Source organism: Pyrus communis, chromosome 10, assembly GCF_963583255.1.
Source record: "Pyrus communis chromosome 10, drPyrComm1.1, whole genome shotgun sequence".
Classification (NCBI taxonomy): Eukaryota; Viridiplantae; Streptophyta; class Magnoliopsida; order Rosales; family Rosaceae; genus Pyrus; species Pyrus communis.
Genome location: NC_084812.1, coordinates 21,179,840 through 21,308,384, shown reverse-complemented (window position 1 = coordinate 21,308,384; position 128,545 = coordinate 21,179,840). Strand labels below are relative to the sequence as shown.

General features: G+C 37.2%; 13 protein-coding genes across 17 annotated transcripts; 5 read left to right on the top strand and 8 right to left on the bottom strand.

Annotated features, from left to right (window-relative positions):
* Window positions 1-4,311: 4,311 nt before the first annotated feature.
* On the top strand, window positions 4,312-14,789 carry LOC137748522 (phosphatidylinositol-3-phosphatase myotubularin-1-like). 2 transcript variants are annotated; one of them, XM_068488686.1, is made up of 19 exons: window positions 4,312-4,551; window positions 4,688-4,768; window positions 5,006-5,080; window positions 5,702-5,773; window positions 6,660-6,729; window positions 7,331-7,380; window positions 8,157-8,446; window positions 8,567-8,640; window positions 8,719-8,782; window positions 9,015-9,080; window positions 9,335-9,434; window positions 9,535-9,648; window positions 10,237-10,406; window positions 10,531-10,615; window positions 11,291-11,494; window positions 12,703-12,762; window positions 12,925-12,989; window positions 13,147-13,426; window positions 14,174-14,789. In XM_068488686.1, exons 1-19 carry the CDS (start codon window positions 4,441-4,443, stop codon window positions 14,690-14,692), a joined length of 2,550 nt encoding a protein of 849 aa, XP_068344787.1. In that variant the 5' UTR covers window positions 4,312-4,440; the 3' UTR covers window positions 14,693-14,789. The 2 variants fall into 2 exon arrangements, with proteins under 2 accessions (XP_068344787.1, XP_068344788.1); XM_068488687.1 differs by lacking the exons at window positions 4,312-4,551; window positions 4,688-4,768; window positions 5,006-5,080 and having other exon boundaries at window positions 5,716-5,773; window positions 6,660-6,722.
* A 1,067-nt stretch (window positions 14,790-15,856) lies between these two features.
* LOC137748359 (uridylate kinase PUMPKIN, chloroplastic-like) lies at window positions 15,857-19,429 on the bottom strand. The gene is made up of 7 exons (XM_068488504.1): window positions 18,473-19,429; window positions 17,942-18,074; window positions 17,797-17,850; window positions 17,596-17,687; window positions 16,827-17,062; window positions 16,473-16,643; window positions 15,857-16,388 (listed from the first exon to the last, which is right to left on the bottom strand). Exons 1-7 carry the CDS (start codon window positions 19,168-19,170, stop codon window positions 16,291-16,293), a joined length of 1,482 nt encoding a protein of 493 aa, XP_068344605.1. The 5' UTR covers window positions 19,171-19,429; the 3' UTR covers window positions 15,857-16,290.
* A 6,397-nt stretch (window positions 19,430-25,826) lies between these two features.
* On the bottom strand, window positions 25,827-39,703 carry LOC137747406 (replication factor C subunit 1-like). Of its 2 annotated transcripts, none has more exons than XM_068487511.1 (22): window positions 39,470-39,703; window positions 39,230-39,334; window positions 38,457-38,930; window positions 38,300-38,367; window positions 38,039-38,114; window positions 37,898-37,959; window positions 37,666-37,814; window positions 36,415-36,581; window positions 36,120-36,308; window positions 35,857-35,972; window positions 34,858-35,065; window positions 34,167-34,220; window positions 33,498-33,667; window positions 32,663-32,753; window positions 31,115-31,296; window positions 30,980-31,019; window positions 29,235-29,359; window positions 28,464-28,536; window positions 28,259-28,351; window positions 27,932-28,178; window positions 26,378-26,434; window positions 25,827-26,263 (listed from the first exon to the last, which is right to left on the bottom strand). In XM_068487511.1, the coding sequence occupies exons 1-22, from the start codon at window positions 39,470-39,472 to the stop codon at window positions 26,118-26,120; spliced, it is 2,895 nt and encodes a 964-aa protein (XP_068343612.1). In that variant the 5' UTR covers window positions 39,473-39,703; the 3' UTR covers window positions 25,827-26,117. The 2 variants fall into 2 exon arrangements, with proteins under 2 accessions (XP_068343612.1, XP_068343613.1); XM_068487512.1 differs by having other exon boundaries at window positions 26,378-26,431.
* Window positions 39,704-44,423: 4,720 nt separating this feature from the next.
* LOC137748381 (uncharacterized) lies at window positions 44,424-46,891 on the bottom strand. The gene is made up of 2 exons (XM_068488528.1): window positions 46,469-46,891; window positions 44,424-44,741 (listed from the first exon to the last, which is right to left on the bottom strand). Exons 1-2 carry the CDS (start codon window positions 46,754-46,756, stop codon window positions 44,628-44,630), a joined length of 402 nt encoding a protein of 133 aa, XP_068344629.1. The 5' UTR covers window positions 46,757-46,891; the 3' UTR covers window positions 44,424-44,627.
* An 8,054-nt stretch (window positions 46,892-54,945) lies between these two features.
* LOC137748505 (pyruvate kinase 1, cytosolic-like) lies at window positions 54,946-63,779 on the top strand. The gene is made up of 16 exons (XM_068488666.1): window positions 54,946-55,105; window positions 55,624-55,720; window positions 55,964-56,061; window positions 56,304-56,459; window positions 57,358-57,435; window positions 58,074-58,205; window positions 58,630-58,710; window positions 58,999-59,070; window positions 59,317-59,406; window positions 59,863-60,007; window positions 60,246-60,334; window positions 61,644-61,739; window positions 61,905-61,972; window positions 62,259-62,358; window positions 63,006-63,065; window positions 63,453-63,779. Exons 1-16 carry the CDS (start codon window positions 55,037-55,039, stop codon window positions 63,603-63,605), a joined length of 1,584 nt encoding a protein of 527 aa, XP_068344767.1. The 5' UTR covers window positions 54,946-55,036; the 3' UTR covers window positions 63,606-63,779.
* Window positions 63,780-70,593: 6,814 nt separating this feature from the next.
* On the bottom strand, window positions 70,594-70,971 carry LOC137747986 (uncharacterized). Its single transcript, XM_068488106.1, has one exon. It carries the CDS (start codon window positions 70,969-70,971, stop codon window positions 70,594-70,596), a length of 378 nt encoding a protein of 125 aa, XP_068344207.1.
* Window positions 70,972-75,670: 4,699 nt separating this feature from the next.
* Window positions 75,671-82,138, top strand: LOC137747254 (NAC domain containing protein 50-like). The gene is made up of 4 exons (XM_068487327.1): window positions 75,671-76,148; window positions 76,406-76,689; window positions 77,051-78,031; window positions 81,245-82,138. The coding sequence occupies exons 1-4, from the start codon at window positions 75,902-75,904 to the stop codon at window positions 81,884-81,886; spliced, it is 2,154 nt and encodes a 717-aa protein (XP_068343428.1). The 5' UTR covers window positions 75,671-75,901; the 3' UTR covers window positions 81,887-82,138.
* Window positions 82,139-84,319: 2,181 nt separating this feature from the next.
* LOC137748263 (NAC domain-containing protein 78-like) lies at window positions 84,320-89,042 on the top strand. Of its 3 annotated transcripts, none has more exons than XM_068488391.1 (6): window positions 84,320-84,748; window positions 84,874-85,151; window positions 85,245-85,469; window positions 87,424-88,011; window positions 88,093-88,246; window positions 88,386-89,042. In XM_068488391.1, the coding sequence occupies exons 1-6, from the start codon at window positions 84,583-84,585 to the stop codon at window positions 88,796-88,798; spliced, it is 1,824 nt and encodes a 607-aa protein (XP_068344492.1). In that variant the 5' UTR covers window positions 84,320-84,582; the 3' UTR covers window positions 88,799-89,042. The 3 variants fall into 3 exon arrangements, with proteins under 3 accessions (XP_068344492.1, XP_068344490.1, XP_068344491.1); XM_068488389.1 differs by having other exon boundaries at window positions 84,321-84,748; window positions 85,242-85,469; XM_068488390.1 differs by having other exon boundaries at window positions 84,322-84,748; window positions 85,242-85,469; window positions 88,096-88,246.
* Window positions 89,043-89,267: 225 nt separating this feature from the next.
* LOC137748265 (malate dehydrogenase [NADP], chloroplastic-like) lies at window positions 89,268-94,024 on the bottom strand. The gene is made up of 14 exons (XM_068488392.1): window positions 93,638-94,024; window positions 93,442-93,538; window positions 92,840-92,926; window positions 92,204-92,288; window positions 91,386-91,567; window positions 91,211-91,281; window positions 91,018-91,108; window positions 90,839-90,913; window positions 90,654-90,755; window positions 90,445-90,567; window positions 89,993-90,061; window positions 89,841-89,909; window positions 89,666-89,719; window positions 89,268-89,576 (listed from the first exon to the last, which is right to left on the bottom strand). The coding sequence occupies exons 1-14, from the start codon at window positions 93,799-93,801 to the stop codon at window positions 89,523-89,525; spliced, it is 1,323 nt and encodes a 440-aa protein (XP_068344493.1). The 5' UTR covers window positions 93,802-94,024; the 3' UTR covers window positions 89,268-89,522.
* A 7,102-nt stretch (window positions 94,025-101,126) lies between these two features.
* On the top strand, window positions 101,127-103,599 carry LOC137748542 (probable CoA ligase CCL5). Its single transcript, XM_068488710.1, has 3 exons — window positions 101,127-102,795; window positions 102,898-103,003; window positions 103,094-103,599. Exons 1-3 carry the CDS (start codon window positions 101,300-101,302, stop codon window positions 103,220-103,222), a joined length of 1,731 nt encoding a protein of 576 aa, XP_068344811.1. The 5' UTR covers window positions 101,127-101,299; the 3' UTR covers window positions 103,223-103,599.
* Window positions 103,600-105,224: 1,625 nt separating this feature from the next.
* LOC137748541 (protein ROOT PRIMORDIUM DEFECTIVE 1-like) lies at window positions 105,225-107,129 on the bottom strand. The gene has a single exon (XM_068488709.1). The coding sequence runs from the start codon at window positions 106,752-106,754 to the stop codon at window positions 105,495-105,497; it is 1,260 nt and encodes a 419-aa protein (XP_068344810.1). The 5' UTR covers window positions 106,755-107,129; the 3' UTR covers window positions 105,225-105,494.
* A 1,938-nt stretch (window positions 107,130-109,067) lies between these two features.
* Window positions 109,068-111,310, bottom strand: LOC137748755 (UPF0548 protein At2g17695). The gene is made up of 5 exons (XM_068488934.1): window positions 111,172-111,310; window positions 110,006-110,066; window positions 109,732-109,908; window positions 109,447-109,645; window positions 109,068-109,308 (listed from the first exon to the last, which is right to left on the bottom strand). The coding sequence occupies exons 2-5, from the start codon at window positions 110,062-110,064 to the stop codon at window positions 109,120-109,122; spliced, it is 624 nt and encodes a 207-aa protein (XP_068345035.1). The 5' UTR covers window positions 110,065-110,066; window positions 111,172-111,310; the 3' UTR covers window positions 109,068-109,119.
* Window positions 111,311-116,284: 4,974 nt separating this feature from the next.
* On the bottom strand, window positions 116,285-116,689 carry LOC137747985 (uncharacterized). The gene has a single exon (XM_068488105.1). It carries the CDS (start codon window positions 116,687-116,689, stop codon window positions 116,285-116,287), a length of 405 nt encoding a protein of 134 aa, XP_068344206.1.
* Between the last annotated feature and the right edge of the window lie 11,856 nt (window positions 116,690-128,545).

The window sequence follows — 128,545 nt, the reverse complement described above, 5'->3', positions numbered from 1 at the left end:
TTTAGACCCAACCATTGAAAAATGATTGAGCTAGTTTAAAACCTAACTTTTGAGTTAAATTTGCCCAAATTTTATGTTTTAACATAAGAGTTGGAGATGGTCTTAGAAGAAATTTGTAGCTCCCCAAAACTTGCATTTTTTTTTCTTTCTTCTGTTTAATTAGGTCTCTACAAAGGGGAATGTTGAGGAATGTTGTGCATGAGAAAGTAATTTTGCTTGTTTATTTATAATTTTATATATTTTTGGTTAAGGGGGAATGGAAGAGCGAGCGTGTCACTGTTAACTGTATATTTTTTACGAGTGAAGATTACTTTCTTCAATAATGAATTTAAAAGAATTCAGAGGTTAAAAAGAAGGGGAGTTTAGCCAAAAATCAATCATCAAATTTTGTTTTGGTTAGTCACATGGATGATTGACCTCCTCTTAAATATGAAAATAAGAGAAATGTAATACCCCGTATTTAAAAATAAAAAAAGATTATAAATGTGTATGTGTATGTGCAAGAATCTATACTTTCAATATGTAAACTAGTCTCAACGTAAGTTCATTTTACTACAAAATTATTTCAAAAACTAGCTAGTATTATTTCATGTTTTTATGTAATTAGAGATGTTTTTAGTTTGAATTGGAGAAGTGTGATTATATGGGATTGGCTTGATATTTTTACCAAACAAGGGTGAGTTTGGCAAGTTTGTAATCATTAGGAGTTAATGATTGGTAACTATTCACCACTCTAAAATGAAGAGGTGGGAGGTCTATGACTACGTGCGTGCGTATATTAGCATGCATGAGGCAATTTTTGTGGTATAAGAAGTGCTTACTCATCAATCTAAAGGAATCTTAATCATTTGGGCAATATTCTCATTCCAATGCAACTCTATCAAGCATAACTTGAGAGAAACCTTTACGTGGCCTTTGATGCTTGCATCCATCTTGCATGTTATTCATTTGTTCATGATTAACTTAACACTTGTTGCTTTTCCATTGAAGCACATATCATTGTTAATGATTAGAACAACACATGTTGCTTTGTCACTTGAACACTTATCATTCTTAATGATTAGGACAACACTTGTTGCCTTGTTATTGGAACACATTTCATGGTAATGATTTGCACAATACTTGGTTTCTTTCTAATGGCACACTTGGGAGTTTTCTCCTAAAACTAGATGCGATGGAAGATGTCATTAAATCCCTATAAAGGAAGGAGTAAGAACCAACGGAATGCACATGGAGAGAAGAGAGAGGAAGAAGAAATAAAAGAAAAAACTCCAACCAAATGTCATTCTCCCTTTCATATTTTTGTTTTTTGTTTTTGAAAGCTGCGATATATATTGCAAAAGGAGAAAAACTCCTTGGGATCATTACAGAGACCAGGAAAACCAAAGCAAAATAACGTAGGCCAAACCAAAAACAGGAAAAACAGCAGCCCCTAATTACAACTCTCGAAGTACAGGACATCAGTGATGATGTCGGGAGGTTCCTCGAACCAAAAGCAATCACATGATGAAGACAGAGTGTCGCGAGCAAGACGGTGAACAACCTCGTTGTGTTGGCGTCAAGCATGGGCAACACTAGCTCCAATGACCTCAACGAGCAGAGCTTTTGATTCCTTAATGATGTGTCCATTGAAAGACATATTTGGTGAAGTCAAATTCAGAGCTTTGGAGATTTGGAGAGAATCAGTTTCAAGGAGAAAATTTTGGAAACCCTTATGCTTAGCTAATAAGAACCCTTCACGAACCGCAAAGGCTTCGATGTGAATGGGTGAAGAGACAAACTCGAAGGTCCTGGAAAGAGCCGCTATAAAGTCCCATGTATCATCCTGGATGATTACCCCGATTCCACCCTTACGATGGGCCTCCCTTTAAGCACCATCAATGTTGATTTTGAGGCAACCAAAGGGGGGATGTTTCCACATTGAGGTAGGGAGTGGTGCATGGATAATTGGGGTTGTGGTAGAAGCCTCCTCTAAAACCTGCCACCAACTCAATGCTCTGACGATAATCAAATCAGGTCAGTTGCATTTATAGTTCCAGAGCTTGTCGTTACGAGCCCCCTATAAAGCCCACCAAACCATAAGACATAGCTCAAAAGTTGCCCAGTCCAGTTGGGAGTCCAGAGACACCGCCCATCGAAAATCTCCCTTTACTTTCCCTAAGAATGTTGTACAATAAGTGAGAGACAAATCCCAAAAAATGCATGAGAGCTCACCCAACAAATCTCTCCAAAACTCACCATCATTTTCATCTATCAAAAGAAAGATATTTGAAAACTAGAAATTCGTCTCGCCTATTTAACAGACCAAAAAACCATCATCTGTATCTTATATCAAAGTATTTCCTTCATGAAAGTTGTTCGTCTGTCTCTTTATCATGACATATCCAAATTTCAGGAAATTCCAATGGTGAGATCGTCCCATATGTTTCAACTACCAACCTAGTCTCCAATTCTGCTGAAAACTGGACAGTCATGTTATGAGTACCAAAACCCTATTTTCGTAGCTCAGATCAAAATATTTCTTCATAAGAGTTGTTCCTATTCCTCTCTACCATAACATATCCAAATCCCAGAAAGATCCAATAGTCCATTCATTCCAGATCCTTGAAATGGTATCACAGGCTTGAAAATCCGCAGAAAACCCTGCAGTTATGTTTGGATCTTCAAAACTCCAACTTCCTTAGATCAAATAGAGACACTTCCTTCAAAACAGTTGTTCCTTACCATCTCTTCTATGACATATCCAAAGACCACAAGAATCCAATATATGTGCTGACTTGTACGCCAGTTCGAACAGCTGATGTTCAGTTGAGCTAGCCTTCTTGTCCAACCTCTTTGCAAGGCCAACATCTCCGAAGAGCAAGGGGAAGTGGCGAAGGAAGAAAGAGAACAAGAGGGAGGAAATGAAATTGGATACAATAAAAAAGGAGGAAATGGTAACGTATTGTTTATCATTTATGTTGTTGTTAAAGATATTACTTTGTTGTTGATTTATGATTTTAGTACTCAATTTAATTTATGTTGAAGCTTGCAGGCTTGTTAAAGAAAATGTAATTATTGATATTTATGTGAACATGACACACGCGCACGCGCACGCGCATGCACATATATATATGCATTGCAAAGCAAGAAAAATAGTTGAGTTATGTTGAGCTGCGTAAAGTGTTTGAGTTATGAAGATATTCAAGGACTTTGAGAATGCCTTGAACATATAATAATGAAATCTTGTATATGTCGAGCGTAGGGGGAAGGGTTTGAATATACAATTGGGCATCGGGGAAAGTGCCTATATAAATAAAGTGGAAATGGAGAAATAAATTTTGAAAATTGATCTTAAGGAATGAACGAGAGTTAACTCATATTCTAAGGTATTTGGAGCCAAATGGTATAAGCATGGTATGTGACGTGCAAGCTTGGATGCCTTAGGTATGCATTAGCTGGATTAGAAGGGAGTGAGTGCATTCATCCATCTCATTTGCATGTATTTCATGCATTTGAAAGAATTGTTACAATTTAATTATTATTTAATTGGTAGTTTTTGTTGTGAATTAATTTGTGCACTATTGTTATTCTGCTGCGTATTCGACAAATTAAATGTAAGATTTTGTTATATGATGTATGATATTTAATTTTATTTTTTCACCATATCTTGGCTGTAGAATTTATTTTTATAGTTAAGATATGACTCACACTCTAACTCGTGAATAGTTCTTATTTGCAGATCGAGGCGTGACAAAATGGTATTAGAGCTTAGGAATTAGATACCCTAGGAGAGTACCTGTGGTGTTTACCATATTTGTCGAATAGTCTTAATTTTACATTCTCTAATTATGATTTCAGGAGTCTTACGTTAGAGTAAGTTTTGTTGCAAACTTTTGTTGATTTGCAACTTTTATTGCAAACTTTATCTATAAAAAAGACTTGCATGATACGAAATACCGTCATTATCATAATTTAGCAGCTCGATGAAAGTTGCTCTCCTGCCAATACTTTTCTCACCTAAAAATAACCCTTGCTGTTGAATGATAAAGTTTTCAAGGCCTTCATTTGCTCCCCTCATATGCTTTGTTACTTTTTTTGGGCTCTACCGTTTTAGTAAAATTAAAATTCATTTACCAACCCAAAAGGCGAGAGTGTGTGAAGGGTGGTTCGTACACGCAAATAATAATAAAATAATAATTTGAATTAAATAGATCGCGTGCGAACCGTTACTTCTTTTTTTTTTTTTTTTCTTCTGGAAGCTGCGAACCGTTACTTCTTTGAAAGGCTGGTGGTAAAGCCCTCTCTCCTCCCTCCCTCCCTCCGCCGATTCATTCACCGCCAACAACAAACAACCAATAAAACGACGAGAAACCTCTCTCTCTCTCTCTCTCTCTCTCTCTCTCTCTCTCTCTCTTCCATTATCTTGTCGAAAGTCGGACAAACGGCGTCCTTCGCGGCATGGCAGCACCGAAGCACCGTTCAGGTCGATCAACGCCTCTCAGGGACTCTTCCGAGTCCGAGAAAATGGAGGCCACTGGCCTCTGGGACGCCCTCGACTGGACCATTGAGGTCCTCTTCTCTCTCCACTTCTAGGGTTCTTTCTCCATGAATTTTCAATTTTTATTCAAATTTTGTTCCTCCTTCACTTTGAATTTTGTTCGTAATCTTCAATTCCCACATTTTGTTTTCTAATTTTGTTTTACAGCCTGTTTCGCGGTCCATTTCTCGGTCCGTTTCGCATGTAAAATTGGAGTGCTTGCTTGAAGCCGAGCAAGTCCAAGTTGAGGTACATTGGATTATTGTATAATAAGCTGAAATAGTGAATTTTCTTATACTAATAGTTTAATTACAATATAATTCTTTTCTTCTTGTATTTCCAAATTCTCGATTAATTAAGTATAGCTGTGGAGGATTCCTTTGTCATTAATTACAAGTACGAACAAAGATGGATGTAATTTGGTGTTTTCTTTATTAATTAATGGGATGCCGGTGAAGTTTTCTGATATTCGAAATTTACTTTTAGGGGTATGGAGTTGTTCTTGTTAATACGGATGAGGCAGGGACCTTGATAGTGACCAATTTTCGTCTTCTATTCCTGGTAAGTGGTTCATGTGATATTGAAGATGTGCTATTTTCAAGTGCATTTCATTCTGAAGTTTCGTTCTGTTTGTTTAATGCATGCCCCGAGTGAAATTCATGTTTGAAGAGGAGTAATTTTGGTAACAATGAAGTTCATGTTAGTAATGCGGCAATCTAGAGTGAGTTCTGTTAGAAGAGTTAGTTTGAAACAGATGAGATTGGGGGAGCAGAAATTAGATATGTGCGTGCAGATGCTGTTATATTTAAGGTCTGGAATTTACCCCTTGGGCCAATCACCTGAGTGAGTATCTGTGCAATTGGTGCGTATGATGAGAAGGAAGAAGGTGATGGAAAAATTGAAAAACAAAAAAAAGGGAGACAGAAACCTTCAAGATTTATTAATAAAAGGATAAAGAAAAAAGTCTTGTAGTAGCCATTGCATTTGTTAGGTTTTGTACTTGTTTCTGTTACTGCTAGTGAAATTGTTAGCGCATAAGTTGTTTGCGGTTATGAGGAATGTAAAAGATATAGTACATAAATATATATATAATATTCTGCAATATAATGATGTTGTTGGTGTATGTGTTGTTCCCATGTATACCCAAAATAGCTAATTTGATATTCTTACTTTTGTTTTTAGAGTGAGGGAACAAGGAATGTTATTGCGCTTGGCACGATACCGTTGGCAACAATTGAGAAGTTCACCAAAATTGTAAGTTCTAATCTCCATTTATACATTTTTATTGTAGACAAACAAGTCTTGTGATAAACTTGTCTGTGGTGCTCCAATCTCCAATACATTTGTATCTGTAACGTTTCTAAGAGTCTTGCATCTTTGAAGGATTTAGAGATGAAATTAATTGAGGAAAGCTTATGAGATGCCTGGTCACATATTTTTAACTGTGAGTAGTTTTAATATTTTTTTATTAAAAAGAATCATGGGCATGTTTACTTACATGGAAAATCTTTCCGTGTCTTGACTTTCTTGCATTTACTAAAACATGGGTATTGGAATTATTTTAATTTCTGACTTCCCTGTGTTTACTAACTCATATGGAATAAAAAAAAAAGTGTGGGTTCCTCATTATCTGTTATCAAATATCAGAAAAATCAGGAATAATATTAACTATGGGGACTAGTCAATCCCATACACATTCCTTCTTTCCCTTCTTCAATTCATGACTTACCCCATTCCAAGTAAGTAAACATGCCATGTGTCAATACGAAATTGATTACATTTTTAATATCAAGGCTCTCCCCATCCAAGTTCTTTCCAACTCCATCAGGTGTTGTCCTTCATGCTTTCCCAATTCTTTGTTCCACTTCTCAGGTGATCTACCACCAATACGCCAGTGATCTGCCCATTTGACATTCTTTTGCACCATCTATCTCTGCACTCCTTGTCACATTTTTGTTTTGAGAGAATAAATTCACTTCTTGGCGTATTTTGTGAGATGACAGAGCTTTAAGACAGTTCATACATGTCTGTTGGTGATCAGACTCTGTCAATTATTTATTTTTCAATATCGTTTTCACCTGTAGTGTTTCTCTTTGGGATGTGGACATAGCCAGTTCATTGTATTTCTTTGACTTTGTAGGTCGTAAAGAATCAGTCAACCCCTCGTCAATCTGAAAAGAGTCCATCAAGACGACTTCTTCAGGTCATTGGTACGATTTAATATGAAGTACTTATGTAAATTTTTATGAATTCTTTTGTTGTTTAATTGGTTATCATGTGAGATTCAGTATCATTTGAAGATTGTGTTATGAAAAGAGGTGTGGTTTCTATGTTAGATATGTTTGTTAAACAATATAGAAATCCTCAAGACCACTATAGTATTGGTGTTCGTTGCAATGACATTGTTATTTGGCTCACTGCCTCTAAATGTTGTTGGTTTTATACAGGCCAAAGTTCTCCCCCTAGTCTGCTTTGATTTTCTCAAACAGTTCTTATTCACCTTCCCACATATGGCCATCTTGACAGAAGGGATTATGTTAGTTAATTATGACTCTTCATTAATTGATTTTTGGGAGATTAAGATGTTTTATTTAATAAGGTTAAGTTGTGCAGTTGTCTATACTTTGTGCAAGAAAAATTCTCTTTTTAATTTCATAGTCGCTACTGGAGTGGTGGGTCCAAGTATGGCTAGTTGCTCATGGCATCCTTTGCGTTGATACTCATATATTTCAGTAAATATAGCTTGTTAGTCCAGTGATAGGTCTTCTGCGCTTGAGAGAACTAATAGTTTTATGCATTTATACTTCGCAGGTAAAGACATGAGGACCATTGTCTTTGGGTTTCGTCCTAAAACAAGGCAGGTAAATTATTTTTGTGAATACTTCTCGATACTTTTGCATTGTGGTCCATTCTAGTCTATATCTGTTAAAGGTTTTGTATCTTTTATATCTATGGTTTTGCAAATGTTGTGACAAAACTGAACATCACTCTCAAAAACTAATATCATCAATTTAAGACAAACTTTTTCTTTTTTACGTCAAATCGCACTTCATAATATCCCTTGACTGCTCTTCATTAGATTGAATGTTTAATTGATAGTAGTCGTCATAAATAAAGAACACTCGCAGTTTATTATAGCTGAAACTACGTTTAACATATCAGTTGAAAGTGAATACTGATGGTCGGTACAGGGGGATGGACTGTCCTTTGCATGTCATGAAAAGTGAGGCTTTAGCTTAAAATTTTCAAAAAATGACAGAATTTGAGTTATATGTTGGGCAGTCTCACCCATGTTGTGATGGAAATAAATGCAGCTAAAGCTGCAACCAGTAACAGCTGAAGCCAAATTGGTTACTGCTATTGGCAGCGTCATTGCCAGGGCAGCACTTCTGGATGTCTGGACCACATGTGTAGAAAAAAAAAGTATTATCTATAGAGTACATAAACAATTAAACTTGAGAGATTAAGCGATTTATGTACTTGCCTTTCTTGTGTCTATACTTTATGCCCATAACCTTGAAAGAATCTTACTGGTGTGTAAAGGTTTTCAATATCATGGTAAATTATTAGTTGCTTATTGCATTTGAAGTTGTGAACAGTTGTCTAACATGGGTATTTAAAAACAAAAAACTTGCAGAGACGTGCAATATTTGATGCATTAGTAAGGTGTACAAAGCCAGCAAATCTGTGGGATCTTTATGCTTTTGTGTCTGGACCATCCAAATTTTTTAACACCAGCCCAAAGGTGCGGTTACTAAATGAGTATCTTCGGCTTCTTGGAAAAGGGTTCCAACGACCATCGATGGATATGATTGAAGATGGTTCATTCACATTTTCTAATGATTTGTGGAGAATAAGTAGTATAAATTCCAGCTATATAATGTGCCAGAGTTATCCATTTGCCTTGATAGTTCCAAAATCCATAACGTAAGAGTTTAAGATCCATCATTTCATACTTCTGCCCTAAGTTTTTCCAGGTTTAATGAGGCTTACTTCATTCCTTGGAACTACACAACTAATAATTTTTTTCATGGTTGCCGATGCTAGTGATGAAGAAGTACTCCAAGCTTCCAACTTCCGAGCAAGAGGTCGCTTGCCTGTAGTTACATGGTGTGATCCAAGTATGCAAAAAGTCCTTTTGTTGCTCTGTTTGTTGTATTATTCATCCCTTTTGTCCTTACGTTCTTGGCAACTTACAGAAACTGGAGCAGTTCTTGCACGCTCATCCCAACCCTTAGTTGGTCTCATGATGAATATGAGGAGGTAATATTATCTATCTTTTGAAAATGAAATCTCCTATCACCTTTTGCACACACAGAGAGTAGATATGGTTGACATCTGTCAATAGGACAACCCGGTAAAGGAATGATATCATACATATATAGTTTACTTTTAATTCTTGGAATTTAAAGCACCTATATACTATCCTATATTGTGCATGATTTTTATGAAATTGGTGTTGATCGCATATTCGCATGCATTAACTTGTCTGCAGCAACACAGATGAAAAGATTGTTGCTGCACTTTGCACTAAGCTTGCTGGTACAAGAGGTAAACGGAGGTAAGTGATAATTTTTCTTCAACTTGTTGCTTCGAACTTTTTTCAGTGTTACTTTTTCACGTTCAGTTATTCTTGTTGCATCTACTTATTAATGACTTTTATTGCTAATGGGTCAATGTTGCAAAGCAACAAACATTAATGTGTTTCAATAATAATAACAAAAAAGAGCACATTCTCTTTTATGTTGTTTCATTTCAGAATGTTTATATTTTGTGATTTAAGTAAAAATGTTTGGTTTTTTCTACATCTTCCAGGAAATTATATATAGCTGATGCAAGACCTCGAAAGAATGCTTTAGCTAATGGTGCTATGGGAGGTGGCTCTGAGTCATCTTCAAATTATCTTCAATCTGAGGTATCTCTAAGTTATGGATTTTTTATTTATGCATCTGTGGGTGTGTAATATCAAAATTATATAACTTTAACATACTATTTATTTTTGGGGGGTGTATCAGATAGTTTTTTTTGGGATAGACAACATACATGCGATGAGAGAGAGCTTTGCCCGACTCAGAGACTACTTAGACACTCATGGTGCAGCTTCTTCGGATGGAATGTCATCTTTCTTGGTTAGTTTTTATATCTTATGAATATCTGGGCTTTTTATTTGTGTTAAATTGTGCTTCTCTAAGTTTTTATATTCTGATAGCATAGCTATAAAGTATGTTGTATTTGTTGATCAAAGCTACTCTTTTTTTGGTCAAAGATCAAAGTTTCTTGTATTGATGGGTAGAGTAAGGATTTGAGAGCTGACCTCATATCAGGTCTACATGTAAAACTTTATTTAATTATGGTTTTTAAACTCCGCAATAAGTATGGTTGATACCAAATGGGAGTTATTTATAATATAAAAGAAGGCGTCAATTCTAAAAGTAGATGGATTATATCTGAAAGTGAAATGGAAGTACTTTTGAAGAACTCAGAGGTTGTGGACCTGTGGCCCCATGTGTCTCAAAGTGTCTTTTCCAACGGGTCCTAAGGCTTGCTAAGAAACAGGGAATGTGAATATTTTTCTTTTGAGAGGAAAAAAATTTATTAGATAAAATTTATAGTGGTGAAAGATCAAGTTTGTTATGGCCTTTTTCTTGATCAATAAATAAAAAAATGTTATTTGATGTGGGAGATAATTTATGTTTTTTACTTGTTAATATTGACAGAGAAATGGTGGATGGACGTGGGGTGGAGGCAACCTTAGCAGTATGTCTGCTTCAGTGTCAACTTTGGGGGACAGTGGTTGGTTAATACATGTTCAAAGTGTCTTGGCTGGTTCTGCTTGGATTGCTGCTCGTGTTGCTTTGGAGTCGGCATCAGTGCTTGTACATTGTAGGTAAGGTCTATTATATTTGTACTTTATCAAACTGGCTGTTTCAGTTTTTCCATTTTTCTTTTTTCTTTTTTTATCAGTCCATTTTTGGTGTTTTAACCTCTAAATTTGCAATTCTTTTGTTTAGTGATGGATGGGACAGGACCACTCAGCTGATTTCACTTGCCAATTTGTTGCTTGATCCATACTATCGTACTTTAACTGGGTTTCAGGTATCTGCTGGATATACTTGGAAAGATACCCTGTTTTGTGATGCTAGTTTTTCTTCGATTTCATGGGTATATGCATTATTTTGGAAAAATATGGAAAAACCTGTAAGAGGAACACATTTATGTTAAAAGGAGTGCATTTCTTTTTCTGTTCTGGGCCTTCTGGAGGTAGTCCTTCTGCACTTTTGACACTGGAGTGTCAATTGCACTGCAGGCATGAACAGCTGCTAATTTTTATTTTATCAACAAATGGTTTTGTATTTAGTGAGGTTTAGGGGGATTTAGAGTGGTACATTAAAGTGTGAATTCTAAGTCGAATCATTAACTGTTTTTTAGAGCTAATTACAAAATACATCCCTGAGGTTTGGGGTCACTTCAAAAATGGACACAACCTTTCCATTTCTTTAACACTACTACCTAAAGTATTAAAACACTTGTGTCTAATTGTCTAGGCCTCTGTTAATTCCTTACGTAATAGGTGGGGGTCCCATTTGTAGAAGGCAATCAGACCACACCCAGAGATTTTTTTATCACCTGATTTCAGTCAGACACAAGTATGACTTGAAGTGTTTTAGTTTAAACATGTGGTTGTTGACGGTTGTCTGTCTTTTGACTCACAATTTTCCTTTTTGATTTTGAAGTGACTATAAAATATTTTAATTATTTGCTTTGATGCAGGCACTCATTGAGAAAGATTGGCTAGCATTTGGTCACCCATTTGCAGATCGAGTTGGCATGCCAGCAGGAAGTGGCAACATGCCTTCTGAATTAACAAGGCAGTACTCTGCTCCGAATCTCCAATCATCACCCAGTCGCCAGTCAGCATCTCAAGCGCCTTCTCATTCACAGAATTCAAATAACTATTCTCCCATATTTCTGCAGGTGTGCCTTTTTATATTGGTACATAATTAGTGCATTAAAATTCAACTCACTATTCTTATACTTCTAAGCCAAAAAAGAACTCATTCATCATATTAACAAATATCAATTGATTCACACAAATGGAACACAATAAAATCAAGGATTCATCTTCAAGTTTTATACAGGCTTTCTTCTTCTTCATCGTCCTTGTGGTGTACTAAAATTTTCTCATGTGATTTACTTCTACTATCAATTTAGTTAAATGTTCAATTTTCATCATTTTGTGTAACTTGGCAACCACGTGTGTCATGTATATGGGCATTTTAGTATTTTTATGTCCAATCCCACAATCACCTGGAATCACGATAATTTCACTCAAGTAAACCCAAAAAATCTTTGTTTCAATTCTCTAATGCACCCACAAAAGTTGTTTCATATACCAACTTATAAGTGAGATTGGATAGAGGAAGATAATGCTCTTGAACGTGAAGCCCACGTGGATGCCAAGTTATACGAATTGAAGAAAATTGAACACTTGACCAAAGTTGGTTTCTTAAATAAATCATAACGGAAAAATTGACAAAACTTGAACCATGGCACTTAAAGTAACAATTACCATAAACCACAAGGATCATTTGTGACGTTTGGCCTTTTCAAAAATAGCCAATCTGACCCCTCTTTAAAAGGAAGTTGCAAAACACCCCAATCATATCCTTGGCCGTATCCACCTCGTGTCCTCAACATCCGTATTCAACAGATAGTCGATTTTACGTAATCAAGGGGTATCCGAGTCTGATACTCCCAATAACCCCAAAAAAACAGAGTACCCATGCAACATTGGTTACAATAAAGTACAACCTGTGCAATTCTATATGTTTTTGAGGTTCCTAGTTAGAAATGCATCGTTTGTTTGTTATTTCATGTTGTCTTGTGGGTAAATAGGAGAAGCCACGCTTATTAATTGAGAGATGTAAGAGTTACTGTCAATAAGCAATCAAGTATTACCAAAATTGTCAAAGAAATGTTACTACTTCTCTGTTGAATTTCTGCAGCGGTTCACTCTCAGTCAACTTACATTTTTTCTGTCAAGTTTGTCCTTTCCACTTGAAACAACGCCAAGTGCTTAATTTTGAGGAATGGTCTGAGATTTCGAACATGTTGCACCAGAACTTTTTTTTTCTTTCTTTTCTCTGCTGTATAGTCACTAATCTTATGCTTTTCTGATGCAGTGGGTTGATTGTGTTTCACAATTGCTGCGGATGTATCCTTTTGCTTTTGAGTTCTCTTCGGTATGCATCCTTCTTTCATAAGTGCACTCATTTTTCTTTTGTTGATGAAACTGCTCACGAATGCAGTTGAATGTGTCATGGAACAACTTTATCTGTTTTTATAATCTTCCTTTGTGGTCAGGGAACAATACCTCATTAAAGTTTCTACTATTTTTTTACAAGGCATTTCTGGTTGATCTATTGGACTGTGTTCTATCGTGTCGCTTTGGAAACTTCTTCTGTAATAGGTAAGAAGTTTGAAATAAAGCATGTTTTGCGTCTCTTCTCGAAAAACAAGTTGACCGTGCAAAAGTTATTTGATAGAATAGTTGACCCAGAGACTTCTGACGCAAACTATTATTCAAGTACTAAAAGTACTTTTTCCCGATTGCTTATGTATTTCAGTGAAAGGGAGAGGCAGCTATGTGGTGTACCTGAAGCTTGTGGATGCATGTGGGCATATTTGGCTGATTTACGTGCTTCACAGGGAAGTTCTCATGTGCACTATAACTACTTTTATGATCCATTAAAACACGATGGTCCACTGTTACCTCCAGCAGCAGCTTTAGCACCAACTCTCTGGCCTCAATTCCATCTTCGTTGGGCTTGTCCCTCAGAGGTTCAAACTGGAGGGGTTGAAGCTCAATTTAGACAAATGGATGTTAAGTTCTCTGAACTACAAAAGGTAATAATTCTTACTTCTGGATTCTGGCTTCTAAAATTTTTCCTCTAAATTCCCTTCTCTAGTCTTATTCTAAGGGAGGGAGCGTTCTTGATCTTTGTGTAGGGCTTGCGCCATGTTGTATCTGGCCTATTTAATAATTACGTCGTGTTTAGGTTGCCCCATTTTTTTGGGTAATAGAAATTCAAGAATAAGGCTCTCTTTGGTCTCCAGGAAAACTGAAAAACCAACTGATCAAGATTCTAGCTAAACTGCAACAAGAATGCATACAATCTGGATTAGGAAATGAAAATAAAAACAATTTGAAATATTTGTGGTTAAATCTTTTATTCATAATGTCTGTCAGTTGCCATTGATCATCATGTCAGCCAAAACTTTTTACTGTAGATTGTTATTTGTGAAATTGAGCCCAAGTGGCTTTTCGGCATCTTTGCCATTCTTCATGTCAATATGACATGATTATTTTATTGCTTGGATTGTAGGTCAATTATTTGGTAAATCAACCTGAATATAATGTGTACTTGTGTCAAGCAGGTCAATGATGTTGATCTAAACATTTTAAAGGCCAACGAGGGATTGGTATAGTTGATAAATTTTTGTTTATTGGCAAGCCTTATATGTTTGTGGAAGATGGTGGTTTATGTTTCGTACATCTCTGATCGTTTGTTTCCCAAAACTTAAATGGCACGTTACCTTTGCTTATGCGACTTGAATAATAAGATTTTACACTGGCTCTAATACTCCTTGCAGGAAAAAGAAATGGCAGAAAGGAAAGCTAAAGAAATCGCCACCATGATGGAATCATTAACCGCAGAACTGCAAAATGAGAAGCAAGTTAGCAGCTCAGTTAAGCAGATGGCCACGAGGGCAACCAAGGAAAGTGAGGCCATAAAGCGAGCTGTACAATCACTGGGATGCAAGGTCCACTTTTCAAACAGCGGAGATTGCACCGTTGACATCGAGAGCAGCCAAATTGAACCTTCGCACAAGTCACCTTACTATTTAAAAAGAGAAGCGGATGGCACCGTGCAGCGCGATGAGAAATCAGACCTCTCTGTTTCGATCACAGTTATGGCAGATGATGATGCTTCCAGCAACCCAGTCGGCCGAGTATGTGAAACGTTATGCCCGTTACGCATGCAAGGTGGGGGCTGCCGGTGGCCAGACGCTGGTTGTGCTCAGTTGGGTAGCCAATTTCTCGGACTAAAGGCTAACTACGAGGATTTTGATAAACTTGCTATTTACGATGGCTATTTCCAGCCGAAATAATAGTATCTAAATTTGGAGCATGGGAGATTATATTCACACACCCCAAATTACTTCTCTCACACATTTTTAATTTTTTAATATTTTCTAACCTCACTACTCCCGCAACGTTGGAAATTCCCATATAGAGTCCAAAGTTTCTTATAGGATAGTTCCAAGATTTTTGGTAGGATGCCCTAAAGTGAACACGAGAGGGACGACGAAGGACGGACCGATAATATGAATATGGGTCTCAAGATATATTGTACAGAGGATGTAGAATTAGCTGAGGAGTGAGGATCCTTCAATGGGTTTGCCATAACAATGTGGTTCAACTTTGCTTTTGATGAGAATCGAACCTAAAACCTCTTACTTGCAAGTGAAGAGGAACACTACTATATCGTAGTACTAAGTAGCTCATTACATTTTTGGTTGGTGCTTGTACGGTTAATTGTAAATGCGGCAATTTTATCTCCTAAATGAGGTTAGTATTTGAAGGCGGCAATTTTATCTCCTAAATGAGGCTAGTTATCGAGCCGATTTATGTATTGTAACGTTGTTTTTGCCAGTAATGATGCATACCAGGACTCCGGATGCAATAAAATTTTGCTTTTAGTGAAAATCCAGACCGACTTAAATGATTTTGTAATTGTTTGAATTGAGCCCCCTTTTTTAGCCAAATATTCATCCCCGTGTGAATTGTAAATGTGGTGTACGGGTGCCATGTCGATCGATTCGTGTGCGAAAGTAGCGATTTGCCGAACCGGTGACGCTCAAAATCGCGATTACATTGTATCAACGACTCGCAGAATGCATTTCGATAAGAACCCTGTGCATTTATCTTCTCTTAATTGGGGTAGCATTCCCAAAGTGAAATAAACCTCCTTGATTTTAGCCCTTTAATTTTCCACCCACTAACATTATTTTGATTTCACAATCCTAAATCAGAACCCCAACTCATGAACACCCCCTACCATCGTTGATGCACGGCCGGCGAGCGTTGCACGCCATCGGTATCTGTAAAACACGAAACTCCACCATTCAATGGGAACTATGAGGCATAAGCGTAACCTAACTCTAATGCAATACTCTAACACCCATCCACTGATATTTACTCAAACTTTCAGCTCTGGTGTACCAAACAAAAATGAAACAGCTAGATACAAAAAACGTAAACTCGCGTGATGATTGTCAAGAACTGCTTGAAAACAGGCGATCACATTTGTAATCCCATTAGTCATTTTAGAAAAGACTTGCTATTAATACACTCTGTTTACATTTACAACTAAAGAAATGCTTTACCAGTTACACGCCTGCTTCCTTGTTTTCTTCACAGCCGTTCACATCTACATTAAACCGGCCTTACCCCGCTTGCTTCCTTGCTTTCTTACTACATGATTTTGCATTCACAACAAAACCAACACCCATACCTCATCTGCTTCATCGCTTTCTCCGACATACTCTGAAGTTTCCTGAGAGAAATTACACGTCGATGCAAACACAAGGGGAACCACAGAAACAGGAACTCTGACATACTTATCGGACCATCGAGTGGACAACCAGTATTTCGTATTAAATTACATTGTACTTCCCAAACACCGGAAGGAATGGCTCCATATGCATTAAATAATCCTTCCAGTCTGATCAATCAAAGTGCCAACTTGTTCTCCACATAGAGCTCTTGAAATATTTCCAGGTTCCAGCAGATTGAAAATCACAACTACAGAGAAAGCACATTATTTTTAGTTAAATGACGGTTTAACATTTGCTAAAATATGTGCACTTAGGAAAGAATGAGACCAACCCGGAATTCGATTCTCTTCGCAATATGTTAATGCCATGGCATCCATGGAGGTATTACTGCTAGGAACAACCTCCCTATAGCAAATTATATCAACATTAGCACTGTTGCTACCAGGATGAGAGTCATATATGCCATTCAAGTTTGTGCCCTTGACGACTGCCTCTGCATTAACTGACACCAGAATAAAATAATTATATAATATTATATTAAAAAAATATATATATATATATATATATATATATTTATTATATAGGTTGATAGATGAAATAGAAAAACAAAGGAAAAAAGAGCATAGAGAAAAATAAAATAAGTAGAATACAAAAGAAATACATAGGGGGCAGGGTAGACTCCTACTCTCAGATGCTCGCAAGGCTGCTGCAGTATCAGTTGTGAATAGATAATTTCCAGTGCCGGCACCAGTACCACCAAATATAACAACTCTTCCTTTCTCAAGATGTCGTATGGCTCGAAGCCTGTTATATGGCTCAGAAACCTCTGGGATTGTTAATGATGTTTGAACACGTGCCTGAAGACCCACCTTCTCCAAAGCTGATTGAAGTATTACAGAATTCATAACTGTTGCCATCATACTGATGAGAAATCAACGTTAGAGAAACAGCATGCATTTACCAATTCAGATTTTATAAGTACATTGACTTATTTATTTGTAAAAGAAGTTGAGATATAACTGCAAAGATGGAAGCAAAGAAGGGATTTTATTTTTCTGGACTGAAGTAGACACAGGATTCAGACTAATAGATATTAGCGACCCCTGCAAAACTTCTGCACGGACAGCCAGAATATGTGAAACCTAGCAAACCCAGCAATTTTACAACCAAGCCTAAAGATCCACAGAGGCCACTAAACAACACGCTCGAATCAAAAGCGCGGCTCCCTTTAAGTACCCCAACCTAGTTTTGATTATGTAACATTGTATTTGACTACTGACCAAGTTGACAGAATAAAATTTGGAAATAAAAGTAACAACTAAACCGTTACGACACCGTCAAAACTAGAAATTTGATGTGTTGCTTATTGACCATTGGAACATAATGAAGATGATATTCAAGCATTATAATTGAACAGAAGTAGACCACACAAAGAAAAAAAATTTGGACATTACCCAATATGGTATGCTGTAGACCTATCCAATCCAGTAGAAGACACCCATGTCTCTCCACAAAAGACATTACGGCCTCCGACAACGATTGCTACCTTTAGAAAGGATAGAATACAAAACACTAAGTTATGACACAAACCAAAACATTACAAGGTACTGGAAGCAGAACCATTGGTAAAAAAGAAATACAAGTTCAGGAAATACCTCCACTCCAAGGTGGCAAGCTCTTGCCACTTCCCCAGCAATCTGCATTGCTACCTAATTACGGAGAGAAGCAGGTCAGCTCATTTATTCAGCACAAATAATCTAATATTATAAAACTCAGTAGCGTATTAGCTAAAACTCGCACCTTGGGGTCAATACTCTGGCAGTCCCCAGCTAATGCAGCACCACTAATTTTAAGCATTACTCTTCGCCATTTTAGATTTGGCATCGACTTGGCTTTCAGGTTGTTTCCAAAAGCAGCGCTGCCTGGCGTGTATCTGCCAACAGAAATATCTGCCGCTCCATGAGATGTTTTGTTTGTGAAAAGAAAACCAATAATCATTAACCGAACACACCCGACATGTCATTTTTACTCATATGAACAACAAACCCTATAAAGTAGTTCCACCATCATATACAACCAGTAACAATACCGAAACATGGAACCAATGGCAATGACTTTATTCCGGCGGGCGCACTTTTTAAAAGTCCAATGGCACAAATATATCCGATTCATGACATGAACAGAAGCAAACACTAACTAGAGAAACAAGTTCAACCAGTTTTGTATATTTCACGTTCTCATGGTTCACCCAAAATTAAAAACCTAGCAGAGCAAAGTTTCTTGGATTCAACCAAAAACTTGAACCATATTTATTACTACAATTTACAATACCTCTTCAGTTGCTTAGCCACATTACCACCGGCTCTGCCCACGCTGCGCTCCTCGTCCGAACCACCGCCACCTTTCGCAGCAACGGAACTCCCTAAAATGACCTCAAGCTTCTTAAACCAATGCCAGTGACTGGCACCCAACCCACTACTAGTAATCCTCTGCAGCTCCACCTTGTACCTTTTCTTCAAATTGTCAATCTTATTCTTACACTGCTCTACCGTCTTGTACGCCGACTTATTGGCACCGCCGGTCCCACACCGCTCGCTGAGCATCTCCGCCACCTCCTCCCAGTCCCTCCCCCGCAGGTTTCCCCTGTTCAGCTGGTTGAATTTCTCGGTGTAAGCTTCTAGAAGGCACCCGATGGCAGTGTCGCTCCACTCCTCGCGGTCCTTCCGATAGTCACCTCGCTGCGATGCCGTTTCGGGCCCGCTGGACGACTCGGCTTCGGTGGTGCTGGTGGTAGGGTTAGGGTTAGGGTTAGCGGAGGAAGATTTGAATCTTTTATTGTAGTAAGAGCTCCGTTTAGTGTTGGAGTTTCGGGTCGGGTTCGGACTCCGATCAATGTCGTCGGGGAAGGGTGGGGGGAAAAAATTGCCGTTGTTGGCAGCGGCGGCGGAGTCGATGGTGTCGCCGGGGCGCGTTGGAGCTGGGAGGTGAGAGGAGGCGTCGATCATCGGGAAGTTGTCGGAGGAAGCCATTAGGGTTAGGGTTTGAGATTGATGAGAGAGACGGAGACGACGGCGTTTGAGGTTAGTGACGGAACGTTGGAGATGGAAACGGAAGGGTTAACAGGGTTAGGGATTCGGTCACTTGGGAAATTGTGGCACTGTCATCAGTCTGTAACGGTTCTTTGACAGAACAATATAAATCAGTCTGGTAATGGTTCCGTCAGCTCCGCCAAACGTCTGGTTACACTTACACATTTATTTTGTTGAGAAACGTCAAAAGTGGGACCCTGTAGCTCTTAATGTTTTTTTTTTTTCACTATGTTTATACTCTGAGAATTGTTATTGACACTCTAAAAATCTCATTTTCACTCCAAACTTTCTATAATTAGTAAGAAAACTACACTTATGAAGAGTATAGAATGAGATTTTTGAAGTGTTAATAATAGTTCCCTATATTGTTGGTACGAAAATTAATATTAAACAGTAAGACCATTATCAAAAAAGCATTATCAAAAAAGATGTTAAATTTTAAATATAAAATTTAAATTTGACAATTTATGTGGCACTTTGATATCTTTTAAAGTTCTGTTTCTATTCGATATGTCAAACTTTTAACATAAAATAAAAATTCATATTTATTTTATTTGCATTGGTAATAAAAGAAAGTGAATTAAAAGGTATAAAAATATTTATACATTGCATAGGTAATGAAAAGAAATTAAAAGGCAAGGCTTTAAATTAATAAAAAGTATTTAATAAGGATTAAATGTCACAATTGTCCCTGTGTTATAGCCATATGACCAATTTAGTCCCTGTATTTTCGATTTGGCTATCATAGTCCTCCTGTTGTCTTCGTTAGCCAATTAATGACATTTCCAATCTGTTTTAAAAAATTCGTAAGAAAAATCATATGAGAAATAATTACTCTTTCTCTTTTCAAAAAAATGCAAATCAACGAGAAATAACTCATATAAGAAATACAACTTCCAATTTTGAAAAATGATTAGAGTTGTGATATAAAAAATAAATAAATAAATAAAAAAGAGGGGATAATGTTAGGGAGGAGGTTATAGAGTTGGCCAAATTGAAAACACAGACTAAATTGACCCATTTACTTAAACATAGGGACCATTTTAACATTCAAGCTATTTAATAATTAATTAAAAAAATTTGAAGCTGTTGTCAAATTTGGCAGCAAGGGGGAGAGATATCATTTCATATCATGCCACATCAGATTTGGCTTCTCGGTTGGAAAACATTGCTGGTATCTTTTTTTACCGTTATTGCTTATGTGGTCATTTTGACTCTAAGATAACAGAAAGTTCATAGAGAATCACACTTTAAGAGAGACTCTTTAGCATTTCTCTATTGTTTTTTTCCTATTTTTTTTTTTTTTTTAAAGCCATCTAGGTTTGAACATATGACGCCGATTCTCACGAACAAAGTTATTCGGATTCTTATATCTAAAAGAGTCGAACCAGGTGTCGTACAAGTTGTCAGGGATGAAAATTGGAATGCCAAGCTCAACTGCCCTGCTATCGAGAAACAGTTGGCCAATTAGACCTTAGGAACCTCTCCTTTAGATAGCGTTTGGTACGCAGACGGGACGGGACGGGACGGGACGGGACGAAACGGGATGGGACGGGACGGGACGGAACAGATGTTCTGTGTTATGTTTGGTACGCGCAGGACGGAACAAGACGGTTGTTCCGTCCTGCGTTTGGTAGCACATGGACGGAACGGAACCAAAAGATTAAAATGACTAAAATACCCATGTTCCGCTGTTGTTTGGTACAATTTTATGGGCGGAACGGGACATGACTCTTTTTTTTTTTTTTTTAATAAGTTGTTCAAATTTGAACACTATTATCCATTATTTGTTTTTCTTGGTCCAAATTTTAATAGGTATATGTTGTGTTTCACATGCAAACCCCTTTAAAATTTGTAATTTTTCCCGTTTTCTACACCTCCATTCGAATTTTCACCACAAACCCATCAAATTTTATTGTGCAAATTGCAAAACCCACACCCCAATTCAATTTTTAGTCCCTAATTTTGGTCCTTTCAATTGTGGGTTGTTGTTGTTAAGGATGGATTTATAAGATGTTACAATCCTATCACTAAGGAAATAAATAATTTACATAAAATCATAATAAACTACGAATCCCAAGAATACAAGAATATATACACAAAAGTTAACAAATTGTTGAAGAGAGCTGGAGTATTCAAAGTAGGTGTGGATGGTTGGAGAAATGGCAACGAGAATTAAACTCTTCTAGTGAAAATTTGATGAAATGGAGTAGAAGAAAATTTAACAGAGGAAGGGAGGAAATTGATCATCTAATGCATTATTTGGGTTGCCTCCATGATAATTGGGAGGAACATGGTGAGCAGATTAAGGCCTTGATAAAGTGTATTAACAAATTGAAAGAAAGAGAAAAGAAGTTTTAACTAGGTCTCGAAACAAATGGATGCGGGTTGGGATTCTAACTCAAAGTTCTACAAACATTAGAATTGGCCTTGTTTAGAAGGACACCCCTCTAAATATTCCCCATTGCAGGAACAAGGCAAACCACATAAGAGCACATGACAAATGTTGAAAAATATATAAGTTTAATGATCATGCATATCGTAAACATTTTAGGGTTTAAACATTTAGAACTTAAACAAAGAAAATGAAATATGCATAACTTAAACATGAAATATCCGAAATCAAACATTCGTCCTGACTTAAAAAACAAATAATGTCTTGCTAAAGTAATAATGAAAACACTTAGAAGTTGATAAAGTTCCTCATACTAAAACCATAAATACTAAAACCTCAAAGGCTCTCCATAAACACTTTAATGAAATCTGGCTTCTGTGAGTCATCCAAGGTGCTCCAAATACCCATCAGATCGATATCTTTCACTAACTTCATTGAAATTCTTAACACCTAATCGTATGGGAGACCCATGGCCTAAAGCTCAGAATGTAGTCTAGCTTTTGCTTCTCTAAAAGTAAAACTTTCACCTAATTTCTTCATTTCAGTAACAGCTTTATTCCAACCTTCACTGATAACAGATACAATATTTGCATCACCATCATTCCTGCTCCTCTTCCTCTTCCTAACAGGTTGAGAAGCACTAGATGTAGCAACAGAAGGAGATGGGGTAGGTGAAAGCGGAGGTATCTCAGAAGTCTCACAATCCTCACTTTCCAAACCCATATTTTCAATTGCATCTGCCGCTGATTCAGCAATGCTACCCGTGGCTCGGTCTCTCCCAAACACCGTACATAGCCGTGGATACAACGGGAATGGCTTATTTGGTTTGCAAGATGCATTGGGATGTTTCTACAATAAGAACCCAAAGAAATCAAGGTTAAGACTTTCACCAAGAACTGCACTCACACTGTTTAATCAAAATCCATTTTAATCCAAACTGCACTCACACAGTTTATATCACCAAGAACTGCACTCACACAGTTTAATCAAAATCCATTTTAATCCAAACTGCACTCACACAGTTTATATCCAAACTGCAAAACTATAAAAAACCACATGCAAATAATTTTAAAACAACTGCACTCACACAGTTTATATCACCAAGAACATATAAAATAAAAAAAATTTAAATCACAATCTAAACTAATGTTTCCTCTCCTCCTGTCCGTGTTTATAACCCCCTGTACTCATGCTGTATATGTGATACAATGCCGTATGTTTTATGTTGTTGGTGCAGGCTAAGGCAGAAGAGTGGACTTGCACTAATCTCCAAGCAAGGAAAGATTATGTTACAAGACTGTGAGTGAATGACGAAAAAGAAATGTCAATTTATAACTATAAAAAGTCTTCAGTTTGAGGCTCCTTGCACAAATTCGCAAAATCCAGCCAGGGGTTCCATAGAAAAGGACGAAGAATAAGAAGGGAAGAGAAAGGCTCCTGCTTTTTAGAGTTTTGAGTTTGTTCTCGGAAGGAAGTGATTTGGGGTTGTTTTTTTTTTGCTTGGAAGTGGAGGAACAATGGCGACCGATCTCAGTGATTACGCCATCATCAAGGAAGGAGAGGCTGAGATTCTCATGCATGCTAAGAACCAAGTGTTTTACAACAAAACCCAGGTGCCAAAATCTTCTCTTTTTGTGATTTTTGAATTGGGTTTGTTAGGTTTGGTGGGATTTTTGAGATGATATGTTTGAGGTCTTTTTGTGTTTTTGAGTAGTTCTGAATTGGAAGTGTGTCGGGTCAGTGTTAGTTGGTGAAAAGTTGGATTTGGTTGCTGGGGAAGTATTGTAGGAATAGGAAAGATTAATGTTTAGAATCGAAGAATTTCGATATGCGAACGGTTTTATTTTTGTGATTAGTAATCGTTGAGGAATGTGTGTGATGAAGCCTTGGATTGGAAATGTTAATTGTGTCTCGCATTTGGGAGCATGTAAGTGAAGGAAACCCAATTCATATATTGAATTTTGTGTTGCTCAATTGGCTCATCATTTAGATTAAGTATTTCTGCTTACGGTTTATATATGCAGTGCAAATTCAATATGGACAAGTTAATCCTCGTCCAAGTCTAAAGACATTTGTGTGTTGGGGGGTGGGCGTGTGTTGGAAGGGAGTTACAATTTTTTGTGTTTACAACCTATTCTACTTATCTATCTCTCCACCCAGTTCTATACCACTTCATTTTTAGCTCAAGCGAGACCCTTCTAATTTTCCATAACTTATACGCCTTTAAATGACATGACTTGTTAATTAAATCCTAAACCAAAAGCCCAGGACAATAAGATAAAAGGCATTTGCACATATATAATGGAGCCCTATTCTTTCACTGTTAACAAGAAACAATCAGAGTTATAACCTAGCAAACACATTTACGACTTGATATCCAATGATTATACCAAAACTAGAGTATTTGGTCGACTCGGAATCCCAGGAGCACAAAGCAGCCTCTGTATTTTTCCAATATAAACAGGCTGCACTCTGCCATCTCACTTTTGGTAATTATATGTTCAAACACTACTATAAACATCATGCTTGAAAATAAGTCTTGCATAACCGACATCAACCTTTTAATGCTTATAACCGACATCAACTTGAACAGCTAAATCCTGAAATCCACTAAGACCTAAAGGCATTAACAAAACCAGCTCACTCACTTCAAATCAATATCCATACAAATATGATAAAGTCAACAAAACCCAAATTGCTTACCTTTCCTATGAGATAGAAGGGAGAAAGATTTATCTTTCAAGCAAACACCCACAGGAACAACAACCCTGTTGCCCAGAAAGCAAGAAAAGCACCTCAAAGGAGAAAACCTAAATCAAATCAAAGTACCAAAACCCTGATGCCCAAAAATCCCCTTTTTTTTTTTTCCCATTTCACAAAATACAAATTACAAATTGATATGTATTTACTCAAGAAACAAAATCAGAACCATACAACTCAACAATCAAGAACACAAAGGCATCCAAGAAACACCAAATTGACCAAACTGACCGTCCAGAAAGACAAATTGAAAGCGGAAACAGAAACCAAAGAAAAAAATGTACCATACCCAGATGAGAAATCGCCAAAAAAAACTAGTATTTTGCTGCACTCTAGTTGATACAAAATATCAAACACAAACAGAGAACAAATACATAAACAGAGAACAAATAAAAAACATTTGAACAATCGAAGAAAGAGAGACCGAGAGCTACACGAAAACAGATCGAACCTGGAACCGAGATGCAGAGCTGAAGATGCTACGGAAGAGGATGAGGAGGAAGGTTCGCAGAGCTGCTACACGGAAGATGCAGAGGTGAAGAGGCTACAGGGAAGAAGATGAGGAGGAAAGGGAAGATGCAGAGGGAGGAACACGACGGCTGAGAAGAAGAGGGATAGTTTTTAGGGTTTGTTATATGATTTTTGATTTAAATTTTGAAAAAGACAAGGGGCATTTTTGTCTTAAAATTTTGGAAATTTCTGTCCCACAGACGTGGAACAACCCGTTCCAGGGTGGGGGTGTGGAACAGAAAATCATCCAAAATCTGTTCCATGGAACAGCGCGTTCCACTCATTTTAGGCACACCAAACGCGGGACGGAACGCCTCGTCCCACTCTGTTCCGTCCTGTCCCGCGTACCAAACGCGACCTTAGACTCTAAGACCAATTAGAGTTTGCTCTACTACACTACTTGGCGTAGCACCGATTTACCAACCTTAAGTTAAATCTTTTTGGTTGGTACCCTTCACAAGGAAGCATCTTTAAAACCCAATCTAAGGGCCTTGAATTGAATCCGATAAGAGTTTTATTGATGTTTTAAGTTCATTTATGTATATATTTTACTTGTTTTGCGATATTCATTACTATTTTATCAATTTAATTTTTTTACATACTGTCTTTACTTTTCTATTCGTGAATGACCACGTTGGTGTGTTTGAATATAATTAGTTTATATCCAACCTCAACTTAGTAGTTTCTGGTCCTTAACATGCAGGACAGTAAAAAGAACCTAATTTGAGCCAAACGTTGGCACAATCCATTGATAAAGAAGTTTTATTTACCTGGGGTGCAAGTATGGTATAAACATATAATTTATTATTCTAAATACAACCAATAAATAAATAAATAAAAAAGAAGTTTTATTTATCTGGGGTGCAAGTGTAACCTATGATTCTCAAACAACTGCAACAAAAAAATTCCTTAGCATATGGGTTTGCTGGAAGCACTTCAAATACTTTTTCAGAATTAACTTGCATTTTTACTAAGATTTGGTTCCCAAAAACATTTTATCTAAAAATGCTTTCAAGCGTTCAAAAACACTCGTCAAAGGAGCCCTAAATCTGGGAGTCAAGCATCAACTATCAACCTTGTAAACTAAAACTAAAACCGGAGATCCTACCATTCCTCACCTACCAAAAATACGTATGTACGGAGGAAATATCTATTTACATCTGCCTATAAAACCTGCCAACGCCATAGAAAGGAAAAGTTCCATCTCTTCTTTCATCTCCCTTCATCTCTTTCTCTTGGCACCAGCTCCTGAACCTCGGCCACCATTTTTCACGCTGGCAGCAGCAGAACCACCTCTACCTCTGCCAGCCGGTGTCTTCTTTGCACTTGAATTTGGCGCACCCTTCAAATCGAATTGTACTTGCACTCCTGCATAGTATGAGGAACACATAAATCATGCATTCTGGAATAACATACATCTAAATAGCCTCAACCTATGAGCTTTCGAATTTAGTCGCATCCATGTAGGATACTACCAGTTACCTTTGGTGTTCAAACTTTGCAGTTCCTTTTGCAGCTTTTCACCAACAGCAGAACCTTCTGACAAATTGTGAAAAAAATAAAACAATCACTAAATGAGCACCAATAAGTCAGATGGTATCCAGAAGCAAACTAGCTTGCATAATCTTTAGTTCCATTTACAACCCTAATATCATAATTAACCTTTTTTACGAGTAAGTTTCTTCCGGCAATATAATAGAGAATTCCAGTAATCCTAAAACAAACCATTTCTGGTGGCATCCGAGTTTCCTGACAATAAACAGAGCAAAATCCTAGAACAATATTTAAATATTCCACAGAGATGCACACTCACAGGTCACGAAAGAACATTTCTAGAAGCGTTCCCTGTATTTACTTTCCAATCTGCAATTTCAGAATCCCAGATAGCATGGAACATGCCCTCCATTTCTTATGGAGTACAACATGTTAGCATACACCATTCTTATTTTACAGAATAAGGGTACGTTTGTTGCAGCGCACTATCTAGGACTGGACTAACTTCTGAGATTAAACTGGAGTGGCTTGGCTTGGACTAACCAGGACAAAAATAGTGAAGTGTTTGGTGCAGCAGCAAACTATATGTCCTGGACTAAATTATGAAGGAAAACAAAAAGGTAATCAGCAAACCGAATTTTGGTCTCAAAAACATATTCGAATAATGAATTGGATACAAAACAGAAGCAAACTGGATGATGTGAAGAAATGTCGAGCTAACAGTAATCGTAAACGAAATTGCAGAAATTGGAAACCGAAATATACCCATTTTGCTAAAAAAATTGCAGAAATTGCTAAACGCCTACAACACTATAGCAGCAATTTACACAAATCATAACACCAAATTTACAGAAAAATTGGTTTAAAAAAAAAAAACCGAATTCCAAGACAACGGCACAATTCCAATCACCATTAGCAGAAATTGCAAATCTTGTGAGAGTTAGAGCAAGTACCAAAGAGAAAAACCGAAATCAAGCGGCAAGAGAATAAAAAATAGGGGACTTTCACATCTGTGAAATACAAAATCTATGATTTCGTAAACATCAACAATTATCTGCGACTTGAATTTCAGTGGTCGGTGGGATGGTCTGGCGAGGTCGTCGAGCAGGATGAGAACGCGATAGGAGTCGATCGGCTGACGCAAGAGAGAGAGGAGTTGAGCGTATAAGGATGAGAGAGCGCACGGTCTTAGCAATCCCATAGGATTCGAGGAGACTCACTAAGGCCGGCTAGAGAGGCCTGTAGTCCGTGCGAGTGAAAGCTAATCTCATTAAACCTAATCCCTCCCGGTAACAAACATAAAATTTCACTATATTTTAGTGTAGTCTAGTCTAGTGAAATTTAATGAGGGTAAACAAACACACCCTAATAGTGATAGGGCTTTCTATTCCAGAAACATCTTAAGGCAACACCTTTTCACAAGATACACTGCAGAGCAAAATGGCCATTTATGGTTGTGAAAATTTTCCTAAAACTAAAGTAGTCCAGCAAAATGAATTATCTATTAAAGAGGAGCAGCATAATGATGACAGAAAAACTTACCCAAGTCCTCTGTATCTGACGAATTTTCATCATCACTCTGAACAAAAGTATCATCATTGTTCTCACCAATGACATCATCAGATGGTTCTAAAAGCACAGCAATCCTCTTCTTAGGGACCTTTTTCATTCCAGGAATAGTAACAAAATCTGCAGCTCGTACCATCCTTGTTTTGCTTCCTTCTTTGTATGCTTTTGTCAGAGCTGATTTTACAGCAGGCAGTATGCCATCTAGCGGATTTGGATGCCCCTGATAAATGGCTTATCGATGAGAAAACTTGTAAAATTTTGAAGCAGTATAGCAACAACCAAGCCTGCACCAAGGGTTACCTGAAATTTGGATAACTCCACAATAGTATCAAAGTCATCCTGACTAATGGAGTAAGTATTCATGAACTCCACAACTTCCTGCACAGCTTCATCCTGATATTTTTTTAACACAAAGGATGGACTTATTACTGATCATCAATCCAACTGTTTTACATACTTTGCAATTAAAATAAATCTTCATATACTAAAATAGATTATCTCCAACCTTAGGCAGTTCACGGAGAGGCACGGTCAATCGTTTCAGAAGAAGAGAAAGGTATTCAACTCGCAGTGTTTCCCTAAACAATTTACAAACGAGAAATTAAAAAGCTTCCAAGGGACACAAAATAAGACAAATAAAATAAAAACAGAGTGGTAGAGAGAGAGGACGGGAAGGAGAGATAGTGGTCTTGAAAGGACACATTCACTATAAAACCTTGACATGACGAACTTTTTAGTTCTTTTTTGTCACAACTACATGATAAAATTTCAGGAATCCAATACAATATATCAAACATAATCCAACAATTGGAAATTTCCAAAATTTTCAAGTCAGTAGGACTGAAAACAGAAGAAACAATGGCCATGCACGCACAAGAAAATATAAGTTTACAACTTTCCAGATGGATCTAAAGTTCTAGGGTTCCATATAAACACCATTGGTAGTATAGTCCTTATATAAGTCAATAACGCTGGGCATTATGGCCTTGTTTGTGTCTGGGATTGGATTGGAGAAGTCACTAGATTCAATGTATGTTGATTGTTGAATGAAGAAACGGATGTAACTTCCAAAGTTTGTCCAAGTTTAGGTAGAAGATGGATTTATGAAGGATTGACAAGGATAAGTTTCCTTCATGACTAGTCCATCTTCTACCTTCAACATGGAAAAAATTTCGAAGTTGAATCAAGTGACTTCTCCCATCCAATCCAATCCTTGACACCAAACTCAAATGCATTAGGTTAGTGACCAAAAATTCAAACATAGAACAGAAACTACCTCCCCGAACTAGATTCACGAGAAGCAAGAAGATGGACATGCAAATCTTCCAAGAGCCTAAGATTTTTTCCTAATGTTGAGTTCTTTCCCAGCCACCCTCCAAATCTATTAAAATTCCTTTCTCCCTGCACAATAAGGTCAACTTGTGAAGGTAAGCATAAACGTTGATGCATGTATAACACAATGTATTAAAAGCGTGAGGCGTGGACGAGGCGTCCGAGGCGAAGCCTAGCCTAGGCGTGAGGCGAAGCCTTACAGGATTTAATTTTTTTTTATATTAAAAAATAATAGTATGTAAAATAAACATCCATTCTCAATTTTTCATTCAAATCCATAGTCATTCAAAAAATAATATCATTTAAATTCATCATTCAAAGGTAATATCACCCAAATTCATCATTCAAAAGGTAATACAAACAAAGAAAACAATCATTCATCCAAATCATCTTCATATAAATCAAAATACAAACAAATATATAAATCATTCATCTAAATCCTCTTCATCTAAATAAATCCTCTTCATCTAAATAAATTTCTAACAATTTATTAATTAATTTATAAATTAATCCTTTAATTAATTTATTAACAATTAACCCTTTAGTGCCAATTTCTAACAATTTATCTAAGTGCCAATTTATGGCAGTGCACATGGACACAATTTATGGCGGCAGAAGCATTAAGTTTATGGTATAAGACTATAAGTGCAAAACAGTTTGGCAGCCACACAGACATAAAACCGTGGGCTCTGTCCCCTGTTTTCTATTCTGCTTCTTCCTCTCTCTCTCTGTCTCTCTCTCTGTCTCTCTCTCGCAGAGCACCATCGGCCTTCCCCAGAAAATGCAAAACCAGAAAATTAAATCCCCATTAACCCCAGAAAACTATTAACCCCTTCCCCAGAAAATAAATCCCTAATTTCAGAAACCGTAACCTTTGGGATCTTGCTGACCGCGCTGGGGCTGGGCTGATGGCGCTGAGGTGACGGCGGCGTGGCGGCGTGGCGACACCGATGTTCTGAGCCTCTGGGCTTCTGGCGCGCGGGAGTAGAAGAAGCAAGGCAGAGCCGCAGAAGGCAAAAGGCAGAGGCAGAAAAATGGGTCGAATTCGAAGGTATGGTGGGTGAAGACTGAAAATCCTTACCCAAACGACGTTGTTTTGGGTTTGGATAGTTTAAAAAAAAAAAAAAAAAACGTCCAGACGCCTTGAGGCGCGCCTCCGCCGCCTCGGCGTCTCCGGCGAAGCATTTCGCCTACTCCAGCAAAACTGAGGCGTTTGCCTCTCCGCCCAGCCTCAAGGGCGCCCTAGGCGCGCCCCGAGGCGAGTTCTTTAAAACATTATGAATATTTCAAAACACTTAGAAGATATATAACCCAAAAACAAATTTTATAAAGTGAAGAAATGGGATAATTAAGTTTCTTTTTACCAGTGCGATTTTAAGTTGAACCAGTGGTCCAATGACAGAAAAACTTCTTAACAGTTCTATACACAAGCACAAGTCTATAAAACAAGATCCCTAATATCATGTCACCCCTCTGTGTGGCTTTCTGGGTGTAATGGGATCATAGGAAAGCTGTATAAATAAAATGTGAATAGCAACAAAAAAAAATCATTATAGACCATTTATATGAAGGCTGCAACAATATGTGCACTGCTGTAGCACACAGAATGTACACATTTTCAAGGCCAAAGAGAGGACCAGTTAACACTCTTTAAATTTATAAACTTGCAAAGAAAAGGAAATAAATTACCTGCTCAAGTGTCTCTCTCTGCCCCCGCAACAATGCAGCACTGGTTATAAATATAAAATAATACCACGAATCAGAAATTATGAATTAACTCAAAGAAATTATCTCAACTTCCAGAGCTGATGCGAAGAAACATACGGAATTATAGAGGATGAAAGACAAGCACTTTGGGAAAGCTGCCACTGCCGATATTTTCTAATCTGTACATTGAAAATATCTCCATTGCCAATAGACTCAGCGGCACGGGCAATCAAGTTCATACGTTTTATCCCACTATCATCTTTAACAGCCGAACTTGGCCTATAGTTGATATAATTTTCCTGCCAGAAATTGAAAAAGAGAACTAATATATTAGAATATTCAAACTTTGGCTACAAATATGATCATTTGGAGAAGGAAAAAAAAAGGAATTAAGGGGTGCAGAAGCATAAGTAGATTCAATGTTCAAGTGAATGCAACTTTGCATCCAAGTCCATCAAGAATCTGACATAGAATTAAACAGAATTTATTGATCATTACATAAAAGAAGATAAGGAGAATAACATTCTGATTCTTGTCATTTGCATGGGAACAAGCAGCACCAAGATCTTAAATCAACTAACACGATTTGAAAAATTGTAGAAGATGTGAAGTAAGAACACGCTAAGCCTCATGGGAAGAGAGATAGAGGGAGATGAGTGCGAGAATCTGATAATTTCGATCTTTTCTTTCTACGTCATTGTTATTGTACCAAATTACGAAATATTCAAAATTACATCTCATGATACAGATATTCCTTTTTCTCTTTTATCTTCTATTTTTGGTCAGAGTCAAGATGCAAATGTTAAAAACAATTCTTCATATTGATGCAAATTCAATTTTGTAAGAGTTCAGTATGTGAAAGGTTGTAAAGACAGTCAGGACAGTTCAGCATGTGAGTCTTGGAATCATTTTTAAGATGTATGGTGTATATCACTCATCTCCTTTTTTTTTAGTTAATTTCTTTATTTGTATCGGAAATTGCGTTCGGATTTGTGAAATAAGTTAATAAAACATCAAACAAATTTCAAAAAAGTGTCTCCCACAAATTATGCTCCTACTACGTAAGTGTACCTTCGAAATTCTGTCCCCCTCCCCATACCCCCCCTCCCCCCACCCCCCAGTCAGGACAGTTCAGCATGTGAGTCTTGGAATCATTTTTAAGGTGTATAGTGTATATCACTCATCTCCTTTTTTTTTAGTTAATTTCTTTATTTGTATCGGAAATTGCGTTCAGATTTGTGAAATAAGTTAATAAAACATCAAAGAAATTTCAAAAAAGTGTTTCCCACAAATTATGCTCCCACTAGGTAAGTGTGTACCTTCGAAATTCTGCCCCCCTCCCAATTTCCCACAAACCCCACCCCCCCCCTCCCCCCGCCCCCCAAAAAAAAAAAAAAAAAATTAATATCATCTCCAACGGAAAAGCATTACCAGGTCAAGCGTCATGCAGTCATATTTTTACAATAAAAACTCCATTCCTGAGGTTATTGCCATATCTTTCGAATGAACCTATGCATCATGTTGACAGTAAACACTGCAAGTCTTTTGTTCCTCCAGTAGTATTCAATAGTGAAACAAAACATACTAAAGTTTGCACTGTTTGTTATAGCATTTTTTATTCAGTATATGCCAGCCAAAAAGCAAGTCTACTAGCAAAGGAAGAACCTGGATTAGAAGAGGGACTAGGTCAGGATCACTCATGCTCAGGTCAACACGCTCATCCATTCGCAACTTTCCAGCATTAAAACCAAACAGCCTGCAACAGAAAAGACACGTCAGCATCGCGCACCTGGTTACTTTTCATGGCTCCTAATGGATCAATCAGAACTTGTGAAGGATGGCACTCTGAGAGCCCCTATATTTCTTGATATAAGAGAAACAAATATACCGTATCTGGTCATAAAATAAATGTCAAAGATTGTATGGGATAAAGTAAGGTTTTGAGCATCGTGACATTGGAGTTTTGTGGGATGATCATGGAAGATTTTGGGTGACAGTATCAGTTTTGTGGGATAAATTGAGGTTTTGGACAATCATTATCGGCTCTCTTCTGTGTTTACAGAAATATCATATTTTTGCAGATTGGACGGCTGTACTTATTTAAGCTTTGTGTTTGCATTCTTTTTGTACGGTACATGGAAAACTTCAGTTCTCATAAAATAACGTTTAATTTTTTTAAAAGTGATTGGCTTCAGCGCAATAAGTTGTTCTCATTTGTGGATAGTAGGCTAGTTTCTCAGTGGATAGTTTGTCCATTTTATCAAAAAAAAAACTTTGTTGTGATTGCAAACGAAAAAATATTTATGTAAATAATTGAGAACAAAGCAGTGAAGCTCAAAACATGGTTCAAACAACTCAAATGGTGATGCATATATCAATCAAGAAACCAAGTTTAGAAAATTCAAAATGCATATGAATAAGAGGAGACAGGCATATAAGAAATTCAAAAGACAACAAGATGCAGAGAACCAGAGTCAAAAAGAGAACTTTGCTGCCATACTTGTCAACAGCTGTGAATGGTGAAATATCTTCATCCTTTGAACTGCTTAATAAGCGCTGCCGTACATCATCATATTTAATGATTGACATTGAGAGGCTCATATATTGCAATTGGTTAACTGCCATTCGCATGTCTCCATTAACTTTTTCTGCAAGTTCCTCAAGAGCAATCTGAGACAATGAATAGAAAATTAATCAACAAGGGGGGAGAAGAATCTTGAGGTACATGTCAGAAACCAGAGAAGCGAGATAACTTGATCACATGTAAAACCATAGTAGAAAAATGATTATGAAGGTTACCACTAAACAAAAAGAATCAATACCTAAACTGAGTTAGGTCCCAAAAACATCTCATCCCAAGGAAAAAGAAAAACAACTACAAGAAAAATAAGGGAGAAAAGAGAAAATGGAGAACCAACTACACTATCAAGAACCGGCCGAATTAAAAGGCGCCCGGGGGGGGGGGGGGGGGGGGGGGGGGGGGGGGGGGGAAGAGAGAAAACTAAAATGATACAATTCTACAGTATAGTGCATTACAACAGCAGAAATTGTGTCCCATGTGATATTTTAGTGAATCTAAGCTTCTGTAGCATTATAGTAGATGAAAACACCAAGTAGTGTACTTCCATCACCATGGGAAAAAATGCACTCAGAGTTATAAAGTATTTACCTCATTAACTTGAAGGCTTTCAGCATTTGCAACTTGCATCAACCTCTTTGCCATCTACAAACCATGAACAAAATTTAATAACAGCAAAGTGGCAACAACCTTATTCAAACATTATTCTTCAAAGGCATGTCAAATATAAGTGACAAAAAGCCTGAAGTTTCTAAAAAAATAAAAATCGCTTGACAAAATCACAAATGCAATTTCCTTATCCATGCAATGAATAAACACAATCTAAACAAAATCTTGCAAATGGAATCACTATTGCAGAGTTTTATAGTTGAAAATTAATTTTAATCTTCCCTTTCCTGGTCAATAAAAATAATACGTCATGACGTCAACCCACTTGTTTAACGATCACAGTTAATATTCTTCATCACAGCACAACAAACATTATAAGATTACATTATTTTAGCATGTTGTAGAATTCTTGAAAAACATTAGTCAACGACTTTATTGAAAAAAAATGTTGCTTAAGTTATGCAGCATAAACAAATTTTCATCCCATGTGTCAGTTTGTATTCCTGAATGCAGGCAAATGTATGCCAAAAAGAAAGAAAAAAAAACCTTCAACAAGAAGGCATGATTAAGAACCAATAAGTAAATGTGCAAGTGACTAGAAGAAACAATATGAACATTCTTCCAAATACTCAAATATACAGAAGTACAGACAATTTGCGAGGGAGGAGGAGACCTGCTGCTTGGTAGGTTTGCGAAAGTTGAGAAGCAAACAGTAGTTCACAAGACTTTTCAGTTTCTGACTATAACGATCATTACAAATGCAGATAATAGGAATTTTTGAAATCTTTATGCTAGCAATAAGATCAGCAACTCCACCCCGATCTCCAGCAGACATCCCATCAACCTCATCCATAATCAGCACAGTTTTGGGATGCTTTGATCTGCAAATTTAACTAAGCATTAACAGGAGAAAATAATGCTGTCAGGCACATCCTAGGCGTAAATGCACCCCAAATAATGGATAATATAGATTAGGCCTACTTATTGTATCCACCCGTGAAAGATGTCTCTCATCCCACTTAACCCCGAAAGTCACTTTGACCCAATCCCCCTAAATGCACTTTTCGTTCCCACTTTACCCCCTCATCAAGTCTGTCAAATTTTCCATCCAAGGCATGGCATGTGAGGAACCTATTGATTTTCTTATATGTAAGCCCCACAAGAGCAACATAAAAGTTTATTGTTTAATATTTTAATTAAATATGGCAATCATATCTAAAAACAAAAAAGTTTAACCAAAAACACACAAGGTTAATCCCACCGCCAAACCACAGCCAGGACACCCCCCCCTCGCTCTGCCAAACCCCCATCCAACCCTTCCCCGAACTCCTACAGATTTTTCACTTCCAATCCTATTCCTCGCACCCATTTCTCCCTGGCACACCCACACCCCCGGCGGCCTAATCTCCCTTTCCCAGAAACAACCCTACCCCCGATCTCCCATCCCTCCCCCCCCCCCCCCCCCCCCCAACACAGACACACACAACCCCTTCTGCTTCTCAAACCACCCTCTCCGTCGTTAACTTTTCCAATTTTCCTCTCCTTAAGAATCCCACTTGTACCACATCAGCAGCTACGCAATTTTTTTACGAAGTGCAATTAGGAGGAAATACTGTGATTAAGCTATTTTTGAGAGAGGGGGAGAGAGAGAGAGAGAGAGCGAGAAACCAACCCATCCATGCTCAGGGCCTTGTTGCTGACAAGCTCTTTAATCGAGTTTGCATTGCTTCCACCAATTCCCTTTTCAATCTTTGAATCAGCTTTCCCACGACTGTCACTAGCATTTACCTAATCAATTCAGCAATATTCAAATTATCTCATGGTTCTGCAAAATTCAAATTTAGCATGAGAGAAAACAGAAAATAGCATTCAGTAACATAATTCAGCAATATTTAAATTATCTCATAGTTCTGCTTCTTGGTTAAAGTATGAAACCTCAATTGCCTGGAAACCAAGCATTTGACTGACTAACTTTGCAGACGTCGTTTTCCCTATACCAGGTGTTCCGCTTAAAAGTACAGCCTTTTTTGCACCAGAATTGGTTGGGTTTTTTCCTTTTTCCTTATTTCCAGTATCAAGAAATTGCTCATTCCAATGTGCCAACCAATCATGAAGTTGCTTTACCTGCAGATTAGACATTACATCAACTGTATCAGAGCTTACTTTTGCTTCCCAGATAGATGCATGTGCAGACAACGATGCAATGGTGGCAAAACAATGACCAACATACCAGCGACTGATTCCCAATAATGTCGTTTGGAACCTTTGGCCTATATTTTTCTGTCCAAGTAAAAGTAGAATGCTCGGTAGTTTGCTTCTTACACCTAGCAAGGGAGGCATCTGACTGCAACTGTTTGCTAGATGCACTTGATGCCAACGAGCTTCCAGTGCAATCTTCTGGAACGGTTACATGCCAATTTTATAAGAGAACTTCAAATATGATGACTACATTTGTTTTTCAAATAAGATGCAACTGCTTAATTAACCTGCTAGAAAAAAGTATCCAAAATCCATATAACAAGAAAAACACTACTTTTAGCCTCCATGTCATAAAGAGTGCACAAAAGTTTAAACACTTTTGAAAGTCGAGACAAATAGAAGGGAAAAAGCATGTAAGTTTTATTCCTAAGTAAAACTGAGAACACAAAAACTTTGGACTCGTGGTCCCAGTGAGCAATAAAAAAATGAAACAGAATATAAGTTAATCATACTGATACCATATGTAGTTTGGAACACTTCCTACTACCCTATGATGAACATGGTCTGACAAAGAACAGATAATAACCACTCAAATGGAAGAACTAGATGAAAGTAGTACAGAACAAGATGGATCAGGAGCCATCAGGAAGATTATTAAAAACCAGTTAAATACATGATAAACTACACGAAGCAAAGCAACAAAAATTAGTCCAAAACAGCAGGGCAATCAATTGTAACAAACCAACAAAGATATCATTAAAGTTCCCAAAGTCCCATAGAGAAGCCATAAATGAATTAATCCAATTACCCAATAGTGTAGTACAACTTTTTTTCTATCATCAGGAGTTCATCTATTCATTCCTCCCCAAACCACCCAAAAGGACGCAAAATGGCACGCCGCCACAAGGTTCCAAAGTTATTTTTCATTTTCCTTCGCAAAAAGCATTCAGACAACAAAGAAGTACAGTGCCGCAAAATCACCCAAATTAACCAAACTAAAGGACCACATCTGCTCCCAAATTGTGAACAGAAGAAGAAAGAGAGTGCAAAAGTAAAAGGTTAAATTATTCACCAGAAGAATGAACAGTACCCTATTGCCCTTATATGCTAGCTGTGCAAGAGTATGTACAAACACTATGGAGACAAGATAATTGAGAAATAAGACACCCTCGACCCTTTTCATACATTTAGATTATACAGAAAACCCAGCCAAACCAAAAATCAAATTATAAATCTGCAATTAGAACAACACACCCAAATTACTTAATGAACCGGGACATACTTTTCAATGTTACTTTCTTAGGGCTTTTATTGGGCAAAGATGCTGCTGCAGCATCATCCACAGATTTCTTTGCTTGTTGTACAGGTAATTTAGCACCGACAGATGCCCGAATCATATCAAACAATCCATCCTCGGTAAGAAAAGCCGTACTACAGAATACAATTACTTTTCAGATAAAAATAAAGCAAGTATAGGAAATATGAAAAATCTAGTTCAGTTCAAGACAGCAAACCCAAGTTCTTTGGCTTTAGAGGATTTCCTTCCCTCAATATCTTCATCGCATAAAAGATAGTTCTGCAAATAGACTATGTTAATCAAATGCTAGCAGTAATATCTAAATCCAAGGGATTACAAGATCGAAACATGAGCATACCGTTTTCTTGCTGACAGATCCAGTAATACGACCGCCATGACGTTTAATCAAATCCTCTGCTTCTTCTCTTTCCAAACTGTAAGTAGTAAAATTTTAAACTTCAATATTAGAATGAATGGAAAACAAATATTTATTGAAATCTACCAAAGAAAAAAAAGGAAGAGGAACTTCATGCTACCAGACAAACATTAAACTTGAAACTATAATACCAACACAACCCTGACAAGCATGTGAACGTCACACATATATTACAATAAATACCTGTCAAGTGTACCACTAATTACAAAAGTCAAGCCAGCTAAACAATCTGGAGCACCTTCAGGAACTTCCTGAGACATGCAAACATGGACTAATAGTGAACATCAAGGAAAATACAATAATTTTAATAATCAATTCCTGATATTCCAAAACATTAAACCTTTTCTCCTTTGTGTGGGGGATCTTTCCTTTCTCCATAATTCATAAATCCGCCTCGTCCAGCACCCCTTCCTCTTCCACCAGCTGGTCCTGCAGAAGCACCTCTTCCACCACGACCCCTACCAGCCGGCCTGAGGGGTGATTCGGCATTCTTTTTATCATCATCGCCACCTTCATCAATAGCCGTAACCTGCTGTGGGATTCCCATGCCAGATATGCTCTTCAGTTTCTTACTAGGTGTGGTATCAAGTTCAACTGATTTCTTCTTCGAATTAGGCAAGACAAAATCGTCGTCGTCGTCATCAACAGCTTTGTGAGCTTTTTTTGCAGGTGAGGGTTTAACACATGCATCAGGATCCTTGTGAGGCTTTCTTTTGGATGGAACTTCAGTTGTTCCATCTTCATCCTTTGGTTTATCTATGGGAAAATACTTGCTAGTTTTCCTCCTGCCAGAATTTTCTTGACCTCCTTGCACCTGGTTTAGCACAGATAACAGAATTAAAGAACAAAACGGAAACCTTATTATGATTAATATAGTTTCCCAATTCCCGTGTTCTGTGCACTGGCCAACTCGGGGTCAGTGCCATTTCAGTTTTGGTCCGAGATTCTGATCAGATTCCTTGCCTAGTACAAGAATAAAATACATAAAATGATAACGAAAACAATCCTCCTTTTCTTACAATTTTCTCAGCAGAACGGAGCAGTGGAAAGATCATACTTTCTTGTTGTTAAAGAAAAGAACATGGAAACAAATGTAAAATGCAATGAACCTACTGGTTCTTTAGGCTCAATCTTAGGTGTAGAAGGAGCCGCCGCCGGTTTCTTGGTGTTTCCCTTGTCGTGGGACTTCATAAACCACTTCCTAATATCGGCCTGGGACTTGATTCATCCAAATGAAACAAACAAACGCAAGACATCAAATCATCAGCGTATGAAGGGCAAGAAGAAGAATCAACAGTCAAATCTTTAAACCCTAGAAAATGGAAAATAAGAAAATTGGTATTGAGAAGTTACCATGTCTGAAGCTTTGCTTAAAGCTACAATGCAGTATCAATGACACACTGACTATCACTGCCTCTTACACAATATGATTCTGCAACCCAAAATTATCTCAGAAATCAAACCCACAAGAAAACCTGAAGAGAAAAAAATATGTACCCTTCTCTTCAGGAGAAATACGACTGAGGTGTTTGCCTTGGGGGTTTTCAGGGTGTGTTTGGGGTTTTTAAGCTGTTGTATGGTTGCTGAGAAAATTAAGTTGACTGGATTTCAATCACTGCTTTGTTCTTTTCCTGCTATATTTATTGAAATAAAATTATGTTTGGCTTTGATGTTTTTTTTTTTTTTTTTTTTGGTAAATTACACAAAACTACCTTATAAGGTATAACATAGCAATGGAGGTTTGACAGAAAATTTACCCCTTTTTTACACAAAACCACCGCATGAGGTATTACATTTAACAGTCAAAATTGACCAAAAATTTAACAGAGGTCTGATATTGCAACGAATTCATTCGTTGAGGTACGACATTGCAATGTTTAAAATATGAGGTATGAAATTGTGGTTCAATCCATAGTTAAGGTAGTTTTGTATAATTTACCTTTTTTTATATAATTATATAAGTATTTATCATGTGTTTTTTAGTTAATCTCATGTACACTAAATTTTGCTAACAAAATGACTAAATGATGTGTCATAAATAAAAAATAAACATATTTATCAAATCATCAACTTTCATGTTATTTAATTTACAAAATTTAGTCTCCCCAGTATTTTTTTTTTTAATTTGGTTTTTTATTCACGAACTGTTAAACAAAAATAAAATCATCACAGTGGATATAATTGTATTTCTTAAAATTCCAAGCTTTCAAAAATTGTAGACCAAATGTACAACTATATGCGCATGATAAAAAAAGTCTATGTAGGGGTGGGCACTTGGAATCGAAAACCGAAATCAAAACACAAACCAAATCGAACCACACCTAAGGGTTTAGTTTTGCTGTTTTGAAACAGTTTCAGTTTGAAACTGAACCGCAATGTAAGAAAACGATTTGAAACTAAACTGTAGTTTCGATTTTGGCTTTTGAAAACCGCACCACAAATATAGAAAGAATTTTTAATTGAATAACCATATTAGATGTTATGTTTTAATTAGGTGTTTGTTACACTCCATACATTTAAATATTTGTTTCTTGCTCAGTGTTGCTCTTGGTCTCATTTGGCATTGGGAACAAAACATTTTTCATAAAACTGGGGGCAAAATATTTTCATAAATCAGATTCAGATATGTATGTTTTTTGTCCTCAATTATTTTGTTTGGGCGATTATTACTTTACTTAGGCGCCGATGGTGGGTTCTGGGTAAGGTATTGAAGGCTTCAATTTTGGTTTTTTTGGGTGATGAATCTGAAATGGTAAAAGATATTGACTAAGGTACCTTAATTTGTCAAAAATGGTTTTTTTTGGTTGAAAATATTTGGTATAAATAATAGAATTGTATCAGTTTGTTTCATTGTTATTTACTCAAACTCTATCTGATTTGGTTAGGCATTTTCTAATATTTTATGTGAGAGAGGGGAGAGAGGGGAGGACCCAAATAAAAAAATAAATTTCATTTTGTATGTAAATGGTTTGAAAATTAAACTGAAACCATTTGAAACCACGCCAAACTGAACCAAATGATTTGGTTTTATTTCGGTTTTAACTTCAAAATCGCACCAAACCAAATCACAAAAAATTGCAGTTTCGATTTTGGTTTCACTCAAAATCACATCAAACCAAACCCTGCCCACCTCTAAGTCTCTCGCATATACCTCAATAAAAATATTTCATAAAAATTACAATAGAAACCAACTACCGTAACATATCTTTTAGGGTGCGTAGTGCCCGTGAATAAAGAAAGGTTTCTCAAGCGCGTGGAGATAAACTAGTCATTATTAGGACAATTACGTATTCTTTTTCCAGACTTTTTTTTTCTTTTTCCAATTTTGATTTATACTTAATCTTTTTTTTTTTTTTTTTTTTTAGTACATCGATATTTTTACACTAAAAGGGAAGAAGTTCGGTTAAGCCACACAATGGGCAACCTAATTTGGTATTGAAATCGCCGAAATTCGAACCTAAGACCTCTCACTTCCGAGTGAAGAGGAATACCACCAAACCATAATATTGAGTGGCGTTTAAATCAAAATTCTCATTTTATTCCCATTTAAATGGTAAACAAAAGTAAACAAATATAAACAAATTTGATGAGCATTTAAATCAAAATTCTCATTTAATCCCATAATTATGCCATCTCCAATGGTGGGTTACATAGCCCAATTTAGGCCCTTTTGCTCTCAAATTCATCTTTCAATGGAGGGTTACATAGAATCATAAATAAATAAAAAATTAGTAGGCAAATCTTACTAGCAGGGCAGGTGGAACTAGGGACCAAAGTGATCCCAGGACGAGTCTAGAAAACATACACATTTTGGTCTTTTTGAGGATCTACTGAATGTTTGGTATGGATCATTTTTATATCCACTAAATGTGTAATGCAATGCATATTAGGCATATCTCAACAAACCTACCAAATGAATAAACTAATTAGTTTCAACATATATCAATATCTGTTGACATGTGCACAACAAGTTCACCAAGTGAATAAATTGTTTTTTTTTATTATTATTTTGCGCTTCGCTCTGTTCCTATCTAAAAAAAAAAAGACTTGTATTACTGCTATTGAGTTTGCCATATTTGGCCTCAAAATAAGAACGAGCCAAAACTGTTCATGGGCCCAGCATGCACCCGCATCTTTTTGTCCACAAGGTCAGGCACAGGAGTACATCCAACGGTTCAAGTTTGAAACGCAGGCTAACGTCAGGTAGTCGTTAGTTTTTTTTTTTTTTTTTTTTTTCCTTCTTTTAATAAACAATATTATCTACACTAATGAGGGTGGGGGGAGTGGGCTAAACCTCACAATGGGCTAGCAATTCACCTTTGGCGAGCAGGCTAACGTCAGGTAGTCGTTAGTTTTTTTTTTTTTTTGTCTTCTTTTAATAAACAATATTATCTACACTAATGAGGGTGGGGGAGTGGGCTAAACCTCACAATGGGTTAGCAATTCGCCTTTGGCGAAAATCGAACTTAAGACCTCTCACTTACAAATAAAGAGAAATATCACTAGACCATAGTACTAAGTCATTAAATTAAAAATAAAAATAAATAAAAAATATAAAAATATAAAACTTAAAAACATGTTTAAGAATAAAAAATAAAAAACTAAAAACGCATATAACGGCTAGCTGAAGTTAGCTAATCGTTAAATATACTTTTAATTCTCTTTTTCAACCAAAATAAGATTTTTGTAAAAACAAAATGTAGAAATACCAAAAAAATCCATAAATACCTATCCCACATGCTCTACCTATTCACATAATTTTACACTTATTTTCTTCAAATATTTCTTCAAATTTGTTCCCTCATTCATTTCATAGTCCACCATTTCTGAAAATTGGTTAACACTTCAAAGGGTGGAAATCGGACACAAAAGGAAGAGCCCCTTGCAACGCTGACCATCAATGCTTCGAAGATAGCGTCAAGGGGACTAGCATGTCATCGAAAACTCTTTGGTGTTGCATAGTACAAAATACTTGGAGTTCTATGAAGGCATATCTTTTTTGTTAAAATGTCTCACATCGACTGTATTAATAAGAAAAAAAGAGTTTAAATATCTTAATCCCACTCCAACTAACGACGATACCTTTTGTGATAAAACCCCACACCTGACGGATTGTGCATATGGTAATTACCAAGTTAGGGACAATATCGGTGTTGTTGGAACTGGGTCTTTAGCCCGTCTCTCTGATAATTCTACATGGTATCAAAGTCAGAAAGCGGGCTCGTACTGTACTGTCACGTGATGGGTGGGCCTCCTTGGCCCTGCGCGATCGATATGTGTCCCACATCGACTGTATCAATGAGAAAAGAAGAGTTTAAATATCCTAACCCTAAAAACTGGACCACCAAATTGGGACTTATGAAAAACAACTTACATAATATGGGTTCACTGTCATCACATTGTCATGTTCCAATAGTACATCATGTGAACGAAAACTTATCACGTTACAAGCGAAAGGGAATATCATTAGACCATAATACTAAGTTGTTAGATTAAAAAAAAATAAAAAATAAACCGCATATAACGGCTAGCTAAAGTTAGTTAACTGTTAAATATGCTTTTGATTCTCTTTTTCAACCAAAATAAGATTTTTGTAAAAAAAGATGTAGAAATACCAAAAAAGATCTATAAATACCTATTCCACATGCTCTACCTTTTCACATAATTTTACACTTATTTTCTTCAAATTTGTTCCCTCATTCATTGCATAGTCCACCATTAAATTGGCTAACACTACAAAGGGTGGAATCGGACACCAAAGGAAGAGCCCTTTGCAACGCTTACCATCAATGCTCCGAAGATAGCGTAAGGGGGACTATCATGTCATCGAAAACCCTCTGGTGTTGCGTAGTACAAAAATACTTGGAGTTGTATCAAGGCATATCCCTCCGACACTTCGGAGTCAGACTACTCAATCAGATGATAGAGATAAAAACCGGACCACCAAATTGGGACTTATGAAAAAACAACTTATATGATACGGGTTCACTGTCACCACAATGTCATGTTCTAATAGTACATCATGTGAACAAAAATTTGTGACGCTACATCCTTGTATCATGAAACATCACGGTAGCGGTGTGCCAATGCTGTGAAATTCCTATTTTTGTTGCTATGTCAACTTGTTTTGCACTACCAAACGTTTAAATGTTTTTATAATTTTTGCATTCTTGTGCTTTAAGTAGGATAGGGAGTCTTGTATACATTCTATCGGCTCATCGTCTCATCGTCTCTTTCTCATTGTTCTTTCACTCCAACTCAACTCACAAGGCAATCCAGCAGTTATGTGAACATAAAACCGCATCCGGAAAACGATGAACGGATTTACTAACTTACCGTGAATATTACAAGTAGTAACGAAATCAAGAATGGAAGGTGAAAGGGAAAACACCTTCTTTACTAAGCACACTCAAGCTTCCATGTACTGATTTTGTTACAGTAGGAAGGAATCCAGAAAGTAACTTGCAGTTTCGATGTGCAATATTTCAAGGGTAGTAAACATATTAATAACCTATTCATCAGCAGAAGATTGTTCGTCGTCCGAAGACCCGTCCTTTTTATCCCTTCTTTCCTGCCATCTTGCCCAAATCCACCTCAAAACCAGATACCCTCCAAGAGCGGAAAGCTGAGAGTAGACAAAGCAAAATCAATAAGAAAACTAGGTGTGGCTGGTCCATGAGAAATAATGAACAGAAAGCCAACAACTTCGTACCGAATGAATCAACTATTGAGAATCATATTATTAAAAATCTGAACTAAACTACAAATTTGCAACTAGTGTGCCAACCAGGATAATTTTTGTTACATCAGCTCAAGACAGAGATTCACATGCTATCAAGATTGGAGTCATATGTTTTGAACATACAAAATCAACACTGCCTTAGATTACCCATGCACCACAAGCAAGTCTGACGTGCATGTAAATTGTATGCTCATGACATATATAATATATTACCAATATATTAATACACACAGATATATATATATATATATATATATAGAGAGAGAGAGAGAGAGAGAGAGAAGAAGCAGGGATCCTGAACCATACAATTGCGCTATCCTTGTAAAACAAAATATGAATGCTTTTCTTGATCAAAACAATGAACTATCCATCTTAACTTAACCCATTAGTCCAAAATTTTGAAGTGGATTTTCTATAAGCACAGCAACCCCAAACTAGCACTTACAGCTTCTATTTGATACGGTAGTATAACTAGTGGAAGATTTTAGATGTAAAGATTCAGAGGATGCTCACAATTATCAAATCTTTAACAAACAAATGTTCCAAGTCCCTTCGTTCCTCATGAGAAAAATATTCGGCCAGGAACTAATTTAATTACATTCGACAAGACACTGGAATGTTAGGTTAAACATTCTAGTTCAACAATCAACACAAATCATTCAAGATCTTGCTAACATATCTCCATCCAGTACCATAGAGTTTATGACTGATATTGTTACCTCACCTATTAGCCATGCCATAGATTTGGACAACTTATATCTGTGTAATGTCATATCTCCTGAATTAATCTGTCATATTCAGCAGCCCACCTAAATCTCCATGACAACTTTCCCTACTTATCTTTTTCAACTATACCAAAGGAATCAGCTTGAGATGCTATGACCACTATTCTAAAATGATCATTGTTCACGTGGAGATGGCCGTGTCATCACCAAACTTCAAAAGAAAATCCACGTTAATCTTTTGAAATCCTTTTGGGACTCTCGCAAGATAAAGATCACAAGCTCGAATCAATCCACTGTAAAATGACCTCTTCGCCATGCCATAGTTCCCCTCCTTCAAAATGTCATACATTCACCGACCACAGCAACTAATTGCAGTCACCAGAACTAACCAGACCATCATCAAGTTAATAATTACTAAAAAATTTTGTTTTGAAACAGACAGTAAGAACAAACAACCGAATTGTAGGGATGTCTACGAAAAAAAAAAAACTAAAATGCTTTTATCCGACTCCCTTTACCCCTTTCTCGGTGCAGCAACGCAAACCCCTTTTGTGTAGTTTTACTCTTATACTCGGCCCCTTCCTATTCAATTTAGGTTTGTGGCACTCAAAAATTCAAACATACAGCATGAATAATGATTATCTAATTTTTTTTTTACTGATTCACACAACATGATATGTCAGTTTTTGGACCCTATAACTTATTTTCTTCAAAAATTCAAATTTGATCAACAAAAAATTCATGTTCAGATAAGAGGATGTAAGAAACCAACTCCCATACAAATACAATCATACCTCAAAACCCAAATTTCAAATACAACTAAATAACAAAAAATCATGTAAAAAATCAAGAAGATAAAATAAACTAGAGTGAAAAAAGGCATGCCTGCCAGAATATAATGGGATTGGAAGTCTTCGTTATGGGCTCTTCGAACTCCACCGCCACGGGAGGAGGAGCCGCAACTTGCTCTTTCGGGAAACTCACAACCACCGGCTTCTGAATGTTGCTTTCAGTTCCTTCGTCTGCTTTCCTTGGCACATCTGCAACAACGACGCCTTCCGGTTCCTGCTTCAGGAAGGGGAATTGAAGCTTGCACTTGGGGAAGAGTGAGAACAAGTTTTTGGGTCCTTTTGGGCCGTCTTCTTTGATTACAATCTCTGTGTTTTCTGCCATTTTTGGGACGGAAAGGGCGATTCTGAATGTGGGTTTGGATTGTAAACGGCGGAGGAAACGAGCAGAGTGGCGATGTTCATGAGACGTTGAAAACGCCGCTTTTTAGATGCTGAAAAAGAGGAGGAGGATTCTCTGTCATCTTATTTTCGTCCCCTTTCATCCTCTACTTCTATACATTATTTTTTTTATCTTATTATCTTTATAAAAAATTAATATAAAATATTAACGCGACTTAATCATGACCGTTTAGAAGAGTAGAGAAATTAGAAGGTAGAGAATCCTCCTCCAAAAAAAGAAAATGCAATGTTTCGACAAAAAATATAATAAATAAATAAGAAAAAGGAACGCTACTTACAATTAAATTTTGATATACACAATTAAAATGTTAAGGCTTAAATGTCAAAATAGTCTCTGTGTTTTACTCTTTCGATTAATTTAGTCTCTGTCTTTTTAATTTGGTCAAATTGGTCATTGTGTTTACATCCGTTAACCAATTTCAAATAATTCGTTAAAAACAATTAAAATTGACATGTCTTAAATTACATAGTACTCAAGTGAATTGAATGAAGCAACAACTTCTAAGGATATGCATTGTATATGTTTAGTAGGTCTATATAAAATTACATTTTTGTCCTCTCATGTGCCTAGAACATGTCAATTTTAATGGTCATTTAACATATTGTCTTAAATTAGCTAACAGATATAAACACGGGGACCAATTTGGCCAAATTGAAAACACATGGACTAAATTGGCGGTAAAGATAAACACAAGGACCATTTTGACATTTAAGCCTAAAATGGTTAAATACCAACAATAATTAAAGAAATTAATTACCCGCATGCCAATAAATTTAGGGAATTATTATTAGTACTTCAAAATTTTCATTCTATACTCGTCACAAGTGCAATTATTTTACTAATTATAGAAAGTTTGGAGTGCAAAATAAAATTTTTGTAGTACCAATAACAACTCTCTAAATTTATTATTATTTTTTAGACATAATAAATTATTATTATTATTACTATTAATTTTTTCGGATGCGCTGACTCGCTTGTGAGAGATAATATTTTAATCACGTGTGTGACTTAGGACTCGTTTGGATGTGCTTTTAAAATTATTGAAAGCGCTTTTAGAAAAAAAAATGTTTTTTGGTCCAAAAGCACTTAAAGTGCTTTTTGGAAGAAGCACAAGTTATGTGTTTCTTTCAGGATGCACTTTAAGTGCTTTTCCAAGATTTACTTGCATTTTTACTAAGAATTGATTCCAAAAACGCTTTCAGTCATTTCAAAAGTACATCAAAATGAGGTCTTACTAATTTTTAACCAAGTGCTAATTAAAATTTACAAATTTTTCTATTTGATTTCAAACAATGGTATGTCAACTTTGTGCATTAGCAAAGTTATACTCCAATGGTTATTACAATCACCACATTTGACTAAAACACCAACAAATTATTAAATGACAACCTTGTTAAACATTAAACTTGCTGTTTTGGAGAAACTAATTAGCCATGTATTTTTTGTCTTTTGTTTTGGCAGTGTCTAGAATGATCCTTTTGGGTATTGTTTATTAGGTTCAGCTTTATTGTCTTTCAGAGAGAGAAATGAGGAGTCTTTAGAAAGAAACGAAAAAACACTAGTTGTGCTTTTCCTCCTCCATGTACCAAATCTTTTTTGTGTGCAGAAAATAGAAGTTGGAGTTTTTTTATTCATCTTTCTAGCTTCTTCTTCGTTGATCTTGGGCTAGTGTATTGTATTGCACTATTGTTGTTGTTCACATGGTACCAGAGCCACAAAGGTGGTAACTGGTTGTTTGCTTGAATCCTTGGTGAAGAAGATCAGCTAGTGTTGCTCCAAAAGATGGAATCTTCAAGTCGGGTTACTGGGCTTGCCATAGAGCTGCTTGATCCATCAAATTACAAGATATGGAGATTGTGTATGGAGTCGTATCTGGTTGGTGAAGATTTATGGGATGTTGTTGGAGGAGTGTACAGAACCAAACCTGAAGACGGTGCAGATGCCGATGAATTGAAATGGTGGATAATGACTTATGTGAAAGCCAAGTTCGTGTTGAAAAGATCTGTTTCTCATGGATTATTCGAACATATCATCAAGTGCAAGTCTGCCATGACATTTGGGAGATTCTTGACTATCATTCAACAAAAAAGACATTGGGAGGCTACAGATGCTGGAGAATGAATTGGCAAATTCAAGCCAAGGTGACCTTTCAATTTCTCAATTTTTCTTGAAGATTAAGAACTTGTGTTCTGAAATTTCCTTTTTAGATCCGGATGAGCCCGTCTTTGAAGCTTAAATAAGGAGGCACATTATTCATGGCTTAAAAAATGAGTACACTCCTTTTGTGACTTCAATTCAAGGATGGGATCGACAACCCACCTTAGAAGAATTTGAGAATTTGTTGTCTTCTCAAGAGTCTCTAGCTTGCCAAATGGCTGGAGTGTCTATTTCGAAAAACTCCGGAGATGCTCTTTTTACTCGAAAAAAAAAAGAATTTTAAGTTGGATAAAAGGGATTACAAGAAATTTTATGTTGCACCTAAAGGCCTCTCAAGTGTCATTTAATCAAAGAGATAAAAGGCCTTTGAAGTGTCATCGATGTGGAAAACCTGGTCATATTCAAAAAATTTGTAGAGTTAAAATGAATGAAGGCAACGTGGCTGAAACAAATGGCAGCTCTCGTATTTTTAGCAGATGAAAAAAATTGGGGGAAGTGTTTTCTAGCAGAAACTTCAACCATTGATGCCATGGCTATTAACTTTAAAGATGAATGGATTGTGGACTCTGGTTGTGGCATCATTTGGTAGGCGATGAGTCAAAGTTTGTCCATTTACAGCCGCATAAAGGAAATGAAGCAATGGTGACAGCCGACAACAATATGCACCAAGTTGAAAAAGAAGGTAATGTGATCATCAATGATGGAAGTAATGATTCTATCACATTGAAAAATGTTTTCATGTTCCAGGGATGAAGAAAATTTTATTTTCAGTTCCTAATGTTGTGGATGCTGGTAATTTTGTCTTGTTTGGACCAACAGATGTGAAATTTCTCCGGAATATAGAAATTTTAAAAGCTGATGTTGTTCAAACTGATAGGAGGGTAAAAGATACATTTGTTTTATTTGCCTCTTCATCATATATTGATAAAGTTAGTTGCAATGAAAATGCTTCCTTATGGCATGCTAGGTTGGGGCATGTTAATATGGAAAAATTGAAGGTGATGTTTCAGAAAAATCTTGTAAATGGGTTGCCTAATATTTCAATTTTTTTCTAGCAAAGTCATTTGTAAAAGATGTCAATTTGGCAAGGCTCATCGTCTTTCTCTTGCCAAATATGATTCTAGAAGCAAAGCTCCTTTAGAAAGCATTCATGGTGAATGCCTCAAACAATCACTTAGACGGTGTATTTCATATCCCTGACTGATCAAATAATCACTTAGATGGGTATACCACATTCGCCGGATTGCTTCAATCCATAAGTGAATGCCTCAAACAAGTTGAGAGGGTGTTTCATGGTTCTTCGGGAACTTAAAATCTCCGTATCTATATCCCCATAAAGAAATACTAACCACATTTCATAATGCTGCAATCAATCATAGGGCGTTTGAGAGAAACCTTGCACCGTAAGGCGTGCATCATATCACACTATTTCATTCATCTCATTACGCTTCCTTTTCCACTTGTAACACAACAAGGTTATCTTGGGCACTGTAGGAACGATAGGTCCAAACACACTTTAGTAAGGAATTTAAACCTAGATTGTGATTTCGATTGTCCAATCAGTTCTACGTTGTCACTAATCAACGAAACACGGTTTAATATCGCACTTTTTATTTGTCGGTAGCTACCATATAAGTGCAAAACATCATCAATGATAATATCATTCCAATTCCATTATCTCATCCAAACTAGTATACTAGACCAAGAACTTCAAGTCTCGGGAGTAATCCAGATTGATCTCATGAGATGGAAATCATTTGAGACAACGATCGAGTATGAATTCATTATGTGTCGTCTTCTTCCTCTTCTAAAGAAATGAATCCTATGAACCGAGTAATCTATCGTGCTTTAGGCCTAGACAGATTGATTGGCTATCTGTTGGTGTACCAGGTCATCCAACAGGGGCGACCAAACCGTCTTTTAGGGGTGGCACACCTTTCAGGGATGTTGACTCGACGTCCGTTAAGTACGTCTATCCTTGTAGGCATGTTTGCAGCTGGTATATGATCTCGTCACTTTAGTTAGATCAGAGGAATGCATTTGAAACATCATCCTGAAAGCTAGAATACATCGCACTTGCTTATCACACTTGTGTAATACGGGGATCAAGATGAGACATAATGGGCAACATCTAGGAAAATTTGTGTCGTTCTACAGGAACGTTGACGTTATTATCTCCCCTTAACGGCGGAAAGATTATCTCATTGAAATGCAATCAGCAAATGAGTGATGAAGAGATCGCTTGCAAGGGTTCTAAGGAGCTAATGTGAAGGAGAATCATAACTGGCAAAGATTCACATCTTTTTTTTTAGGACCCATATTGGTACGTTACGGTGGCGCAACTTGGCATATGGAATGCACACCCAAATGCATAAGTATGAAATGTCAGGTTCGTACCCAGTAACCAACTGTAACGTTGAATAGGTTGGGTGGCAAAAGGCCTCAAGGCAGACCAATATAGATGCGTACAAGATTGCAAAGCCCTAGGCAGAAACTAAAAGCTTGGTGCTTTCACCAAGGTTCGGGCGATCAATTAAATTGCGTTTTTTTATCACTCTGCGAGGTTGTTTTTAGAATAAACATGGGAATTCGATGTCCAATTATAAACCCAAAAGAAATGCAATATTTATCGAAGCATCTTTAATATAAACTCTTCGGCATTATCCAGTCTTCTAGACTTTATGGGATAAGTAGGGTGGTGAACCCTTAAAATCAGCCAGGAGGTTTTGCAGTAATGTGTGTGGACAAACATGTGACTAGTTTGTCGATTCATCAACCAAAACCATAAGTATTTATATGGTCCACATTTTGGTTGGATTAGTCCACATATATGCCCTTGAATCCACTATGAAAATAGGGTCGTTTCGTATCTTTGCTAGGGATGATTTAGAAAATCAATTCCCCCAACGAGCAGGCTTGGCAAAGTGTGCTTGTAAGCACAATATCTTTACTTCGGGTAAAGAAATGCATTGTGGCATCATTGTTCGACCTAAATGTCCCAAACGGTCATGCCAAGGCAAGTAAATTGCCCAATCACTAGCCGAAACTGGGTTCACCGTTCGGTGGACTCCAACCGAACTGGGTCTATATTATTCGATACCTCCCAGACGAATTGTTGGGGTACCTTTCTCTTACAAGTGTGGTAATAATTGGATCCAAGAATTTTGGTAAACTTCTGTTCTCTACAGTGCTACTTCGAAAGCGAGTTAGAAACAAATAAAGGTGAGAAAAATATTCTCCAGTCAAAATTCGATCGGATTTATGAACTTCAGAATCGTACTCATTCATTGACGTAATCATGGTGTGCTTCAGACAATATATTTCATGATTAGACAGTCTGTAAGAGCGAGCCAAAGTGCCATGGAATCCTCGTCCGTGAGGTATTTCCATTTGTAATGCTTTAGGCATAAGTCTTCGAACGAAGATCATGGTGGAGGCTTATTTAGGTCTTCCATGCCATTGTTGGCTACAATGGTTTCTCAACTTCTTGATAGTCAAGTGAAGATTTACGTCTTTTACCCATATAAAGTGGTTTCGGTCAAGAAACGTCCAAATTAGTGAAATCTAAGGTTCAACAATCCACTGAATGAAGGGAACAAGATTGTGATTGGTGCTATGAAAATAAGATATCCATAAGTATCAAAGTTAGAACATTCGTGTCCTAAGATATGATTTTCATGAAAAACGTCGGGTTTTCATGGGTGTATTGCTGTAAGAAAACTTTGGGTTTTAAAGGCACTAAATTTGAAACTATAGGTTCAATTTAGTTTATGAACTATTAGTTCATAAAAGAGAGGTTCCTACAAGAACACAGAATACAAGGTACTGATTGAAGTGCAGTGGATTTGAGTTGCTTCAGGAACTTAAGTGTGAGAGCTTCGGGACTACAAAAGGATGTCAACGGTTCAAAGAAGCAAAATAATTTATTGAATCGTTAATGTCCAAAAGGCCAATAATTTTGGATGTCTTGTCAGATTAATGGACTGTTAGTCATTTTTAATTAATTCAATAGCTTAGGATCATACGGGGTCGAGATGGAAGCAAACTAATGACATGTGGGTCTTATTAGCTTCAATTAGCGGCGGGTCAAGTGACAAGTGAATTATAGCTTCATTAACGTTAACCAAAACGTCCCAAAAATTAAATGGGTATGGTTATGAAGCGAGAATGCCAAAAATTGGTATAGGGTCGAAAAAAACAACGCATCCTAGCTTAATTAGGCTGGATGTAATGCATAGACAGGGCCTTGTAGCACAGTTACAGGCCTTTAGGGGCCACGGAAAGGCTGCAAGCCTTTGGGTCGTGGGTTAAGATATAAGCCCAGTAGCTCAAAGGTGCTAGAATTAGGCCAAAAACAGGCGCAAGGAAGCAAACCCAGCTTGCATTGGCTTGGGCTGATGCGGGACAAAGCCCAGCGTGAGTTGGCTTTGGTTTTGGGCCAGAGCGATGTGAGCCCAGTAGCTCAGAGGCTGCTGGCAAGCGAGCCGAGACGCAGGGGCTAGCCTATAAGCACATAGGTTGCTGTAGGCGGGCCATGTGTGTATGGATAAGGCCCAACAAGCATTAGGCTTTCTGGAAGTGGGCCAGGGTGCAAGTACAAGCCCATCATGGTTGCAGGCTTGCTGGAATGGGCTAGGGGCTTAAGGCTCGTGGAAACCCTACCCAGACCAAAGGGCCTGGTTGTCGGTGTATGCGTAGCAAGCCCAAATGGCTGTTATTGTCGGTCCAGACATCAAAATGACGTCGTCCAATCGCGGCTGCTCAACGGGCTAGGCTGCAGGCCAACCAACGTGGCCTAGCGTGTGGTGGCAACGAGGCATGGAGCCGCAAAAAATCCCTTTTTTTTTTTTTTTTTTTTTTTTTTTCCGACTCTAGGGTTTGAAAAACCCTAATTGGTTCTAATTTATTTCGATGCTTTGACTCACAAATTCCACATAGCAAAAATTGTGTAATGCATGAAACGTGTATATATATACTAACAAATATATAAAACATATACAATATATACATCGGAAGGTAAATGTAAATGTAGGGGTTCATACATCATGGAGAATGTTTTCATGATTCGTGATCGTTTCAAATATCTTACTTTATTTTAAAAGAACCTGATTGACATAAAACAATTGAGCCTTTGAATTTGTAGAAGATTCTTCTTGAAAAGCCGGAATTGCATCTCCAATGCATTGTATCACATTCAACAAAGAAAAATTAAATTGAATCAATAGCATGTATATCAATTCAATAAAATAATAAATTAATCATAAAAAGAATGATTAAAATGTAATACTCCCCTGATTGAAGATCAAAATCTCTTTAGCGCAGTGTCAAGAGCATGCTGATAATGTGTTGTAGGCATAATTCACTGAACAATTATGAAGGCTAAAAAGAAAGAGCGGGTGCGGCATTGTGCCTTTGTTTATAATAGTAGGGAAGGTTAAATCCTTACCCTAATAATATTACTACTCTAATAGGATAATATCTAACCCTAAAGAATATTCCAAGATATCCCTAGATACACTAGAATTTACACAATTACATTCCTAATCTAATAGCACTGCAACAATTCTACAAAGAAAATAAAATAAAATAAATAAACTTGTAATCTCACACTTAATTCAATCTCAATAGAAAGCATGTAGTTCATAACCGCCTTTCATTTCAACGAACACCGTGATCCATAACGGTAGATTATGATGAATCATGATTGGGAGTTTCCTACTCCGCTAATTGGTTGGCTCACAACTAACACGACATAAACATGGATAGAAGTCCGGCAAAGACATTGTAGTGTACAAGCATATTGAGGAATGGACCACATGGTCCACACATGAACCCTGGGATCTTTCCCCTAACGCACTGTGCACGTGTCTAACTGCCGATATCACCAACCAACCACATGCTCGCTCATAAACTAGCAAGTAGAGTAGGAAACACCACTAAACAAATCTCGCGTTCTCAACTCAAACACCACAAAAAAGCATTTGCAGTTGCAGTCGCAGACGCTGTTGCTCGTCGTCGTCGTCTTCTTCTTCGTCGGCAGCGAAAATGCATTCGAGTCACTTGTTTCCGGAAGAGCCAATCAGGATGGCTTCGATTCTCGAGCCTTCCAATTCTGTAAGTTTTTCCAATTACTCTAATCTCTCGCTTCTGTTTGAAGTCGCTGTTAGTTAGTTAATTTTCAGTTACTGATTGAGAGAGAGAGAGAGAGAGAGAGAGAGAGAGAGAGAGAGAGAGGGAGAGGGAGAGGCTTGCTTTTGTTTCTTCAGCAAGTGACGAAGTTGCATTGTGCTTGTTTCCCGAGAAAATGAAGGGATTGAAAAGAAAATAAACAATGCCTGGATTTCTGCAGCATTACCTGTTTGGCTGTTACTTAAAACTAAGTTCAACTCTCTGTGTTTGCGGGTTGTAGCTGGAATCTGCATTCCTTCTTGGATTTTAATTTTTGTGATGTGTTTGTTTGCCGAGAAAATGTGAGAATCTGGATGGTGATATTTCTTATTAGAGATATCTTTACTTCCAACCAACCAGGATATTTTCTCTGAATTTCTATGGGTTATTTGGTGAATTTGTGGCCGTGTTGATGTGAAGGACTTTGAATGCGCGACTTCCTTTGATTAATGCTAAACTTGCAGACCTTCTTTCCTGCAATGACAAGGATTGTGGGAACACTTGGTCCAAATTCACGATCCGTTGAGACAATCTCTGGTTGCTTGAAGGCAGGAATGTCTGGTATTATCCACCTGCTGTGTTTGATTTTCATGATTCGTCTGTCTGATTATGAGTTGCCAGCTTCTTGTTTTTGCTAGCTCCCTATCTATAATACTTTAGCATCTTCCAATTACGATCCGTTGAGACAAACTCCTTTTCGGCGGTTTTTTTTATACGTTCCAATTTGAATTCCTTTTTTTTTTTAAATTTTATACACCATTGATTTTACTAATTGGAGTGTATAATTTCCTTCTGTATACATAGTGGCACGTTTTGATTTTTCATGGGGCGATGCTGAGTTTCACCAAGAGACGTTGGGAAACCTGAAGGTTGCAATCAAGAGTACTAATAAACTTTGTGCAGTAAGCTTTCCATTCTTATGACCTCTGCATTTCATCTCTAAATTATCTAACTGTATAATGATCCTAAAATTGAACTTTTAACTGTGTTTTTGTATCTGCATTATTTAATTTGTTGTGTTCCTTTCACTAAATCACCTTAACTTGCAAAGCCTTCATTTCGATTTACTTACTTTCTGAGTTACCTTCATGTGAACCTTTGGATATGTATGCTTACAAGTTGGTGTATTTATCTGTTTTTCCAGGTAATGCTAGACACAGTGGGTCCAGAGTTGCAGGTAGTGAATAAAAGTGAGCATCCCATATCTCTCCAGGAAGATACCCTGGTTGTCTTGACACCTGATCAAGACAAAGAGGCCACCTCAATTCTACTACCCATAAATTTTAGTGGCCTGGCAAAGGTATCATTCTGAATATTTTCTGGCTTATCTCTATGAAAGACATATATCTTGCTATATTAGAATCCTCGGTTCTATTGGATCTACAGCGATGAACTTTGCTGTGCCAATCTATTTCTTTGGGTGAATATGGACTATGTAACTGTTTTTGCGCTTACCAAACTGAGCTATCCATGAAAGAGACTGACTTATTATTCTGACATCAGTGAGGGACAGGGCTTATGACGCATTGTTTGTTTTTCCAATGAGCATCCATGTTTTTCAGTTGAACCAAGCCCCACTCCCACCCACACACAAGCATCACATTCTAAGTATAATTATTCGGCAAAATAATCAAATAGGGAATAACTTAGCCATTTGTGATTATAACGATGATTTCTATGTTTATCAAAACACTGTGCATCTATGTATTTGACGAAAATGAATTGACTAAACCGTTTCAAACATATGGGACTTTGTGCTGACTCTTTTGTTTCTTTTAGTTCATGAAATTTTGCTGTATTTTAGATGCTTTAGTTCTGGTATGGATTCTATGGAATTATTGAGAGAGACAGAGAGAGAATTCGGTTGGTGTTGATTCTTTTGTTTCTTTCAGTCATGAATTTTTGCTGTATTTTAGATGCTTTACTTCTGGTATAGAATTATTGTACACAGAGAGACAAATAAAGTTTGGGCCATCCATACCATATCATGTCACAAGAGTTTGGAGGAACCAATTCATCTTCTAGTTTCAGGAATGATTTCTTGGAGGAACCAATTCATATAGATTGATTTTGACTTCCTGATCCTGATTTTTGGAAGCTTGTAGAACTATGTTCGGTTCTTTATATTTATCTTACAACATGTCTCACATTACATTGGCATTGCTGCAATGAGTTTGAGTTAAATTTGGTCTTTGCAGGCGGTGAAGAAGGGAGATACAATTTTTATTGGTCAATACCTCTTTACGGGAAGTGAAACTACTTCTGTGTGGCTGGAGGTAAGGAAATATCAGAGATGAGTTTCAGTAATTCAACTCCTTGCCTAGTTAGATATGCATTCCTTGTCACATATTTAGAAGTTAAAACAAGTAGCCACTTTATTCATTGCTTTTCTACCTGTTCCTATGAAATCCTGTTTATATAAGGAAGAGAGGGACCAGATATTCTGAGAGATACGGAATGCTGATATTCAACTTTAAATTTTTTTTAAATTTATAGTACAAGTTAGACATACATTTGTAATTAGGTGAAGCTTTGGTAGCAGAATAAAGCTAAAAATGAATGCTATAAACTTGATAGAATCTTTGGCAGCGGAACCTGTAGTCTCTCAAGGCCCACGACTGTTTACATATATGATATTTATAGGGGATCATCAGAAGTTATCAATTTGATGACTGACCTGGGTTCTGAAATTCTAATGTATATAAAACCTCTGGGAACTCTATATTTGCTACCTGCAGTGTGGTCCCGTGGGCCTTATCTTTTGTCTATTGCTTCCATTGGATTTGCTATGAGCCTCCATCCGTTCGGTTGGCAGATGTCTCTTGAAGATACCCTCTGCGTTCTTTTTACATAATATTCTCAGGAAAAAGAAATGATTTGCATGTTATTGTAACGTTTTGCTTTCACAATGCAGGTCACCGAGGTGAATGGTGAAGATGTGGTTTGTCTCATAAAGAATTCTGCTACCTTGGCAGGGCCGTTGTATACTTTGCATGTCTCTCAGATTCATATTGATTTGCCTACACTTACCGATAAAGATAAGGAGGTTAGTTTCTGTTGAAATCACAGTACTAGATGCTAACATAATTAGATCCACCTACAAGCCTCAAAATTGAATTGTCTGCTTCTTGTCTGCATGGATTCACTAACTTGTGGATTTCAAATTTTCACGCTATCATTAATTTTAACATTGAAATTCAGAAGGAAATTATGGACCCGTTTATTAGATGGGTTTGTGGATTGTTTGGTTGGTAAGAAACAATCAGTTTCTTCTTCTTCTTCTTTGGGATAAGATCAGTTTGTTCTCTATAGGTTGTAAATTACATTGCTTCTAGGTTGATGAGGTAACTTTTAATTCATTAAAATCACTTTGACAAAACTATATACAAAAAAAGTCGTTTTACTTTCTATAAAAGGAGATTTATTCTTATGCTTAGTTAATGTGTTTTAACATTTTATTAATTTTTCAGGTCATAAGCACTTGGGGTGTTCGTAACAACATCGACTTCCTATCATTATCATATACGCGTCATGCTCAAGATGTTCGCCATGTAAGGATTCTTCATGGCAGGATTTCCTGTCTGTTATGGTCTTGTGTAATAAGATATAAAGGAAATTTGTTTCTCCCTGTTCATCCTTAGTTTATGATGTGGTTAACTCGTATTTAGGGCTTAAGTCTCTGCGTAATTTATGTTTCCTTCTACTTTTGATAATATAAGGAGAAACTAAGTACCCTTTCATTATTATTCTTTTCTTTTCAAGGAAGTATTATTATTCTTTTCTTTTCAAGGAAGTATTATTATTCGATTTTAACATAAGCTGTTCTTGCTATTATGCAGGCCCGTGAGTTTCTTTCAAAGTTAGGTGACCTCAAGCAAACTCAGATTTTTGCAAAAATTGAAAATGTTGAGGTGAGTTTCTTTGAAAAGGAGTGCAAAAACAAAGTTACTAATATTGTCACCGTCAGGTTTGGGTTATGGATATGGTTACGAACTTGACACATGGGTTCCACATTTGTGGAAAGCCCTCAGTATTTAGGCCGTAATGGTGGTAAGGAATATGCTTGGCGGAAAATGATCGTGTGTGTGACTGACCAGATTTCCAAATATCATACTTGTGCTCGGATGTGAAGTAGTTTGTGTTCTCTATTTTCGCAGGGATTACACCATTTTGATGAAATCTTGCAAGAAGCTGATGGTATTATCCTCTCTCGTGGAAATCTGGGCATAGATCTCCCACCAGAGAAGGTAATGTTTCACATCTGAGAACTAAGTAATCTTATGGTAGTTGTTAATATTATGAACACTTTAGTAGTCATGTTCCTTTATGTCTTTACATAAACTGCACAGGGCTGCACAAGTAATGAGAAAGTCATTGTCAAACAGTCTACATGATATACCGTACTTGTAGGACTTACCTGAGAACCATGTCTTGTATGTGGCATATTGTATTTGCATTCCAGTATATGTGGACTAGTATTCTGGAGGAAGAATTAAATAGTTACTTATCAAATGTCTATTTCCTCTGATGGTGACCAGAAAGCTGGGGGGTACTTACAGTACTTAGGATTGGGAACCACATATTCTTTTAGCGAGTGTGTGTTTCCATTCTTCGATGGATGTGTATCTTTGTACTTTTAGTTGGAGGATATTTTCTATAATGATGCTTGAATATTCTGGTAATACACTCTACTTTGATCTTAGGTATTTTTATTTCAAAAGGCTGCTGTTTACAAGTGCAACATGGCTGGAAAGCCAGCAGTGGTGACTCGGGTTGTGGACAGTATGACCGACAACCTAAGACCTACTCGTGCTGAAGCAACTGATGTTGCCAACGCTGTACTGGATGGTAAATTGCTGTCTTTTGACGTGAAATATGCTCCTTTATGTTACTTTTGGAGGGTTCCACCATCTCATTTATTCTTTCATGTCATCACTTAAATATTTGCTCTGCTAGTGTTAGTAAATATCATTAGTATTGCAATACTCCTGTTGCTTGAGCTTTATTAAATAAGTTAATGTTATCATAGGATGTACAAGTACAACATGTGCACTTATTTACCCACTTTTCATTTGTGTTTGTGCAGGAACTGATGCAATTGTTCTAGGTGCAGAAACCCTGCGCGGTTTGTACCCTGTTGAGACGATCTCCATTGTTGGAAAGATTTGCTCTGAGGTAATTCCATTTCTGTACTGTAGGAAAGCTCTCTCTCTCTCTCTCTCTCTCTCTCTCTCTCTCTCTCCCCCTGAAAAAGAAAGAAATCTTCCAGTTGTAGCATCCCTGTGTTTTTGGGATGATGGCGGTACCAAATTCAAATATAATAAATAAGCCCATTCAATTACTAAGAACCACATGATTCAGATTATTTATTCCAATTATGCAATAAATGCATTTTGCACATGTATTTTAGGATCCTTGATTTGGAATCTCATATCACATGATGAATGCATTGGGCATCATGAATATATAGTGTTTTAATTTGAGTCTTTTCAATGATTCATGTGCCGATGGTTCTGTGGATGAGTTAATTTATGAGCTTTGAAAGTTTACAGTTAAAGAAGTTCTCGCAATCTCCTTCTTGTGGTGCCGAAAGTTTTATAATTCCTCTATTGGAGTGATTCCAATACACCTTTGGTGCAATGCCAAAGGCTGGAGTGAGCCCATATATTTCTTTTCTTCATTTCTCTTATGATTGTCCTACAACAGTAGAGGCTTTTACAGAAGTGCAGTTTCAAAACTAGTGTTGAAGTAGCATGGTTTTTTCATCCTATTAGTTTTCTCCTTTCTGAGGGTGAGTCTGCCATAGGTTGTTGTACATTTAAGAAACTCCCATTCTTCTTATATTGGGTCATTGCTTTATTTTTAATTTTTTCAGTCTCCTCTCTATCAGCTTTGTTTTCGTGGTTCTCTGAAGCTGTGATTCATAACTGACTTATATTAGCACACTGAGCATTGTTTATGTTCTCTGGTTTTATCGTTTCTGATCTAGAATTTGATGATTTCTAGCATAGATGCTACCAACTCCTAATGCCTAGGAGTACATTTGATGTAAAACCAATACCAGAATTTATATTTAGAAGATAGAAAAAGAGATATATCGAGGAGAATTTAGAAGAAGATTGCTTTGGGAAAAGATTTGTTTAATCGATCGTTCGAGTTTGTAATAACCTAGCCCTACTGCAAATAGGAATGTAATCACAACCCGAATAGCAACAGGAAAGAAACAAAAGAAGAATATGAAATAAAACAGGACATAAGATTCTGCATCGACATTTTTTGGTGGAATTAATATTGGTAAGTTAAAAATGGTCATGGCTATTCTGTAGTCTCCCTCTCATTTGATCTTCAACCATTCGAAGTGGCTGTAGAGTGTAGAAATACGTGTTTCGCATGATGGTTTATTAAAAATTCTTATAAATTAAAGTACAATGACAAGACAAAGTTCTGAGTTCACTTATTTCTTTTATCAAATTACTGTCTGCAGGCGGAGAAAGTTTTCAATCAAGATTTGTATTTTAAGAGGACTGTCAAATATGTTGGAGAACCAATGACTCACTTGGAATCTATTGCTTCCTCTGCGGTAGTTTTCTGCATTGGTGTTTTCCATTTTTTTTCCTCTCTTTCTTTTTATTGTACCATTTGCCTGTTCCCGGAAGAGATGTTGATAACAGAAGCATGTACGACGGATAAAATTTATTTCGCTACAAAAGGAAAAAAATTATTAAAAAAAATTATCTTCTTCTAGGTACGTGCAGCCATCAAGGTGAAGGCCTCTCTCATTATTTGCTTCACTTCATCTGGAAGAGCAGCAAGGTGAATTTCTCTTATCTCTTCTTCTACCCTCATATGTATATATAAACTCAAATTCTTAGGGCCCGTTTGATTACCATTTCATTAGGAAGTGGGTAAGGCTAATGGGATTCAGTTTCGTGTAAAATTTTAGTTTCCTGATTGAAGTTCAGTTAGATGTACTTTAATTGTGAAACATAAATAATAGAAGCTTTTCTTTGATAGTTTACGATGTTAGATACAAATCTTTTGTAAATGTCATGTTCACTCTTGTGCATATACCGGTTTTGATACTTGGGAATTAGTGTAGGCTGATTGCAAAGTACAGACCAACAATGCCTGTCCTTTCTGTTGTCATTCCTCGGGTCCAGACTAATCAACTCCGATGGAGATTTTCTGGTGCATTTGAGGTTTGTTGCTCACCTGATTACCTTTGGTTTTTATGCACTACCAAGTTTATTTTTTCAAGTTTCTGCTAGATGCTATAGAATGCGTCCACTAATGTTTTATCCAGTCGGGACATAATCCTGGAGTAGTTACTTTGTTTAATGTTTTCTTTCTCCCTTTGTCCCTCCACTTAAGCATGCATGGCGGTAGATTATATCTTCAGCCTCCCCACCTGTTGCCACTGGGTTTTGAGTTGGATGCTCTATTTTATGATGGTATCAGAGCATATAATTCATCTGCATGTCAGGCCCAATGGCTATACGTGCTCCACGTTACCAAATATTAACTGATCCACATGTTTGACTCCATTCATTTCATAGAAATCCCACATCGGGAATTCTGTGCCTTGATGACAAAACACACACGCGCGCGCAAACACACATTGTGATATCTTGAGCCTCTACAGTCTATGCCGAGTGCCAATTGGTTTTGGGTTGGATGTTATAACTTTTAACATGTATCTCTTACCAACTGAAGATTTAAAATTGAGAAAAATGATTAGCAGAAAATCGTATTATTTGACTTATTTTTGTTTCTTTGTGATTTACATTCTCCAACTGAATTTGATGCACACAATATCCATCTTTTTCTTATGATGAATATTTGGCAGGCAAGGCAATCACTCATTGTAAGAGGCCTTTTTCCCACGCTAGCAGATCCTCGACATCCAGTAAGTATTATTCTGTGTCATTTCTGATTTTGTCCTACGTACGTAAGATGTATCCTGTTGATTGCATATATAGGAGAAAGCAATGCTTAATGCATATAATCATCACATGGTTTCCCAGATCTTTCCTTTCGTTAAAACTGATTGATTTGGGTTTCTCGTTCACCCTGAACTTCTTATTATCATCTTATGCCTTTTTTTCTCTCTGAAAATGGTTTGAAAAGAGGAGGGGAGGCTGCTTAGCCTGCTTTTAGGGACATGAGTCCGTTATAGTTGTTGATTAACTTCAGTTCATCTCATGATGCATGTTCTTTTGCATGCTTCACTACCCATCGGATCAGGCTGAGACTGAGACGTTTCTTTTTCTTCCCTGCCCTTTCTCCCCTGCAGGCTGAAACTACGGGTGCAACAAATGAGTCGATTCTTAAAATTGCTTTGGATCATGGCAGGGTCGCTGGTGTCGTAAAATCACATGATCGTGTCGTAATTTGCCAGAAAGTTGGCGATGCTTCTGTGATCAAGATCATCGAGCTTGAAGATTGATAAAATTTGCCAACTTATTTTACTTGTAAGTTCTCCATGGCCTATACCACGCCCTCTTTCCCGAAAATAAGCAAAAGATACGTGGTACTCGTAATAAACCCTTGATTGAGTTTCTAACTTTGTAGTTAAATTACCTTAAACTTTTTAATAAGGGAATAATTTCCCTTATTGTAAGTTTTTGCTCCTCTCTGTCTTAATTTTGTTGGTCGTAACAACTTATTCACACACTTCTTTTTATCTCTCACACACTTTTCTCAAATTTTGGCTGTCGGATCGAATAAAATGAAGTTTAAATGACAGAAATTAATAGGGGTATGTGAGATGTAAAAATTAATGTATGAATAGCACCACCGGTTAAAATTTAACCTACTTTCTCTTTTTTATGAATTTAAAATTTGACTAAAATTATCAGATAATATAATTTAATTTTCACATCATGGAAATGTTTTGGTCATTTGGTGACCAAGGAATGTATGTTCATGTACCCTTAGATTTGATATTGTTCATGCACAAAATTTGGTTAATCTTGGACTAATTTTGATTCGATTGTAAATCACACAAACATAAGAATACAAGGATGTATTGTGGTTCAGCCCGAGTTGGCATTACATCTATGTTGGATGGTGTAGTTTATGTTTTCACTATGTAAATGTAGGTTATATTGTACAAGAGGTTTGTTGCCTTTGAAAGAGTAAAGTGGCACGGTTGACTCTCTCTAAAGTAAGGGTGAAGGATCCCTTTTATATGACAAGAGTTTATCTCTTCTTTTACATACTTTATGGGCTAAGTAGTGGCCAAACTATAGTACATCATTTATCATGAATGAAGAATAAATTGATGCGGTTTTAACGGTTTTAATGAATGATCATGAAAGGCAAAGAATGGTATACTCCAAAATGTTATTGCGTACCCATTTCAACTATATTTTATGTTATATTTTTATGGGTAAATTACATTTTACCTCATCAGGTTTGGAGTCGATTTTAATTCCTTACAACATCTTTAAAACATTTCACTTTCATACCTCAAGTACTATTTTATTTCAATTTCATAATCTGTTAGAAAATCTGTTAAATAAATTGTTAAGTGATGACGTGACAAATAAAAGGTCCATATTTATGCTGACGCGACTGCCACATTTATGCCACGTGGCTAAACACTTAATAAAAAAATTCAAATAATTAATTAAAAAAAGCAAAAAAAAAAAAAAAAAAAAAAAAAACCGAAACCCAGTTCGTCTTCCCCACTCTCTCTCTCGAACCCCAAACCCCCCAAAATCCCCAGTTCTCGACCTTCAACCACTACGAGAATCTCATCCCGATTATCCACTCCCAAGCTCCCCAATCCGCCATTTTTCACCACACCACCTCTCTCTCTCTCTTACCCAAGCCACTGCCATTATTCATTTCATCAACCCAAAAGACAAGAGCCACCCCCACCTCACCACTCGAACAGATGCAGCCACCCGCCCATCAATTTTATCTTAATCCAAAACCAAAGCCTCTCCTAACCCACCCCAGAATCCAATAGTTTCAAGGAATTGTAGAACCTTACAATTTCAAAAACCAAAAACCCACTTCAAATTTTAATCTTCTCTCTCTTCGTCTTCTGGTTTTTTTTTTTTTTAATCAATTCTCTCTGCCTCTTCTAGGTTTTGTGGCGGAGGATGGTGGGTTTGTGCCTAACGGGAGGAAGAATGCAGGGACTCGACATCATACACCGTCGCCGTCCTCCCATTTGCTTTCGGGGAAGGATGGACAGAAAGGTTTGAGGAGTCCATATATGCCTCTGCGCCTGCAAAAAGAAAAAGTGAAGGAAGATACAGCAGCTGCCAAAGCCAAGGCAAAAGGGTTTTGCTTGTTGGGCTTTAGAAATTTGGATTTAGGGTGGGGAAAGATGGTAGAAAACCACACGGCAGCCGTGCGGGGGAGGGGGCGATGGTGGTTTGGACGGGGAATGTTTTTGGAGGCGCAGTGGGGAGGGAAATGGTTGCGGGTGATGGGGGATGGGGGAAGGGGTGGGTGATGCGGGGTGGGAGGGTGGGCACGGGTGGGGATTCTGGGAAGGAGATCTGGGTTTTTTTTTTTTTTTTTTTTAAACTTTTCTTTAAATAATTATTTTAATATTTTAATATTTTATTAAGTGTTTAGGCACGTGGCACAAATGTGGCAGTCATGTCAGCTCTTAACATACCAATAGATGGAAAATGTAACCGATGTATTATATTGAAATAAAATAGTACTTGAGGTATGAAAGTGAAATATTTTAAAGATGTTGTAAGGAATTGAAATCAATTCCAAACTTGATGGGGTAAAATGTAATTTACCCTATTTTTATATGTTTGGAGTGCAAGAGGCTCAGTGGAAGGGGTCCACAAAGCATCCCTTTCCTAAAACGGAAGGCGTGTTAGATTTTAGTTCACGTCGGCCAACGCTTGCCAGCATGTGGACCAGATGAAGTTGAGGGTGGGGCCCACGACGTTGTCTTTTAACAAAGTCCAAAGACAATGAGCTTTTTTCGAAAAAATAAATAAAAAAAGACAATGAGCTTTTATCTTCACATGTCAAAGTCGTTGACTGACTCACTGACAAAGATTACTTTCCAATACATAAATTAAAAAAACTTTAATAAAAATCTTTTAATACTTTTTATTTTAACGAAAAATTATATTTTAAAATTAAAAATTATATTTTAATATTAAAAAGTTAATCTTGTACTATTCATTTTATCTTTTATATTGTCTTTATTGTTAAAATTAAAAATTTTCAAACACTTTTCATTAGTTTTTCTTAAAAAAAAAAAAAAAAATTAAAGACAAAAAGATTATGGAAAATGATCCTCGTTGGATCATTTTCTTAGAAATCCTAGAGATTTCGTGATCGTGACCGTTCATCATGCGGTTAGAAATCATTTTAAAATTTAAAATTAAATCGAAATATTACCTAACGAAAATTGACCGTATAATATACGATAAACGATTAAAATTACAGGATCTTTAGGATCCTCAGAATTTTTTTTCCAAAGATTAGGGCTCTGGAAGCGGAAATAGCAAAACAATAAGCGCCCCGAAGACACACAGCTGCAAACAGCGAAACAAAAGCAGAGATAAAGTCAAATATTAATTCCTTCAATTATGGTGACAGATGACTTGCGTTTGGGGCAAACCCCACACAATGTACACATTGACAAATCCAAACCCCCTCACTTCTATACCCGAAAACAAAGAACAAAAAATTTTAAAAAAAGTTAGCACCAAATGATGTATTTATAATCTTTTTATGTAGATGAATTTGAATCGCATTATTACTAGTCTATTATGAGGCTAAGCTCATCCAGATAATATTGTTTGTTAAAAAAAAAAAAAAATCTTTTTATGTGAAAAACGAAATTACAAGCACAAAGAAAAATGCATACTATCACAACTACTGAAATGGTCAGGTTTCATTATTTGGTTGATGTGTTGTCCATATATGATCAATTTTTCATTAACTTTAAATTTTGATCAATTCAACAATTGAAATTTATGAATTTATCATTTATGTCAAATTGTCAATTTTTATTTTGTAGTTTTTTTAAAAAAAAAAAAAAGAAAAACAAAAATTACAAAGAGAATCCTCTTTGGTCGCCAACCTCATTAGAAAGGGTATGCATTCAAATCTCTATTAATTAATGAAATCCTCTTTTTCAACCAAAAGAGGGTGAAAAGACTACTTAGTCTTCTATCACACAAAAAGACAAAAAAATGATGGGCAATAATGTAATTTCACAGGTCCAAATTTTACTGTTTTTTATTGAAGCCTCACCTATAGGTGAGGTTAAAATTCCTCCAATATTAAAAAAAAAAAAAAACAAAAACCTCCCACTCCCCCCCACACACTCCCTCTCTCCCTCTCTCCTTCTCATTTTCTACAAAAATATGTTCATTGTGTAGGCAAATACTTAAGCTTACTAAAAGAAAAGTGTCTCACTCTCACACCTGCCAACTCATTCTCTACAAAGTTGGCTTCCCGATATATATGACAAAAAAAAATATTCTAAATATGCAAGCAAGCTCTTGAATATTGTCCACCAAGGTGTGACAATGCTAAGGATTGTAAGAGCAACTCCACCGTAGGTGGATGCTCGAGGGACAGGCCAGAGAAAAGGGGCCCGAGGCCCTGTGGACCGGCTCCAGCATGAAGGAGCTCGAGTGGAGGTGGAGGCCCAAGCTCCGGGCCTGTGAAGAATTGCCAGCCCAAGAGCCCGAGTGGATGTGACGCCAGAGCTGACATCAGCCTGGCGTAAGGCCTTTTTTTATTTTTATTTTGTTAGGCGCGTGCACCCCACTCGCGCGTGGCGGCACGTCGCCGACACAGTTTCAGAAAAATCAGCTCCCTTTTCAGATTCAAAAGTTACCGTTGGGAAGCCACGTGGGAAGTGGCTTCCCACGGTCTGTTCAATCTCAACGACTCTTTAACTTGAACCGTTCGATCTCAACTGTAAAAAAAATAAAAAAAGTCTTATTTAATATCCACCATTCGATCTGAAATCAACGGTCGATATTAATATGCTTTATAAATAAATAAATAAAAGAAAAAATAGTTTTAAAATTAAGAAAAGTTACTGTTGTGACACGTGGCACAATATGGATTGTTGGAATTCAAATTTTTTTATATCCAATGGCAGAGAATAATTAGTTAAAAAAAAATTTTAAAAAAAATTGTAAAAAATTGTAAAAAAATTGTAAAAAATTAAAAAAAAATTGTTTTTACTTTTCTATAAATACCTTCTCATTATCATCTACCTTACACCACAATTTCATATTTTCTCAACTACTTTCAATCACATTCCTTTCTTTCTGTCAAAGTTTCAATCTATTTTTTTTCAACAAAATGAATACTGATGCAGGTATGAATTGGTCGCTTCTTGAAGATGTTGTGTTGTGTACTAGCTGGGTTGAAGTTACTCATAGTTTGCTTACGGGTAATGAGATGCAGTTGCGAGAAATGTGGAGTCTTATTCATACCAATTATCTTGAGAAAATTGGTGGGAAAAGAACCAAATAATCGATGTCCAGTTGTTGGAAATTACTTAGCCAATAGTTTAGTACATGGAAAGACGCATTGGCACAAGCTAGTAGTAATATTTGAAGTGGGGAAAATTACTCGGATCAGGTAACAATAAATTATTTATTTGTTTGTACTCTACCCAAATTTACATTATAATTATTTGTTTGTATTATTTATTTGTTACCTACTTACATTATAATTATTTGTTTATATTATTTATTTGTTACCTATTTTCATTATAATTATTTCTTCTCCTGCATTGTGTAGGAACTTCAAGCACAAGCTTGGTACAGTGCCAAAACCAAAAGCAAAATTAAATCATTCAACCGGTGGGAATGTTGGAATATTGTCAAAGATTGTCCTAAATTTAGAGTTGTGTTTGTCGGTCCAGAAGTTTTCATGAACAACACCCCTCTACACTTTACACCCGATCATGTCTTGCATGTTCATGAAGATGATGTAGAAGAAGTGCTCGAAACACCCCTCCGTGAACAAGCGTCGGGTTCGACCCGTTATCCAATTAGGCCTCAAGGTAAGAAGGCTTCAAAGAGAAAAAGGAGTGCTTCCAAGAATGATTATGCAAAGTTCATGGAAGAACTTACTCGCCAAGGTGAATTGACTTTGGCGAGGGAAATGGCGAAATATGAGGCTGATAAGGCTAGAGAGGACGCAAAAGCTGCAACTATTGAGAGAGAATTTCAGGCTAATGAGAGAGAAAGAGAGCTACTTAGGCAAGAAGGGGAACATGTTAGAGAAGAAAGACGGGCTCAACGAGATCGTGAGATTATGAACACGCCTTTAGAAGGGAAGTCTCTAAATTCTAAATTTTTTTTGGAAGTCAGAGAAAGCGGACGTGGTGCGAATGAGGCGTGCAAGAGAAGCAAGAGCAAGCCAAGATGGTCCTAGCACCACAAGAGAAGATCATCCTAGCACCACAAATTGGTTAAGTGATGATGAATAGAGTAGTTTTTGTAATCGGAACCCATAATTTTCCAATCACTTTGGGTTGTAATTTATTATTTATTGAATATAGTACTTTATGTTGTTTCCAATTTATTGAATATTTATTCAAATGAATTTGGTAAGTTATTTATACTAAGAGAATATTTATTCAAATGACAAAAACACACCAAATAAAATTACATAAGCATACCGAATAATAAAAAACTCACTAAAGTTGAACTAAAAAAATTACATAAACATACCAAATAATAAAACACACCAAATAAAATTACACAAACATACCAAATAATAAAACACACCAAATAAAATAACATAAACATACAAAATTCAAAAAACACACTAAATGAACTTAATTATCTTCAGCTTGTTTCAATGCCCACTGGTGCTCTATCAAGTCAATTTGCGGGGCATTGTGCATGTCTAGCATTTGAAATGCAGTATATCGTTGAATGAGCCTTTCATTGTAACGTTCATCCCTTTGTAATGGCTCATGTTGCACAGTCTCATCGGTAACGTCATGAGCACAATATATACGTGTTCTTGAATTGTTCATCGTGTCTGGCTCATATTCATCAACGGCTTCATAATCGTACTCATGATGGATCGAAGCGACGCTACATCAAACAATCTGGCAGCACCCCTGATGATCGCCCAACGAGCTTGGAGGATACCGAAACAACGCTCTACATCCTTCCTGCACCCCTCTTGACAGCTTGCAAAGTGTTTTTCCTTTGCACTTCGCGGACGTGGCACTGTTTTGACAAATGTTGACCACCTTGGGTAAATACCGTCAGCTAGGTAATATGGCCCGTCGTGCATACATCTGTTGACCTCATACATGACTTTTGGTGCATTTCGTTGAACACTGGGGATTGGGCAAGGACGTTGATGTCATTTTGAGCTCCCAGAACCCTGAAAAAGGCATGCCAAATCTATGTATCAAAAGATGTCACCGCCTCCAAAATAATACTTTTTGCTCATTTTCTATCCCCATAAGCGCCTTGCCATGCACTTGGACAGTTTTTCCACGTCCAATGCATACAATCAATGCTTCCAATCATCTCAGGAAAACCACGCATCTCGGCCTTCTTCAGAAGTCGTTCCAAGTCCATGTTTGTAGGTTTCCGGAGGTACTCTGCGGTGTAGATAGATTCGATTGCTCCGCAAAACCTCATCAGGGACTCAAGAATGGTTGATTTCCCCATCCTCGTTATCTCATCCACTTGGTCTGCAGATGCTCCATATGCAAGCATCCGTAAGGCAGTAGTAATTTTTTGTTGAGAAAGGAGACCCATAACACCAAAAACATCCTTATTTTGCACAAAGTAAGAAGCATGGTTGCAAACAGCAATCATGATTTTGTTGAACAAATGTCGTTCCATTCTAAAATGACGTCTAAAGTACGTATCAGGGAATGCACTATTACGGACAAAATAATCGTCCAAGAGTTCCATACTTCGTCGTTGCCTGCTTCTATCAAGGTTTTCGGAACAGCTGGGCCTACAGATCTGAGCCACAACTTGGATGACTCGACGGGAATGTGAGGCTCTGCCCCATTCTTACTTCGTCATTTCTCCTTCTACGCTCCTCATCCTCTTCCCTCTCATTTTTTGCCACCTGGAGATTGAACATTCCTTCTGATTGGTTAAACAATTCTTCCTCTTCCTGATCAAGTTCCCACATCATCCTTGAGGAAGAAGAAAACATTGTAAGAAAGAAGCAGAAACTATGAATAATGATACAAATTTGTGAAGAAGGAATCAGAAACTATGAATAATGATAAAGATCTTGAGAAAATTGGTGTGAGATTTGTGAGGATGGATGGTGGATTATATGGAGGATTCAGAAATGATTAGGTTGTAGATAATGCCACGTGGCATGCCGTCATTCGTTAAGAATCTGATGGAAATCTATCCTCAAAGATTGTAAACAGATTATGATATGCGGCACGACGTGATTGGTTACTAATCTTATCAGAAATCCATTACCAATAATTGTATTTTCGGATAATGACACGTGACATGCCGTTATTCGTTAAAAATCTGATGGAAATCTATCCTCAAAGATTGTAAATAGATTATGACACGTGGCGCAACGTGATTGGTTAATAATCTTATCAGAAATCCATCACCAATAATTGTATTTTCGGATAATAACACATGGCGCAACAAGTACGATTAAAAATTTTATCGGAAATCCATCCCCAATAATTGTCTTTTTGGATTTTATGACAAGTGGCGCAATGAGAACGATTAAAAATCTTATCCGAAATTATAAATAAAATTATTTTGTATTATTTAATAATACTTCGGATAATGACACGTGGCGCAACGAGAACAATTAAAAATCTTATCCAAAATTACAATTAAAATTATTTTGTAATATTTTATAAATAAAAAAAATACTAATATTTTATTGCCTATTGCCAGGGCTATTGAAGTGTAACGGTGGAGATGCAAAAGGCGATTATTGTTCATCAATGGCAGTTATTATTCACCAGGTGGATTGAATAGTGAATACCCTTGGGGGAGGGCTCCAATGTTGGAGTTGCTCTAAATAGCAATGTTAACATCATTAAGAATGATCTTCTAATCTCCCTCCACCTCCAAATTTAGAAACCTTTTTGACAAAGCAGTTGTAGCCTATCAACCAAAGCATGGTCTTATGTAGATGTGACAAATCAACCCATTAAGTTGTTAATGGATCCTCGTTAAGATCTGTTTAAGTTAATATCACCACAATGTGTATGCGAGGTTAGTAGTGATGATGATGGTTTAAGGTGAAATCAAACTAAATACCCCTTAATGGGGGTACCCATCAAAAACCTAATAAATTAATTTGCCACCTCTAATCTTATCCGACAAGGATATTGGACTTCTCGAGCTTTCGATCCCTCAAGGCCCTAAATATCAGAACAATCTGCCATTTGCATCGTGAATTTATGAGAGACCAATCAACATTACGAAGATCCTAATCATAAAGACAATAAGCTAAGGCCATCTCCAACCGAAGGAGGGCCAAAGGGCAATGTTTAGCCCTATAACCCTTCAAGAAATTATATTTTAATGAACAATGTCAGACCATATTTTATATCATCTCAAACCAAGGGGGCCAAATGGTCATAGGCTAAACATAGCCATTTGACAAAAAAACCTATCTCCAACTGAGGGCGCCAAAGGGCCATAGGCCAAACATAACCCCCTTAATAATTTATTATTTTAATTGAATTAATATAGTTAATTAAATTAAACTACCGTATTAAAATAAGATTTTCGGACATATTCTAAGTGCCACTTGCCACAATAACAAAGAGAGCATGGTATTGTTGCACCTACCACACAGTTAAGCTTGACATTCTGATGTTGGAGGGCAGGTTGAAAATGGCCAGCCCGCTGGCCTGATTTGGGTATTTTGGCCCGGTGGGTCCCACAAGCCCTTTGGCCTAGTCCTCGGTTGGAGACGGTTTTTGTGTCATTATGAGCTATTTTGAGCCATATGACCCTTTGGCCAGGTCGGTTGGAGATGACCTAATCGCTTGTCCAAATTAGTATAGTTGTCATCTCCTATAGTTGAACATATACTCTTCATAAGGGTATAGCAAGAATCTAAAATACCTTTCCAAAAAGGAAATTGTTTTTTGTAAATAATAACAAAATAGACACTTAGTACAACGGTCTAATAATATCCTTCTTTACTTGTAAGCAAGAGGTATTATGTTCGATTCTCGTCAAAGACGAATTTGAACCACATTATTGTTAACTCATTGGGAGACTAAACCCCCTCCATTTCTTTTAATGCGAATAATATCGTTTGTTAAAAAAAAATAAAAGGCATCATAGTGGTTTGGCAAGGCCAAGGCCCAAATAAAGCCTAAAAATAAAAACAAAAAAAATTCAAAGAAAGAAAAAGAAAGTGTTTTTATAAAAAAATAAAAAAATAAAAAAATAAATCTGATTGCTTAAATTTGTTGTTGAAAACATGGAATTTCCAAAACCCAATTAGGGTTGCTATTTATGTGCAGCTGCATTGACTGAAGTCGGTGAAGCTTTTACTTGCCTTGTAGGTGAAGTAAATCATAACAAACGTACGCTTCGCTCTATCTTTTTCTATAAATTAAATTCCTCCGTACCAATTTTCAATTTTCTGCTCCACTTGCAAACTTAATTACTAAAACTATTTTTCTTCTTTCTTTTTTCCGCTAAAAAAAAAAAAACTATAAATTTTTCTTACACAATTCGTGACTTTAAAACTATAAATACTTTTTTATGTTTAATATGAAAAAATTAGAAGGTGTTCGTTCCAACTGTTATTTATTTATTTATTTTTTTTTAAATTTAAAATGCAATCCACTTTTCAGGGTTCGGAAAGACTTATAACAACATTTTAGTTTGCCTTAACCACTATTGTGCGATTCACTAGTACCAGGAATCGAACCCAGGACATGCCTGAAATTCTTCCCCAACCACTGGGTCCACCCATAGTGGTTTGGATTTTGCTATTTAATAATTTTATTTTTATATGAAAAAAGGATATGTAAATTAATTTTATTTTTGGTGAAATAGGTAAATTAATTTGACAATTAATTAGCATACATGCATCTTTGAGAGCATATCCAGCAACTTTTGACTCTTTTCTAAGTTTGGATTAATTTCCGTATAAGGATTAAAGTTTTAGATTCCTTACCCTAATTTGGGTAAGAATTATTTTGTTTAAGGAAAGTAATTATTTTACATGGATGGTTAAGAGCTAATTGTTTGAAATTTAAAAATGGTTTTTTTAGTTTTGAAAATGTGCACAAGGTTTTATGCAACTGACACAGATTACTATGAAGGTTTCACGGCCTTTTTGACCCCAATTACATTGCAAAGAAAAATAGGGTTCTTCCTTTTTTTTTTTAAAAAAAAAGGAAAATGTGAATGTGGAAATTGAGCGAGGATCCTCATCGTATTCTTTTTGTAAGGATTTCCAAAATTTTCAAATTACATTCGTTCATCGTATATTGTACGGTCAAAATTATTGTAAATTTTTTATTTAAAATTGCATATAAAAACTATCTGAAAAAAACTGATCGCATGATGTACAATGAATATATGTGATTAGAGGATCCCTGGAATCCCCACAAAAAGAATCCGGTAAGGATCCTCTCTCATAGAAATTGTCAATTTAAAATACAGTACAATTTTTTTTAAAACTTTTACTATTAGAATTTTAAAATCAATTATATTATTCAAATTTCATATATAGAAGCCAGTGGCATTTTACTATAGTGGTGGAAATGTGTTAAGTTCTTGCAAGACGACATGAGTTTAAACCTCGTTGGTGGTTAATTCTAACATTTAATGTAACAAAATCTATCGTTTGCCAAAAAAAAATTATAGACAAATATTTATTTAGCATCCATATAAATTTCATATATAGATAAATATTTATTTAGCATCCATATAGATATGAAAATGAATTATCGCTAAATTTGTTGCGACTCTGAATTTACAGAGAGATTCTTCAGTGTATCGGAGACTTAAGAATACGGCCTAATAAATGCGCGAAAATTAGCTATAATTACTATCTCACATGATAATTTAAAATGACTACTTGTAATTATTATCTTATTGTAATGACATAAAACTCTATTATTAACGTAACATAACGAATACTAGTACATGCTAATTTCCACTATTACATTGATTTCTAAACAATAATATCTTTCTTTTTCTTTCAAATCTCACTAGCCTCCTACTCATATGAATTTGTTTGTTATCATTGATTCATTACACTCTTGAGAAAATTGAATCATTCTAACCGTAACCCATTACTCTTATTCTCACTCTTACTACTTAGTACTATAGTTTAGTGTTATATTCCTCTTTACTTGTAAGTGAGAAGTCTTAGATTCGATTAACATAAAAAATGAATTTAAATCACATTATTAATACGATCTGTAAATAATATCGTTTATTAAAGAAAAAATTTAATTTTACTTGATATTTCCAACCTGCGGTACTTGTGGTATTAAGTAGGCTTCATTTTTCTCTCTCTCGTTTTCTCACTCCACCCAAAGCCGAAAGCCATGACACAAATAAAAGGAACAACTCCAACACCAACAACAGCAGATCATAATAAAAATTAAATCCAAAAACAAAACAGTTTCTTGTAAACTAAGGCATTCCCATCATTTCTTCACCACCAATCAAACCCCTATCGCTTGCTTTTGCCTCCACCAAATCTCCAGAAGAAGCCTCCCCATCAAAACCCCCAATCTCTCCAATCTCTCAGCTTCTCGGACTCATGGGTCGCGAAGCTGACCTTCAGATAATACCATCAGCCGCCGCCGCCGTCATCGCCGTAGCCACCCCCATAGACCCGCCGACGCCGGCACCTGCGCCGACTGCCCTCGCTCCCGGCTTCAGGTTCCACCCAACAGACGAAGAACTCGTCATTTACTACCTCAAGCGCAAGGTCTGTCGCAAACCCTTTAAGTTTAACGCGATCTCCGAGGTCGACATCTACAAGAGCGAACCCTGGGACCTCGCTGGTAAATACCCACATCTCCGATTTTATTGATTTTTCTTCATTTTTCGTGGCTGGGTTTCTTAATTTTTGTGAAAAATTTTGTATTTTTATTGTTCTTTTTTCTTAATGTTCGTGTTTTATAAGGTAAATCGCCTTATTATCTTTGTGCCTGATTTTTCGGCTGAGACAACACTGGATACTTTTGTGCCCTTTTGGGAGTTTTTTTTTTTTTAGATTAGGGGGTGTAATTTTGTCTAATTTTAAATGGGTTTTTTTTAGACAAGTCGAGCTTGAAGAGCAGAGACCAGGAGTACTATTTTTTCAGTGCATTGGATAGGAAGTATGGAAATGGGGCAAGGATGAATAGGGCTACCAACCAAGGGTACTGGAAGGCCACCGGAAATGACCGGGCCGTCAAGCACAATGATATCAACGTGGGGATGAAGAAAACCTTGGTGTTCCATAGCGGCCGAGCTCCAGATGGGAAAAGGACCAATTGGGTTATGCATGAGTACAGACTTGTTGATGAAGTTTTCGAGAAGGCTGGGCTCGGTGCCATTCAGGTGAGGTTTTGGCCTGTTTTTCGTTAATGCTTTTATGTGCTATAAGAAATTGTTTGGTTTAATGAGCTGAATCGCTCGGAAATGAGAGAAATGCTGGTTTTGCACTTATGCTATATTTTGGTTTGATGATTGCAGAAAGTTTTTGCATTTGAGCTGAATAGTTGATTTTAATGAACTTCTTAACTTGGTTATAGTGTGTTACGATAATGTGAAATACTGATATCCTTATCTAAATTTTACTAAAGCATCGAACTAGTAATTTTTTTTTTTTTTTTTTTTTTTTTTTTAGCATTGGGTATTGCAATCATCTGGAGACTGATTTAGTATTTTTTTTGTTTCCCTTTTGCTCTGGGGGCTGAAGGATGCATTTGTCCTATGTCGAGTATTTCACAAAAGCAATATAGGTCCACCAAATGGGCATCGGTATGCGCCTTTTGTTGAGGAGGAGTGGGACGATGATGACAAGTTAACTTTGGTTCCTGGACAAGAGACCCGGAGTGTAGCTGTAGTTAGTCGTGATGCATTTGTGGTAGGAAATGGTCATGCCGCATGTAGTGAACAAAATGATTATGCTGCTCGTAGTGAGCAAAAGGTACATGCTGCTCGTAGTGAGCAAAAGGTACATGCTGCTCGTAGTGAACAAAATGATTATGCTGCTCGTAGTGAGCAAAAGGTACATGCTGCTCGTAGTGAACAAAATGATTATGCTGCTCATAGTGAGCAAAAGGTACATGCTGCTCGTGGTGAACAAAATGGACATGCTGCATACATTAAAGGAAACGGACATGCTACATACATCGGAGGAAATGGGCATGCTGGATACATCGGAGGAAATGGGCATGCTGGATACATCGGAGGAAATGGGCATGCTGCATATATTGGAGGCAATGGCCAAGCTGCATATAATGGAGAAAATGGTCATGGAACTTCTGTCGAACGAAATGGTCATGGAATTTCCATGGAAGGAATTGATCATGGAACTTCTGTCAAAGGAACTGGTCACGGTACTGAAGGAAATGGTCACGGCACATCTGTCAAAAGATATGGTCACGTTGCTTCTGTTGAAGGAAGTGGTCACGTCACTTCTGTCGAAGGAAGTGGTCACGTCACTTCTGTCGAAGTAAATGGTCACGTCACTTCTGTCGAAGGAAATGGTCAGGGCACTTCTGTCAAAGGAAATGGTCATGGCATTTCTGTCAAAGGAAATGTTGTTGAAGGAATTGGTCATGGAACTATAATTGTAGTAGATGACAATGGAACTACTAATGAAGGTAACTGTCATGAAACTGGTACTGCAGGAAATGGTCACAGTGCGCCCACTGCAGAAAATAATATTGAGCAGGTTTGTGCTTTCAGTTTATTTCTCTTTATTCTCAAGTCTATTCACATAAAATTTTGTTCTGTATTATTGTATAGGCTGAATTTGCTCATCCATAATGTAAATAATGGTTTTCCCCACTTTGTTATTAGTTAATATCAGAAAATAATATTGAGAAATAATATAGTAAGGATTGTTTCCTTGTATAACATCCAGTACCAAATATGCACCAATGGCAAGCATGTATACTGTATTCTTGGACATGTGAGTTTCATTGTTTTTCTTTGTGGGCTGAATTCACTGATTACCAACATAACTTTTCAATCTTCTGGTGGGTTGGGATTTTCTAATTCAAACCTTTTTTTTTTTTCTCACTCTTTCGTTCTTTGAAGAGGTCTGCACAAAATAGTGACTCATATATTTTGGATAATGGCTTTCTGTATCTCTATCATCTGTGCATTATCATATTATAAGTGCATTATCATATTAAAAGTATTACATAATTGTTGAAATCAATGTTTAAAAGACATTTTAAGGAGGCTTCCCTACGTGGAAGGAGGCCTGGATTGACTGCTGGATGAGATTATAATTATTCTGACAAGGTACTTTCGGAAGGATGGCGAGTCTTCTTTTTCCTTGGTTTTGCATTAGACCATGTTGTTTCTGAGAACGTCTTACAATTATGCAATAGGGGTTTTCTATACTGGACGGTCTAATAATCCTGCACTGTTTTAAACTGTTTGACCTTGACATTTTTCCTCTCGTCTATAAATGAGTTGTGCTTCAGATATGATGTGACGTGGTGAATTATTCTGTTCTATAAGCCTGTGGCCTAAAATTGGTGTCTCTTGGGATACATAGAGAATGTGGTCGAGTCCCTTGAGGTCCCTTGAGGTTACATAGGATGATATATGCATAAATTGCCTCAAGAAATAGATATCAGACGGTGGAATAGTCAATATCAATGGCTTATGTGATAAAGGACCTTTTTCCATTTTCAAGTTTGTAGTAGATCAGTGGCTCACGTGATAAGGCTGAAGAAAGTTGAGGTTCCACTATAAAACCAATTGGCAATATGGGGAGTAGCCCAACCTCTTATAAGACCATGCAAGGTCCCTCCTCCTATCAGTGTGGGACTCATTCTCAACAAAAAGCCCCACATGAAGTACCTTTTTTCTCAAAGGTTTTGATAAGCCATGATAAGGAACCTTGAGAAAGAAGCTAACTACCTTTTTATTTTGTTGGATTTTATGAGAGTTAGGGGTATAGAGCAATGATGTTGCTTGGTCTGTAGAGGAGCATCTGCACAATTGGAAGGTTCAATTGTTTTAAGTTTGAGATGAGGTTTTAGAAGAAAGTAGACAACATTTCTTGCTTAAGGTGATAAGGAACGATTATAGTGACATAGACTGTAGCAAGTTGGAATTGTTTGAAAGACCAGGTGGAGAAGGAGAAGTCTTGAAGCATCCAAATGTGAACGATGATTTAGGTTCAAATGTGACTAAAGTGGATTTTGTTGGTTGTCATGATATGTTTGTTAATGACCTTTTAGCAAAAGTGGGGGATTATGAGGCTTTTGCACAACAATTTACGTTCTTCATTCCTAAGAAGGTTAAACAGTAAACATTCAAGTTTTGCAGTCCCTAAGATTTTCTTGTTATGTCAAACAATTATTCTAGTTAATACCAAAGTCAACTTATGAATAGTAGATGCTTATTTAGGTCACTGTTATACTAGTTCAACTGGCTCTCTCCCTTTCTCACCCTCTTTATATATATATATATATATTTGCGACTTGCCATTCTATGTTTTTCTGTTTTCCCCAAGAAAAGAGGTTGTGTTTTGTATAAGAAAAATGGTTAAACCAGGGGTGGGCTAGACCTGAATAAAAGCCTGGAATCTGGATAATACCAAAACTCTACAGAAAAGTTATGTAACTGAAGTGGGCAAGTCATGATGACTAAAGTTTCAGTGTTTCCATTCTTTGTGCTCTCCTTTTCTTTTAATTACGGAGATTTGCAGAGCTATAGGCTTTGTTCAGGTTAATTTATAGATCCTTCTGGAGTTTAAAAGCAGATTGTAATGGTTGGTATTAGCCCCTTTTAATGAGTAGGAACATCAGGATTTGATTAAACTCCAGAATCCAGATAGTAATTTGAACGAATGACATGGTTCTCAGTCTTCTAATGAAAGTTTCGCCATTATCCACCACGAACAATTTATGTTTGGGAATTGGTATGGCTGTTTTGCTAGTATTAATTGATAGTTGTTACATACAAGAGTTATATTGATTGATAGTTGTTACATACAAGAGTTATGTTGTTAGATAAAAATAATAGATAGAACTGCTTAAAAAGAAAGTAAATTACTAAAAGGTAGACTTTACCACATGATGGTTAAATGTGCTTTGAGTTTTGTTTATTGCATAGTCTGTTGGCCTGCCACATATTTGTAATCTGCCATACATAGAAATCCCATCCTTGGAATAATCCAGTCCCTCTTTAGACTCTAGCTAAAATGAAACCAAGATACATAAATTTGGAATTAAAACAGCTACTTGTTCGTAGTGCTTCTTTCTGGCGCCGACACCTTCTTTTTGACCTTGCTGTATACTAAAACCATGGATTAAAAAGAAAACTGAAATGAAAGACGCATATGCCTTTCATGGTACCAAACTACCTGACCATATAATTGCTGAAAAAGTTGTTCTCTTATTAGAGTAGGCTGTGGCATCGTCTTGTGTTGGGGATTGTAACTGTATTTCTTGACTCATGAATCATTATAAATACCTCAATTTCTTATTTTCGTACTCTAGGTTTTAATTCTAAACATATGCTGAAATTATCCATGGTTGTGAAATTTAGATTTTTTTTTTTTTTTTTTTTTTTTTTTTTTTTTTTTAGTCAAAGTGAAATTTAGATTTAGATTTGCAGGTTATTATCATTGTTGCAACGTTTTGAATGCATAATATCAACCGCATGTCTATTATCATTGTTGCAATGTTTATTATACACTAAAAGAAGTAGACAGTGACATGCTACCATGAACAATCAAAGTTGATACCATGATATGGTGTACAACCAACCTGACCTGTTAGCGATATTCCCATTAGTATTGTTCTTTGTTCATGATATTCGATACGTAAGATTGCCTGTTGTAGCTCCTTGCATTTTTCTTTGTATTTTCAATTTTCCTTACGTCCAATATTTGCTTCCCCTTCTTGGTTGCTCATTTCAGGATACACAGGCAATCAGCAAGGCTATTGTTGTTGTTCCTGAACTTCCAACAGAGAATCAAACTGTTTTACCACCGTGCAAGACAGAGAGAACGGATGATTATCCTATGACATGTGTGGTTAATAGAGAAGAGAGATTGGATGACTATCCGTCACCAGGTCCAGATGATGCACAACCCCTGCTAACTTTGTTTAATCGACAACCTGGGCAACTACGCCAGTATAAAAGAAGGCGGCATAACGAGTCAAATTCTAACCATTCAAATGCTTCTGAGATTTCAAGTGGGATGACACATGACCCTTGCTCGTCTACAACAACAACAGCGTCAACTGAGGCATCGATGACAACGACTACCAGAAATTTTCTGTCTGCACTGGTGGAGTATCAGCTGTTGGAATCCCTTGAACCCAAAGATACCACCCCAGCACCTCCTCCTGAACTTAATGCTGCTTTGATGGAATCATCTGTGCCTACCAGCTGCTTGAAATACATAGAGACTTTGCAAACTGAAATCCACAAAATCTCAATCGAGAGGGAGACCTTGAAGTTTGAAATGATGAGTGCCCAAGCCATGATCAACATTCTTCAAGCCCGAATTGATCTCCTAAACAAGGAGAACGAGGATTTGAAGAGGAAGGTCTGAGTCGGCTAGTGATTCGTAGTCGTACGTACTCCCCCGTGTTGGTTGTATGAGTTATCGGCCCCGTATGGGCCTTGTCGGACTATCTACAGTGAGTATGTTTTCTTTGTTAGACGAAGAGGAGCTGTCTCTGTTGTTAATCGAACGATGTTGTACCCGTGAAGCAAGCTGCTTGTACCGGTAGCAAGCTGAACTATGTTGTATCCTGTATGGATCGGCAGTTTTAGACCCTAATTATCATAAATTTCGAGCTTATTGCCTTTGTTAGATAACCAAGCCAATTGCTTAGAGCCCTAGACAGTGGTTTGTTGAATGCTGGAAGTTGGAGCTACAATTCCCGGAGGATTACTGAGCTGTTGCCTCGGTTTCGATTGGGAATCAAGGGCTCTGATCTCTCTTTTACACAAACCAAGGACTCGGATTTTTTAGTCCATAAGCTCTGAACACTAAGATCCGAAGAGAACTCAATTTCCATTTTAACTTCAACCTACCATCCTCTTAATTATTTTATGAAACATTTGTTGTGTTTAGTGATGGAGGTAGAGGTTGAGGCCGGTATATATATGTAATGTTAGAAACTCGACCACACACGATAGGTGTGGAACATCGCAAATAATATGTGATGCATTTGAAAATTTGATCCCAAACGTCACACATAAAATGAGTTAATTGAATGAATTTGAGAAATTATTATGTATAAAATTGTACAAAACTAACTCAACATATATTTTAAAATTGGTATGTACGAAATTTGTAAATTTATCCTCAAGATTGTTTTATAATTTATCTTGGTATATTTATAATTAATTTTTTTTTCAATTAGTATATGTATTACTTGCTATTGAGAAATTATTTTTTTACAAACGATATTATTACTTTAAACAAGAAAGAGGGGAGAGGGGGAGGGTTGAAGAGGTAGACCATATTCGTTATGGCAATCCTCCACTTGCTAGCAACCAAATTGACTAAAGCAGAGCGCCATCATTTTGCACCTAAGTTTGAATTATTCTTTGTGGACGTTAAAGTAGTTCAAAGATTTCTTTTGAAGAGCTAGATTATTTCTCCCATTTACCCCCAGAAACATGGGTATTTCTTTTGGAGGTGGATTGTCTGCCCTCCTATTTCCATACTCTTTCATTGCCCTCCTGTGATGTGTGGTCACGGTTAAGCTACGTTAACATTTTATATTAATTTTTTTATAGAAATAATAAAACAAAAAGTAATAGGAATATAAAATGTTGACATGGCTTAACCGTGATCACACAAACATGAGGGTATGAGAAGAATATGAAAATGGGAGGGCACACAATCCACCTCTATTTCTTTTCCACCCCTAATCAATTTTTTAATAATTTACTTTCGATATCATACTTTCAACTCTATTTACACCTTATAAGTCTTCCATGCCCTCTAGTTTTTCCATTTTTTTACTCAAATTTTTCGGTCTGCCAGTTACAAAGATTACCACTCTCAACCTTCTCTACATATTTATCTATTTTATTTAGGCTTTCATCAACAATTGAGCCCCTAAAACCTACTCCAACCTTTGGAAAGATAAAAAAAAAAAAAAAAAGAATATTTGGAGTAAAATTCAAAACTCATTTATGAGCTAAATTTAGTCCAGAATTCCCTCTGGATTAGTGGGGCTAGCCCACCATATATGTATATTTTTTTTTAGTTTTATATTTATAAATTTATTGAGTCCAACGGTTAAAATATAATTTGATGGAATCTAACGGTAAAAATCTTTTTTAGTTTTATATTTATAAATTTATTGAGTCCAACGGTTAAAATATAATTTGATGGAATCTAACGGTAAAAATCTAACGATCCAAATTTAAATATAACGGCTAAAGTAATTAAAAAAAAAAATCTTTTATGTGTTTCATATTCTTTTAAAGTGTTTCACGAGTTTCATGGTATCGATTAGTGATTTTTCAATATTTGTCAGAATCTAAATATTTTTAGGTTAAAATGTTGATAAAATTAAATTAGGATAGTCTACAAATTTTTTTCTTTTAAAAAAGTTACTTTAAGGAAAAAAAAAAAAGCCTAAATTCATTTTTTAATAATCTGTGGCTAAAATTTTAATTCAGAAGAGTTGTAGCAAAAAAGTTATTTCTAGACAAAAATTTTTAGATTTTAATTCAAGTGTTGGAGATGATCTTTATGGGTGAAATGAAGCAAAAATGTTTATACGCGGGGTTTTTAATTTCCTATACATTTATCTTATATAATGTACGTCACCGGTTATAGTGTTCCCCAAGTAAGTTGACGGATGCAGTTACATCAGCCCCGTATCGATTCAACACCCACGCCACGTGGGACCTCTGCAGCCTGCCACATCAGTTACCTTGCGATGCCGGTAGCAGAGACATAAATTGACCGGCCTGTGACCCAAAACAAATCACCTCCATATATTCGCGGAAAACTTCCCTGCGGGACTAACGACGCTATATATCTACCAAAACGACGCACCGGGTCGCACTTTCCCACACCGACTCAATGGCTCCTCTACTCTCCTCCTTCGTCCCCAACGATCAACTCTCCGATTTCGATTCAATCCAATCCCTAATCTAACCCTAATTCCCAATTCCCGATTCCCGTTTCTCAGTTCTTTCGATTCCATTCTGTTTTGAAACCCTAACAAAAACATTTCATTTTTTTTTGTTCTTTTTCTTCCTGGATTTGATTAATCCATGGCTCGCGGCAAAGAGAATTCACTCGCTCCTGGGTTCCGATTCCACCCAACCGATGAAGAACTAGTCTGGTACTATCTGAAGCGCAAGGTCTCCGGCAAGAACTTCCGATTCGACCCCATCTCGGTCGTCGACATCTACAAGACTGAGCCTTGGGACCTCCCTGGTTAAAAATCTTAACCCCTTTTATGCTTTAAATATATATATATGTACATATACACGTGTATCATTTGGTGGACTCTAGCTACATTTGTGAATTTTTTTGTTGGGTTATTGTTTTCGGTTTATTAGGCAAGTCGAAGCTGAAGACTAGGGACTTGGAGTGGTACTTTTTCAGTTTTCTGGATAAGAAGTATGGGAATTCGTCCAGGACGAATCGGGCTACTGAAAAAGGGTACTGGAAGACTACGGGTAAGGACCGTCCGGTTAAACATAATTCCCGGGATGTTGGGATGAAGAAGACGCTGGTTTTTCATAGCGGGCGAGCCCCCACCGGTGCCAGAACCAATTGGGTTATGCATGAGTATCGCCTTTCCAATGAGGAATTGGAGAAAGCTGGAATTCAACAGGTTTGGATTTTTGTTGACGTTGCTATTGTTCTGTTGGCATTTTATGATATTGGGATTGATTGTTGGGTTTATTGTGGCGGATGGGTTCAGAAGGATCCGTATGTGCTTTGTAGGATATTCCAGAAGAGTGGCACGGGACCGAAGAATGGGGAGAAGTATGGCGCACCGGTTATGGAGGAGGAATGGGACGATGATGACGTGACTGGTGTACCTGGTGAGGAGGCGGCTGCTAATGTAGTGGTACTTAGCGAGGAGCCACATGTTGAAGCAATTGGTGTCAACGATGGGGCTTATGTTGAAGCATTTGACCTTGATCAGGTTCTTAATTCATTCAGTTTTTTCATTTCAAGTCCTGTAGTCGAATTGTCTGATATGGGGATGGGTAGATTTGGCTAGAATTTCTTAAATATAAAGATAACTGTCGCAGTTGTGGGAAACCTGCCGATGTGTTTGATAAGTCAAAAGTAGATATGTTGACTGTGTCCAGTTATTGGAGTTTAGGCCAGGTGAATTTAACTTGAATCTGGCTGTGCTGTACATGACTATGTTGAAAGGTCGTTGGTTGTAGATTTGGATATATAGGTAGCCCAATGTTGGCAAATGAAGTTGTTATTCCCCTTTGCTTTAGGTGTTCAGTGGTGTTTTTTTTATTTTATTTTTATTTTTGGGGTAAAGAAATGATTATATTAAGATCAAAGGAAACAGTATAGAGTATGGGAGTATGTTACAAATATGAGAGTATCTTATTATGTGTTCGTATCACATTTAGATTTCACCCCTTATGCAGAAGAATAACTAATAAGGCTGCTATAGTTACACAAATAGGATTTTTTTCTTATTGTTGATTATGATGCTGCTCTTTTGTTGTTCTGGATAAGCTTCAGAGCAACTACGTCATTAGCACTCCCAACTTCTTTTTCTTATCAGAATTTTGTTCATCTTTTCTTTTTTCAACTTTATTAAGGTTGAAACTTGGTGAGAGTTTATCTATCTGCAGTAGCTGTCAGCCTTACATACTTTGTTTAAATTTTAGTTGCATTCTTAAATTTATCTGGAATGCAATACCCTGCCTTTTCTGTCACAAAAAGTTTTCCTCTGTGGAACTTGGCTTATGTAGTTGTGAAATCATGTATTGCATTTTATATATTCATTCAAAGAGCATCATCAATGTGTGTAACAGTCTAACCTAGAATACTGAAACATGGAATGTTCACTCACAGCAGAACATTCCATCGAATGAACTTTAAATGCAGTATTACAAGTTAATGTTGCATTGATATTACTTTAATAATCACCGTACCTTGATGTGTTATAATTTTTTATGGACTACAATTTTCTAAAAGTTGGTAGAATCTTGGTGTCCTTTTAAAATGGATCTGGATGATCTTCGTTGACAAAGAGTTCCAAATGGTGTGTTTTAGAGGGACATTTTTTTGGGTATTTACGTGTTGTCTCCCCATCCCTCCCTCTCCCTCTCTCCCTGATGCTCCGTCACTCTACCTCAACCCCGTATTGTTGCAATCTGACCTGGAGATTTGTTAATTATTGAAGATACCTCCTCCAACCTATTAGATGTCCCTTTATTGTAAGTTCAACGAGTGCTGTAATTTTTGTCTGTTATTGTCACTTGATACTCTTAACGAGTTCATAGATCTTATCCTCAACAGGGACAAATTGAAATTTGGACCACTTCGTAGAATTACGTAATGAATTTCAAAGTATTCTTGGTCCCGGCCGGTGCCATGAAAAGCATCTTCGAACTAAAGGAACTGAGTTGATGCTGTAGCTGAGAGATTGAAAAGATCTTTGTGTTCTAGAATAATGCATTACGCATGATAGAAAATATCAAGATGATTAATCTTTACTTCTGAACCTTTATATGACGGCGAAGTAGAAATGAAAACTTCTGCTACCTTTTTCCATCTGTTCGTGGGCATCTTCATCATCTTGATCTTATACGTTCTATTTTACACATTCTTTGCATATGATCTAATTTTTTATATTAAATTACTATATTTATGCACATATTACTCAACTATTTAATTTAAAGAGGGTTTAATTGACGTTCACCATCTTTGGTTGACAATAGGGTTTTCATAAATAGTAGCATATAGATTGATTAGGTATATAAATATATTATGTGGCAGGGGCCTCCATTTTCTGTCAGTTTAGTCTTGATTCACCTTTGTAGTATTTCACATGATCTTCTAAGTCATGTTTTGATATTCTACAGTTATATATACTTTTTATTTATAAAATCTTTCTTTCCCAGAATCTTGACACAGGAATTCCATCTGAAAGTGCACCTCCTCCATCGAACTTCTATTATGGGGAGACGAGCCACTACTTTGAGCATTCTGGGGACTTTGTTGAAGATGATACAAAGGCTGTGATAGGCACTGGGGAAACTTCGGAATACTGTGGAGACCAGATGTTCTTTAACTACCCAGAGCATCATGAGACGGTTGGAAATCCAGTAAAAAATGAATATATGACCTCACAAAGTCCTGAGGACCTAAAGTTTGTTGACTTGCCAGAGCACAACGAGGCTGATGCAAAATCAGTCAAGGATGAATGCTTTCTTGAACCAAGCGATGATGCAAATCCAGCTGTTGTCAATTACTCACTTAATGAACCCTGTTTGAATGCTACGGAGAATACGCCAATTGGTGATGGGCTATTCCTTGAAGCTAATGATCTTTCAAATCCAGTCGAGTCAACTGCAGGTTTTGACATGCTTGATGAGTACCTTACATACTTTGATGCCACTGATGACATCTCTCAGTATATTGATTTCGATTCTTGTGGAATGATGGGGGTTGAAAACTATGTTCCTGACGAAGCTCCAGCTGACCAGAAGGTACAAGCTTCTCAAGTTTCATTTTCCTTTTGTATTTCTGGATTTTAAGTAGCATCTTTCATTTGATAAACTGTTGTATAGCAGCTTGTGAATGGTGAGACCGAGCCACAACCAATGGGAGGCGAACATGTACAACCAGAGCCACAGCCAATGGGAGGCGTACATCTTGTACAACCAGTGGATACTGATGATGCATCTTCGTCAAAGAAAATGGCGGAGTTCAAGTTTGAGTCAGGTATAGTATCTTATTTCAGCTATCAAAGGTGCTATCATACGCCGTTTAATAACTTATCCTTTAGATTAGTAACTTTCTGTTGCTGTCACTGGTCGTCTTTTTCTCACCTTCTGGTTTGTGCTCGATTTTCGTGGTGCAGATGGTAACTACCCCTTCATCAAAAAGGCAAGTCACATGATGTTGGGCAGCATACCTGCTCCACCTGCATTTGCTTCGGAGTTCCCTGGTAAAGAGGCAATGCGTAGGTTAAACTCTGGTGCAGCATCTTCCAGTTCGGTTCATGTCACTGCTGGCATGATTAGAATTAGAGACATAACTTCAAGCGACAACAGGATGGACTGGTCTTTTGGAAAGGATGGGGTTGTCAACCTTGTCTTTTCTGTTCAGCTGTCGCAGAATGACGGAAACTCTGGCAATCTGGTGCCAGTCGGTGGCTCACTCTCTGGAAAGACGGGATGTGTGGTGATGCGGGGCTGGTTTTTGTTTATGTTTTTCTGGGTCCTATTTCTTTCCATGAGTTTAAAAATCGGGAGCTATATCTATACCAGGTGATTTTTCTACACTAAAGGTGGTCTTCGAGCCTATCTCAGGATCTTGTAGTGAGCTTCTTCCCTTAGTGATTAGGGGAAGAAGTATGTTCTTGCAGGACTATATTTTAGTTAATCAGTACACTGACTGCTGAACTAATTATTTATACAAACCGTTTGCGTAAGATTGCGGAACGTGCGTGTTCTATTTTGAATAACTATATACTGAATGAATGTAAAACTGAATTTTCATTTGATTGTAATTTCTTCTGTTACTATTTCGTTTTTGTTGAAGCATTGACAAAGTATAATATAGGGTTGAGAGACTGCGAAATGTTCTCATGTCGGAAAGTTAAAGAGGCCTTATGTGTGGTTTATGAGTAGTTGGACAACTTCTACCGCCAATTGATTTCAAGGCGGTGGCAGTGAAGTGTTACGTCGTATGTAACAAATAATGCACGTTTTTCCGATCAAGGAAATAAGAATTGCAAAGGATTTGAGGTAACCAGAACATTATATCATTTCTGGATTTACAGTTAATTGCAACTCACATCTAAATTTAGACTTCAATTTTCAGGGTCTAGGCTGCAGAGCTGAAACTTATTAAAACCTCAAAATTTAACAAATGACTTAATACATTACTCCCTTCATGCTCTTACGACATAAATAATGCTGTATTATTTGCCTCATCTGCTCCGTCTGGTATTCTTCGTAAAAGTTCTCGCGACGTGGAATTTGTCTGCCGGGGATTACATCTCTCCAGGTAGCATAGTATCCTCCGGTAAATCACACACAGCGATACCCTGGAAAGGAATGAACATGGAGATTAAGATGCTCCGGTGATATCAAGTATCAACACAAGGTAGAAATGGTGTAAGAATGAAAAACGTACCTGCCCTGTAAGGTGAGCGACGCATCTTTTCTCAGCTAGTAACTCAGCTTCGCTCTGAAAGATTAATGGCGTCAAACGAGACAATTCGTCCAAATCTACTATGAATTCGACACTAGTTCATTCAACTGTATTTACAGTACACGACTAATTTCCGCATCCGGTCAGCAATGCATACCTTTGTTATTCGCTTGCGAAGATAGTCATCAAATTGTATGTCCTTCACAAGTTCATAGTCGCCGTCTCCCTGAAGAGTGCGACTAACTTATTAGAAGTGCCTATATCACAAACATAAACACTCGGAAAGGAAAATCTCTTGTATAAACTTACTTTAGATCTGCATGGCATGCTGAACACTAAATCCTCTGCTATACCGTAGGGATTTCCATTTGTGTAAACCTACAACGGGATGGTACACAAGACACGAAGATCAAATCATCACGAACTTTTGTGCCATCGAAGCAACGCAGAATAATTGAAAATTCACATTTATGATGTTCAAGGGTAGTTTAATATCGATCTGGGGCATTTTATATGCGTGCAATAATATGCAGAGACTTTCTGTGGCAACCAAAAGTATAGAGGGAAACTGAAAGAAAATTCAACTTAATTCCTTTTGTTTCTCGGAGATTTGGGCTTCAAAGTCATCTGTTTCTCCAAAGAAATGAAGTATGTAGAGTTCTGATCATTTGGCTTCTCAAGATGGTCTGGTTCTTACAGGAAACGGACAGTATATACAGGCTTACATACCATGCATTCATATCAAACAAACACGAACTTACTGCAGATGAAAACCAATCGCCCTCAGGGGTAGGAGTAACCAAAGACTTCATGGCATCTGCAATTGACACGGCAGTTGATGCAGCTGACGATCTTCCCCATTTTTTTATAAGCACCCCTCCTCTCTGCGAATTGGATAGTATTTGAAAATGAGGAGCAGATATGGTATTAGAGACATTGTCGAATTATAGATATATATGTTCCGTCTTACCTTCTGGATACTTTCGGTAAACTCTTCCTCTAACCATTTGTGATCCTTGATGACCTCTTTGACAGGCAAGCCATTAATTCTAGCATTTAAGAAGTCTGGCACCTGATAAGAATTCCACAATTCTTCTTCAAAACAAGAAGCTAGCGAAAATCATCCATGCTTTTACAAAAGAATGATTAAATGACCTGGGTGGTTGAGTGGTTTCCCCAGATGGTCATGTTTGACACTTTATCATAGAAGACGCCTGCTTTGAGGGCTAGCTGAATAAATCATAAGCCAACTATGTTAAATCATTATTCCTTTTGATCATGTCCTAGTATCGATTATCAACTATTTTACTGATGTTTGAGAGGTATATATGTACCTGACATTTTGCTCTATTTTCATCGAGCCGTGTCAAAGCATGAAAATTCTTTGCAGGTATGTTGGGAGCATTTTTCAAACAGATGAGTGCACTACATCAGGAAGAATATAAGTAACAGTGACGGGCATATCTCCGCTACCTGTGCATCCTTCCATCCCAAACAATTGAAAACACGAGGAAGACTATTACTTACTTTGTGTTACAAGGGTTTCCAACTACTATCACTTTGACATTACGTGATGCAACAGCATTAAGAGCTTTTCCCTGGTTTTTGAAACAAAACATATAGGATCAAAAACTGTCGAGCCACTTGTGTTACTGTGTAAGCACAAGAGGCATGTGTGATATCATATAAAATCTAACAGAACCTGCTCGACGAAAATCTGCCCATTCAGATCCAACAAGCCTGCTCTTTCCATTCCAGGACCTCGAGGCTTCGCTCCTATTAAAAGAGCCCATTCTGCATCTTGGAAAACCTCATATGGATCAATGCCAATGCTCACCTCCCGCAACAACGGAAATAGGGAATCCTCCAATTCCATAGCAACTCCTGAACGCAGAAACTGTCCTCTTCAATAGCCGTATATATACATAATTTAGAAGGGTTCACTTTTGGTGAACACATTAACTTACTGAATTCAAAACTTGTGCAACTCCAATAGATACATCATTCACTAATTAACTTTTCTTCCACTGTAATTCTAGCTGACTGCCTTTCTAACATCGCTAAATGTAGATATTAGCTTTCTCACTGCAGAAACACTGGCACCCCCTCAACTAGGGGGTACCCTTGTATCTGGCACTGGCAGTGATAAAATATAATCTGCAGTGTATTGAGTCCAAAGACAGGACAATATCTGGATGCTGAACCTTCTTCCTCAAGTGAGACAAGACGCAATTGACATTGTTCAGTTCCACTTTTAAACATAGGGTCTTTAGAAGTATTCAGAAACAGGGAGATCTCAGATTTTGCGGACCGACTTAACTTTAATCCTTCTACTTATCAGATACTTAGGAAGCCAACAATGCGATTACTTTGTGTGAATAACAACTACTACGGGCAGAAATCTATAAGGGGTCGCAAAGTTATGTTTACTAATACTATTATTTGCGTAGGCGATATAAAAATGCTGGTTGTACTGCACATTTATGTAAATCTATTACTGTGTCTATGTCAGAACGATACCTTCAAGAGCTTGCAAGGACCTTTCAGATCCCAATAGTTTCAATGCAATAGGTTGGTCTGGCCCAAAAACCTCGCCTGACGCAAGCTGGACAATAAGAAAGCATGTTGAAAATATTGAAAATAAGTTAACTGCAATAGTGAAAAAGCGATTATATTCTAAAAACTAGAGAGGGACAGAACCTTTTTTTCTCTTCAATGCTCACACACACTAGCATAACAAGTAAAGGCTACATGCTAGTCGGTAATGGAATCGAGATACAACCAAAGGACTGCTTAGCAAATGAAAGCACAATCCAGTTTCTTGTCAGTTGAGAGTACTACATGCTAGGGCTTGTTTTACACTCTTTACAAGCTCTATTTTCCAGTTTAACCTGATATGGTTCAGATTGTTACAGGCTATCGGAAAGATCGTGGTCTAAGACTAAGATAACATGTAGGGATGGTTTGCAAGACCCAACGGGAATATGACTTCTAATTACAGGTACAGAAATATAATGTTTCGAAAGTATTAACAGGGATTAAATATTTAAATGCAAGTTTAATAGGTAATTGGTAGTCAATAAGTTCCGAAAAAGCAAAGCCACCATTAAAGAAAAGGAAATTGTGCAAGAGGTTTGGGATGCAAGAAAGACTTACTTTAAAGAGTAGATGATTAGATATCATCCCAGCTGCACCTGAGACTGCAATATTAATTAATTTCTTCCACGATTTTGTCTCTTCTTCCTGTGAATTTTGGACATTGTTAGATACACTACTTAAATAATTATTAGATAAACTGGAGGTCAATAATCAGATATGCTCTCTCTCTCTCTCTCTCTCTCTCTCTCTTACACACACACACACATATTACAAACCAAAATCGAGTTTGGATCATTTAAAACTGCATGTATCTTCAGCAGAAAGTCATTAACAACAAGCAGAAAAACATAAACCAAAATCGACGGTTTTTGTCTGATTCACTGTTTATGCAACAGAAATTGTAAAACATAGATTACAAGGCATAACAAATGAGTCTTATGTAAAAACTAGAAAACAAAACACAGAAAATTTTACTGATTGGTAATTGGCAGAGAAGGTCCCAAGTATACTAGAGCGACTAACTCGACTAGAAAAATTGACAGACACCATATGAGAACTTACTCAAGCTCCAGAGTTATGCCTACTAAGACAAGGTACAAACCCCAGAAGTCTATAGAAAAATCTGTATAAACCCAGATAACAAAAAGAAGGAAGCTTACAGCTACGAGATCATAGGTGAGGCAGAACACGCCGAAGCACTCTGCCTTGCTCTTCGGGTCTTGGGTTTGTTCTGGAGCAGCTGGAGTTTGAACTTGACTGAAATTACGAGTAATAAGACTACTACTACCACCAGAAAACAAAAAAACAGAAAAGAAAATGTTGGAGATATAGTAATGTAAAGAAATTAAAGCTCACTTGGGTGCAACAGAGCAACAGATTCTGGAATTTCGAGTGTGAGGGAGGGGCCGAAAAGTGAGACGGCTGTGAGAGTGGAGATGGGTCGATAAGGATGAGAGCTGGGAAGACTGAAAAAGGCGGGTCTTGCTGTATGAAGGTGTTGATAGCTCAGTTACTGCCATGGTGATGGTGTGGTGGCAGAGAGAGAGAGAGAGAGAGAGAGAGAGAGAGAGATAGGAAAAGGAGTTGCAAAAGAGAAGGTGTGTTTGAAGACAGAGACAGACTGGTTTGGAGGGAGGGAGATGAAGAGGAAGGAAGGGAGAGAGAGAGAGAGTGTTGGTTGGAAAAAGCTGGATTTTGAAATATCAGTACAAGGCCATGCAAATGACACTTGTCAATACTACCTCATCCACAACACAAAATCACTGTTCCTTTTCACTTTAGATTGAGCATCTCCGTAATTTGGCGGCCATGTCATGTGAGAAGAAGAAGAAGAAGAAGAATCAAATTCTATAAAGATAGATTTACTTTTTCCAAGTTGAAAATACGAATCGAATGAATCCCATACGTTGGTGTCTCTTCTCCAAAGACAGATTTACTTTTCTAATGAAAAAAGTAGCCTCCGTTAGTGATACTAGAAAGTATTTATTACTATTTTCTTTTGACGATTAGATATTTGTAATGGTCTTCAGATTGTGTTAGTACTAAATACTTGTAAGTACACTAGTCCTTTTTCAAAGGTTGCATTTAGTATGCGGATAGGAATTATGAGTTAATGATTTTTCATGTCTTTTCTTAGGGGAAGGAAAATGCAGTTATTTTCTTGTGTTCCGTAATATTGGGAAAGTAGTTCGGAAATATCGCGTTTAGGGATATAATAGGCATTTTCAATTGCCATATTTGTCATGAAAATATGTCAATTAATGCTAATAATCAGTTCTCAAGCCTGGATTTGCCAAATATGTGAAAGACAGCACTTTTATTCACCAGAAATATTTTAGTGTTTTGGGAACAAGTGTCCAGTGTATTAAATATTATAATACAATTGGTTGAAATATTTTTTACGTTTTCAACTAGTTGTATTATTACATTTGGTATACTGAGCTATGTTCTTATCACAATCAAAAATCTCTCTCCCTTCACCAACTCTCTTCATGCATACCGAACGTAGCCAAAGAGTCACGTGTACTTACTTCCATGAAATTTTGATGGTTGTGTTCACAACTTAGGACAATCTGCAGCTGGTATTATTATTCAACTCAAATTGAATAGCAAAAATCGCTAGAGCCATTTCGTTTGCTATTACTTCTGTGATTGAAGCAGAAGTTCTGGGATTGAAATATGGATTAGTTTGGGCTAAACGCTAAGGTCTTACAAACATTTTCATGCTTTAATCAACCTCTACTTCTAGGGAGATAAACCACCACTTTAGCATCTTGTTTCACCGGTGAAGGATATCAAAAGTTCGATGATCTGGAGGTTTAGGTTGCTAATACCCACCATGTTTTGCATGAAACCAATATGTTACAGATCACTAGGGTCCGTGTGGAAACGTTTCACAAAATGATTTTTGAGAAACTATTTTGTAAAACATGAACGACAAATATGATTTTGCATTTTTGTGATTTGAGAACACATTTGGTAGTTTAGTTCGATTATGATATTAGAGTAAAAACATTGAAAAAACGTTTAGTATCAAATGTCAAAAAATACAAAATAGATTTGTGTTTCGCAGTAATGGTAGCGGTGGTGGTAAGGATAGTGGTTGAGACGAGAGTGGTATTGGTAGGTTGGAGTAGTGATAACAGTGGTGACAAGAAATGTGTTAGTACTTAGTAGTGGTGAGATATAGGTGATGACAATAGCGGGGTAGAGGGCAATGGTGAAGGGAGTGATGGTGGTGTTGGTGGAGGTTAATGTGATGGTGGTAGAGAATGGTCGTGTTAACATTGGTTATAAGGGATGACTGTGAAAATGGTGGTTGAGAGGTAGGGATGATGGTGTTGAAGATGGTGGAGGTGGTGGTGGCCGTGGTGATGGTAGAAGGATGGAGAATGTTGTGATGGTGGCGGTGGCAATGGTGGTGCGATATGGTAGTGATGGTGGCACTGGTGTGGCCACAACAGTGAGACGATGGAGGCGGTGATGACCATGGTGGCAGAGGTGATGATAGTGGATAATATGTTGGTGGTGTTAGTGGGGTTAGTGATGGTGGTGATGGTGGCGGCAGCAGTTATGGTGAGACAGTGGAGTTAATGTCGGTTGTGGCGATGGTAAGATGATGGAGGTGGTGGTGGCGGTCATGATGGCGAGGATGGTGGCAGTAGCGGATATGGTGGTGGGAGGTGGTGGTGTCAAAGATGGTGGCTATAGTGGCGATCATGGTGAGACGATGGAGAATATGGTGGTGGTGGTGGCGGTGGAGACATTGGTGACAATAGTGGTGGCATATATGCTTTTATTTCTAATTAAAAGTCCGACTTCATTTTATAATATATCTTTTATTTTCTTTTATTTTGAAAAAAATAGAGGAAACATCAATTTGATGTTCTACAAAACTTAGACTAAATATTGTTTTCTGAGTTTATTTATCAAATCAGTCTGCCGAACACATTTTTCTATTGTTGAAAACGAAATATTGCTTTGTAAAATATTAACAAACAGAACCTCAGCTTCTTTGGGACATCAGAAGTTGAATACTAGTATTTGCTTTAGTAATTTTCGTTTTAACCTTCCAATTGGAATTCAATAAAAATGACACAAAAGAGAACATCAATTTTGCAGTAGCATTCAAACAACCAAAGTCCAAGATTTTGGCATCAACTCGTAATGTGGCTACTACAGTAGCATTGCATCGCTAATTTAGTCTGCGGTCAGAATTTCATGAACGTAAACAAAGTGGAGAAATTGGACCCAAAAGAAAAGAGAAAGGGTGCATAAACCCAAAGAGGTCTCTCTCTATCTGTTTGTCTTTTAGTACCACCACTACTTGTGTAGCTTGTGTTTTCAACATCCCACGCTGCATGAAGACAATATATCACCATAAAGTTTTAAATTAGATGTTCTAAAGCCATGCATTTTGTCGATGCAAATTTCTGCCGTTCTTTCTTTGACGAACATGCACATGCCAAATAATCAATATCTTTGATCAAAAACCTAAGCCTCACGCACCCACGAGATGAGGGGTTAGGCCAATGGATCTCCGATGCCTAAGTTAGTTTATCTAAAAAGAGTAAGTGTTTAGAACTTTTTAGGGTCGCAAAAGCTTACCGAAATTTGGCAGAGTTAGAGATATATATATAGGGGGAGAGGGCTGGCCATGGTGTAGGGTTTTTACCCTACACATGGCGGCATCCTATTGGCTGGCCAATGTGTATGGAGAGAATATTTTCAAGATATTAAATAGGAAATAATATATAGAGAGATAATGGAGTAAAAATCCTTAATTGATTTAAATAGGGATTACTTACTTGAATGGAGTGAATCTTCAATTGGTAATGTATTAAAGATAGGATTTGGGTAATTAATCCTTATCTCTTTTGACTTTTCCTTGCCAAGGGCGGGTGAGATGGGCAGTCCTATTCAGCTGCATAGACCTTCAAAGGTGCTGCGTGTGTGAGTATCTGAGGAGCCTGCCCATTTAATAAAGGCAATCTTGTCTTTCTTGAGCTAAAGTTCACGTGTCGCTTCTAGAATTTTTGGGATTATTTTAGGCTCCACACATTTCATAAAAGGCTAATAATAATAGTAATACGAAGAATCCACATATGGTTGATATGTAAATAATCTAAAAAACTATATAAATTTTAGTATTCGGCCCCTAGCTACTAATTTTCTTTAATTGAGACCTTATTGACTTTCAGGTTTTGATCGAAGTCCTGGATGTTAAATAAAGGAAAAAAATATTTATGAGGACTGAAAATATTGGGAATAGAGGGGAGATCCTCACCTGCAGGAAACTCCCAAGTTCTAGAGGCCTCGAATGTCTACTTTTTCCAATCCTTGTCGGAATTGGGAAGACGCTTCATCAGCCTGTCCTCGCTCTTTGCCTGGAGTCAGACATGACTACCCTTCTTCCAAACCTCCTAAAGTTGGAGCCACTCTGTCAAGTTACATCTGCTTGATCGCTTGTAGTTGGACAAGATTAACCATATATATTTTATATCAGATAAGATTCTATCTGGGCTCTATTTGTATTAAGGGTAAATTACATAAAACTACTTCAACTATTAGATTAGTCATAGTTTCATACCCCATCTTTAAAAAATTTCAATGACATACCTTATCTACAAAATTTTTACAATTTCATACCTTCTATTAGTTTTCTGTTAATTCTTCTGTTAAATAGTGATGTGATTTGAGATGGGGCCCATTCTATTAAAAATTAATAAAATATTAAAAAATCAATTAAAACTAAAAAAATTCATTTAATATTTATTTTGCTTGTGGGACCAATCCCTTACAAACCCATCACCCCACCCCTTATTCCCAGTTCACCCAAACATCCAACTCACCCATCTCCGGTCACCCCAACCTCTCATCTGCCACTTCTTCGACTCCCCCTCTCTCCGTTCCTCTCCTCCCTTCCCTCTGTTCATCTCCATCCATTACGTTCCATCAGATCTCTACCTCTCACGGGCTCAAACCCGATCCGATCCCCCTTGTCTTCTCCTTCGCAACCACCTCCCCGATCCGATCCCACATTTTCTCTCTCATCTCTCTCCTCTGTAAACCCTAAAAAGCGGAACCCCCAAACTCTCCCTCTCCTCACTTTCTCTCTCTATAGAGAGCCAGCAGAAGCCCCGACTCGATCCTGACCCGCCTCGACCCCTAAACTCTCTTTCTCCTCACTATTGGACATTTTCCAAGATGGGCTCGTAGGCTTCGGGCACGGGTGTGCTGAGAAATTTGGCTGGGTTTGCCGAAAATCAAAATATTCTGGGGTTGTGTTTTTTTTTTTTTTTTTCAAAATTTGTTTGTTTTTGGGGGAGAGATGAGAAGAGTGGGGGAGTGGGATGAGTGGCCGGGGAGGGTTAGGGGATGTTGGCGTGGGTTGGATTTGGGTTTGGGTTGGGGGAAGACAGGAGCGGAGAAATTTTTTGATGGGGATAAGGGGTGGGGTGATGGGTTTGTAGGGATGGGTCCCACATGCAAAAACAAAAAAGTTTTTTTTAGTTTTTTAATATTTAATTAATATTTTTAATATTTTTTTTAATTTTTTAATAAAGAGTAGGCCTGTCTCAAGCCACGTCACTATTTAACGGAAGAATTGACAGAAAACTGATGGAATGTATGAAATTGTAAAAAATTCGTAGATGAGGTATGACAATTTTTTAAAGATGGGGCATGAAACTGTGACTGACCCAATAGTTGAGGTAGTTTTATGTAATTTACCCTTGTATTAATTATTTAAACAATTTGTCTTTTAAATATTTTCTAAAAGATCATGTCTATAAATTTTGCTCAAAGCCGAAATTGTATGACTTTTTGATTAAATCATAATCAAATTGTCTATCCCCTAACCCTAATCATTGTTTTAAAAATCCTCGCCTAGGCCCCGCCTTGGCGTTAGGTGGCTGACCATTGCCCGATTAATGCCTAGGTGTTTGAAAACTAGGAAAGGGCGCCTAGACCTGCTAAGGCGTCTGCCTAGACCGCTTAGGCACCCTTATAGGTTGCAATTCACTTAGACAGAAAATAGATAACTTTCATTTTGCATTTTATTTTTTTAATCAATTATAAGAGGCTTGTTGAATACTTAAATGAACACACATTATATGCTTGTTCTCTATGTTTTCATTATGTTCTAATACTTCATAATATATATGTCTTTCTATTTTGTAGTTTATGATGAAATTATATATATTTGAAGTATAAACAGACACTTATTTTTAACGAAATATAATGGATTTACTTAAATACGCCTAGTTCACCTAGGCGCCTACCTGGCCGCCTAAGCGATAGGCCCCAACCTGCCACCTACTAGCGCCTAGCGTCTTTTAGAACCTTAATCTTAATCTATATTTGTGGTGTGTATATATATCATTTAAAAAAGTTTCAATTAATTATGTTTTTTGTTGGGTAAATTACAAAAAACTACCTCAACTGTTGGGCCAACCATAGTTTCATACCTCATCTTTAAAACATTTCAATGTCATATCTTATCTTATGAATTTGTTGCAATGTCATACCTCCATCACTTTGTCTGTCAATTAACTCATACAAACGAGTGGTGGATTGCGTAATGGATGAAGTCTCTGACTTTTAACTCATATATTCATAATTTAACTATGCAAAATTAACGACTTTTTAATATCATGCAAAAAACCAATGAAGACTTCGGAACAACGTAAAGTATCAAGTTTGTAACCTTCGCTCGGTTGCTCCGGTCACTATTGGGGATAAATATGTAAAGAGATAGATATAGGGAAGCAAACACAAGATGTATGTTATTCACTTAAGTTTGGCTATGTCCACGGAGTAGAGGACGTCTCATTAATAGTGAAGGGTTTACACAAATACATAGGTTCAAGCATAATCATCATTAGTGAGTTCTAATGACTAGTTTAAGTACAATAATAACGTTAGGGATTTTCATTGTAGGGGAATGGTCTTCTTTTATAGTTGAGGAGGGTGTCCAACTTTTGTTCGTGGTCGATGTGGGACTCTATGAGCTTTATTCCGACGTTGACATGTGTCGTGCCATGATTGGCCTCCTGGTTGGAGAGAAACCCTTGTGCCTTAGCAGGGCTACCTCAGCATGAACCCCTTAGTGGATCCTTAAAGATATGAAGTTGACCGATGCTTGGTAGATTGGTCAAGTATGGTACAAATATCTTCCTTAAATTTTGTAATGCTAGCTACAACCTTAAAACTTATTCCTCTGCACAATGCCAATGCCAGCTTGATTTTCAAACAACTTTCTTATGGATTCAGGCTACTGAATGATGATCCTCTTAGGATCCTCTTTGTGAGGATTCTGGGAATTCTTCAATCGTATCCGTTCATCGTACACCATACGGTCATATATCATTTTTTCATTTAAAATTGAATATAAATGCTACCTGAAAAATGGACTACATGACATACGATAAATAGACACGATTAGAAGATCCCCTGCATCTTCACAAAGAGGATCCAGAGAGGATCCTCATTCCAAGTTGCTGTTGAATGACATCACGATCTTAAAATACTCAAATCATCAATATCTTGTTTAGCAGACCTAGTCTTAACTCAATTGACTACATCCGCGTATTCCCATTCTCGCCCCACCCAAGTTCAAAATGACTAGAGGCGTCTACTTTCCCGACTGCACCCAAGTTCAAAACTCCCTTCCGGTAGTTCAGGATTTACAACACGGATTATGATTCATCAACCCTTTTAATACATTTCTTTTGTTTTTTTTTTTTTTCTGTACGGCAGATATATGGAAACTATGAATGTTTAAAGGCAAAAAACAAAACATAGATTTATTCAGTGAATATTCCGTTGAATTGTTCTGCCGGCCACTGAGAACATATGAATGTTTGAAGCAATTAACGATAATCTAACTTTCATTGACGTTTTTAACAATGTTAAACCTCGAATGTCATACTCAATCAACAATAATATAACCCTAAATACAGTCCTATTTATTTGCATTATATTGCACCAAACTTTAACGTAACACATTCGCCACATATGAGTTTCAAAAGCATAATGTCTCTCCAAGAGTTCTCCAGCGGGGATGATCGAGTCCACATTGCGGGAAGTACTACAAATGGTTTCGACCCAACAACCGGAATATATCACTCCCCTCTCAACATTGGTCCCCGTTACAAAATCCCCGCCAAGCATAACCTCGACACGGCCACATTTATTTTGTCGCAGTTTCTGCCCCGATATGAGGCTGAGTCGCGAGTTGCACTCATTGACTCGGCCACCAACGAACGAGTCACCTATGAACAGCTTCGTCATTCAATTCATGCTCTTGCTTCAGGCTTGTACCAGGCACTTGGTGTTAGAAAAGGGGATGTGGTTTTTCTCTTGTCACCTAACTCACTTTTGTACCCAACCATATGCCTGGCAGTGTTGTCAATTGGTGCAATTTTAACCACGGCAAATCCGATCAACACCGAGTCAGAAATCGGCAAGCAAGTTCGCGATTCGGGTGCCAAGCTTGCTATTTCATCTCCTGAGGAGCTTCACAAATTGGTCCCAACTGGGGTGCCTACAATATTAACATCAAGGCCGTTAAGTGGTGATGACTCACTCACCATTGAACAGTTGATTGAAGGTTATGATCCCATTCCGACCGAGTTGTTGCAAGCCCGTCCGACTCAGTCAGACACTGCTGCTATTTTGTACTCCTCAGGGACTACTGGGACAAGTAAAGGTGTAGTTCTAACACATGCAAATTTCATTGCCATTATCACAATGCTCAGATGGACGGTGGACGAAACATCAGCACAGGACGATGTGTTTTTGTGCTTCATTCCTATGTTCCACATCTATGGGCTCGCTTTCTTCGGCCTTGGATTGTTTTGCGCAGGAACCACCACTGTTTTGATGCAAAGGTTTGAGTTCAACACCATGTTGGATGCTATAAAAACTCACAAAGTGAGCAACATACCAGCCGTGCCTCCGGTGATTCTTGGACTAGTAAAGTACGCAAGCAAAGCTGCCCACGACTTATCGTCTCTGAGGAGGGTGAGCTCAGGGGCCGCACCGTTGAGCAAAGAATTGATTGATGAGTTTAGAGAGCGGTTTCCTTGGGTTGAGATGAGGCCAGGCTATGGCCTAACGGAAAGCTGTGGTGCAGCAACTATTTTCATTTCAGACAAGCAGGCAAAGGCTCACTCCGCCTCTTGTGGGGTGCTGCTGCCGGGTTTTTCTGCTAAGATAGTGGATATCGAAACCGGGGAGGCCTTGCCGCCATATAAGGAAGGAGAGCTGTGGCTAAAGAGCCCTACTATTATGAAAGAGTATTTGGGGAATGTGGAATCGACACTTGCAGCTATTGACTCAAATGGCTGGCTGAAAACTGGTGATCTTTGCTATTTTAATGAGGAAGGCTTCCTTTTCATCGTTGATCGGATAAAGGAGCTCATCAAGCATAATGGATATCAGGTTGCTCCGGCGGAATTGGAGGCCATACTTTTGAGTCATCCTCAAATTCTTGATGCAGCCGTTATACCGTGCGTTGCTTACCTCCCTCTTTCTAAATGCGAACAAGCTCCTTATATCTGCATCCATATCTATATCTATCTGTGTGTATAATACAACTAAAAATGATGCAGTGTTGAAGACGAAGAAGCAGGAAAAATACCAATGGCATATGTGGTGAGAGCAGCTAGTCCAGATGGACTCACTGAAGACCAAGTCATCCAATTTGTTGCCGGCCAGGTCAGTCTTTGAGATTCATTCTGCATCCTTTTTCAGTAGCCACTAATCTTGAGAAACAGTCTTCTAACTTCTGGTACTCGAAATTTTCAGGTGGCTCCCTACAAAAAAGTAAGAAGAGTGGACTTTATCTCTGCCATTCCGCGGTCACCAGCAAGTAAAATCTTAAGGAAGGAACTGGTTATCTTACAAAACAAACAGCAAACAGTCTCTAGATTGTAATGCCTTTTTATCTGCCATTCCGGGATAAGCAAGTTACAAAATATAAAGTAAGAGTTACAGATTATTGTCGTTTGAATCATACATTTGAGGTTTTTAAATTCAATAAAGATCAATGTTATCCATTCTAAGAACCAATCCATGTTTCTCTAGCATGCATTGCTCACTCACCATATAACCCAAATATGGGAGTTAAAGCAATTCGATGAGAGGTCCTGAAGATTAATGACCTGAATGAGCCACTGAATCTGTTGGCACTTTTTGTTACAAAATAATATCAACTTGGAAAATGCCAAGACCTCGGCTCCATAATGTTATAGCCCCGATATTTTGGGAAGTAGACATCTTTTCGACAGTACTAGGCATTCTTGTCATGTTGTTTTTAGATCATAGCAAACTGGGGTTATGCCTGTACAACAGATGACAGATAAGGCAGTAAACAATTCAGACAGGGCAAAAAGACCAAGTAAGAAACACCAAGTACTTCAACAAGATATAGCAAAATATCAACTCGCCCTCCTATAACACCCACTCCCTTCCCCCCGGATTCATTTGCTCCAGCACCACAACTTACCTTGCATCATTTATGAAGGATACAAAAGCACTGTTGACTGTTAGGTCATTCTACCAATTAGATGTTATCTCCTAGGCTCCTACCCCTAGCATCGAACATTATTATAATTCTCTCTTTTTTATTATTTCTTACAATTTTTGCATTTAGTTTCTAATTTAAAAGGGAGGTTCTCTCTCTTTTACAGCCAAAAAGAAGAAGGGATAAAATGTCCCAATTGAAATGACAAACACAAAGGCTTGTATAGTTTCAAGGTCTAAGAAGCTGAATAACCACCAAATAACTTCGGACCTATAATACTACGTCCTAGTATGATCTGCACCATAACATTTTGACTGTCATATACTTTACTGAATTATATTAGATTAAGATATAACCATTGTCATGTTCAAGGCAAGAAGTCAGTTTTGGTATATACGAGAACCTTCTAATATAAAACAATTCATCTATGAAGGCATACGAGTACAAAGAGAGTTTACAAGACAAACCTAAAAGCATCAACCATAACAATTTGGTCCTCTTGCATCATCTCTTTCCAACCTATCTGAGAATCAGTTTTTCCAACCAATTTAACCAGATGGACGGTGTTAATCACCTAATGTTAGAAGGAAGGAAGAAGAAACAATAAAACCAGTCCAGAGTGAGACATCCATGGCTCCATGTAAGCACCATGCCACTAATTTCAAGTTCTTTTGAAAACCACCAAATAAGAGAGATACTAGAGAACTCTTTGATAAAGCAATCTTCAATTGGGTTATGTTTTAGTTTGGTAACAAAAAATAATAGTTTTTCAGAAAACCACCCTCTTTTATAATTAGAATTGGTGAATACAATTATTAAAGAATATATGTTAAGCATTTGGGTTACATCTGCCTGTGTGGAAATATATTTTTTCTACGAATGTTATTGATGATCTTAAAAAGGAAAATAGCTATAAGAAGAAGCAACAGTGCATCCCCATAGAAGATTTGAAAACTATAACACCTTTCAAATCCAAAATTAACCTAACTCTGAACCTCTTTTTCCTCACTTTCTGTCTTAGTTTGGACGACCACAATTTCACATGGATCTACGCAGAAAGTAACATGAAAGGACAGTATTTCCCAAGTAAGAAGACATGACTTGCGGGCATAAATAAATAAAGGTTAACATGGCATGTACAAGTATTTAAGACTTTCTTAGAGTTCACGACCATCTGAGATTTTCATGTTCACACATATCCTGGTTTCAGCACTACATAAATTATGAGATGGATAGTGAATGTGGCATAAATAATCCTCCAAAAGCTATATTGGTGGTTGGCGAGCTATTACTAGAAGAAAAGTAAGTATACAAATAAACAAGTTTTGTTTAATAGCTAAGAAGGTGCAATGATGCGGTGTTGGAACTACAGAGTAAAACTGATCAGACCAAGTAGAAGATCCTTTTTTCGACCACAAAAATAATATATGTTTATGAACATTTAAGACAAAATAAATATCAACAGAGATCTCTTAAGAGGGAAGCGTCATTACCACATCGTCAGCAGGTTCAGTCTTCTCGAGTGGGTTGTGAGGGCAAGCATTCTTCATTGAAGAGTCCAACTCAAGTTATTTTTCAGATGACATGTGTTTAAAAATATGGATCATCACCAAATGATCAACATATCCATTTCACTAGTTTCAAGGACTCTCATTGTATTTGTGAAACCTTGAATTACCAATTTCAACTTCCATTGTCCAAGTTCTCTAACATTGGAATAACCCAGTCACCATCCATTTTGCCATCCCCATCTACTTTGAACTCCTTAATTTCCTTTGGAGCTGGCATTTGTCTAGTATTTCGACGCCCTAGGAAAACAAGGTCTAAAGTTTTCCTTCGAACATCATACATCGGATTGGACTCAATCAGGCACCCTTTACTATAAGCCTCTCTAAGAAAAACAGTTTGACTATTACGTCTGGTTGATATGTAAAATATTCCAGGGTGCTTCAAGATAAGCTCCCGCACATTAACGACCATAGAAAAATCTCTCCGAAAATGAGATAATCTTTCAACCTCAACCATCTTCTCTACTGTCAAACTCAAGAACTCGTGAAGAATACCAACCGCCCGTTTCTCATACCTCTCTATCCCTCCACAAGTACGAATGCGGACCTCTTTCCTGTCATAAGGCTTCACGTAAGGAAGCCTTTGCCAATTCTTCAACTTATCTCTAAATCCTGCCTGGATCTCATACCCTGTTGGGAAATTTATAGGGAAGGCGTACTTTGTCTCAAACTCACTCAACCACTTCTCTTTAAATTCCTTCTCTCGCCATTTCTCAATTTCAGCAACATCCAAATTCTCATCTCTGCTAATCAGTTCTACAACCTCTAAATCAATCAACCTAAAATCCTTTGAATATTTACCAAGGATAGACTCTCTGAAATCCTCGGGCAATCCAAATTCTCTCCTGACCAACCTCAAAGCATGGACACGCAGAGTGCCACTTACAGACATCATCAACAACTTCTTTACACGATGAACAACTTCGAGTTCCCATTGTTTCATAGCCATTGCCTCTTCCTCTATTAAACCCCTCATTTTCTTACTTATCCTGCAACACAAACTGCATCGTACCGGATGTTTAAACACCTCAAAAACATGTGGGTATTTGTGAACAAAGGCGCCAATGCCTACATTAAGCCCCACAAGGTTCCTCCATCGAGACATCAGTTGCAAGGACACAAAGGGTCCGCGCTTCCGACTGGACATGAGGTCATGGAGCTTTAGGATGATATCGAGCTTCTTGAGGTCGGTTGTGAGTTTGTCTATCTTCGAGTCCCTTGTTCGGTCTTCTAAGCGTGTTCGCGCCGAAATTACAGGCTTTAGCCATCTTTTTTGTACAAAGGAATTGAAGGGGCCAAAAGGGGTCACTTGTGAGCATAATACAGAAGCTTTGAACTCGAAGAGGCTGAGTTTGGAGCTTTCGAATAGTCTCATGGGTCCTGATTTGGTGGGTTAAGATGACCTATTTGCACGGCCCTCATCAAGGGTTGTGGTTGGCTTGTACATCTGCCCCTGCCTGCTATTCTCGAAGGCACAAAATGCAACCGAATCTAAAACTTTCATCATCTATTTTATAAATCACCATCCCCCCTTAAACTATTGCCCGATGATCAAATTAAACCTGAAACCTTCAACTGCATCAATGATTCAATATGGCCGCCCAAAACTTGTTAGCATGCTTCAATGGCACCCGCTGCATTTCTTCTCCTCTTTCTATATCTTTAAACCTCCTCATTCCGCAATTTATCGGCTGAGATTTATCGGTGCCCAGCGACAAGCGACAGAGAGTATCAAAGTTAGACAAGAACATTCTTGTTTGTTGATGAAATGCAGATTAAACAAAAACAAAACAAAACCAAAAAGAAAAGGAAAAAAAAAAAAAAAAGTAACCAAAGCAATCAAAGGCGACGCAATTCATAAGCCATGTTGCAAATACTTCACTATCACTTGTCAGAAGTACCGATCACGGTACACCCTTAATTAACCACTTTGTCGCTAAAACCTGTATTATTCTATGAGACAACGAGAGCTGTCAAGAGAGAGAGAGGCTGACCCGTTACTGGAGCGTTCATGGTCCTGGTAAGCTTGGAAGATCGACACTTCTGCAACCTCAGCAACCTCAGAGAAGCTCTGCAACCTCAGCAGCGCAAATACAACAAGAGGTTAAATGTTTTCTTTTTATTTCGACCCCAACTTCTCCTCCGCTTTCATTTTCGTCCCCAAATTTCCTTGTTATTGTGTACGGTTAATAAATTGACCCTCGCCGTCTCGCGTGGCGTTTTGGTCATTTCAATTATTTGCACAAACAATTTTTATTTTTTTTAATTACGTTCATCCTTAATTTTTGAACGTTGAATTGATTAATTATATGAATTTATATGAATACAACACATAAGATTAAAAAGTACGTGCATGTGTATTTGTCTTTTACCTTTTGTTAACTGCATTGATTTTCTAAGGACTAGTTAAGTACCCACGGACGGTAAGATATTATGTTAGAGGTCATTGTATCATATAAGACCGTTAATTGATGATTGTAATAAATATATAAACGCATTGTAGCCAAGTCCCACTTCTCTTTACAAGTTATAGAGTTTAGATATATTCTTTTTTTAAAGATTTGATCAAAGTCCTTTGACCAATAAACACGTCAAGAGTTTTCAATTTACTTAAATTACATGTCATTTTGTATTTTTCTGAAATAAAGATAGTATAAATTTAATAATATATGTTTTTAGTTGGTTGCCACTTGTGTGTTTGAAAGCACTTTTAGTAAAAATGCTAGTGTATATTTGAAAAACACTTAAAGTGTCTCCTGAAAGAAGCAATTTTTTCTTCCAAAATGCTCTTCAAGTACTTTTAGAATCCAAAAATATTTTCACCAAAAACGATTTCCATCATTTTAAAATCATTTCTAAACATGCCCATAATATCCATGTATGTTTAGAAGAAGTGAAAAATAAAACGATTGCATATAATCATTTCATATGTATCACATCCAGCTAGTTATTCCATATATAATCAAATCTATAGTTTTCAAATGATCGAATATTGTTTGTGGGTGAGGATTACTGCTTCTCAGCTTCTGCTCAAGACTTTCCACGGGCAAGGATCCTCTTCAGATCCTCTTTGTGAGGATCCGGAGATCAATCAATCGTGTCCGTTCATAGTGCATCGCGCAGTCAGTTTTCGTTTGGTACTATTTATATTCAATTTTAAATTAAAATTTTAAAATAATTTCCAATTGCGATAAACGAACACGATTGATTGATTCTCCGGATCCTCACAAAGAGGATCCGGATAGGATCCTATTCCACTTTCCACTACCAAATACATTATCGAGGCTGTGCTAATCTCGCTTTGGCACCCCCACTTCTTGATCAAACCGAAGCTGGACATGCGGTTAGGAGCTTTTGACTCCGGGAAACTGATCTCTCACCGTTGCATTCCATACAGACGTAGAGCAACTTGGTTAATAGAATGTTTCTATTAGCATACTAAAGCAGTAACAACCAAACAGCATTCAAAACTGGTTTGGCTGTGATAATTGAGGGGTAGCTACTATTTTGAAATGAGTCCGCATCTAATGTCTCTAATAACAACAAAAAAAGTTCCAAAGACGATGCTTAACAAGAAAATAGAAGTGAAATTCATGTTAAATCAATCAATTTAACAAAAACACACACCAAAGTCAATACGATGAGTCATAATGATATCCGTCAATTAAACTATAAGAAGAAGATAAGAGACCGACAATGAAAGCTTTTATTAAAAGGAATTTCATTAGCATATAAATACACTAGGATTTTGAAGCATTCAGATGTTTCATGATTGCATTAGTAGATTGATGAGCAAAGTACTTCTGCCTAAGCATTACATATGGGTATCCAATGAATGATAACAGGTGAGCTGGTTTCGAGAAGGAAAGTATTTCATACCACACTTGGTTGTTCTCATCCAGTTCAATTGAGAAGCGTTCTTCCCCAGCCTACGTTCCACAAAATTTGTGGACCACAAATCAGTTTGGATTTTCATATAACTCTATGATTTATAATCTTCTCTTTCCAAATTAAACACCTCTTGATCTTAAATTCACGAAGACTGAACCAAGTGAAAAAGAACTAACCAGCAGGTGACCTTGAAGGGTACCGCCTCCAAAACGGAAAGATGCCATCGCCTGTTTACTTCTTTTATTTTCATTCACATATACAACCTGGAGAGGCATCATGACCCATGGCAGAAACTCCTTGACGCAAACACAAAACTTCACTCCATTTTGAACTGGCGTCTTCGGATCAACAAATGCCCAATTCAATCCAAAATGCCTGCAAAACCACACACATTCTGTCATAAGATAACGTTTTCCTTTCTCAACTGAGATTCCTTTAATCTAGAAACGACATTGGCTGACCTCCAGTCCTGAAGAGCCGTCTTGCCCTTTTCATAAGTGTCCAGACCCGAACCAACCAAATTGCGAGAATGGTTTAACAAGAAGCCATCTTTTGAGAGGCCTTTATCTTCTTGGAGGGAAGACAGGGACTTGGCAGTAGCTCCCTTGAATTTAGGGTCATAGTTAAAGCTACCTGACCTGGTTATAAGCATTACGCACAAATTCATAAATAAGGCTTCAACTTCCAATTCGTCGGTAGCAGAAATGAATATATATTAAGAGCAATGTTGTTTACCTGTCAATGCAAGCTTTTTGTTCCTGAGGAGTTGGCCTGCCCCAGCTCAAGAAAACCATGCCTGCCAAACGCATCCGTAGTATTAAAAATGACATGTTGAGCAGAAGAATGTTTGTGTTCATGGAGTTTGAGCAAAACCCCCATCAAATTCAAGCAAACGAAAATTAAAGAATGCAAACTAATCGTATAGAGTTTTCAACATACAAATGGCCCGTGTTATTTCGACAACATAAATATATAAAATGCAAAATGAAGTAAAGAAAAAGCAAGCTTGGCCAACAAATAGAAGTAGCATTCTCCAAGGAATAACACCCACCAAAATCATATCAACCCCTAACCGCAGGAAACATGTTCATCGCTAACCTAATGAACCCAAAACTATAAATGCTTTAATTTTCCAAAATTCAGGTTCGTAAAAAGTTTAGGGCATGTTTAGTACTCTACTTGAATCCAAATTTTTAAACTCAAAAACAATTTTCAAGTTTTAAACCTTAAAAACTTGTTTGGTAGGACTATTTTCAAAAACTGAACTTGAAACTAACTCAAAAATATAATTTATTGTTTAAAAACATAAAAAATGAGCTTTTAGATTTTTTAAACTTAAAACCCACTTTTTTTTTCTTTCCGTCATCCCATCTCTCCTTTTTTTAATTTTTTTTTTATTTTTTTTTTTCGTCTCTCTTTCAATCATTTCATTCTTTCGGTTCTCTCTCACTCCTCTTCCTCTCTATCTCATCTGATTCTCTCTTTTCTTCAATTATCTCTTACCTTTTTTTTTGTCTTCTCTCCTCTCTTTCTCCCTCTCCTGCAACCCTCATTTTAGATATCTTTATTCAGTTTAAGTCGTAAAATTTAAAAATTTAAAATCGTAAACTAATTAAGTTTTTGAGTTTTAAAGAAAATTGTTTTCAAGAAATGTTATTAAAAAATATTTTGAAAAATGATAAAAATTTTCAAGATACCAAAGCCTTAATTCTTCAAACAATTCAAACAACGGCGGCAAAAGCCCAAATGTCATATCTCAACTTGGAAACGCAAAGGTAAGAGCAGATGAAGTAATCCAAATCAGGGTTCACAAATCATGAGGAGTTAGGATTTTGAATCAGAAGCCTGAATACATAACCAAATAATTATATAAAAAATGAGGTGGAGGAGATGAAACTGACCTTGGTTGCGGTTGCGTCCAAGTCTGAAATATTAGTCGAAATCTGAGGTGGAATAGAGAAGAGATGGTGGCGCCGCCGTCGCAACTACTTCGAAGCCGTTGAAGTCGCCCGAGACGGACTGGTGTGGGGGTTTATGGCGTTGGGTTTGAACTGAGAAGGGGACTGGTCTCTGCGTTTGGGTGCATAGAGACCAATATCTCAACACAATCAATTTGGTGGTTGGGTGGGCATCGGTTTAGGGTTGGTCGGGTTAGATCCGTTGGCCAATCCAATATATGCTCAATCTCAAATTTATTGTCACCATAAAAATTGGCGGTATAAAGATAGGTCGTGTCTTGAAACTAATCTTTATTCTCAGTGGCGTTACCGAGGCCCTATATAATAATAATTGTTATAAATATACAAAGGCTATAGAAATAACCTTTTTAAAACAAGAGTGAAATGTGCAAAATATCATATTATAACTTTAGAAACTATAACACAAAAAAGGATGACAGATAAAAAGAGGAAGAGATACTGATATTATTTCTCTTGCTTTCTTTTACAGTGCATTTGATAACAAACGAAATGCTCTATTTATAGAGTGACTCTCGTAACTATAACCATCAAAATACAATGATGATACTTTTGAAAGTATCAAACACTATTACTAAGTATTTGAGCATTCTTTTGAGTGGGCATTCACCCACTAATTCTATAACACTCTCCATTGGATGCCCACATATCAACATCAGTTACCTCATTAAAACCTTACTCGGAAAAACTCAGTGAGAAAAAATCATAGCAAAGGAAAAAGAGTACAACTTTACCTGGATTGTTGATATAGTGTTAAGTATGCTTATGTTGCCTCGTTAAAACCTTGATAGGAAAAACTCTGTGGGAAAAATCTTAGTCGAAGGAAAAATAGTACAACAAGCATGTATTATAGATTCTTCCCCTGATATTTATCTCCCCTTGATTCTGCATTCTTCAAATTTAGCTGATTGGTAAGTCGACGTAATCCGATACTCTACACTAACTTCTGAAACGTGCACTTTGGTAGAGACTTGGTGAACATGTCTGCTAGATTTTCATTGGAACTGATTTGTTTGACTTCAATAACTTTAGCCTTCTGAAGCTTATGTGCACTGAAAAACTTTGGCGATATTGTTTAGTCTTATCGCCCTTAATGAATCCTTCCTTAATTTGGACAACACAGGCTGCATTATCTTCATGGATGACAGTTGGATTGTATGTCTTCGAAGGTAGACCACATGAATTCCGGATATGATGGATCATTGATCTTAACCAGGAATATTCAAGACTTGCTTCATGTAAAGTAAGTATTTCTGAGTGATTTAAAGATGTAGCAACTAATGTTTACTTAGTTGAGCGCCATGAGATTGCTGTATCTCAATTAGTGAACACATATCTAGTTTATGAGTGGGCTTTATGCGGATCAGAGAGGAAACCAGCATCTGCATATTCAGCAAGGATCTAGTCATTTGTGGATTTTCCTGAGTAGAAGAGACCCATGTCTGTTGTCTCACGAACGTATTGCAAAACATCTTTAACTCATTTCCAATGACGCATTGTTGGAGTAGAGCTATATCTTGCTAACAAGCTAACTAAAAAAATTATATTTGGTATAGTACATTGCGCTCAGTACAATAAAGCACCTATTGCACTCAGATATGGTACTTTTGGACCAAGGACCATTTCATCATCTTATTTTGGACGAAATGGATCTTTCTTAATGTCCAAAGAACGAACGACCATTGGCGTGCTGAGTGGATAAGCCTTGTCCATGCCAAATCGTTTCAGGATTTTTTCAATGTAAGCTGATTGATGGACCAAAATTCCATTAGCACAATGCTCGATCTGTAGGGTGAGACAATATTTTGTTTTCCCGAGGTCTTTCATTTCAAATTCGCTTTTCAAATATTCAGCAGTTTTATTGAGCTCTTCAAGAGTTCCAACTAGGTTTATATCATCAACATATACTGCCACTATAGCAAATCCAGAATTGTATTTCTTAATGAACACACAAGGGCAAATGACATTGTTGATATATCCTTCTTTGATCAAATATTCACTGTGACGATTATACCATATTTGTTCAGATTGTTTCAGCTCATACAATGATCGTCTTAATTTGATTAAGAGCATACGTCGTGGTTTGTTAGTTGTTTCAGGCAACTTAAGTCCTTCTGGGACCTTCATGTATATGTCAGTATCTAATTCTCTATATAGATACGCAGTGATGACATTCATAAGTCGCATGTCAAGCTTTTCTGAAACCATTAAACTTATTAAGTAACGGAACGTAATTGCGTCCATTATAGGAGAATATGTCTCCTCATAATCAATTCCAGGTCTTTGTGAAAAGCCTTGTGTAATGAGTCGTGCTTTGTATCTTGCAATCTTGTTTTTCTCATTGCGTTTTTTTGTAAATACCCATTTGTAACCCACGGGATTTACATCAGGCGGAGTTTGGACTACCGGGCTAAAAACACTTCGTCTTTTCAAGGAATTTAATTCTGCATTGCATCTTTCCACTTAGGCTAATCTTGTCTTTGTTTGCATTCATCAACAGAGCGGGACTCAATATCATCACTTAATATGATTTCAATGGTTACTGTGAATGCGAACATATCATCGATGATTATTTCATTCCGATCCCACAATTCATTTGTACATGCATAATTTATAGAAATTTCTTTGCTTTCATGTACTGCTGTCTCTTCACGAACATGTGTTTTATCAAGGACATTTTCTTTTTCTGGAAGTACATAATCATGAATTGCTGATTTTTCATTCATTTTCTCTTTCTGAATGATTTCATTTGGATTCAGCTGTGCCCTTGTCTTTCTTTTTTGAGGGGCTAAATCTTTTGAACCTAGGGGTCTACCATGCTTCAGGCGTGCACCAGATGAATCATTCGCTGTCACTTTATTTTGTCCAACATAGACATCAATTCTTGCAGGTGCATTTGCAGCTGGTATATGTGATTTTGTCACTTTCATAGCATCATTAAATGTATATGGCATTTGATTGGCAATACTTTGAAGATGAACGATCATTTTCACTTCATTTTCACATTGAGTGCTGGTACAACCCATGTCAGCTCTTGCCATTCTTTTGGAACGATCTTTTCTCCCCATAACGATGGGAAGACTGTCTCATCAAAGTGACAATCAGTAAAACGAGCTGTAAACATATCACCTATCAGGGATTCCAAATATCTAATGATAGATGGTGAATCAAAACCCACATAAATTCCCAATCTACGCTGAGGTCCCATTTTAGTGCGTTGTGGCGGTGCAATAGGCACATAAACAGCACAACCAAAAACTCATAAATGTGAAATGTTTGGCTGATGTTCAAACACAAGTTGTACTAAGGAGTATTAGTGGTTGGCTATAGGTCTCAATTGAACCAATGATGCAACATATAGGATGGCATGTCCTTATGCAGAAACTGACAATTTTGTTTTCATGAGTAGAGTGCGAGCTATTAATTGAAGCCACTTGATCAATGCTTCTGCTAAACCATTTTGAGTATAGACATGAGGAACATGGTGTTTAACATCAATGCCCAATGTCATGCAGTAATCATCAAAGGTTTGAGACGTAAATTCACCAGCGTTATCAAGTGGAATTGACTTAATGGGATAATCTGGGAACTGTGCTTGCAACTTGATTATTTGAGTAAAAAGTCTCGCAAAAGCTACATTCTGAGTAGATAAGAGACAAACATATGACCATCGGGTAGATGCATTAATTGAAACCATAAAATATCGAAATGGTCCACAAGATGGTTGAATAGGTCCATAAATATCCCCTTGAATTCTTTACAAAAATGATGGGGATTCAGCATCAACCTTTAGTTGTGATGGTCTAATTACCAATTTCCCTTGAGAACAAGTCGTGCAAAGGTTATCATTTGAGATAGCAATATCTCTACTCAATAATGGATGTCCATTAGAATTGGTAATGATCTTACGCATCATGGTGGATCCTGGATGACCCAAACGGTCATGCCAAAGCATGTAATCTTTTGAATTAATGAACTTCTGAGCATGTAATCTTTTGAATTAATGAACTTCTGGTTCATAACAGCATGTGATTCAATTGTCCTTATGTATGTATAATACAATCCACTTGACAAACCATGCAACTTCTTCAATATACACTTCTGGGTATCATTGGAGGTCATGCATAGATACTCCACATTTTCTGCACTTTTCGTTTCAATGTGGTATCCATGTAAATGTATATATTTGAAACTCAACAAATTTCGAGTAAATCGAGTAGCATACAATGCATTATGTATGAACAATGTTGTTCTATTTGGTAACATAATCTGGGCTTTCCCTGAGCCTTCAATTACATCTGATTGACCTGATATTGTTGTTAACTTTACTCTTGTAAGCATCAAGCTTGAGAAATACTTTCATTCATGAAGTATTGTATGTGTGGTTGCGCTGTCTGCAAGACAAATATCTTCGCCATTTCTCATGTTTTGAGAATAATCATAGTTTTTATCCCAGCTTTCTGAGTAAGGGGATCATGGTTAAAAACAACTTAGAAATTTAAATGCCTATTTTATTGAAATGCGAGTTTTTAAACTACAAGTTCAGATAATAAAAGTACATCAAATATAAATGATTCAGTTGGACCGATACACTTCATTCCCCCTTTCCACAATGAAGTCCGAGACATCTAGGTGGGTTGTGTTCAACTGTCCTGATAAGTCGCACACTGGATCAGGTATATCCATTGGTCTAGCCTGGTCGAAGAAATTAGTCTCGACACCCTTCTCCTTAAGGGAGGCTTGATATAGATCCACCAGATGTTTTAGGGTACGACATGTATGCGCCCAGTGCCCATCGCCACCATACCTATGACATGCTCCATTAGAGTTTCTAGGAGCATTGTTTATACGAGCTTTGTCTTTGTGGCGATTTCCATTTTAAGCTCGGGTCTGAATTTTGCCTTGGAATCTGGTGGTGAAACTGACCACCATGATTTTTGCCTTTCCTGTTCAACCGACCTCGCTTATGGCCACGTCCTCGTTTATGATTATCGCCACCAAAGGATGTGGCGTTCCCTTCGAGGGAAGCATCATTCACTTATGGGAATGGTGCAGATCCAGTAGGTCGGGACTGATGATTTTTCATCAGGAGCTCATTGTTTTGTTTAGCTACCAAAAGCACAAATATTAGCTGGTTGTATTCAGTGAAGCCTCGCGCTCTATATTGCTGCTGCAGGAGCACGTTAGAGGCATGAAATGTGCTGAAAGTCTTTTCCAACATATCTTCCTCAGTAATTGTATCCCTATAAAGCTTCATCTGAGAAGTAATTCTGAACAACGCAGAATTGTACTTAGCCACTGACTTGAAATCCTGGATCCTTAGGTGCGTCCATTCATGGTGATTGTATTTGTTTCTCAATGCCTTCCAGAGAGCTAACGGATCTTCAATCGTTAAGTACTCGCTCTTTAGTCCCTTGTCAAGATGGCGACGAATAAAGATCATGGCCTTCGCCCGATCTTGAGAGGATGAGTTGTTTTATTCCCTAATGGTATCTCCAAGATTCATTGCTTCCAAATGGATCTTGGTAGCCAGTACCCATGTAAGGTAATTCTTCTCAGTAATGTCCAGGGTAGCAAAATCAAGTTTTGCCAAGTTTGCCATTTTCTTTTCTTTCTGAAAGAAAAATGAGATGCGTAAGAACTTGCAATAATATGTATTCCTGGAAGAATATAGCGTTAGAACTTTTGGTTCTTACAAATTTTTCATTTTGATCTTCAGGCCAAAAATGATAAGCACTCGAAACTTCAGGCTTGAGATTTTGCATGATTAATGAGAAGGGCGATTGTACCGCACCATTCTCATCGAAACAAGCATAGGATGAGCGATTATTTCGTACCACTTGAACAACAGAAAAATTTAAATATGCAGAGTAAGATATAATCGATTTAAATATGTAGAGTAAGGTGGACGATTATACCGCACCACCTAAAATTGCAGTAAAATTAAATTTGCAACTCAAGATGGGCGATTGTACCGCACCATCTTTGATCGCAGTGAAAATTAAATTTGCAGTTCAAGATAGGCGATTATACCGCACCATCTTTGATTGCAGTAAAATTAACATAAATAAATACTGGGTTAGAAACCAGGAACTACACCAAACAAGAAATCAAAGATATAAGTAACTATTAAATTTAGAACAAGAAGCAGGCATGATGCTAGCAGTTCATCGCGAGGGTGCATCAAACAGATGAAGCAGAAGAAGAAGAAAAACATGAAAAACCTTAAAGGAATCATTTTTTTTTTTCTTTCGGTGAAGGGAGATGTGAATTATTTAAGGTTAGAGAGTCGTGCTAATAATGTGTTATAAATAGGCAAAAGTTAGAGAGATGATCTTTCTAAGGACAGGAGTGAAGCAGGTGCAAAATATCACACTATGATTTTAGACACTATAACACAAAAAATGATGGCAGATAAAAAAAGGAGGGATACTGATATTATTTCTCTTGCTTTATTTCGCAGTGTCTTTGATAACAGATGGAATGCTCTATTTATAGAGCAACTCTCGTAACTCCAACCATCAAAATACAATGATGATACTATTAAAAGTATCAAACACCATTACTCACTATTACTAAGTCTTTGAGTGGGTATTCACCCACTAATTCTATAACAATAATGTGTTTAAATAGTACATTATTTGTCACTTAGTACTAAGATTTAGTGTTATTGAACTTTGCTTGTAATTGAAAGATGTTAGGTATTGCTGGCCAATTGTGAAACTAATCACTCATTCCCTTAATATAGATAATATCGTTTTTTCCAAATAAGACAAAAACATTACACTACCTTGTATAAAAGAAATGTATCTTAAAAGAGAGAGATGGAGACTCTACGTAATGACCATTGTTGCGACATTAATATCATCATTAATAATACCCACGCCTCAAAATCGACTATGCTCGAACATTGGAGCCTAGAAGAGTGACGGTTTTCTGGCGGAGTTTTGCCGATTCCGCCCAATCCCAATGGAATTTGGTCTCGGCCCAAGTGAGAAAGTTGATCCTCTCCTCGCGAGCTTTCTACCTATACTTGAGTTCGTTGAGTGAATCCGGAGGATCGGGGCACGTTCTCAGGTTTGTTCTACCTTATCCCTTTCTTTCTCTCTTTCTGGAAAAATTTTCTTGAATTTCAAGATGCACGTTCTGATTTAGTCCATCGATGGTGGTGTGTTTGGTTCCCGAGAAAATCAAGGGACACTCGAATTTTCAACAAGTAAATTATTTGAACACTTGCACCTACATATGGGGTTCAATTTGTTCTTACGTGCAAAGTGGTTTTGAAAGTGATATAGCAGGCTTTGATGCATAGCCTTTATTTGATTCATTGCAGCTCCAGACATGATGGTCCTACGCTACTTGTTTGTGATCATCTTTGTGTATATGCAATGCAGATTATTATCAAAATTGTAGAAAGAAGCAAGCAACATATGCATGAAGATTTTACAAGGTACAAAGAACCAATCATGTTACTCTATGTCTTTCCTGAGATGCCTATTTAAATTTGTTCATTTCTAAAATTAGTCAAACAAACCATTTTCTGGATCTTCCCAAGCAGAGGCCATTGTCCTTGACAAAATATAAGTAAGATTTAGCTAGATGCCTTTTAGACATGGCTCTTACCATATTTGGATGTTTAACTATGCAGTGGTATTGAAGCTAAATGAAATCGTTTGAACTAGATTCAGGAGAATGTGAGTTTAGTGGAGAAAAACTGTGTTGCCAGAATTTAGCATTTATGTTAATAATTATTTTGCATGCTTCTCTCTCCTAGAGCACCGTGTCAATTATCAGGTTTAAAATTTCGGTTGTTTTCAAAGGTTTTTAAATGTGAATGACTTGCCGTCAGGAGATAACTTGGGTGAGCCATTGTGATCTTATATCATGTTCACATTTTATATTTTCTGGGCCTTCAATTCCTAATGCCTAGAATGAGGCTTTGAGGATTTTCCTCAATTGCATTTAATTTCATTTATTCCGGTCCGTTGCAAATTTTTGAGTAATGATTTACAAGAATAATGGTATGGCCACTTTGGTGTATTAGTTGATTAGTTGAACTAATTTGAATATAAAGTTCATCTGTTTTTGCAAAGTAACTTTCCCATACATATTAATTAAGTTGATTTACGCTTCCATCTATCGTATGTTAATGTTGAGACTTTCTTTTCTAATATCGAATATGAGTTGTTGGATTAATAAGTCTGATTTATCCTTCGTTTAATATATATATAATATTACAGTTCATGTTTGCTATGTTTGTCCTTTGTGACTTTCATCTTCAAACATAAAATTGCAAGTTGAGACTCAAGCGCTTTTGGGAAATTTCTCAAATACACACACTAATGACTGGGCGTTTTTGGTTTCCCTTTTTGAATTATGTTCTTATCTTAAGGGAGATTTTGATACATTATGGACATGCTAAAGGTTATTTTAAAACTACTCTTGGTCAATTGTGAATTATTATGTAATTTTATCATGCTATGTTAGTATATGATTTTTATAATTAAAAGTCCTCACGTCATTTTGGCATGAAATGAAATTATTGTAAAATTTAAAAAGGAGATTACGCTACCGAAATATTTCAAATTTCTACAACATTGTATGTTCATGAAATTTTAGTATGATATAGATTGATATATCTAGTTTAAATCTGGAAATTTGCACGACAATTGGCTGCAAAATGAATTATTTGTGAATTTTGTTTTAGTATGTAGTGCGGAATTTCTACAGTTTCTGCAGCACATTCCATTTTGATTTTATTTTTGGCCCACTTATAAAATCTCAAAAATTATGAAATTTTGTGATATTTCAGCTTTATGTATCTACTTCACTTCTGGAAATTTTCATATACATGGATGGAAAATGAATGTTTAGTCAAATTTTCATCTCAGTTGTATTGCAGATTTTCTGCACTTTCTGTAGCATATTCCATTGGAATTTGACATATCCCGACCCAGATTGTCCACTAAGACTCCGAATTGAGATGTGATGGCCGACGTCTGGAATGTGACGAAGCCATAAAATGTGGTAATGTGGAATATGTGAATAAATTTAAACCTAAAAGTGCCTAACACGAGAGTGCGCTGTGAGCTGGAATGACCCTATTTCACACGTGACGCCAGAATATAAGTAAAGTATAATAGAGTGGATTGAAAATCATACCGTCGAAGGTAATCTTTAATACCAAGACTTGCCACGAATCCTCGTCGATACGAAAACTCTGCTACTAGAACTTGGATGGATAAAAACAAGAGTGAGTGGGCCTGAATATAAAGTTTTAATAAAGACCTTTCAAACGATATAACCCCTCGCTGTAATACCTGCATAGGTTCCAGGAAATCATACTACGTATAAGTATGAAATCAAATGTAAATCAATAGTAAATCCAAGAATATTCCAAATCACTACATATCGGCAACAACAATATAAATCAAGTGCTCATCAATCTATGGTAACCCACGAGTCGGAGTTGCCTAACGCAACCTGTACTACTCATAAATCAATCCATGATAACACCTAAGTTGGAGTTGCCTAATGTAACCTGTACAACTTATAGATAAATCCATGATAACACCTGAGTCGGAGTTGCCTAATGCAACCTGTACGACTCATAGGCAACCTGTACGACAGTGTCGGAGTTGCCTATCATTTCAACTTGTACGACAGTGTCGGAGTTGCCTATCATTGCAACTTGTATGACAATGTCAGAATTGCACAAAACACTAATATAGTCATGCCCTAACTCAATTATTTCAAATAATACTATAAACTCACCTGAACTTACTTGTACATCCTGCGTTCACATTAGCACTTCAAGGCATTCACAAGAATTATATGTAGGTAATATGCATATGGTTATACCATAATGCAATCTAAAACTCAACCATATCATAGTATTTTAGAATATACAAATATATATATGACATAGCATAAAATGCATAAATCAATTTAAAAACATTTTGTGGAACTATCGATGATATACATACAATAAAAGGAAAAGACTCACTCACCTGGAGTCCACCCTACAACTCCCTAGCACGAATATGAAGGCGTCACGAACGATCGTCGCCTAAAACAATTATCAAATCACATCTCAGAATTCTTATCAATAGAACACGTAACTTACATAAAACACATCACCCAAGGACGTTCTAGAATGATTTGAGACCCATTGACCAAAAGTCAACTGTCGGTCAAAGATTGACGGTAGGGTCTACAACCTTACGTAACCCAATTCGGAAGATCCGCATCACAGATTTTAGATCTGTAACTTCCAAAGATCCACATTATATTTTTAAAGCATCAAACTAAAATTTCATTACGATCCAACAGTTGGATCTCCGCCAATTGCAAATTCAAGTGACGGTTAACGTTCTATTTTATGAACTAACAAATCTAATTTGGGAAGATCCGTACATCGGATTCCTGATCCCCAAGTTCTTATGATCCTTATATATTATGTACTATAACATATCAAAGTTTGGTGACGATCTAACGGTCGGATCGTCAATTGTTATAATACTTAAGTGACGGACCCTAATGGAACTAGGTTCAACCGACGGAAATACGTCAATCGGACTTCACATACGGAATTGGAGAAAAAAATTTAGCCTAGGGAGGTGAGGGGATGTCTCGGCCCACACACACGCGTCGCCGTACACGGCGGTCGGCCGCCCCGACTTGTCGGAAAAATCAACTATTTCTAAAAATTCTCAAACCTCCCCATAAATGAAGATTTAAGTGAGTAGAGCAAGTTTTATACTTGTGGCCAAACCAATTTGGCTGGGAAATTCCTCAAATCGCCATGAACTCGCCGGAACCCTAGAATTTGGATGTTCTTGATTCGATCAATCTGCAACACCACCGCCCCTAAAACTGTTTGGGCTTTGTTCCTGACCTCTAGAGAAGTTTTTTGGTTGTGGTGATTGAAGGTAAGTATTTCAAAAATGGGTGGATCGCCGCTTAGTCACCCATCACGAAATTGAAACTAAGACTCTTTGTTTTTTGGGCTGAGATGGTGGATGGGAGGTCACATGAGTGATTTGCAGGTGATGGGTGGTGGTGATCAATGAGAAAAATGGCAGAAATTCGCCGGATTTGGAATCGGGTCGAAACTAGGTTGTGCACATGGTTGAAAGGGAAGGGTTCATGATCCCGTGCCTCTCACTCCTCTCTCCTTTCTTCCCTTCTCTTCCTCCCATCGGTCCACTCACCTCCTCCTCTGGTTCGTTCGCCTCCCATCAGATGGAAGCTTCCTCCCCCGTGGCACCTTCCCTTACTTCTGCTTGGTTACCCTTCCCCCATGGTGGGAAGTTTTTAAATAATTTAGATCTAAACTTTAAATTACTAATTTCAAACATCCGTAACTATACCGATATAATCCGGACTCGTAAACGACTTTCGCCTATGCTTTCGTACTAACGAGTACTACTCAAATACGCTAAAAGAATAAGTCATACGTTTCTCTAGACGATGGTCAATGAAAGTTAAAGTCCTTACCTCTAGAGGCATTTTCGTCAATTCCCTCGATTAAAATAAATAAATAAAAAAACGTAATTTCAGGGACGAGTTGTCATAGAATTTGCTTCTCGTATACTTGTCATACTTCAAAAAATAATAAAAATTTAGGAAATAGTAGCATTGTATGTCTACTTTATGTATGGAAATTTTTATGCACATTGAATGAAAAAGGAGTATTTAGTGAATTTTTAATCTCAGGTCTGCATTGCAGATTTTTTGCAGTTTCTGCGGCACATCTCTTTTCGAATTAATTTTTTACTCACTTGTAAAACGAAAAAAAAAAAAAATTGGATTAAAATTATTGTTGAAAATTTGATGTTATGAGATATCTTAGTGTTTATTTTAATCGACTTTGTTTTTGAATTAAAACATAAATTTTGAGTTTGGATTCTCTTATTAGGTTTCATTTTAATTTATGACCTAATGTTTAACACATATGTGAGTCTTCTCTCATACACTAAAATAAAAAAAAATTTGTAGTCATTGCATAAGTTTTAGTTTATGGAACTTTTTAATTCTAATTAACTTACTTAAAAAAAAAAATTATGTATTTGATCTTTATTGATTCAACTAGCCTATACTTTGTTATATGAAAAAATCACTTTCTCTAGTGTTTAAACTTGCAATTTTGAGTGTTTGCCCAAGTGGGAGAAATAATGTATTATGAGCTTCACACTCATCAATTTTGCATGCTTTTAATGGTTATGGTTTTGGTAGATAAAACATACATTATCATACTTGTTTATATTTTATTTGTTGTATATGCAACTAATCTTGCAGGAAATTCAACAAGGGTTAATGAGTATATTGTGCTCAAAAGTGCTTTGCTTATTAATTCTTGTTTGTTGTTCAAGAAATTGGACTTGTGATTTATATGTTATTGATGGATAATTAATCTGCTCAAAAGTGTTTTCTTATTCAGTCAAACTATAAATCAGTGAACGGTTAAACATGGAATTGACAAGATTGTATATATTTCATATGCTCAAAAGTGTTGAAACTATATATGTTTGCCTTTGTATTTTATGTTTTAGCTGTGAAAACCTAATATAATCAGATTCTATCCAAAGATGATTCTGGAATAATATGTTTTTGCTGCAATAAGAAAACGTTCCGTTAAAGTTTTCTGTTTATGTCAAATTTTAGAAGAATAAAACTGACCATATGATTTTGTATATCTTTTTGGCCACTCACTTCCTTACAATATTTGACATAGAGATATAGTCAGAAAAATTAGTAGTTGATGTTGAATTCTCAATACTTTTAAATCCTTGATTGATCGGTGGGAGCTTTTAAGAGGTATGTGCGTTTATGAGATTTTTTACTCTTTTAATCGGTGGGAGTTTAAAATTGCTTTTGTATTATTGAATTGAAGTGTTAGTGGAAAATGGTTTAATAGTAACATTTTATTCATAAATCTTGATAAGAGAGTAATTTTGTAACATTATATTGTATTTGCATCCTCTCTTATTTTTATGTTTCAATTGAAAGAAAATATGAGCCATGCCTGCATAAGGCTCAGTTCAGGAGTTGATCTTTTGCTTATCAACCTGAATTTAACGAATGATGTCAAGCAACATTGTGCTCGTAATTTGATATTCGTGGTAATAGAGTAAACATGTAGTAGCATTTACATGTTATTTTCTATAATCCAATATTTAAACTACTAGTGACAAGTTGTTAAAGGTATAGTTGCAAATTTTGTGGGACTCAGTGATCCCCTACCACTTAGCCAAATAAGGATCATGTTCTTGAACACACAAGTGGGAGAATGTAAGTTGTGAGTGTCAAAGAACATGTGCTCACTGTTTCTTCACATACATGTAACTTGGTCAATCTGAGTTAATAGTTGAGAAAATTATGGAGCCTTATTTGGTTAGGTTTAGGAGTCCTTATTTAGTGCAATTAATCATGAAAACCTTAATTAGTTGACAAAGAATTCGTTTACGAGGTTCCTGCACTCACAGCAATTATCCTATCTTGCGCTAAAAACCCTATTTGATAGCAAGGACTCTCGGCTGCTTGAGTGTAGAAAAGTCCTTTTGAAACCCTAGCAGTCATGGCGTCTTCTTCCTCTGCTTTGGAAGATAAGTTTATTTCCCTTAATTGTTTGATTGGTTTATTGTAATTATTTATATTTTATCTGTGATCCTAGTAACTTGTTGTTTTTCAATTAACTCTTACATTATCCTCTCCTAACCCTCTCAAAACTCACTCCATAATAATATGTTTTAGCATTGAGGTTATCTCTTATAAGTTTTCTAAGTTTATAGTCTGTTTTAGCAGATAAGATGACTCCGAAACGCTTTTGGTCACATTGGGATTTGTATAGTAGCTAGATAGCAAGTTTATAATCTCGTTTGAGGTCAACGATGTTGAAAGTACAACACCAGTCCATAACTTAAAGCCCAGCTCATTATGAAGTCTTGATGTTCTAGATAAATTATACATGGGATTTTGCTAGAAAGCTCTAGCAAGCATGTCGGTGGATCACTAGCTAGAAGGATCTAGCTATTTGTACAATTGTGAGGTTGTCATACAAAGCCCATGTCGGTGGGCTGATTGTAGAAAAGCCTAGAACAATTCTAGGATGAAATAAGTCCATTACACCGACTTAGAAAGTCGGTTTGGCAAGTCTATAAATATGTAATGGTGTAATGCAAGTAAGCTAGTAATCAAGCAAGCAAGCAATCAAGTGAGAGTGAGAAGCAAGAATAGTCTTGTAGTAGTGTGAGTGATCTAGAGTTTGTCTCTAGAAAGTGAGTGAGTGTCAAATCTTCTCAAGAGTGTCTTTGATAGTTTGTGTTGTAATATTTTGTGTGTGTAATACAAGTAATTTGTTTACTTGTATTGTCTCTCCAACACTTGTGCTAGAGTTGTGTACTCTAAGTTTTTCACCCCAACAATTGGTATCAGAGCGGTACGATCAGGGACCGTCTCTATTGAAGCTTTTGAGAATCGTGAGAAGTTTAGTACTTCGCAAGATTATTCGTTAATCTTGTTCGGCTTATCGAAGCTCTGCCGACACGATGGGAGATCTTCAAGTTGTTGGAGGAATCAAGAAGTTGAACAACAAAAATTACAACACGTGGGCGACGTGTATGGAGTCTTACCTACAAGGCCAAGATCTTTGGGATGTCGTCGGTGGTAATGAAGTTACGCAGCCAGAAGAAGACACCAGCGGCGCTTTGAGGAAGTGGAAGATCAAGGCAGGTAAGGCCATGTTTGCCTTAAAAACCACAGTTGAAGATGACATGTTAGAGCACATACGGAAGGCCAAGACACCAAAAGAAGCATGGGACACCTTCGCCACACTCTTTTCAAAGAAGAACGATACAAGACTGCAGCTTCTCGAGAACGAGCTATTATCAGTGGTCCAAAGGGACATGACAATTGCGCAGTATTTCCACAAGGTAAAGTCTATTTGCCGTGAAATTTCTGAATTAGATCCTAGTGCTGCCATTGTAGAATCCAGGATAAAAAGAATAATTATCCATGGATTGAGACCCGAATATCGAGGCTTCGTTGCCGCTGTACAAGGATGGCCGACCCAACCATCACTTGTTGAGTTCGAGAATTTGCTTGCCGATCAAGAAGCTTTGGCAAAGCAAATGGGAGGGGTCTCGTTAAAAGGTGAGGAGGAAGCGCTCTACACCAAAAGTAAAGGCAGCTTTAAGCAGCATGTTGGTGGTGGATCTAAAAGAAATGGTGACAAGGAAAAAGGTCATCAAGGAGGAGGGAGTTCTCGGCCAGGGGGAGCTCCGAAGTATCACGGCAACCGTGGTCAGTCCCAGAATAATAAAAGATTTGAGGGCAAGTGTTACAATTGTGGAAAGAATGGCCACATGGCGAAGGATTGCTGGTTCAAAAGGCCTGCAGAAAGTAACGTCGCCAACTCAGAGAAGAAAATTGAAGATGATTGGGACGTCATTGCGTCTCTAGCCCTGGAGGAAGAATGGGACGGTGAAGCATCTATTGCTACAGAGAAGAAAGAGTCAGCTCTCACAGCAACAAGTCTGGAGTCAATTAACTACCAGAATGATTGGATCGTGGATTCAGGCTGCTCAAACCATATGACAGGTGATGAGAAAAAGTTACAAAGTCTGACTGAGTACAAAGGAGGCCGCTTAGTGATGACAGCTAACAACTCGAGGCTACCGATTGCTCACATCGGTAAGACAATAATTGAGCCCCGATACAACACTAACCATGTGCCGCTTCAAGATGTCTACCATGTTCCAGGTTTGAAGAAAAATTTACTTTCAGTGCCGCAATTGACGTCGTTGGGAAATTATGTCTTGTTTGGTCCACAATATGTGAAGGTGTATCGACACCTCAAGATCTTAGGAACGCCAACAATGGAGGGACGGCGACTGCAGTCAGTCTATGTAATGTCAGCAGAAACTGCATACATAGACAAGACAATGAAGAACGAGACAGCAGATTTATGGCACATGAGATTGGGACACGTTAGCTATCACAAGCTAAATGTGATGATGAAGAAGTCAATGCTTAAGGGGCTACCTCAGCTTGACGTGAGAACAGACACAGTTTGTGCAGGATGCCAGTATGGTAAAGCACATCAGCTACCATACGAAGAGTCGAAGTTTAAAGCGAAAGAGGCGTTGGAGTTGGTTCATTCTGATGTGTTCGGCCCCATCAAGCAACCATCGATAAGTGGGATGTGGTACATGGTGACGTTCATTGATGACTTCTCGAGGTATGTGTGGGTTTTCTTTATGAAAGAAAAATCTGAAACATTTTCAAAATTTAAAGAGTTTAAAGAGACAATTGAAGGAGAAGTAGGAAAGAAGATCCGTTGCATACGCACAGATAATGGAGGAGAATATACCTCGAATGAGTTTTCCCAGTATCTACAAGAATGTAGAATACGTCACCAGTTCACCTGTGCCAATACGCCACAACAGAATGGCGTAGCGGAAAGAAAGAACCGGCATCTTGCAGAAATATGTCGAAGTATGCTCCATGCCAAGAATGTACCAGGAAGGTTTTGGGCCGAAGCAATGAGAACTGCAGCTTATGTGATCAACAGGCTTCCTCAACCCAGGTTAGAATTTGTCTCACCCTTTGAGAAACTGTGGGATATGAAACCTACAGTTAGTTACTTTCGAGTCTTTGGCTGTGTGTGCTACGTATTTGTTCCAAGTCATTTACGTAGCAATTTTGACAAGAAGGCAGTCCGATGTATCTTTGTGGGATACGACAGCCAAAGAAAAGGGTGGAAATGTTGTGATCCTACGAATGGAAGGTGTTACACATCACGAGATGTGGTGTTTGATGAAGCATCTTCCTGGTGGTCCTCAGAAAAGGAGGCGTTGCCTGATTCAAGAGAGATAGAAGATAAGTTGCAACAAAAGATGGGGGAGCAAATTGTTCGAATCCAGTCGAGACCAGATGAGTCTGAAGATTCGCTTGATGGTGATGATGTTGAGCAAGCAGTGCCCCAAAACCCTTGCCAAGCTGACATATATCAACAACCAGAAGAAGATAGACCTAGTGAAGTGGAAGTATCAACTCCACAATCACAACTCAGGAGGTCAACAAGAATCAGGAAGCAAAATCCTAAATATGCCAACACAGCCATAGAAAAAGAAACAGTTAAACCTGAGTGGCTCAAAGTTGGGAGAAGAGATCACTACAGTCGAGCTAAAGCAAGCTTGGAATCTAGTGCCAAAGCTAAGAGATGTGAAACCCATATCATGCAAATGAGTGTCCAAGAAAAAGCTTCGTCGTCAACTCGGCATGGAGGAAAGAATGG

Coding starts and splice junctions, on each gene's coding strand:
- LOC137748542 (XM_068488710.1), top strand. CDS start 101,300: ATGAGTTTCAAAAGCATAATGTCTCTCCAAGAGTTCTCCAGCGGGGAT. Junction 102,796..102,897: donor CTTGATGCAGCCGTTATACC/GTGCGTTGCTTA, acceptor AAAATGATGCAG/TGTTGAAGACGAAGAAGCAG. Junction 103,004..103,093: donor TCCAATTTGTTGCCGGCCAG/GTCAGTCTTTGA, acceptor CGAAATTTTCAG/GTGGCTCCCTACAAAAAAGT.
- LOC137748263 (XM_068488389.1), top strand. CDS start 84,583: ATGGCTCGCGGCAAAGAGAATTCACTCGCTCCTGGGTTCCGATTCCAC. Junction 85,470..87,423: donor AAGCATTTGACCTTGATCAG/GTTCTTAATTCA, acceptor TTTCTTTCCCAG/AATCTTGACACAGGAATTCC. Junction 88,012..88,092: donor AAGCTCCAGCTGACCAGAAG/GTACAAGCTTCT, acceptor ACTGTTGTATAG/CAGCTTGTGAATGGTGAGAC.
- LOC137748522 (XM_068488686.1), top strand. CDS start 4,441: ATGGCAGCACCGAAGCACCGTTCAGGTCGATCAACGCCTCTCAGGGAC. Junction 9,081..9,334: donor GGTACAAGAGGTAAACGGAG/GTAAGTGATAAT, acceptor TACATCTTCCAG/GAAATTATATATAGCTGATG. Junction 10,616..11,290: donor GTACTTTAACTGGGTTTCAG/GTATCTGCTGGA, acceptor GCTTTGATGCAG/GCACTCATTGAGAAAGATTG.
- LOC137748755 (XM_068488934.1), bottom strand. CDS start 110,064: ATGGTTTTCTTGAGCTGGGGCAGGCCAACTCCTCAGGAACAAAAAGCT. Junction 109,909..110,005: donor CAAAAAGCTTGCATTGACAG/GTAAACAACATT, acceptor GCTTATAACCAG/GTCAGGTAGCTTTAACTATG. Junction 109,646..109,731: donor ACGGCTCTTCAGGACTGGAG/GTCAGCCAATGT, acceptor GTGGTTTTGCAG/GCATTTTGGATTGAATTGGG.
- LOC137747406 (XM_068487511.1), bottom strand. Junction 35,066..35,856: donor AAGGCCCTGAGCATGGATGG/GTTGGTTTCTCG, acceptor TTAAATTTGCAG/ATCAAAGCATCCCAAAACTG. Junction 33,668..34,166: donor AAAGCCTTCAAGTTAATGAG/GTAAATACTTTA, acceptor TCATTGTCTCAG/ATTGCTCTTGAGGAACTTGC.
- LOC137748505 (XM_068488666.1), top strand. CDS start 55,037: ATGCATTCGAGTCACTTGTTTCCGGAAGAGCCAATCAGGATGGCTTCG. Junction 60,008..60,245: donor TGCCAACGCTGTACTGGATG/GTAAATTGCTGT, acceptor GTGTTTGTGCAG/GAACTGATGCAATTGTTCTA. Junction 63,066..63,452: donor TAGCAGATCCTCGACATCCA/GTAAGTATTATT, acceptor TCTCCCCTGCAG/GCTGAAACTACGGGTGCAAC.
- LOC137748359 (XM_068488504.1), bottom strand. CDS start 19,170: ATGGCTTCCTCCGACAACTTCCCGATGATCGACGCCTCCTCTCACCTC. Junction 18,075..18,472: donor GTGGCTAAGCAACTGAAGAG/GTATTGTAAATT, acceptor TTCTGTTGGCAG/ATACACGCCAGGCAGCGCTG. Junction 17,688..17,796: donor CTTGCCACCTTGGAGTGGAG/GTATTTCCTGAA, acceptor TCCTTTCTAAAG/GTAGCAATCGTTGTCGGAGG.
- LOC137748381 (XM_068488528.1), bottom strand. CDS start 46,756: ATGGCAGAAAACACAGAGATTGTAATCAAAGAAGACGGCCCAAAAGGA. Junction 44,742..46,468: donor ATCCCATTATATTCTGGCAG/GCATGCCTTTTT, acceptor GTCTACTCTCAG/CTTTCCGCTCTTGGAGGGTA.
- LOC137748265 (XM_068488392.1), bottom strand. CDS start 93,801: ATGGCAGTAACTGAGCTATCAACACCTTCATACAGCAAGACCCGCCTT. Junction 90,568..90,653: donor TTACCGAAAGTATCCAGAAG/GTAAGACGGAAC, acceptor TCCAATTCGCAG/AGAGGAGGGGTGCTTATAAA. Junction 90,062..90,444: donor GCGATTGGTTTTCATCTGCA/GTAAGTTCGTGT, acceptor ATCCCGTTGTAG/GTTTACACAAATGGAAATCC.
- LOC137747254 (XM_068487327.1), top strand. CDS start 75,902: ATGGGTCGCGAAGCTGACCTTCAGATAATACCATCAGCCGCCGCCGCC. Junction 76,149..76,405: donor CGAACCCTGGGACCTCGCTG/GTAAATACCCAC, acceptor GGTTTTTTTTAG/ACAAGTCGAGCTTGAAGAGC. Junction 78,032..81,244: donor CAGAAAATAATATTGAGCAG/GTTTGTGCTTTC, acceptor TGCTCATTTCAG/GATACACAGGCAATCAGCAA.
- LOC137748541 (XM_068488709.1), bottom strand. CDS start 106,754: ATGAGACTATTCGAAAGCTCCAAACTCAGCCTCTTCGAGTTCAAAGCT.
- LOC137747986 (XM_068488106.1), bottom strand. CDS start 70,971: ATGATTGCTGTTTGCAACCATGCTTCTTACTTTGTGCAAAATAAGGAT.
- LOC137747985 (XM_068488105.1), bottom strand. CDS start 116,689: ATGATCTTTATTCGTCGCCATCTTGACAAGGGACTAAAGAGCGAGTAC.